Raw genomic sequence first — 144,179 nt, forward strand, 5'->3', positions numbered from 1 at the left:
TGATGAGATTATTCTAAACCAAGGATGAGAGCCAAACAGGTACAGTAGAAACTATTCCTGTATCTCTGTCGTAAAAATCCCCTGTCATGCTTTCATACCCTCTCCTTTTATACTTTTCAGCCCACCTCGTTGCTATTACTCTTTCCATCCCTTTTATCTTAGCTTTAATCTTACCAGCAAGTGTAAACAAAGTGCACTACTGCTTTTCCAGTCTGAAATTCCATCTTTATTGACACAATGCCACCATGTTGAGTTCTGGCTGCCTACATAAGAGCTGTAATAGCAAATAGATTTTTGCAGCTACTACAAGTGTCCTGTACCGATTCCCTAACACAGCATCAGTTCAGTAAAATCATCCCACGCCCATTATGGGTGTGGGATGATTTTACTGAACTATTGCTGTGTTAGGGAATCGATACAGGACACTTGTAGTAGCTGCAAAAATCAAGCACTGCTACACACAGCAGGGCATCAGGGTCGGATGCTGCTCTTGTCTTTATAGCTTAGTCAGCTGGTGACCTGCTGAGATAAAGAAAGCGAGAGAGACGCCATGGCAAGATACAAGATACTTTACCCAAAATGCTTCATTATCATGCAGCTGAATGCCGATAGTCCTCTAAGAGCTTAAATCAAAGGCAGTCTTCCAGCTGATGGTTCTGAGGCCTCTAGGGCACACTTCCAAGCAGGGTTGCACAGGGTTAATGTGCTGGGTTAATACGCAGGGCTGCATTACATTGGCTCAGTGATCAGGGATGGGCACCTGCTGGGTGAGCTGTGATAAGATCCTGGCTCTGCAGCAGGAGGGAAGAGGGGTGAGGTGGGGGTGTGATCCATGACTCCTGTCCCAGGTGATCCCTGTGTTCTAGTGACAGTGAAGGCTACCAGTTCTCTGAAGCATCAGGAGCACCCCCTTGCCACTCCCTACCCTTCACTTTTGAAGCACCACAATGCACACACAGATTTGAGAGGGGAAATTGCCATGTCTTTAGATGTGAATGGAGACAGAGATGTCTATGTTTTATCAGTAGTCACTTCTTTCGGGGTCAGCGTCGATGCTTTGTTCTCTCTGGCACAGACGTCATGGCTAGTCTGGGAGCTGAGCAGGAAGGTGCTGAGACTGTTATCTACTCTGAAAATGTCACATTTATTCTCCACAACTGGAACGTTGCCCAACTGTGCCCAGTGCAATATAGAAGACACGTTTACTGCGGATCTGAATAGCACCAAATGTTTCCCTTTTATTTCAACTATCCCTACGTTACTGTAATAACTGAAAACAACTGACCAAGGCCCACCATTTTACTTAGGTTGTCCAATAACACTCCAGAAAATGCCCACACACTGCCTGTTCCCTACCACTAAAATAGAATGCTGTGTGACTTATTTTCGCCGTGGGTCATGTGAAACATTTGTCCACCACAACCACTTTGGAACTAACGTGATAGATTTGAAGTATAAACAGGTCACACAGAGGAGCTCTTCTACTGAGGACTTGTGGGCATTCATAATCTCAATGAGTGTTAATAAAAATAGCAAGACAATTCACTGAGTAGACCTATAAAGATTATGGTGCCCTGTGTTGGACAACCATATCTGTTGTTATATGTACACTGGCTGCCTGGACGTACAGGCTACCCAGTCATGCAGTTTGTACAGATAAGATATTACCAGTGTGTTTTTCCTTTGGTTCCTAGGTCAGTGTTTTCACAAGACAGGTTTCACTATTACACATAAAAAGGGAAGATACGTTGTTATAAAGTCATTATGTCAGGCAAATTTGCTGCAAATGATGTAATAGGAATTATGGTTGAACATTGTACTTTTCAGGAGGAAAAGCCATAAAGTTTATATCAAACACGAGCCTTGTGTCACACATGCCCGGTCACTATCAGCCCAATCACAAAGTAAAGGACTTGTTTGAACGTGACCAACCTTGTGACAACACCACTGTGCTCGTCACTGGCCCTTATAAAAGGGCATTTATAACATGTGATGGGCTCACTTTTTTAGTTCTGTGGCTATGAGACTCATTACATGTGATGGGCTCACTTTTTTAGTTCTGCGGCTATGAGACATACATGCATACATACACACATACACACACACACACACACATACATACATACACACACACACACACACATACATACATACATACATACATATACAAAAACATCACAACATACTATCCCTTCCCTCCCACACTCTCATTTCCCCTGTTGGCCAAATTTATTACTCCTGATCAATAGAAGGCAACTGTTCAGAAAAGGAAATTAAAGGCTGCCATCTCAAGAAAATGTTATCAGTACAACCTCTCAAAGTGTATTTAATTTTTATCTAAGTGTAGAAAAGACATTAGATCTTTCAACCAGGCTGATACAGTGGGAGGTTTGGAGGATTTCCAATTAAGCAAGATCTGCTGGCGGGCTATGAGGGAAGCAAATGCTACAACGTCTGTTTTACTTTTAGTGAGACTAGGAAACAGAGATGGAACTCCAAATATAGCTATCAAAGGACAAGGCTGCAGGTCAATATTGAGAATGTTAGAGTATTAAAAAAGGATGACCAATACTCAGACAGCTTAGAACATAAAACATGGGTGTGGTCTGCTGGAGTGATTGAACATCTGTCACGCCATTTGTGTCTGGGAGGAATTTACTACGTTTTCTTTGGTGTAGTGAATTCTGTCCTTGAACTGAATTAAACTTAACCGAGCACATGAGGGTGTGGAGTTAATCCTAAGAAGGTCAAGTTCGCGACTCCATTCTGTCTTCATTTTGTTTATTGGAGAGGGTTCAGAGGAAAGTATAATGTAATATAATCTAGAAATCAGGTTAAATCTCTTCTAGCAACGTCTTGGGAGGTAGTTTAGGAAAGGTGGAAAAGAGCGAACAAAGAAAATAGCAGAAAAGATTTGAATGAGCCAGATTACATTTAGCTACGAGATCATTAAAAGTGTCAAACTTCCCATCTAAAAATACATCTTTGAAACATACCAAACCTCTCTCTCGCCACAAAACAAAAGCCTGGTGGAGTTTGGAGGGTAAAAATAGGTGATTGTTACAGATAGGGCTTAGAAGAGAAAGGGCAGAAAGTCTAACATGTTGACGAAATTGTCTCCAGATCTTCAGAGCAGAGAGCACAATGGGGTTTCCAGTATACTTTGAATGACTCAAGGACAGTGGGGCACAAGCAAGAACAGAAAGGGAGTATGATTGGCAGGAGTGTGCTTCTATTGAGCACCAGTTCTTACTTGGAGCATTACACCAGACCATAATCTTTTGAACATTGGCTGCCCATTAGTAAAGCAGTACATTTGGAAGTGCCAATCCTCTATCTTGTCTCCTTCTTTGAACTATTGCTCTACGTAACCTAGGTGATTTGCCTGCCCAGATAAAATGACTGATGAGCCTATCCAACTTGGTAAAAAATTATTTCGGCATAAAGATCGGAAGACATTGGAAAAGGGTATAGAAACCTAGGTAAAATTGAGATTTTAACAGATTGGATTCTGCCAGCTAAGGAGAGAGGCAAACTATCCCAGCATTGTAAGTCTGCTTCATCTCATGTGACTAGACTTGCAAAATGTGTTTTATGGAGGGTAGCCTGAGAATGTGTTATATTCACACCTAAATAGGAAAAACCAGAGGGAGACAGATGGAAATGCAGGGCTCCAGGGGAAATTTGCTTGGCAGCGGGGTTGATCGGAAAACGTTAACTTTTCTGGATGTTCAATTTGTAACCTGTGAATGATCCAAATGTGTTTAAAATATGCAGTATGTTATTGACAGAGTTGACAGGGTTAGTGATATATAATATTAGATCTGTCACGCGTACTCCCTCTACAACCTCTAGTGTCATCAGGCTGCTGATGATCCTGCACATCTGTCACCATCGTCAAGCGCACCAGCACCTCAAGACACTCACCTGGGCTCCATCACCTCCTTGATTCTCTTCCCTATATCTGTCACTCCCCTTGGTTCTTTCCTCAAGTGTTATTGACTCTGTTTCATGTCAGTGCGATTTGTATTTTGTTTTTATTGTTTTGTTTATTTATTGAAGCACTCACTCCCTGTACTTGCTTCCCGACTCTCAGCGCACCCGTTACAAGCTCATCTGCATACAGTGACACCTTGTGTTCTTCACCAGCTCAGTGGATTCCAGTGAATGATCATTTTAAGACCAAGGAAAGCGGTTCTATCACAAGTTCAAAAAGGAGCGGGGACATAGGGCACCCTTGACGGGTCCCTCTGGAGAGGGGGAAGTATTTTGAATATTGAGAGTTGGTGTGTACGCTAGCCGTAGTATCAGAATAGAGCAGACATATCCATGAGATGAAATTGGACCTAAAACCTAATCTTCCCAAAATCTTAATCTATTATGATTCTTGTGTAAGGACGTTGGTACTGTTCTATACTCCCTACAGCCACCCAGTGGCTGTGGCAGCCCCTCTGGTACCTCCGTGATGGATGTTGTGTACTGATTTACTGGGTACAAAAGTAGCTTTTTTTGCCCAGGGACCTTGGAGCAGAAAAATGTATATTTTTATTGTCTTGTCCCCATACCCACAACTCCAGGCTGTCACAATATCTGTTGATATGGTAAGGCAGGGGTTGGTGGACTTTAGCCTGCTGTTTTAATATGCCATTTGCTCCAGGCAGCTCCTCCCTTGCCACTGGGTTTATGAGGAAGTCTACCACTGGTGAAGTCTGAAGGGCACCTGCCAAACTGCACGTAACTGTTCTAAATACTGCTTCCTCCAGTTAGTGAAGTAGCCAGTGTGGTCCATCCAGCCTTCCACATCTCATCAGAGACAGACAGCTATGTAGACATGAATGCAGTCACTGAGTCATTGTTTGTCTCTGTGTTTCCTTTCTTCTGAGAACAGCATAGTCGCTGGATACTCTAAGTTCCAACTTGGTAGGTTTGTCCAACAGATTCCACACTGAGACAGCTAACCCCCTGCTAAGAATAGAACCACTATTTGTTTAGCACGGGTAGTGGTGAGAGTTGGGGTGTGGGTTTCTATTTTCTACTCCATTTTAGCATTTCTCCATTTGAACAGAGACCAAGGTGTGTCACATTCCTTAGTATTCCTAGACAGACAGTAGGCTATGCCAGTGTCCAACAGAACGTGCTGAAGGGCAGGTGAACACTGTAGAGAGAAGGAGAATCTGAAACCTGGACAGATCCTTTGAGACGAATGAGAACACTTCAGGTTGGGGGAACAATGGCCCCTGAAATACAGTAGCTAACACATCAAGACACTGTGTTGCTTTCTCCATTCCAAAGCCCACTGTCCAAGGTGAAATGTTTGCCCTGGCCTGACCGTGGTAGGGATGGCACAATGATCGACTGCCCCCTGGAGCATGAATGAAGATGTGCCAACCTCTAAGATTAGACACTACCCAATGCCAGATACAGTGTAAATAGATGTGGCATGTCTTGTATATGTGTTCTCAGCCTTAAGCATGGCTTTTAAGGGAACTGAGAATGTAGGACTTGTTTTTGAGCTTGCCGCAGAAGGGATCTGTTTACAAAGGTTTCAAACATAGATTGATGCTTACCAGAGAGTGTAAACACAGCAAAATATGCAGTTGAAACAAGACAGGCTGTGTAGAGCCACTGAAGAGTCCACTCAGAAGACAGTTATGTTGTTGTAGAGCTGAGCTCTCTTGTCCAATGGAATAATGCTTTGCTCTGTTTTGAGGGTGATTTAATGACAACAGTAAATATGTGGAGATGCCTTACCCTATCTTTAGGATCTGTGTATGTCTGCATGTGTGTACTCTGAGTCCCTGAGGTTGGGGTGAGGGATGGGCATCAGTACATTTGTGGGAGTGGAAAAACAGAACAACATCCACAGTGCAAACAAGGGCCAGTTTCCTTGGAGGAGTGAGTAATTCCCGCTGCTGTGGCAACTAGCCAACTGCTACTCTACTCCCATCATTTATGGGCCTTGCAGCTCTGTCCTGAGATTATCCCTATCAGTGAATTGAACCGGGATATAACAGACGTCAGCAGTCCTTGTTGCTCCGGATAGTTTCTGGCTTCCCTGCAGCTGGTTAGGTTATGTACATCAGAGCAGAATATCTTCCCTCTGACTGGCTGCCTCTCCTCCAACTGTCTCCTTCCAGCTCCCCCACTCTCCTCCAGCTGTTTCCTTCCAGCTCCCCCACTCTCCTCCAGCTGTCTCCTTCCAGCTCCCCCACTCTCCTCCAACTGTCTCCTTCCAGCACCCCCACTCTCCTCCAACTGTCTCCTTCCAGCTCCCCCACTCTCCTCCAACTGTCTCCTTCCAGCTCCCCCACTCTCCTCCAACTGTCTCCTTCCAGCTCCCCTACTCTCCTCCAACTGTCTCCTTCCAGCTCCCCCACTCTCCTCCAGTCTGTTCGCTGTGACTTCACCGCTGGCGGTGTAATCATTTCTGGAAACCCACAGAATTTCTCACAGGGACCATGTGGGGGGGGGGGGGGGATTAATTTCACAGCTGTTGTCCTTGAGTTACGTGGTTATTTGCAGAGGTCCGGCGCAAACGCAATTCACCATAACCTACTTACAGACAGATGGGGCTCAGACCCGGGCCAATGAAGAGAATCCACTGGACGATCATGAGACCTCACGTTACCCTGTCTTTCTATATAGAATTATAATACATTTCATGTATGTAACTGCTCTAGCAACACATTACGTGACATGAGTCACAAAATACAGTATAGAATGCTCCAAACTGTTTATAAACACACATAGCAAACAAGAGCACCCACACACTACACTATTCATTCAAGTGGGGCCAAGCTCTCCAAGATCAATATCAGGCGGTGTGGTAGGAAGAAAAATCATGAAAGACTCCAACCACCCAAGCCATAGACTATTCTTTCTGCTTCTGCAAAGCAAGCAGTACCGGTACCGGTGCAAGTCTGGCACCAACAGACTCCAGAAAAGCTTCTATCTCCAAGCAAAAATATCTGATAAATAGCTCACAAAATAGCTACACAGACTATCTGAGTTAACCTTCTATTTTGGCACTGTCTCTATGAGCACTCACAGGGCCTGACACACTCACACACACACACTCACTCCATCACCTGCTCACACACACATAATATACTCATACATTTATACTGACTCTACACACACGCACACCCACTCACATACAAGCTGCTGCTGTTTATCTTGTACCCTGTTGCCTAGTCACCTTACCCTTATACATATCTAGAGTACCTCCATCACTGACCCTGTATATAGTATGCTTACTTATTTATTGTTTTCTTCATATTTCTTCTTATTTCTAGTTTTTTTCCCCTAGTATTACATTGTTATTGATTATTGGGTGGGTGGAGGGAGGGAGGCAGGCAGGCAGGGGGATTGATTTGACTAAGCAGCTAGCTGGCCCGGACCGTGGAGTCAGTAGCCTCATCATTGACAGGTTGTTGCACATAGCGTTACCGTGTAGCAGCACTGAACCATGTTGTGAGGAACCGAAATGCTTGGCATGTTTTTACGTTAGTGCGACACACTAATGCAGTCCTCATAGAGACACCAAGTTTATACACGTTGCAGGGTGCACTCCATATGTGTGAGTGGGCCTCGCCCTGATTAACAGTACACACACCCTCTCTCTGGAAGTTGACAGGGTCACTGGGTGTGTGCGTGGCCTGTTATCTGGCTCTCTCTAGTGGCCATAAGTAAGAACAGTTGTGCCCTATGGGAGAAAGAAAAATAGAGACAAAAAATAACTAGGCACAGTACCTATGACATTACCCCGTGTTTAAGTTGGCAGGCACTCTCAACTGATACTGTAGTAATGCTATAGTGATACTGTACAGAGTTGCAGGTGATGGAGCGGAAGTGAGCCGGTGCCTAAACACCCTGTCGTGTGAAAGGTCATGACCCCACACATGGGGTTTACATTTGGATGTGATCCGTGTGGCCAGTCACCCTGTCCCTCCCACAGTTCTGCTTCTGAGCTAATGCTCTTAAAAGCCTTTATATGATGGACTTTTAATGTAGAACGCTGGGGGCTTTTCTGAAATCCATCAGTCAGCCTCTGTGTATGTGAGTGTCAGCCAAGGTCACTGACGTCTTTATGAAGTCTGGGCGTTGGGAGGAATCTCGGACTATGGTTGATTGGATACTTTGGGTTCAGGTAGAGGTCAAGGCTGGGCAACAGGCACTTTAGTGCCCCAAAACACATACCACTTAACGTTCTACACCTCAACTCAAGATTCTTTAATCAATCAATCAATCAAAAGTATTTATAAAGCCCTTCTTACATCAGCTGATGTCACAAAGTGCTGTACAGAAACCCAGCCTAAAACCCCAAAGAGCAAGCAATGCAGGTGTAGAAGCAATGCAGGTGTACCCTTAGTTCCTATCTGTCCTTATGCAAAGCTATACTATAACCTGATGGAATGTGACCATATACACTACCTTGCAAAAGTTTGGGGTTCAACAGTTAAAAATTGAACCGTGAAGAGGCGACTCCGGGATGCTGGCCTTCAAGGCAGAGTTGCAAAGAAAAAGCCGTATCTCAGATTGGCCAATAAAAATAAAAGATTAAGATGGGCAAAAGAACACCGACACTGGACAGAGGAACTCTGCCTAGAAGGCCAGCATCCCAGAATCGCCTCTTCACTGTTCACGTTGAGACTGGTGTTTTGCGGGTACTATTTAATGAAGCTGCCAGTTGAGGACTTGTGAGGCATCTGTTTCTCAAACTAGACACTCTAATGTACTTGTCCTCTTGCTCAGTTGTGCACTGGGGCCTCCCACTCTTTCTATTCTGGTTAGAGCTAGTTTGCACTGTTTTGTGAAGGGAGTAGTACACAGCCTTGTATGAGATCTTCAGTTTCTTGGCAATTTCTCAAATGGAATAGCCTTCATTTCTCAGAACAAGAATAGACTGACGAGTTTCAGAAGACAGTTCCTTTGTTTCTGGCCATTTTGAGCCTGTAATCGAACCCACAAATGCTGATGCTCCAGATACTCAACTAGTCTAAAGAAGGCTAGTTTTATCGCTTCTTTAATCAGAACATTTTAGTTGTGCTAACATAATTGCAAAATGGTTTTCTAATGATCGATTAGCCTTTTAAAATTATAAACTTGGATTAGCTAACACAACGTGTCATTGGAACACAGGAGTGATGGTTGCTGATAATGGGCCTCTGTACGCCTATGTAGATATTCCATCAGCCGTTTCCAGCTACAATAGTCATTTACAACATTAACAATGTCTTCACTGTATTTCGGGGGGGGGGGGGTCACATTTCTAAGTGACCCCAAACTTTGGAACGGTAATGTATGTACATACATAAATGGGTGATACAGTGGGCTTCATTTGGGTGGCCTTTCAAATCTGTAGCAGACTAAAAGCAGATAAAAAGTACATTGGCAGTACAAATCTAGCTAGATATACTACTCCCAATGGAAACTCTTCTAAATATATTATTGATATTTTGAAGGTTAACAAATTGTAGTTGTTTTTATACTTGGAGTTTTGTAACCTGTCTACTCATATGAGTGTTGTCATGGGAATGGCAAAACCAGGAATAAAAAAAATAAAAAGGTCTTTACACAACTAGATCCGGGACACACCTTTTTTTATTTATTTTGGAGTGGGAATAAAAAGTCAAACAAACCTATTATTGAAGCATTCACACATCATTTAAACCTCAGTGTGCGTTTGTACACGTGCATCTTGTATGAGAAACACAGCAGAGCCTGTCACAATCCACTTAGTCAAAGGCGACTGGAGAAACAGATCGTCAAATTAAAACATTTAATACTGTACCCCACAGACACATTCCTGCCATTTGCAAAATAAGCAAACCAAAAGGTCCACCACAGAGTAAAGAACATAAAAAAGTTTCCTTGAAATAAATCAGCTTTGGTATTCTTCACTGACAAAATTATACATTCTACCCCTAAAATGTTCAATGCATTTTCAAACACTGGATGCAACTGATGCATATGTAGTTCAGATAGAACACCTTGCATTGCTTTCAGATAAGAGGTATGTTCCATTTTTGCAAGGTTGTGTGCAACTGTGTGTTGATAATCACACCTACTGGTACGTGAGCAGATCAAGAGGAGAATTATAACAGTAGCTAGTGTTAGCCTCTGATCTGGCAGGGTTGGTTGTTTTGAGACAGCATTAGGTTTGCTGTGTGAACAAACACCCATTACATGAAGGCCACGCTGAACACTGTCTAATCGAATCATTATCTCACTTATGAGTCAGACATCCCATGTCCGTGTAGCTGGATTTCACTGTTTTTGTGCCATATGTTTTTCAACAGCAGCAGGGGAAGGGTTGAATAACCCCTGTCATGTTGAGAGTCTGGGAGTTCTGTGGGAGTTAACTGAGGACTGTTTATGCTCTGTTAGTACTTAGGGCTATCTACCAGGCATACAGGGGTCTATTTACGAACAGTTGAGGTATAATACTGAAAATTTGTAAAAAGTGCACATTTCTCACGGTAACAATAGCCTAGGTGCTCCTCAGTCACCCATTTAGTGCTTTTTCTGGTCTTTGTGCATTCAGGATTCTTTTGTAAAAGGTAGCAGCCAGTCCCTCCCTAGCTTGTGTCTGGAGTATGGTGGGGGTTGCTTTGTATGGGATAAAAACACCAGAAGGGGGGGGGGGAGACAGATTTTTTTTTACTAATAGCTCCCTACCTCTGCTGAAGCGGTTTTAGACTGCCCTGTCCACTGTGATCACTGTCAACAGCTATAATAATAGTAAGGTAAAAATCAGTGACCCTCACCAGGGCTCCCAGACATACTCCTCTGACAATAGAAAAGTCACAGACAAAAACAAAACCACCTCCACACTCTGTTTTTCCCCTTCACTAAATTCAATGCAGACAAGATATAGCCTCGCAAACACACAAGTCACAATCAACATTTAGCTACAAATTACAGACAAACATAGTAATTTATCGTGTCTACAAATATTCATTCTTTATTTACTAGGCCTTTAACTAACCCTCCAAGTTGACAAAGGATCTCACAGGCCGTTTAACTTCACTGAGTTCCATGCCCATGGAGGACAGTGGGTAAAGCCATGAAGAAGCTCTCCTTTTCATTTGTCACCTGAACAGTTGCCAGAGACTGGTGTGTCCAGCCATGGTTATGGGGGAGTTTGCCTCAGAAGTGTTGATTAAAGGAAGAAAGAGAGCAGAGGATAAGCAAAATGAACAGGTGAAGATCTTGTCTCACAGTGCTGATGTACACTCTCTGTTCATCTCGGTAAAGAAGTATTTTGAGACATCACAGACATCGTTTGGCTGAGTTAATTTACAACTGACCTCCAAAGTAGTCAAGCAAAACATGGATACCATTGAGATGTAATTACTCTAGTCCCAATCCTGCTTTAGAAAAACAGACGACGTGACTGGATCTTAACTACTCTGACCACCACCATAACAGGCTTCAGTGCTTTTGGCCGCAGGCTTTACAACCACACAACAACACTGATCAAAACTCATACACATACAGTAGATTTCAAAAAGATGCTCAATAAACTTTCAAAAGCACGTCATAACACTTTTCTCCAAATTGTATTTCACAAAATGTTTCTTGGGTTGTTGTTTTTACCCACAGGCCAGCAACAATGACAACAAAGAGACCAAAAGCGCTGCTGCAGTGCATTCTGGGATTTAGTCCAAATGTACAGACCCCAACTCTTAGAGTGATGATACACCAATGTATATATACAATTTAATAGGTCGGCGTACGCATACTTCAGCTATGTATAGTCTTTTCCAGTGGATCAGTATTCCCACTCGTCTGTCTTCATGTCCAGATAGCTGAGGATGTTCTGGGCAAACTTGACTGCCTGCTTGCGGGCCACTTTGGTCATCTCATCACCCTGTGGGTCAACTGCATCCAGGGCCAGCAGCTGTTTAGTTAGAAGCTCCTCAAGCAATATGTAGCTCTTGTCGGCCCGCTTGCCGTTGAAGCAGAGTACCTGGGCCTGGAGGTCTGACAGGCTGCCCAGGACCATCCACACAGCCCTGTGTTGTGGGGGCTCGTTGGAGCCAGGCTGGCGGCAGATCAGGGCCTCACGGAGGTCCAGGAAGGTGATGACAGCCTGGACCTCCAGCACAGCACGTCGGCGGGCCTCACGGATACAGGGGTTACGGGCCGTGTCCACCTGGTCCAGGTGTGTGAGGAGACTCTGGAGCTCAGGCTTGGGCCTGAAGAGGTCACCCACCCCACAGTGTCGCAGGACCTCCCCGCGCAGCTGGCCCACCCGACCCCGCACAGCCTCAATCTGACGGATTGAGTCATTCTGCGCCAAGTCATACCTGAAAAAAGAAAGATGTATACAACATCACATTTCTGAGCTAAGATGTACCTGAAAGCATGTATATACACATGCATACAGTATTTCCTTTCTGTACTATTATTTGTAATTGTAGTAAAGCTGTGTACCTGCGCGTGTCGTCTCCCTCTCCCTCCAGGTCCAGGTGTTTGAGCAGACCGTTGATCTCCTCCACCACCTGTTTGCGGTAGTTCCGGACCGCTGCGTTCCCCGACACATCGAGGGCATCCAGCTCCACCAGGAGCTCAGTGAGCACGCGGGACAGGTGGGCACAGCTATCCCTCCCACTCAGCCCCATCAGCAGTGCCACCAGCTGGCTGCGCGCCCCACTCACCTGCATCATCACCTGGTTGATCCTCTGCACGGCCACGTGTGTATCTTCTGACAGGGGGAGGGTCTGCTGGCGCGTGCGCCCCTCGATCACGTCCTGCACGGCACACAGTCGTGTCAGGGCCCGATAGCGAGCCTTGCGGAGGGGCACCCTCCCTCCTGTCTTCACCTGGGTGAGCCTCAGTATCAGCTCCTGCACGGCATCCACCAGCTCATCACTGATCTCTGCTGTGCCCCCGGCCCGCTGCGGTTCCACCACCCCCTGCTCCACTAGCCCCTGGGCCTCCCGGCTCAGCTCCTCGATGGCCAGGCGGGACGGGTGGGTGGCGTTCTCCTCAAGGTAGCGCAGCAGCCCCTCCACCTCCTGGGCTGCTCTCTTGCGTGCCCCCTGTAGGTCTGCCCTGCCCTCCGTGTCCACCTGGTCGACCTCCAGGAGCAGCCGGGTCAGCTCGCGCTCTAGCCGCCGATACTCCCGCTCGTTTTTCAACCCGCTGAAGGTGCACACCTGAGGGCCCAGAGACTGGACCTCCCGCTGGACCTCATAGAGCCGTATCATGGCTGGGTGCTGCTGCTGCTGCTGGCTGCCATGGTCCATCCTCTTTCCACCATCAAAGGGCTTTCCAAACAAGCTGCAAAACAGGCACAGCACAAATGCAATAACAAAAGTTCATAACTAAACACATTCATAGGCAAAATCTACACTCTCTAAAATGAGTGTATGAGGCTTATCCAATTCAGTATGTTAGGCCAGGTGTTCTTGTTTCCATTATGTAATGTTGACCTAAGCTGCCTGCGGTTTTCCAAGCTCCACCCAAAATAAAAACAAGAGTGAACAAGACACTTTTGTACACTGTTATTACCTCAAAGAACAAATAGTTACTGGAGGTTTAAATGAACTTGATGCACTTGATCAAAGTACAATACCAATTTGTTAGTGTGACCGTTTAACCAACAATAATTATGTATGCATGTCCTAAAAACAGGCAATAAATTTATTAAAACATTCAATGATAACACTAGCATGACAATCATTAAACTCCTTACTGAAAGTAGGCTACAGCTCTAGACACAGTGCTGGCTACTATTTCAGCTTATGTCCAAGACTGTCTAATGAACACCACTGAACTAAGTCTGATTACTGCAGTGACAACAATGTCATTTCACACCCCAGGTCCGAAATAACCATAATTGAGTTACATTCTTCAAAGAACGTCTGAGCGGACTGAAAATGATACCCAACAGAACTAATTCCTCTCACTCAAAGATGACTGTTTCCTTAATTGTATAAAATAGTCAACAACACTACTTACAAAAACTCCAGAAGGAAAACTCAATGAATAAGATCAAGCTGGCTCAGGTATGATCAAGCTGGCTCAGAAGAACACACCAGTAGCCTAACTTCTGCACCATCGGCATCCAGACACTGCAGATTGAGAGGCTCTCAAAATATTGTATTTGCAGGCGGTTCCTCTGCTGCTATTCCACAGTGATGTGTCTGTAATGTCACAATAGACAGGTCATTCTTCTCATTCTTAAAGAGACAGTGTGTCACTGTTGTTCACCATATGAGAGATTTTTCCAAAAGGGGATTATGGTGAGAGAGAGAGAGTGCCGATTTGGCAGTCATTATGGGATTACTAGGGCCCATTTAAACCATATTTAGACAGAAAACATGTCTATTGGTTACATTGCAAGACCACTCAGATAATAAACCCAAATGAAAAGCCTCAAATAATGTCGGTGTGACATAGACAATACTACATATAGGCTATAGTCAAAACCTAAGGAGAGCCATTGGAAAAAGTCAGTTGAGACAATATTGGCCTAGGGCTTATAATATTCTCCGACACGCCACACGATTGTTCTGAAACCTATTTTGTTGCTAGTAACGGATGAGATTAGCATTCAAATTGGCAATTTTAATTTAATTGTATTATATTCAATAAATATAGGAACTAACATTTGATTTTGGACCAAACTTTTTTTTCTAACAATGAGTAAGACATGAAGAATCCAAAGAAATTGTCAAAAGCCTCCCACGGACCCGCCACACCAATCCCAACAAGGACTATACAGTATCAGTTCTCTGTGTTTGACAAGCAGTATGGAGCTGCAGCTTGGAATATTGTTTCTTCATCCTATGTAATGTATTTTCAGTGAATTTGTTTTGTTTTGTTTTTCCCTGTTCAATTAGTCATTGACGTTGTTAGGTTTATGTCCCATCCCACATCCTGATAATACCAGGTTCTGACCACTAAATGGTGCTGTTCCAGCTTTTAAGTTATTTTTTTAAGAACCCCTCAATGTTTAAGGGATAGTTCACCCAAATTACATATTGATTTCCTTACCATGTAAGCAGTCTATGGACAATGTATGACAGCAAGCCATTATTTTGTTTACCTGGCCACTGTTTCAAATGCTAACTTTTTTGCATTTGTGGCAAACATGAAGTGTGAAAATGCTAATATAGGTACCATTGACTTGAATTGGATTTGTGCCACAAATGCTTAAAAGTTAGCATTTGAAACCATGGCCAACAAAACCAAAGCATGGGTTGATGTCATACCTTATCAATTCATTGGTTGCATGTTTTGTCAAAATATTGTTTTGAACATTTGTTTTGGACTGATACCCGACTGAGCATTCTACGCAATGCATCGTCAATGAGTGCTGATGAAGATTTAATCAAAAGTGCATTACAGTGGCTTGGAAATACAATGAAATTCAGAAGGAGGCAAATAATTAGTAGGAAAACCTTTTGTCATAATTTTGAGGTCAACATATTGACTTTAGATGCAGTAGAACATTAGCTAGCTAAGATTGAGGGGAGGCCACTGGATTTTAGCTGGATAAAGTTAGCATTGTTAGCTCTGTTTGACAAACTTTAATAGCTAATGACAACATTACCATCTGTCTAAAGTACATTTGATGACATGATAATGCTGAAAAAGTTGTTTCCTACTAAATATGACTACTTTTGCAATGCCATTGTATTTACAGGCACTATAGTGTAATTTAGATTAAACCGTTAGCCTCCATCCAGAATGAATGGGCTGATCACCACTTTAGGGCACCACTGATAGAGAGCGGCTTGAGAACGTTCATAACGCGACTGAGTGACGGAGGTGCAACCTATGAGTAGACTGCTTACAGGGTAAGGAAACCAATGTTATTTTGTCATTTGGGTGAACTATCCCTTTAACATTGAGGGAGGAATCTTCCAACCCTTTTCACCTATTAGCAGGAGCAACGTCATCTAGTGGTCAGACCTTGCAATATGAGGATGTAGGATGGGACAAACTTAACTTCAATGACAAATTTCTCTGAACAAGGGAAGAAAACCATCACCGAATTCACTGAGAATACATTACATAGGATGAAGAAACAATACTCCGAGCCGCAGCTCCATACTACTAAACATAGAGAACTGATACAGTATAAACACTGTTGTGTTGGGATTGGAGTGGGGTGCGTGGGATCAGTGGGTAGCTTTTGAACAAAAAAGTTGTCAAAATAAGATGTTAGGTATTATATTTACTGAATAGTATATGAATCCTATAAATTAAAATGGTCAATTTGGGTGCAATTATAGCTCAATTTTATATCAGAGATCAAATTACATTTCATCAAAAATAATATTGTAGGAATCTTATTTTTGTAACTACAGAAACGATTTGAGAATAATGTGAGATCTAATCAAACCAAATTTATTTATATAGCCCTTCGTACATCAGCTGATATCTCAAAGTGCTGTACAGAAACCCAGCCCAAGACCCCAAACAGCAAGCAATGCAGGTGTAGAAGCAGGGTGGGGGGGTGTCATGGCTTGCTGAATTGAAATGGATTGACACAGAAAGGACAAGAGGTATTTGAGGGTTAAACAAGAAATGAAAGAGAAAATTATTTAATTTTTCCAGAACAGGCCTCAGGAGAGAGACAGACACTAGGCTACTTGTTGTCTTTTGAATTAATGTAACCAGACACAGTAGTATGAAAGACTATCTCAAATAATACTGTGCTGCTATTGTACTCCTACCTAAAAGCATGGTGACGACCATGGGCCGAATCCACACAAATCGACAACTAGACCTTCGCAAACAAAATCCTATCTACATGAGGTACATTGAATAAAACAGCATACATTTAATTTCGCTGTCAGTTTAGGATGAGTAATAAATAAAACCCGAAAGGCTAGTCAAACCTCCCAGATATGTAACCTCACTCTGAATGTCAGAGAGAGGTAGCCTATCAGGAAGGGACATACATTGTTATGACCACATTCTGAGTCTCCGGAAAGGTCTCCAAACCAGGATGCCACCGGCAAATGCCCTTTTTCTGGCCACAGCTTAGGTTACCTGTGAGACCAACAGTTAACAAATCAAAAATTGCCCGACACAGAACCCGATAAGAGCAAACAGATCAAACTTGATGTCTTCTGTGGGCTGCCAACATGGCTTATATGTTTACATATCTTAGACCCAGGTCATCAATACATTGATACCTGTAGTCTACAATTGAGCTGTGTAAGGCAGGGATCATCAACTAAATTCAGCTGCGGGACCATTTTTGGGGGAGCGGATGGTCAGGGGACCGGAACATAATTACAAATAATTTGTAGACTACAAATTGACCGCAAGAAGCCCACACAGGCATAACATTTGACTAAAACAATCGTTTCAAACCTTGCTTACGTTTGTATACGATCACATCCATTTCTCTATTATGCGTGGGAAAACTTTCCTTTCCTTTCCTGGTGTTTTTACTATTTTATTTCCAACAATGAAACAAAATTAAAAGGGGGGGGGGGGGGGGGGGGGGGCAAATAAAATCACCAGTTGGGGAACCCCGGTGTAAGGTGATGCACCGTGAGGCTTATTGTCTGAGAGACCCCATTCTCCAATATGAGTTCTAGAACAGTCCCTCTTCAAACGCAGCAAACCAGTGAGCAAATACTTTGCATTGCATGCATGCCTATCTACAGTAACGTTACTACATGCCTACTACAGAGGGCTTTAAGCATTATGTAATCGTAAGCAGCCGATCTAATAATTTACTTACCGACCGAATGGCGATAGAAATAGCAGTAAACACAACAGTGTCACCGCAAAGAATGCATGCACCAACTCACATATACCGCCACATAGGCTTGCAGTGCTGCCTCTGGCCTATCTCTCAGACAAAACGTATTTTCAAAACTGTCAGTTGCTAGGTTGCTGTTTCAATGTAACAGACGCCAGCAATGTTTCACCACCTTCCCAGCTGCGCATGAAATGTCTCACCTTTTCAAAGCGCCAAAGACATTCGCGCACATTTCTAAAGATGTCCGTTTCCATCAGCTAGCCAACAATGATCATAATCGATGTTGTGTCATCCAAATACGTATCTTTTCTCTTTATGTAGGTATGTAACGACAATTTGTTTTCAATGGCTGATTCTCCTCGGTACAGTCCAACAGCACTATGCACTGCGGTGTTGCCCCTCCCACGCACCAATTCAGAGGGTTTGTTCACGCGCGTCATAAACTAGTCTTCAGTGGACTGTACAAATGGATCGTATACAGAGTTGCGCAGGAGTTTGACGTTATAATTCCCATTAAAAACAATTTGAAATGTATTGTATTTCCATGGGATATAAAGCACTTGGCATCTCTGGCAAAAACGTGAGACCAACTAAGGTGCTGATGGAATACCACAATGACATAGATTCAATTTTTGCAAATATTTTACGCCAACTTCCATATCCATACAGGATTTAAGAGGTAAGACTGCCTGTACACAAAATTGATTAGTTACAGCACAGGGGCTTAAATTCAGGAGTACATAATATTGCAGGACATTCAGACAGAAGTGTATAGCCTAGAACAGACTACAAGAATTGGTCAGCCAAGACATATAGAATCTGAAAATTTGACCATGATTCATAACCACCTACTGGCAAAGTGTAGAACACACCATGGGGACTGTGGAGGATGGTTGACCACTGAAGGACCGATGGTCGGTCTTGGGCCCCCTACATATGGTGTGTAATGCAGAATGACAGGTAATTGTGTCAGTTCATATTTAGCCTGTATCTGCAACATTTGAACCTGAATAGGTCCCATGTATCTTCTCTGTTTGCTGCCTACTGAATATGAGATAGTGTGACCCTGAATAAATCCTTGGCCAATGGCCATATTTGTAAACACTATGACCAGTGGTTTAGTGGAGGGTAAATGCACCACAATCAGCGTTAATCCACCCATTGTTTTACCATTGCATCACTAACTGTGACCTAGGAGCATACAGAGAAGGAATTGCAAATTGCATCAAAATAGCCCGGAAGTAAAGACACACTGGGAGCCAAATTTGAAATGGAGCAGGGTGGGACAAAATTGCATTAAAACACAATTTAAATGTACACTGAATAAAAATATAAATGCAACATGTAAAGTGTTGGTCCCATGTTTCATGAGCTGAAATAAAAGATCCCCAAAATTTTCCATGCGCACTTAAAGCGTATTTCTCTCAAATTTTGTGCACAAATTTGGTTACATCCCTGTCAATAAGCATTTCTCCTTTGCCAAGATAATCCACCTACGTGACAGGTTTGGCATATCAAGAAGCTGATTAAACAACATAATCATTGGACAGGTGCACCTTGTGCAGGGGACAATAACAGGCCACCTAATTGTGCAGTTGTCACACAACACAATGCCACAGATGTCTCAAGTTGAGGGAGTGTGCAAATGGCATGTTGACTGTCCACCAGAGCTGTTGCCAGATAATTTAATGTTAATTTCTCTACCATAAGCCGCCTCCAACTTCGTGTTAGAGAATTTGTCAGTACGTCCAACCGGACTCACAACCTCAGACCACGTGTATGCCGTCGTGTGGGGGCTGTTTCCTGATGTCATTGTTGTGAACAGAGTGCTCCATGGTGAAGGTGGGGTTATGTTATGGACAGGCATAAGCTACAGACAATGAACAGAATTGCATTTTAATTGATGGCAATTTGAATGCACAGAGATATCGTGATGAGATCATGAGGTCCATTGTTGTGCTATTCATCCACTGCCATCACCTCATGTTTCAGCATGATAATGCACGGCCCCATGTCGCAAGGATCTGTACACAATTCCTGAAGCTGAAAATGTCCCAGATCTTTCATGGCCTGCATACAGTAACTCACCAGACATGTCACCCATTGAGCATGTTTGGGATGCTCTGGATCGATGTGTACAACAGCGTGTTACAGTTCCCGCCAATATCCAACTTTGAACAGCCATTGAAGAGGAGTTGGCCAACATTCCACAGGCCACAATCAACAGCCTGATCAACTCTATGCGAAGGAGATGTGTCGCGCTGCCTGAGGCAAATGATGGTTACACCAGATACTGACTGGTTTTCTGATCCACGCCCCTACTAAAAAAAAAAAGGTATCAAAATATGCATATCTATATTCCCAGTCATGTGAAATCCATAGATTAGGGCCTAATGAATATATTTTTGAAATTGTTGCATTTATATTTTTGTTCAGTATATTTTCGGGAGGGCTGTGGTCACTATTACAGGGGCTGAGTCACTGGCTTACTGGTGCTCTTTCATGCCGTCCCTAGGAGGGGTGCGTCACTTGAGTGGGTTGAGTCACTGATGTGATCTTCCTGTCTGGGTTGGCGCCCCCCCTTGGGTTGTGCCGTGGCGGAGATCTTTGTGGGCTATACTCGGCCTTGTCTCAGGATGGTAAGTTGGTGGTTGAAGATATCCCTCTAGTGGTGTGGGGGCTGTGCTTTGGCAAAGTGGGTGGGGTTATATCCTTCCTGTTTGGCCCTGTCCGGGGGTATCATCAGATGGGGCCACAGTGTCTCCTGACCCCTCCTGTCTCAGCCTCCAGTATTTATGCTGCAGTGGTTTATGTGTCGGGGGGGCTAGGGTCAGTTTGTTATATCTGGAGTACTTCTACTGTCTTATCCGGTGTCCTGTGTGAATTTAAGTATGCTCTCTCTAATTCTCTCTTTCTTTCTCTCTCTCTCGGAGGACCTGAGCCCTAGGACCATGCCTCAGGACTACCTGGCATGATGACTCCTTGCTGTCCCCAGTCCACCTGGCCGTGCTGCTGCTCCAGTTTCAACTGTTCTGCCTGCGGCTATGGAATCCTGACCTGTTCACCGGACATGCTACCTGTCCCAGACCTATTATTTGACCATGCTGGTCATTTATGAACATTTGAACATCTTGGCCATGTTCTGTTATAATCTCCACCCGGGACAGCCAGAAGAGGACTGGCCACCCTTCATAGACTGGTTCCTCTCTAGGTTTTGGCCTGTCTAGGGAGTTTTTCCTAGCCAATGTGCATCAACACTTGCATTGCTTGCTGTTTGGGGTTTTAGGCTGGGTTTCTGTACAGCACTTTGAGATATCAGCTGATGTACGAAGGGCTATATAAAAAAAATGATTTATTAAATTAAAGGTGCAATATGCAGAAATTGCTCTGCCATTTCCTGTTTGTTTGCCTAATTTCAGTTTGTGACAAAACAAGTAATGTATAGTGTAGAGAATCATTGTACCGTCTAAACCGCTGTGAAATATATTTTCAATAACCCAAAATATTGTTTTTCAGCTTTTTAAAGTTGGTGTACAAAAGTAAAAGCAGCATAAACTAAACTTAAGAATGGGAAGCATAGAAATAGGGCACATAACAGATCTAAAACTTCCTATACATGCTTTCAATGAGAATGACAGATCTAAAACTCACATTTCTTTGAATTTGGTCAGTCCCCCAAAAAGTTACATATTGCAGCTTTAATACATCTTATGGTAGTGGAGCTATTTTATATTTTTTTCACAGGTCCATTATTTTCCCATTTACATCTTATAGCAACCCTATATTGTTGGCAGCCCTGGTTTGAAGGAGAGGAATGGCAGAGCAGACCGTCATATGACCCTAAATACTTTGGTATGCAACTTGGAATTAAAATATAAGAGGCCCAGTGCTTCTATAGTGAAAAGAAACTCACATCTGTGCCATTTGCGAGCGATGATGTTTGGCTACATTGTATTGTATTAAGAGGACCACAATGGAAATACTTTTCTAAACTTTGTTGTGTTATCCTGAATGATTTTTAAATGTATTGGATCAACATGTGTGGTTATATATATAAATATATATATATTTTTTTTAAATGGTCAAATAAATCATATTATTCTTTCTTCTTCAGAGAGTACAAGTGATACATTGTATCATTTTGCTTGACCGTGAGAACCATGAGTTCTTTCAAGTTTCGCAATGTATGTCCTGGAGGTTTGCATAAAAATAAAGTGAATAGGGTATTACATGTCACTGGAGTAGCCTATAGGCTTACTATTTCATTTTTTCACAACATCTAAACTGATTGAAAGAACACACTATACAGCGCAAAGCCCGCAACATGATCTCCAGGACAGACAAGCCACTCCACCACTGCCTTGATTAACATATGTAGGATATGATGGGTAAAGGGTCTTCTCAATTCGCTACAAAAAATTATAAAGGAATAATGTTAGGGAACAAGAAGTACAGCGGTCAACTGATTTGGCATAAATAGAAGCAAGCACCAACAGCTTGATAAAAAGTGTAAAACACACATGTGAAAGCTTAATTATAATATTAGGGGAATAGGTCCATGGTAAAAAAAAAACAGAGAATAGAATACAATTAGATGAATTAGAAAAAATATTTGTTGAGATGCAGCCATGTGGATCGCGGTTTCAAAAATCAATATGGGCAGCGCCCGGTGCTGAAAGTTGAGTAGGCAAATTTACTAACAAGAGAGATTTGTTGGACCACTATTTAAAAAATAAGAGGTAGGCTTACCTGTGGAAGGGGAATTTTAGTCAAACCTCTTTAATGCTTGTATAATGAATGATATTTTTAAGGCTGTATAGCTTCTTGCATTTCAAAATGGGGAACCGTTTATCTACTTCAGAGAAACTGTCTAGAGTGATTTCCTGTTGTTTTGACTCACTAGACTAGAATAACTAGCTGTTGCCACAGAACGAGACGCCCAATTCACATCTGTACCTTTTCCCTAGTTTTGTCTCTTTCTCCACACACATACAAAGATAACGTGTTTTGTATATGCTTGCATAAGATAGTTTATCTATATAAGGCTTCACTCGTGTCATCGAAACTCTTGGCCGTACACATCAGAGTGCATAACTGACCTGCTTCGTTATTGCAATTGTTATTAATAAAGATTGATTGTTTGAAGAAATAAGTCTCTAACTTGGTGAGAATTTTCCACCACACCTGTTTGACAGACGTAATTATGTTATCAATATATTTGTCACTATAGCTATTTCCTCAAAATACTGTCACCATGTACTCCTTAAATAGGCCTACCTGCTTTCTGCGTCAGACGTTGGCCTCATGTCTGGGGTGGAAAATCCACTTCTGAAAGTACCATGCTTAGATTCATAATGACATCTCAGATTGAATTCTTTGCAAACAGCAACAGTTTCGTTGCAAACAAGGCACACTGGTTTGGCATTGGAGAAATACATTTAAGATTAATATATTTTAATAGAGTAGGTAAAGGCCTATTAATAGAGACATTGGTGAATTAACCACTGTAATCAGATCGAAATGATCACATTGTCATTTAATTGATTATCCCACTAACCATGTGTTAAATGTGTAGTGTGGGGATATGAATTGGGCAGATAGTAGGCTATATGTTCTGGCCCACCGAGTAGCTACAAGCTCAGGAACAAATTGGTTAGAGGCCAACCCAAATTGTATATTGTAAATTCAATCACCCCCTTCACCATCATCTTCATTCAGATCATTCAAAAATGTGTGGATATTGGCTAGTGCTAAAGTTGAAGAACCCGTGTTGTCTCTGTGAAATGAAATTGTTATTGCCAGTGCACTCTGAAGAAGAAACAACGATACAATGTAGCCTAACAACATCGCTCACAAATGGCACCAATGTGAGATTTGTTTCACTGTAGAAGCACTGGTGCTATTAAATTTAATTCCAGGTTGCATATCAAAATATTTAAATGCATATTTGATGGTCTGCGCTGCCCATAACAGTCACTCCAAGAATATGGTTGCTAAAAGATTGAAATGGGAAAATAATGTAGGCCTACCTGTGAAAAAACTATGAAATAACTCCCCAATTCAGTCTTATGCAGACTATATATTTAATGTATTACATGAATGGTGACCACAGTTCTTCCGAAAATACATTTAAATTGTTAGTTTTTTTATGCGATTTTTCCACTCTGCTCCATGTATACAATGTATTGTATACAATGTATTGCATTTCAAATTTGGCTCCCAGTGTGGCTCGTTCCAGGGGTATTTTGACTCATCTGACAGTTCCTTCTCTGTATGTTCCTAGACTGTTACCTTCTAGCTCCCATCTCAAATGAGCATCATCTACAGGCCTATAAGACCTCCATCTGAGTCACCTTGGAGTCTTTTTCCCACTCATGGATTGTGTTCAGTAGTGCACAACATTGCCAAATCTGTTTTCTTATTGAACATATTCATGTAATTCTGAGCAGGAAGTCACCCGCTTTTATGATGTCAAACTGCTAACTCTATCTTCAAAAGTCCAAAGGCATCATTACAATTCCTTTAAAGTGCACCTTTCCTTCCTCAGTAATCACTGACTGATGACACATGATTGGACATGTCAACACACCGGCTCCACCAGATTACTTTTACCTGTCCAGTTATTTTGAAGTTCTAATCAGTGATGGAAGGGGAAAGGAAAGCTGTAGCTAGCTACTTTTTGTAGAATTTTAACGTGGCTCCAAATGTTGGAGAGGACAATGATCCTCTTTGGAACAAGTGCAACGCTGGTCAACAAAGGACTCCCAGTCACCTCACCTTTCCCCTGACAGCAATTTTGCTCTCTGAGAACATAACATGTCAGTCAAAGTGCAATAAATCCACACATATGAATGAAAACATTACTGTGGCGTAATTTTTTGTTGTCTTTTAGGTACAAGCTAAATGTATGCTAGCATGTAAGCTAGCTATCTACGTTGTAGATATCTTAACGGTGTTAGCTAAATACATCTATTTGAAATAATAGGGATAGGTACTATTATAATTTTCAGGAATATATGATAAGCTACATGTCCTCATGCTTACCTGCATAACCAACGTACAGCCATAATAGGGAAAAGATCGATATAATGCTAAACATTACCAAGCACAACCACAATCGGATATTTAGCTACCAGCTAGCTGGCTACTACTAGCTTTTTTTCAAGGCGAATGCGATCACGGCTAGATGGTATACGGTTAAGGTCAAATTGATCTATAAAGTTGTAAAAATTTTGCATTTTCGTTAACCCAAATCCTTTTCATAACCTTAACCTAATTATCCTAAACTGCTACGTTAATTCTCATAACCTGATACGAAAAGTACATTCTGGACAATTCTGACTAACTGTAGCCTGTCTAGTCGATATCGTGGAAAAACGAAGAATGACAGGCTGGCCAAAAGAGACATATATGAATGCCGTGTTGGGCGTTACATTAAATACACATGTGGACAATGCTAATAAATTACACTCGCGCTTCCGCAGACAAATGGTAATGTTAAATGTTTGACTAAGTAAACAGAAAGACGTTGTGATATACCTTGGTCGTCCAACCTAATTTAAATACAGGAAGTACATGGAACGTTCTCTGTCACGTGGTAGCGTTACAAGTTGGTCACAGACGAACTAAACAGTGGCTATTTTCATGTTACTTACGTCTAGAATGTCGACGATGCTGTAAAACACATTGTAGTAGAGGCCTTGAAATGAGTGGCAAAACGACAGGATATTTTCTGCGGAGGTCACTATGTCCTTGTAATCTTTTAGGTCCATTGCATATGCGGCGCATATCAGCGAACGCCAGTCGTCGGTGCAGTTCGAGTGAACCAACAAAGCAAGGGAACTCAGTGAAGGTGCGTGGGCCACTCACTAGCTAGTTTCTCATCAATGAGTTGATTTCATGTGCTTCTTTATTGCACGTCTCTGGTCTGAGTTTCAGAGACCTACCTCCAGAAGCATTGTTTGCTAATGTTGGTTGATGAGAATTTGTATTTATTTTATTAAACAAGGCAAGTCAGTTAAGATCAAATAATTTACAATGATTGCCTAGCAAAAGGCCTCCTGATGGGATTAGGGATTAGGATTAAAAATATAGGACAAAACACACATCACGATGAGAGACACCACAACACTACATAAAGAGAGACCTAAGACGACAACTGCATGGCAGCAACTCATGACAACACAGCACAACTGTCAGTAAGACTGAGTCTTTGAATGAAGAGATGGAGATAAAACTGTCCAGTTTGAGTTTTTTTTGCAGCTCGTTCTAGTCGCTAGCAGCAGCGAACTGAAAAGAGGAGACACCCAGGGATGTGTGTGTTTTGGGGATATTTAACAGAATTTGACTGGCAGAATGGGTGTTGTATGTGGAGGATGAGGGCTGCAGTAGATATCTCAGATAGGGGGGAGCGAGGTCTAAGAAGGTTTTATAAATAAGCATTAACCAGTGGGTCTTGTGATGAGTATACAGAGATGACCAGTTTACACAGGAGTATAATGTGCAGTGATGTGTCCTATAAGGAGCATTGGTGGCAAATCTGATGGCCGAATGGTAAAGAACATCTAGCCGCTTGAGAGCACCCTTACCTGCCGATCTATAAATTACGTCTCAGTAATCTAGCATGGGTAGGATGGTCTACACCCTCAGAGGTACTAATCACACCAGTGGGGAGAGGGGCATTAATCTGATCAAAACCACATAACCTTGTTCTGAACATCTCCAAAACAAAGGTTAAGGGCAGAGGATGCTTGTTTGGATACTAAAGAAAGCTTTGTTGGAGAGCGTTTAACACAAAATCTAGGGAGGGGCCAGCTGAGTACAAGACTGTATCATCTGCATATAAATGGATGAGAGAGCTTCCTACTGCCTGAGCTATGTGGTTGATGTAAATTAAGAGTGTGGGGCCTAGGATCGAGCCTTGGTACTCCCTTGGTGACAGAGAGTGGCTGAGACAGCAGATGTTCTAACTTTACACACTACGCTCTTTGAGAGAAGTAGTTAGCAAACCAGGCCAAAGACCCCTCAGAGACACCAAAACTCCTTAGCCGGCCCACAAGAATGGAATGGTCTACTTTATCAAAAGCTTTGGCCATGTCAATAAAAATAGCAGCACAACATTGCTTAGAATCAAGGGCAATGGTGACATCATTTAGGACCTTTAAGGTTGCAGTGACACATCCATAACCGGAGCGGAAACCAGATTGCATACCATAGAGAATACTATAGACATCAAGAAAGCCAGTCTGTTGATTATTGACATGTTTTTCCAACACATTTGATGAACAGGGCAAAATAGAAATTGGGCTATAACAGTTAGGATCAGCTTGATTTCCTCATTTAAATAAAGGATGCACTGAGGCTACCTTCCAAGCAATGGGAAACTACCCAGAGAGGAGAGACAGGTTAAAAAAAAAGGTCAGGGAGAGGCTTGGCAATGATAGGGGCAGCATCCTTAAAGAAGAAAGGGTCTAAACCATCTGACCCAGATGGTTTTTTTTGGTTCAAGTTTAAGGAGCACCTTTAGCACCTTGGACTCAGTGACTGCCTGCAGGGATAAACTTTGTAGAGTGGCAGGAGCATCAGGGCTAGTTGCATTAGAAGGGGTGGGAGATGAGGAAATGTTTGATGGGTGAGGAGGCATGGCTTAGTCAAATGGGAATCCTGACTTTATTAAGTGGTGATTTAAGAGCTCAGCCATGTACTCCTTGTCAGTAATAACCACATCATCAACATAAAGGGACATGGGCAGCTGTGAGGAGGAAGGTTTATTCTCCAGGTCTTTAACCATTTCTAGAACTAACCCAAGTGCACTTATTTCTCATTTGCCTGAATGAGAGCCAGTCAGCCTGAGTATGTGTGTGCTACAAACACAAGCATTTCGCTACACTCGCATTAACATCTGCTAACCATGTGTATGTGACAAATACAATTTGATTTGCTAGGGCTGGGCAATATGACCAAAATATTATATCACTGTATTTAAAAAAAAAGAATTGGACGGTATTTTTAGTTTTTGAATAATACAAGTTTTACATATGCTTTATGATTATTAAGTGATCCTAGGGTGGCAACACATACATTCTAAGTGATTTCAATGAGTCTTTCTCCTTTCTGATTGTTTTATACTGTTCAATTCAACTTCAACCCAAACTAATTTCAGCACTTGGTGGAAAAAGTACCCAATTGTCATACTTGAGTAAAAGTAAAGATACGTTAATAGAAAATGACTCAAATGAAAGTCAACCAGTAAAATACTACTTGAGTAAAAGTCTAAAAGTATTTGGTTTTAAATATACTTAAGCATCAAAAGTAATTGATAAAATATACGTAAGTATCAAAAGTAAAAATTATTTTAAATTCCTTAACCAGATGGCACCATTTTTATTTATTTATTTTTATTTACAGATAGCCAGGGGCACACTCCAACACTCCGACATAATTTACTAACCGAGCATTGGTGTTTAGTGAGTCCTCCAGATCAGAGGCAGTAGATGACCAGGGATGTTCTCTTGACACGTGTGTGAATTGGACCGTTTTCTTTCTTTAGGAATGTAGTGAAGTAAAAGTAGTCAAAAAATAGTAATGTATAGATACCAAAAAACGACTTAAGTAGTACTTTAAAATATTTTTACTTAAGTACTTTACACCACTGTTCAATTGAGATAATTTCCACACTGCCACATAGGGCTGCACGATATGGGCAAATAATCTAGGATTTATTTTTAACCAAATGTTGCAAATTAGAGCAAAACTGTTGGACTCAAGGAAATATAACTACTGTTCTAATTCTATAGTTAGAATAAAATGGTGGGAAATTTGAATACACAGTTTGAGATGAAAACGAATTAAAATACCAGGGAGGAGTTATTGTGACAGGGTAGGAACTAAATTGTTGATACGCGTTTCCTAGGGGACCCTATAAGCTTTGGCTACCTTGCATGTTTTCTCTTAGCTACTTCATATAGCTAACATATTCCTCTTTGATTTAGAAGATACTGTTGCACAAAAATGCTAGTTTAGGTCAACACCATCACTGGTATTATCAGGTTGTATTAGCTAGCTACGTTTGCTTTTACTCAGTGAATGTATTAGCTAGCTAGATAGCTATTAGCATTAGCGGCTAGCAATTAGCGTCTTACAAGATTTAGGGCAACTAGCTAAGAAAATACAAACTAGCTGTTTGCTGATGTAAGAAACATAAACGAATAGTCTCATTATAGAACGATAATATTAATCAACTAAGAAGCAAAGTGAAAACAGCATTGTCATCCACATTGTTTCATGTGCTGCATTGACCATGCAGACTGAACGCAAGTATCTCGTTGAGGAACAACAAATGCGCTCCTTGAGTGACAGGGGGCGTGGCTAGGTCTGTGTGGAAAGTAGCACAGAGAGAAAGAGCGAAGAGAGATGACTCAAGTAGCTAAGTAAACTATACAAATTGACATTACACATGGCGTATCACATTTAACAAACCAAACATTAAAATAACAGTATAGAAGGTAAAGTAAAAACCCAAACCGGTCCCTGCATCAATACCAGTATATCATAAAATACGGTATACCGCCCAGCCCTAGCCGATCCTTTATCCAAATGGAATTCTTGAAGGGGAGTCGGTCGAACCAGGGGATGAACCTGTTTTTTAATTATCATTTTCTTTATGGGGGTGTGTTTGTTAACAATACCACGGAAAATATAAAAAAGAAGCTACAAGCGTCTTCGTCAGAGGGGATAAAGCTGATTCTATACCAATTTACAGTGGCCAGGTCATTAGGGAAGGCTTGCTTATTAAAGGTTTTTTTTTTAGCAAGCGTCTAGGACAGGTCGTTTCACTGAGCAGCCATTACGAAAACAAGCTGTAAAACAGTGATCGCGATTAGGATTCTTTGTAAGGATGACATCAATGAGAGTAGCCTTTTCTGGGTGTTTGGAGTCATGCCTTGTGGGATTGGTAATAATCTGAGAACGATGTAGGGAGTACCATTGCTTTAGGATTTGGTAAAGTGGTTTAAACACGTCCCAGTTTAGGCCACCTAGCAGGACAAATTCAGAGTTCGTGTAAGGGGCCAGGAGAGAGCGTATTCCTACTGCTAGTAACAAGTCATGGCATCATCATACACAATAGGGCGATTAAAAACTATTTAAAAAAACAATAGGGTGACTTCTGTTAAGTATGGTGTCTTATATATTGGAGAGTTGAGACCAAATCACGGACGCTGGACAGAGTGGATATCAGTTATAACAAAAGGCAGTTTTAATGAGTCAAAGATATCTTGTCCCGCAGTTTTACGTGCACGGATCTAGTTCATATAACTCGGCAAGGAGTCAGGTGAAAAAGAGGCCTTATACAAAGGTTACATTCATTTTTATACATAGAATAAAGTAGGTAGAGTCTTGTCGTTTTTGTCTTCTGATTGATCCCAAAAAGTTGGAGACGGACCTGCTCTAATCCAGAGCATGAGCCCCATTGGTACAGAACAGAGTCTTGTTCTCTGAGCCCCCGACCAGTAGAGGGGGGAGATGTGTTTATACTAGGAGATGTTTGTGTCAGGGGTTCGTGAGGTAGAGGGGCAGTTTTTTATGGCTGGGTGTATGTGTTCATGCGATGGAATGTCTTTGTTTCCTGGGGTCGGGAGACAACCAAGCTGAGGGGATAGTTTTAGGGGGGTAGTTTTATTGCTGGCTGTGTGAGCTAGTTCCTGTTTTAGCAAGGGTACGTAAGATGACTTGAGTCAGGCGGTTTAGCTTAGCGCTGTATAATATATGAGTCCTGTGTATGAATATTTATATAACACTTCCTGCTTACAAAAATATTTGCCGAGACTCCTATTGCCTCTTCCTAATGTGAACATGCCTAAAGAGAGGGTGCAAATTGGTAAGGCCAATTGGGGTTGGCAGAATTGAATTGTTGATTTCTGTATGCAGGATGTCACTCTGCTTTATACAGTACCAGTCAAAAGTTTGGACACACCTACTCATTCAAGGGTTTTTATTTATTTAGACTATTTTCTACATTGTAGAATAATAACACATATGGAATAATGTAGTAACCAAAAAAGTGTTAAACAAATCAAAATATTTCAGATTTCAGATTCTTCAAAGTAACCATCCTTTGCCTTGATGAAAGCTTTGCGCACTCTTGGCATTCTCTCAACCAGCTTCATGAGGTAGTCACCTGGGATACATTTCAATTGACAGGTGTGCCTTGTTACAAGTTCATTTGTGGAGTTTTTTTCCTTAATGCGTTTCAGCCAATCAGTTGTGTTGTAACAAGGGGTAGTATACAGAAGATAGCCCAATTTGGTAAAAGACAAAGTCCATATTATGGCAAGAACAGATCAAATAAGCAGAGAGAAACTACAATCCATCAGACATAAAGTTCTTTCAATCTGGAAAATGTCAAGAATTTTGAAAGTTTCTTCAAGTGCAATCGCAAAAACCATCACGCTCTCATGACCGCCACAGGAATGAAAGACCTAGAGTTACTTTTGCTGCAGAGGATAAGTTCATTAGTTACCAGCCTCAGCAATTGCAGCCCAAATAAATGCTTCACAGAGTTCAAGTAACAGACACATCTCAAGATCAACTGTTCAGAGGAGACTGCGTGAATCAGGCCTTCATGGTAAAATTGCTGCAAAGAAACCACTACTAAAGGACACCAATAATAAGAAGAGACTTGCTTGGTTCAAGAAACACGAGCAATGGACATTAGGCCCGGTGGAAATATGTCCTTTGTTCTGATGAGTACAAATGTGAGATTTTTGGTTCCAACCGCTGTGTCGTTTTTATGAGACGCGGAGTAGGTGAAAGGATGATCTACGCATGTGCGTTTCCCACCGTGAAGCATGGAGGAGGAGGTATTATGGTGTGTGGGTGCTTAGCTGGTGACACTCTGATTTATTTAGAATTCAAGGCACACTTAACCAGCATGGCTACCACCGCATTCTGCAGCAATACGCCATCCCATCTGGTTTAGTGGGACTATCATGTGTTTTTCAACAGGACAATGACCCAACACACCTCTAGGCTGTGTAAGGGCTATTTGACCAAGAAGGAGAGTGATGGAGTGCTCCATCAGATGACCTGGCCTCCACAATCACCCGACCTCAACCCAATTGAGATGGTTTGGGGTGAGTTGGACCACAGAGTGAAGGAAAAGCAGCCAACAAGTGCTCCGCATATGTGGGAACTCCTTGAAGGTTGTTGAAAAAGCATTCCTCATGAAGCTGGTTGAGAGAAAGCCCAAGCATGTGCAAAGTTGTCATCAAGGCAAAGGGGGGCTCCTTTAAAAAAAAAAAAAAAAATCTCGATTTTGTGGTATCAAATTGGTAGTTATTCTTGTCTCATCGCCGCAACTACCGTACGGAATTGGGAAAGGCGACAGTCAAAAGCCGTGCACCCTCCGAAACACAACCCAACCAAGCCGCACCGCTTCTTGACACAATGCCCATTTAACCCAGCCTCACCAATGTGTCGGAGGAAATACCGTGCACCTGGCGACCGTTTCAGCATGCACTGCGCCCAGCCCGCCACAGGAGTCGCTAGTCGTCCCATCGCGCACATCCCTGCCGGCCAAACCCTCCCCTAACCCTCCCCAATTGTGCGCTGCCCCATTGGTCTCCCGGTTGCGGCCGACTGCGACAGAGCCTGGACTTGAACCCAGAATCTCTAGTGGCACAGCTAGCACTGCGATAAAGGCTTGATACTTTGAAGAATCTAAAATGTATTTTGTTATTTCATAGTTTTGTCTTCACTGTTATTCTACAATGTAGGTGTGTCCAAACCTTTTACTGGTACTGTATAATGATGTCATAAAACAAAGCTCAAATGATGCAAGGCGCTACCAGGCTATACTGTCACCTAATAACCAAACCCCCTCAATAAGAACATTGCCTGGCTTTAAATATTGAATTGATATGAGGGGATGGTTAAAACACATCCTATGTGTCATCCCCTTTGCTGTGTACTGTCTGTTTTATAGAAGTAACATGATTTAGGATGTTTTATTTATCTTTTAAACAGAGATCCCAGTTCATCCCAGCTGCTGAATCTAAGCATGACTGGGTTGGTCCCCCTCACAGGCTGTCAAACCTGCGACCAATCATATACCACATCCCTGAGAATGAGACTGAATTGGAGAAGCAGCTTAGAACCTTGAGGCAAGAGACGGAGGATTGGAACCATGCATTCTGGACCAATCAGAATATCACTTTCAACAAGGTTTGCTTCCTTAATTATCCATTTACTCAACAGTATCCTTAATTATCTGTTGACTCATCTCAGAGACACCTAAAGCAGTAGTGCAATCACAAATGATTTACTACTTAGCTCAGCTGTTGTTTATACACTTTTTCTGTGATTTTCTTGTTTATTTTACTTAATTTCAGTAGTCTCTGGCTAGCATAAGCCTCATTGTACCCAAAATGAAATGTAATCGAAGTTGTAACTGCCAAGCTAAGCAAAAACCCTTCAGTAAATGTGTATTGAGTTAGCTATAATAGATTATAAACTGGGTGGTTCAAGCCCTCAATGCTGATTGGCTGAAGGTTGTGGTATATCAGACCGTATATGATGGGTATGGCAAAAAATGACTTTGTACTGTTGTAATTTCATTGGTAACCAGTTCATAATAGCAATAAGGCACCTCTGGGGTTTGTGATATATGGCCAATATAGCACCGCTAAGGGCTGTTCATAGGTTAGAATTTAGACAACACATTTTGTCCACCAGAGGGCAGCACTGCACTGATCTCAAATATTGAGGTAAATATATATATATATATATATATATATATATTTTTTTTTTCTTCCAGTACTGTAGTAGTGTAGACATTTTTTTAATTATTATTTTTTACTTTGTGTGTTCAAAGGCTATTCCTGTTTTCTCATTTAGGAGAAGGATGCCTTCGTCCTCTCACAACTGAAGGAGAAAGGCTTGACTGAGAGAGATGAGAAAGGTTAGCTGATATTGTGATTTGAAATTATGAAGGATATCAAACTGATGGATGACAGGGGGGTGGTTGGAATGTGTCTTAATGTTTGTTGTTCCTTATATTTTCTCAGGAAGGAAAAGGGCTTTAAACAGTGAAGAAATGGCAGTCTTTTACAAACATTTCCTGGATGAAAACTGCATAAGACATGCCAATTACAATAAGTAAGTTTGGGAACTATTGCTTACAGTTCATCAAACAGGTGCAAAAGGATGCCCTGTATCTTCCTACTGTTTAATGGGGGGGTTAGATAGCAGGTCATCAATAGCAGGTCTTGAAATATCATTATTAATTAATGTGATATAACTCATGCTCAGAGTCAACATTTTTTTTATTGACCCTTTATTTACCTAGGCATTGCTGTATATGTAAAACTAGTATGTGCATAAGCAAGCCATTCTGTGAATATAATGAGTTCTCTCCTATTTATTACGGTATTGTTGTCTCTTTTCCCGCCCTTCATCTCATTGACAGGGATTGGTACAGACGTAACTTCACAATCACCTTGCTTATGGGCAGAGTGGCTTTCCACAGCGTCTGGAGAACGCTTGCCGAGAGAAGAGGCTGGAAGAAAGGCGGCCCTACCACATGATACTCCATTAAATACGTTATCTTCTATTCTCTCACCTTAGTGTTTGTCTTTTATTTGATTTGGTGCAACAGTTGAGTGAGGAACTCCCACATCTACCTGTCATGATAATACTTTTACTAACCCAGTAATTTGTTCTAGGATCGGGAATGAAAAGAGAACAGAAGAGGGTTAGACATCTAATAAATAGGGGGGTGCTTATATTTGTCCTGTTTCACATATGTGCGTAAGTGTGTAACTTGTTCAAGTGTATGTGTGTGGTGTGAAATGTAAACGTTTTTATTTTTTGCATATCCCTCTCCCCCTGAGACACCCTCAGAGAGTGGCGTCACACCCAGGGCTCAGACATTATTTATGGTGACATTGGCACAATTAGGGTAAAGTGCCATGCACAAGGGCATATCCTCAGATTTTTCACCTTGTCAGCTCAGGGATTCGAACTAGCAACCACTAGGCTTCCTGCCACCCAGTTTTATATTGTGGTTTTGATTGAATGACAGCACTTTTGTGCATACAATCATTCATTCAAATTGATGGCAATACTGTATTACTCTAAACAAACCTGGCCTGAAGTAAATGAAATCCCTCACGTGATATAATCGGTGATGCTAGCCAGCGACGGTATAGAAACCATCTAAAATCTCTTGAGTTTGCTATAACAATAAATGTCAGTGTCACTGCCAGTTTAATCTGAACTGGATGACGACATGATCCATGAAGGGGAGTTGGGGCGCGAGGACTGTGACGCTAAAGACAGTACAGTGTGAAGATAGGCTAAAACTGCTTCTCCAAAAGAAATCCCCGTTCACGCTTGTAGGCGACGTTGGCTAGCTAAACTCATGCGTAGACACGTCACCGGGTCTACTGTCGTCTAGCGTCGATCTGCGCATGTGTTGGCCGTTAAATCAAAGGCACTCCTTCAATATAAAGCTGTTTTGACGAAAAGGAGAACCTGTCAGTTTATCACTTTCACGAGGTTGGAGTAATATAATGTTTAACTACGTAATACATTGGCTCGAATTTAGGTTGTGCCTTTTATATTTTTAGAAGATTAACAACTAAGGAAGATTTTTTTTCTCACTTCTCTTATTGACTTATCGAACCCCGGCCTGGGCTGTTTGGTCTGTTTCGCAAGCGTTCCCAAAGTCTCGCGATGTTGCGCCTCTGAGTTTAGAAACTATGGTAACGCCATTTTCGCCCAGCAGTTCAGTAGCCAACAAATGTGTTTCTAGAGATATAAGACCTAGTTAAATGAAACGTATATTTAACATGAAAGATCATGTAATAATTTTTTGGTTCAGATATCACTTCCCGTACATGTAGCTAGCTAGTCACCGATGATGCAGCGATAAGCAATAAAGCCGTGACAGCTACCTGTGGTCAGTCAGGAAGAACAGCGCAAGAGACAAGACAGTGAGCTTCGTTTCTGTTCTCGCAAAGTCGATCTAACAAAAAAATTAACTTGTTCATTCAGAATATATACAACATTAAAGTGTTTTCAATCGGAAACTGCATTGAAGTCGGACTAACTCCTCACTGTACTGTGTTGGGCAACGGATGTCCAACAGAACGGTAAGATTTGACTACCTGCGACTGGGAGTCTGTCACTGGCAGCTAATTAACGTTAGCTAGCTACGGACTGATGCCGAGATTGCGTCTAAAACAATATTTTTCTGTTAAATTCACACAAGTCAATTTTTGTAATTCATCTGACACATGTTTTCTTGTTGACACTTGCTATTGACTTCTCATGAGATTAGGTTGCTAGGACAATTGAGGAAGCTTGTTATGCTAGCTAGCTAACGTTAGCTGCTATAACGTTATTAACCAGTAATAACCACGCACTAGGCTGAACTGCGGCTAGGTACGTTTGAGGACACTGAACTGGTTCTACAGGTTCATCTTTTCATATAATTGTTAACTAGAAAACTGAGGAGGGGACCTTACTGAAAACACCAGTTCAGTTGGCCAAATATCCATACATGTTTGTGTTCTCACCCAGAGCTACTTTTATTTCGATGCCTGCTTGCCTCTAGCCTAGTGTTGATGGTTTTCACTGAAATTCTCAATTTATTTAACCAGGAAAGTCAGTTAAGAACAAGTTCTTATTTACAATGACGGCCTAGGAACAGTGGGTTAACTGCCTTATTCAGGCTGCAGAACGACAGATTTTTTACTTTGTCAGCTCGGCGATTCGATCTAGCAACCTTTTAAACTAGGCTACCTGCCATCCCAATGTTCTATCGCTTGGAGGACTCTTGTGCCCTCTGAAAGCGTGCCTATGTTGATGAGGAGGTATCGTACTAAACTCCACTTCATTGTAAAAGAAGTTTCACACAACTACAGAGGACAAGCATAGGTACAAGGTGGGCGTTTCCTTATATATTATTATTGTTATTATTTCTTTTAAAAATATTGACCTTAGGTGAGTCGATGTAGTCGGAGCTAGAGTCAACAATGCCTGGTCTCGGCTCCACTCCTTGGTGAAGTTACTCATAAAGGAGGATGCAGACGCTGTGTTGGCCAGGGATACTGAGACCAGTGTATTTGGGCTGACAGCTGGGGGTTTGAAAGTCGGGCCCTGCTGAAATGTGGCAGTGAATGTTAATTATACTAGGCTGCTCTTCAGTAGGGGAGGCATGCCAACAGTCAGGTCTCTGCTCCCTTTCCCCTGGTTGGTGGTTCAGACTTCACTCTGTGGTTATTTCTGGTTTGAGGTGAATATGTTTCTGGCTGGTGGGCGTACACACACACATGCTGCAGACCCAGAGGAAGCTGCCATCTATAACGTTAAAATGTGGATGCTGTGTTGTGCGTGAGACGTGACTCTCTCTGTTTCTGTGTGGTGTCTGGTTGGGTGGAGAAGTTTCTCCCAGCAACCTCGCTCCTGAGTCATAGTTGATGATTATCAGCTTTCACATCGCTGACTAACCCTCTGAGTAGTCTTACAATATCTACATCTTCATGCAAGAATGTCTGTACAAGCACTGGTTAGTTCCTCTTTTCTGCAGATTTTTTTTCTTTCTGTGCCTATTGGGTAATGAGTAAGGGTGTGTGTGCATAATCTTAACTGTCACCTAACTTGCTGCAAGGAAAATGTTGACATCCTAAAGCAAAAAATGTTTTTACATTTAAAACCTTAAGACTGAGAAACTCTGAGATGATGGTGGTGGTAACTGTCGGTGATTTCATGCAGACAGGTCTGGAGGTGCCTTCCGGGCAGCTCTCTCACTTTGGCTCATACAGCAGCAGCTTTGATACCCAATTAGTATGACGAAAATTTATGTTGGTCACCTGTGGTCTATTTGCATTCTAGACATAGGCTACTGTATTCATTCATTCCTTAAATCCATTCAACAGATTGTTCTGCAGTATTGGGCAGGGAATTGGTTGAGGATCCCACCGCTTCTCTGAATCTCCATAACAGCACAAACCTGACTCCATGGAAGTGCTCCAGGGAAGTGCTTGAATGAGTTTAATATCCCTTTGAGAGCACCCCCGGGCTACGCTTCAAGCCAGATATTTACATTTCAAACGATAACATCAAAATACTTCCCTCTCCTTCCCTACGGTGCTTTTTGTTCTGGGTTTCATAAGAAGAAAGTAACAAAAACTAGACCATGTAAATAGAGATCTGCATGGGACTGATTTCTTAATTCAGCTCCCTCCCGCACCAGCAGCATTTCATACCGCACCAGCCCACTCCCTCCTGCTCCCACAAGAACTGGTCCGGAACCCATCCCTCTTAGGAGCTGGCCGATTTTCAGATGGAGACAAATATGGGTGATAAATATTTATTTCTATGCAATGTAGTAAACTATAGCCTAATCATATTTAGGATAGAGCCTATAAATCGGTTGACCGATATTATCGGCCGCTATTAGCCATTCACATAAATATTTGTCGCAGTATTATATATGTAACAGTATAACTTTTAAACCGTCCCCTCGCCCATACCCGGGCTCGAACCAGGGACCCTCTGCACACATCAACAACAGTCACCCAAGAAGCATCGTTACCCATCGCTCCACAAAAGCCGCGGCCCTTGCAGAGCAAGGGGAACCACTACTTCAAGGTCTCAGAGCAAGTGACGTTACCGATGGAAACACTATTTAGCGCGCACCACCGCTAACTAAGCTAGCGTTTCACATCCGTTACATATACATAGAATAAACAAATCCATCTGCTCATTTGCAGCCATTAAAAAAACAAGTTCAATGGTTGCCTGAAGAGGGCGCTCTACGAGCTGTTCATTGAACATAATTATTAAGCCCTATGTCACAACGTGAGAGAGTGGTCATGGTGGTTTGACTGTGACTGGTTTGCCACAGCCAGCCTATTCAAATAAGTAAATAATCAAAAGTACACTTCACCAAGCAAGCAACTCTGCCCTCATGACATTCTCATTTACTTAACGTTAGCTAGCTAGCAAGCAAGCAGTCTGTGCTACTTATGTGCTGACAGTGGACTGGCGCCAAAGTGATAAAGAACAGTTACTGTCTGAGCCTATTATGTTAGCTAGTGGGCTTATTTAGTTTTCTAAAATATGCAATCTGCAAAAAGCAAGAAAGTTGGCACAGATCGATCATTCAGGCCTTGTGCTTGCATTAATGATTACATAAGTAGTTAACATTACCTAGCTAGCTAAATTGAAATGTGTGACTAAAACCAGTGCTGCAAGGATTTGCCTGTAATCTTAACAGAACATGCAAATCGAGGATGCAATGACGTGTGTCCTTACCGCGCACTTTGAAGATGTTAGTATAACTGTCGATTTTACTTTTCCTCAGCCAACAAGACGAGTAACGGACAGTATGCATAGGCGGCGCGTCAGTTTCAAGTTTGGCGAAGCACATTTTCACCATAAATTCACCTTTATAATAAAGAATTACATGCATCATTGCATTTGTAGACTTTTATACGACAATAGTCGTATTGTAATGAGTAGATTGTATAGTCATAACTTAGACTAATAATATAATTCAATCACTGTTTCGCAAAAATGACTGTTCAATGCATGGCTGAGCGCGTATTGCGTAGAGGCCTGAGCTATATCAGATATGTTTTCTTTGCATGGGAGAAACACATTTCATGCAATTCTACTTCACTTTCTGCTCATCTCTCCAGTCATAATCCTTTTTAATATGACAAATTACAGAGTAGCCTGCTCCGCTGACACTGACAAACAGATCAATAAAAACGATGTTAACCATGATAAGACTACGATAAGGGGAGACACAAATATAATATTACATCCATCTAAACTGGAGGAGGAAAATATTATCCAAAAACAAACTTTTAAGTGGCACTGACCCATCAATGATAGCCTAAATAGTGAATATGCGCAGTGAGCACTCACCGGGGATATGGCCGATGCTCTCTGTTGGTGCCAATAAGATGTTTTTCGCTCAATTAAGTTCAGCATTTTGCTAACTAAAATACAGATTAGTATTTTCATTGACTTCACTTTACAGCAATAGCCATTTGTTTTCCAAACTATGTTTTCCTATGATTGAATTTTTAAATAATGCCATATGCCTACTTTTCACTGAAAGTCGCTACTCTACAGTCATCTATTTGGTATTTGCCATGCACGCTTCCCAAATTGTGCGTGCTGCCTTTCCATCCAACTGTAGGCGATGCAATTAAAAACAATCCACACCTTAGAGGAAGCTAATGATCCGCTGTGTCCAAATCATGCTTTAGTAGCCTATTGTGAATTATTTTTATTGATTTATGTATAGACAGTTGTATGCTAATTAGGCTATAATAATTTTGGCAATTGGAGATAAGATGAAGATCAGATCAAATTTTATGACCAATTTATGCAGAAATTCAGGTATTTCCAAAGGGTTCACATACTTTTTCTTTCCACTGTACACTATATATACAAAAGTATGTCGACACCACTGCTATTTCAGCCACACCCATTGCTGACAGGTGTATACAATTTTATGCACTGCCATGCAATCTCCATAGACAAACATTGGCTGAAGAATGGCCTTACTGAAGAGCTCAGTGACATTCAACACGGGACCATCATAGGATGCCACCTTTCCAACAAGTCAGTTCGTCAAATTTCTGCCCTGCTAGAGCTGCCCTGGTCAACTGTAAGTGCTGTTATTATGAAGTGGGAACGTCTAGGAGCAACAACGGCTCAGCCGCAAAGTGGTAGGCCACACAAGCTCACAGAAGCTCACTGTTTCCCAAGATGGCATAGCAGTTAGACGTCCTTTGTCCTCGTCTTGTCGTGTCCCGCATATATATTTACACCTTTATTTACACCTTTCTTCGCCTATATTTACACCTATCTTTTATATATTTTATTTTCCAAAAACTCAACTTCAAAATACTCTCCTGCAACCCGCCTCACCAATAAATTAAAAAAAGTATTTATTTACCTCAAATCTGAAATCCACAATAGAAACTAACCAGAAGCTAGCCAGAAGCTAACCAGAAGCTAGCCAGAAGCTTGCCAGAAGCTAACCAGAAGCTAGCCAGAAGCTTGCCAGAAGCTAGCCAGAAGCTAGCCAGTTTAGTGGCTAACGTTAGTATTCAGCTAACCACGGTTTGTGGTCATCGGCTATCCTTTAGCTCGAAAATCTATCGCCAGTTTTGTACAACGCGACTCAGACCAGAATATACCGGACGTATTTTTCTCTCCATATCCCCGGATTTCAACCACAAGCTCTGGACATTTACACCTGGATCTCGCAGCTAGCTAGCTGCTATCCATGTGATTATTGGCTTACGTCGATCCTGGAGCAAACATAAATTATTCCGGAGCTAGCCAGTTGAAGAGTTCCATCAGCCACTCCTGGGCTACAATCACCTATCCGGACCCGTTTTACTGCCGATGCGGCGCCTACCGGGCCTTCATGACTGGACTACCGACGTTATCTGCCCGAGGGAGTTATCCAACTGGCCCCTCGGTCGCGACGTTACCTGAACGCCCATCTGCGGCCCGCTAATCGTTAGCTGTCTTATCGGCTGCTATCTGAATAGGTCTATTCAGACAATTTTTCTTGGGTCGTTATAACTATATCTATTTTGCCAATTGGATTGATCCCCTCTACCACACAGAACCCCACTAATCTACCGAAGGAAACGCACGAGGTGGCTAAAAACAGACCTCCACCCTATGCTAGCTTGCTACCGATGGCCCGGCTGGCTGTCTGAATTGCGCGACCCCAACCAACCTCACTACTCACTGGACCCTTATGATCACTCGACTAAACATGCCTCTCCTTAATGTCAGTATGCCTTGTCCATTGCTGTTCTGGTTAGTGTTTATTGGCCTATTTCACTGTAGAGCTTCTAGCCCTGCTCACTATACCTTATCCAACCTTTCAGTTCTGCCACCCACACATGCGATGACATCACCTGGTTTCAATGATGTTTCTAGAGACAATATCTCTCATCATCACTCAATACCTAGGTTTACCTCAAATGTATTCACATCCTACCATACCTTTGTCTGTATACATTGAAGCTATTTTATCGCCCCCAGAAACCTCCTTTTACTCTCTGTTCCAGACGTTCTAGATGACCAATTCTCATAGCTATTAGCCGTACCCTTATCCTACTCCTCCTCTGTTCCTTTGGTGAGGTAGATGTGAATCCAGGCCCTGCAGCGCCTAGCTCAACTCCTATTCCTTAGGGTCTCTCTTTTGATGACTTCTGTAACCATAATAGTCTTGGTTTCATGCATGTTAACATTAGAAGCCTCCTACCTAAGTTTGTTTTATTCACTGCTTTAGCACACTCTGCCAACCCGGATGTTCTAGGCATGTCTGAATCCTGGCTTAGGAAGACCACCAAAAATTCTGAAATGTTCATCCCCAACTACAAAATTTTCAGACAAGATAGAACGGCCAAAGGGGGTGGTGTTGCAATCTACTGCAAAGATAGCCTGCAGAGTTCTGTCCTACTATTCAGGTCTGTACCCAAACAATTTGAACTTCTACTTTTAAAATTCCACCGCTATAAAAACAAGTCTCTCACTGTTGCCGCCTGCTATAGACCACCCTCTGCCCCCAGCTGTGCTCTGGGCACCATATGTGAACTGATTGCCCCCCCATCTATCTTCAGAGCTCGTGCTGCTAGACGACCTATACTGGAACATGCTTAACACCCCAGCCATCGTACAATCTAAGATTGATGCCCTCAATCTCACACAAATTATCAATGAACCTACCAGGTACCACCCCAAAGCCGTAAACACGGGCACCCTCATAGATATCATCCTAACCAACTTGCCCTCTAAATACACCTCTGCTGTTTTCAACCAAGATCTCAGCGATCACTGCCTCATTGCCTGCATCCGTAATGGGTCAGCGGTCAAACGACCTCCACTCACTGTCAAACGCTCCCTGAAACACTTTAGCGAGCAGGCCTTTCTAATCGACCTGGCCGGTGTATCCTGGCAGGATATTGATCTCATCAGTAGAGGATGCCTGGTTATTTTTTTTAAATGCCTTCCTCACCATCTTAAATAAGTATGCCCCATTCAATACATTTAGAACCAGGAACAGATATAGCCCTTGGTTCTCTCCAGACCTGACTGCCCTTAACCAACACAAAAACATCCTATGGTGTTCTGCATTAGCATCGAACAGCCCCCGTGATATGCAACTTTTCAGGGAAGCTAGAAACCAATATACACAGGCAGTTAGAAAAGCCAAGGCTAGCTTCTTCAAGCAGAAATTTGCTTCCTGCAACACAAACTCAAAAAAGTTCTGGGACAATGTAAAGTCCATGGAGAATAAGAACACCTCCTCCCAGCTGCCCACTGCACTGAAGATAGGAAACACTGTCACCACCGATAAATCCACTATAATTGAGAATTTCAATAAGCATTTTTCTACGGCTGGCCATGCTTTCCACCTGGCTACCCCTACCCCCGGTCAACAGCACTGCACCCCCCACAGCAACTCGCACAAGCCCTCCCCATTTCTCCTTCTCCCAAATCCAGTCAGCTGATGTTCTGAAAGAGCTGCAAAATCTGGACCCCTACAAATCAACCGGGCTAGACAATCTGGGCCCTTTCTTTCTAAAATTATCTGCCTGAAATTGTTGCCACCCCAATTACTAGCCTGTTCAACCTCTCTTTCGTGTCGTCTGAGATTCCCAAAGATTGGAAAGCAGCTACGGTCATCCCCCTCTTCAAAGGGGGACACACTCTTGACCCAAACTGCTACAGACTTATATCTATCCTACCCTGCCTTTCTATGGTCTTCGAAAGCCAAGTCAACAAACAGATTACCGATCATTTCGAATCCCACCATACCTTCTCTGCTATGCAATCTGGTTTCAGAGCTGCTCATGGGTGCACCTCAGCCACGCTCAAGGTCCTAAACAATATCTTAACCGTCATCGATTAGAAACAATACTGTGCAGCCATATTCATTGACCTGGCCAAGGCTTTCGACTCTGTCAATCACCACATCCTCATCGGCAGACTCGACGGCCTTGGTTTCTCAAATGCCTCGCCTGGCTCACCAACTACTTCTCTGATAGAGTTCAGTGTGTCAAATTGGAGGGTCTGTTGTCCGGGCCTCTGGCAGTCTCTATGGGGGTGCCACAGGGTTCAATTCTTGGACCGACTCTCTTCTCTGTATACATCAATGATGTCGCTCTTGCTGCTGGTGAGTCTCTGATCCACCTCTACGCAGACGACACCCTTTTCTATACTTCTGGCCCTTCTTTGGACACTGTGTTAACAACCCTCCAGGCGAGCTTCAATGAAAAGGGTTTCCATGGCCAAGCAGCCGCACACAAGCCTAAGATCATCATGCGCAATGCCAAGCGTTGGCTGGAGTGGTGTAAAGCTCGCCGCCATTGGACTCTGGAGCAGTGGAAACGCGTTCTCAGGAGTGCTTCACCATCTAGATATATCTGGGTTTGGAGGATGTCAGGAGAACGCTACCTGCCCGAATGCATGAAGCCAACTGTAAAGTTAGGTGAACGAAGAATAATGGTCTGGGGCTGTTTTTCATGGTTCGGGCAACTCCCTGTGTTCCAGTGAAGGGAAATCTTAACGCTACAGCATACAATGACATCCTAGGTGATTCTGTACTTCTAACTTTGTGGCAACAGTTTGGGGAAGGCCCTTTCCATTTTCAGCATGACAATGCCCCTGTGCACAAAGTGAGATCCATACAGAAATGGTTTGTTGAGATTGATGTGGAAGAACTTGACTAGCCTACACAGAGCCGTGACCTCCACACCATCAAACACTTTTGGGATTATTTGGGATGCCGACTGCCAGACAGGACTAATCGCCCAACATCAGTGCCTTACCTCATTAATGCTCTTGTGGCTGAATGGAAGCAAGTTCCTGCAGCAAGGTTCCAACATCTAGTGGAAAGCCTTCCCAGAAGAGAGGAGGATCTTATAGCAGCAAAGGGAGCCCTTGATTTTGGAATGAGATGTTCGACGAGCACGTGTCCACATTCTGTTTGTCATGTAGTGTAGTTGCTTTTTGATGGATATCCTGTAGACCATAAATAAAATGTTCGTAATGTATAGTACCGGTCAAAAGTTTTAGAACACCTACTCATTCAAGGATTTTTCTTTATTTTTACAATTTTCTACATTGTAGAATAATAGTGAAGACATCAAAACTATGAAATAACACATTTGGAATCATGTAGTAACTAAAACTCTTGGCATTGTCTCAACCAGCTTCACCTGGAATGCTTTTCCTACAGTCTTGAAGGAGTTCCCACATGTTGAGCACTTGTTGGCTGCTTTTCCTTCACTCTGCGTTCCGACTCATCCCAAACCAATTTGGTTGAGGTCAGGGGATTATGGAGGCCAGGTCATCTGATGCAGCACTCCAACACTCCCCTTCTTGGTAAAATATCCCTTACACAGCCTGGAGGTGTGTTGGGTCATTGTCCTGTTGAAAAACAAAGGATAGTCCCACCAAGCCCAAACCAGATGGGATGGCGTATCGCTGCAGAATGCTGTGGTAGCCATGCTGGTTAAGTGTGCCTTGAATTCTAAATAAATCACAGACAGTGTTACCAGCAAAGCACCCCCACACCATAACACCTCTTCCTCCATGCTTTACGGTGGGAAATACACATGCGGAGATGATCCATTCACCCACACCGCGTTTCACAAAGACACAGCTTTTGGAACCAAAAAGCTCAAATTTGGACTCCAGACCAAAGGACAAATTTCCACTAGTCTAATGTCCATTGCTCATGTTTCTTGGCCTAAGCAAGTCTCTTCTTATTATTGGTGTCCTTTTAGTAGTGGTTTATTTGCAGCATTTCGACCATGAAGGCCTGATTCACAGTCTCCTCTGAACAGTTGATATTGAGATGTGTCTGTTACTTGATCTCCATGAAACATTTATTTGGGCTGCAATTTCTGAGGCTGCTAACTCCAAGAACTTATCTTCTGCAGCAGAGGTAACTCTGGGTCTTCCTTTCCTGTGGTGGTCCCCATGAGAGCCAGTTTCATCATAGTGCTTGATGGTTTTTGCGACTGCACTTGAAGAAACGTTCAACGTTTTTGAAATATTCTGTATTGACTGACCTTCATGTCTTTAAAGTAATGGTGGACTGTCGTTTCTCTTTGCCTTTTTGAGCTTTTCTTGCCATAATATGAACTTGGTCTTTTACCAAATAGGGCTATCTTCTGTATACCACCCCTACCTTGTCACAACACAACTGATTGGCTCAAACCCATTAAGAAGGAGAGAAATTCCACAAATGAACTTTTAACTTGGCACACCTGTTAATTGAAATGCATTCCAGGTGACTACCTTATGAAGCTGGTTGAGAGAATGCCAAGCGTGTGTAAAGGGTGGCTATCTGAAGAATCTCAAATATAAAATATATTTTGATTTGTTGAACGCTTGGTTTTTGGTTACTACACGATTCCATGTGTGTTATTTAATATTACTACATGAATCCATGTGTGTTATTTAATAGTTTTGATGTCTTCACTATTATTCTACAATGTAGAAAAGAGTAAAAATAAAGAAAAACCCTTGAATGAGTAGGTGTTCCAAAACTTTTGACCAGTAGTGTGCTTTTTATATTTAGTTAAGAAATCATAATTTAGTGTGTCTGTTAATCCATTGGAGAACAATTTGTCAAATATTTTTTTATGTATTTTTCATTCCACCTCTTAAAAAAAGTATATATTGGCAGATATAAATCAAATTGTATTGGTCACATACACATATTTAGCAGATGTTATTGCAAGTGTCGCGAAATGCAATATCGGTAATCACTACTTTTGCCTGATCCCTAAAACCTGATCCTTAACCAGGCTCTAATTTAGGAAGTTAATTTCCTTGGAAAGATAACTGCCCCGTGCCTCTCCGTACATGCATCGGCCTACTCTATTTAATTGAGAACACTTGCGCACCTGATCTCGCACGCCCAACTAGGAGAGGAGAGATAGGCTATAGCCTATCTTTTTAGGAGTGCGATGATTTGCAGGCAGAGACAAGTAAATGGGTAATCAACATTTATTGAAAAGGGCAACGCTCGCTCAACATGGTATGTGTGTGTTGCGCCTTTTCAATTATATATTTTTGATTGCACTTCGGCTTATGTTGGTTGAGCGCCCTCCACTTCTTTCCATTATCAATATTTATTTAAAGACACTGTAGTAAACTATAGCGTGAAATTTAAAGCTGCAATAATGTAATATTTTTGGTCGAACTGACCAAATACCTATAGAAATATGAGTTATAAATCTGTCATTCTCATTGAAAGCAAGTCTAAGAAGCGCTAGATGTGTTCTATGTGCGCTATTTCTATGCTTCCAGTTTCAGTGAGACCACATACTGTATAAGAGGTTGGCGCATGAACTTGAAGCGGCGAATGCTGAGTGTGGGAATAAAGCGACAGGGGTGTTTTTAATACAATAGGAAGGCTAACGCGGAAAGACGACCGTTTCCAAATAAAACGTTTTTTATCCCAAAGTTGTGTGTCTGACTGCCCGCAGCATGACAAATGCAGACTGCGCAGCAATGATTTCTACTTGGAAGTTTGATACAGAGAGATGGTGTTTGTTAGTTTCATGTGTGTTTTACGACTCCAGGGGTGTATTTTAATTTACCATGGTTGTTGGCAGTTTCTATCAGTGAATAGCGCCTTATATAAACGTGCCATAGTGTTTCTTATTCATTTTAGTACCATAGTTATTGGCTAAAATGAAGAGGACCCCAGGTCAATCCATTTGGTGATGAGGAGGACCATTACTAAGATGAGTCATTCCACCTCAAAAAACACAAGAAAGAGGATTTTGACACGTACCATCTCAGATTGTTCTGAAATCGTTTATGTAGTTAGAGACGGATAATATCAGCGTTCCTGAAACATTTTGTTGAAATATAATTTGATCTCTGAGAAATTAAGCTAATTAATTGTACCCAAATTGGCCATTTTAATTTACATGATTCATATCTTAAATAAATATATGACCTAACATTCGATTTGGACCACAATTCTAACCTAACAATGAGTAAGACATGAAGAATAAAATGGTCAAAAACCTCCCACGGACCACCCACACCCCCTGCCAATCCCACCCCATCAACCAGTATACACCATCAGTTCTCTGTTTGACAAGTAGTATGGAGCTGCTGCTTGGAGTATTGCTTCTTCATCCTTTTAATGTATTCCCTGTGAATCTGGTGGGTTTTTTCCCTCCCGTTCAGAAAAATTACTATTTAAGTCGCTTGCATTATTTACCATAAATGAATGTGAATGTATCAAGTTTTGTCCACTAGATGCTGTTGGTCCTGATACTTTTATTAATTTAGCTGGTCTCTTGTGTTTTATTAAATGGATCACAATTTCTTTGCAACTTTCAGTAGGAAAGCAATAGATTTTGCTCATGATGAAAATACACTAAACAAAAATATAAACAGGTGCACCTTGTGCTGGGGACAAAAGGATACTTTAAAATGTGCAGTTCTATCACAAAACACAATGCCACATATGTCTCAAGTTTTGAGGGAGCGCTGTGTGCAATTAGCATGCTGACTGCAGGAATGTCCACCAGAGCTGTTGTCAGGGAATTTAATGTTAATTTCTCTATCGTTGCTTTTCAAGAATTTGGCAGTAAGTCCAACCTGCATCACAACCACAGACCACATGTAACCACACCAGCCCAGGGCCTCCACACCCAGCTTCTTCACCTGTGGGATCGTCTGAGGGGGGGTGGGGAGTGGTTGCTGAGGAGTATTTCTGTCTGTAATAAAGCCATTTTTGTGGGTTAAAACTCATTCTGGTTGACTGGGCCTGGCTCCCCAGTTGGTTGGTCAGCATATCGATTGCGCAACCAGGGGTGGAAAGACCTTGGATCATTGTTACTCTAACTTCCGCGACGCATATAAGGCCCTGCCCCGCCCCCCTTTCGGAAAAGCTGACCACGACTCCATTTTGTTGATCCCTGCCTACAGACAGAAACTAAAGCAAGAGGCTCCCACGCTGAGGTCTGTCCAACGCTGGTCCGACCAAGCTGACTCCACACTCCAAGACTGCTTCCATCACGTGGACTGGGAGATGTTTCGTATTGCGTCAGATAACAATATTGACGAATACGCTGATTCGGTGAGCGAGTTCATTAGAACGTGCGTTGAAGATGTCGTTCCCATAGCAACGATTAAAACATTCCCTAACCAGAAACCGTGGATTGATGGCAGCATTCGTGTGAAACTGAAAGCGCGAACCACTGCTTTTAATCAGGGCAAGGTGTCTGGTAACATGACCGAATACAAACAGTGCAGCTATTCCCTCCGCAAGGCTATCAAACAAGCTAAGCGCCAGTACAGAGACAAAGTAGAATCTCAATTCAACGGCTCAGACACAAGAGGCATGTGGCAGGGTCTACAGTCAATCACGGACTACAGGAAGAAATCCAGCCCAGTCACGGACCAGGATGTCTTGCTCCCAGGCAGACTAAATAACTTTTTTGCCCGCTTTGAGGACAATACAGTGCCACTGACACGGCCTGCAACGAAAACATGCGGTCTCTCCTTCACTGCAGCCGAGGTGAGTAAGACATTTAAACGTGTTAACCCTCGCAAGGCTGCAGGCCCAGACGGCATCCCCAGCCGGGCCCTCAGAGCATGCGCAGACCAGCTGGCCGGTGTGTTTACGGACATATTCAATCAATCCCTATACCAGTCTGCTGTTCCCACATGCTTCAAGAGGGCCACCATTGTTCCTGTTCCCAAGAAAGCTAAGGTAACTGAGCTAAACGACTACCGCCCCGTAGCACTCACATCCGTCATCATGAAGTGCTTTGAGAGACTAGTCAAGGACCATATCACCTCCACCCTACCTGACACCCTAGACTCACTCCAATTTGCTTACCACCCAAATAGGTCCACAGACGATGCAATCTCAACCACACTGCACACTGCCCTAACCCATCTGGACAAGAGGAATACCTATGTGAGAATGCTGTTCATCGACTACAGCTCGGCATGCAACACCATAGTACCCTCCAAGCTCGTCATCAAGCTCGAGACCCTGGGTCTCGACCCCGCCCTGTGCAACTGGGTACTGGACTTCCTGACGGGCCGCCCCCAGGTGGTGAGGGTAGGCAACAACATCTCCTCCCCGCTGATCCTCAACACTGGGGCCCCACAAGGTTGCGTTCTGAGCCCTCTCCTGTACTCCCTGTTCACCCACGACTGCGTGGCCACGCACGCCTCCAACTCAATCATCAAGTTTGCGGACGACACAACAGTGGTAGGCTTGATTACCAACAACGACGAGACGGCCTACAGGGAGGAGGTGAGGGCCCTCGGAGTGTGGTGTCAGGAAAATAACCTCACACTCAACGTCAACAAAACTAAGGAGATGATTGTGGACTTCAGGAAACAGCAGAGGGAACACCCCCCTATCCACATCGATGGAACAGTAGTGGAGAGGGTAGCAAGTTTTAAGTTCCTCGGCATACACATCACAGACAAACTGAATTGGTCCACTCACACAGACAGCATCGTGAAGAAGGCGCAGCAGCGCCTCTTCAACCTCAGGAGGCTGAAGAAATTCGGCTTGTCACCAAAAGCACTCACAAACTTCTACAGATGCACAATCGAGAGCATCCTGGCGGGCTGTATCACCGCCTGGTATGGCAACTGCACCGCCCTCAACCGTAAGGCTCTCCAGAGGGTAGTGAGGTCTGCACAACGCATCACCGGGGGCAAACTACCTGCCCTCCAGGACACCTACACCACCCGATGCTACAGGAAGGCCATAAAGATCATCAAGGACATCAACCACCCGAGCCACTGCCTGTTCACCCCGCTATCATCCAGAAGGCGAGGTCAGTACAGGTGCATCAAAGCTGGGACCGAGAGACTGAAAAACAGCTTCTATCTCAAGGCCATCAGACTGTTAAACAGCCACCACTAACATTGAGTGGCTGCTGCCAACACACTGTCAATGACACTGACTCAACTCCAGCCACTTTAATAATGGGAATTGATGGGAAATGATGTAAATATATCACTAGCCACTTTAAACAATGCTACCTTATATAATGCTACTTACCCTACATTATTCATCTCATATGCATACGTATATACTGTACTCTATATCATCGACTGCATCCTTATGTAATACATGTATCACTAGCCACTTTAACTATGCCACTTTGTTTACATACTCATCTCATATGTATATACTGTACTCGATATCATCTACTGTATCTTGCCTATGCTGCTCTGTACCATCACTCATTCATATATCCTTATGTACATATTCTTTATCCCCTTACACTGTGTATAAGACAGTAGTTTTTTTGGAATTGTTAGTTAGATTACTCGTTCGTTATTACTGCATTGTCGGAACTAGAAGCACAAGCATTTCGCTACACTCGCATTAACATCTGCTAACCATGTGTATGTGACAAATAAAATTTGATTTGATTTGGTTGGCCTGGCTGCCAAGTGGGTGTGCTAATGTCCTCCCAGGCCCACCCACCCATGGCTGCACCCCTACCCAGTCATGTGAAATCCATAGAATAGGGCCTAATGAGTTTATGTCTGACTGATTTCCTTCTATGAACTGTCACTCAGTAAAATCTTTTAAATTGTTGCATGTTGAGTTTTATATTTTTGTTCAGTAAAGGAAGAGAACATTGAACAGAACAAGGTTATGTCAATAACTACATATTGACAAAAATGTAGATAGAACCTTCTAGACCCAAGCACTTGATCTGTCCAGGCATATCTACATTGTCAACACCTCAGCTGGGCTCTGTTTAAACTGACAGACAGACAGGCAGCAGTCAGAGCAGAAGGTATTCCAATACATCGCCCAGGCACTCCTCTTTCTTTTCTCAAAAGCCCTGCTTGCATGTGTGTCATTGTTTGATAAGCACACTTTGTGCAATAAACCTAGTGATTTTACCACGCAGAAACAGGTACACTGAGGCGCATATTGATTAAGAAATGCTCAATAGATAAGAGTAGGCTGGATGCTGGAAAGGCTGTCTGATGATAAAATGTAATATGCCGCACAACTGTGAGGACGGAAGTTAAGATCAAGCAGAAGTTTATTAGTCTGTAACACATTGGGATACAGCCAGGAGTAAACTGATATGCATATGCATTTAGCAACAGTGAAATAGAGGGCTAGGGTATTCATACTTCTACTTCTACATTTTTAATTAAATCCATTCCTCTTCTGTGTGACTGCTACAGGATGCGTGAGAACATGTCTGCCATGGTGTGTGTGAAGGAGGAGGAGGAGGACCCTGGGGAGAAGCTGTCCCAAGATGAGATCATCTCCAGGACCAAGCAGGTGATCCAGGGCCTGGAGGCTCTAAAGCAGGAACACAACTCCATCCTGGAGGGCCTTCTGGACACGCTGCACTGCTTGAAGCAGGATGACCAGGGAGTCCTGGTGGAGGAGAAGTCCCTCATGATCCGCAAGTCCCTGGAGATGCTGGAGCTGGGCCTGAGCGAGGCACAGGTTAGTACACTGTATAGGTCTAGGCTACACGCCTCAGGCTGGGGGAGATCTAGAGCCCTCTGGGATCTAATCTAATGAACTTTCAAATTAGACAGCTAGATGGAGAACCCACAGGCACCTACCACCTAAATGACCTGTGTCAGTAAATCAGACTGCAACCAAGGATTATCCATGAATTATTTACTACTAGTCTTCTCAGTGTTCTTCCGCACCCTTTGGACCTCTTGCCCAGTTGCCTCACCCCTAACCCCCTCGCTGTGTTTGGTCCAGGTGATGATGGCGCTGTCGGGCCACCTGAGCTCGGTGGAGTCGGAGAAGCAGAAGCTGCGGGCACAGGTGCGCCGGCTGTGCCAGGAGAACCAGTGGCTGAGGGACGAGCTGGCAGGCACCCAGCAGAAGCTGCAGAAGAGCGAGCAGAGTGTGGCTCAGCTGGAGGAGGAGAAGAAACACCTGGAGTTCATGAACCAGCTGAAGAAGTACGATAAGGACCTGCTGCCATCGGTGAGTTAACCCACACACACACACAGACTGACTCACACCACCGCATTTAATTTGCCTGGTTTACACTGAATGACAATAACAATCATCTGTCCTCCCTGTTTTCCTCTGTTAGGAGGAGAAGGACTCTGACTCCAGTAAAGAGAATCTGGATGATCTGTTCCCAGACGACCAGGATGACCAACCTCCAGGCAGTGAGTCTTCTTCTTGTACCCATGTCTTTCTCTGTTCCTCACCTCACTTTTCCTCTCCTTGTTCCTACTTCCTACATTCCCTCCCACTCCCTCCAATACATTAACTAGTCCATTTCTCCTCCTGTTGGTCTGAAAGTACGTATCACTATGAGCTTTAAAGTGCTATTAGTCAGAGCTGGTTGAGTGTGGAGGCAGGACAAATGGAAATGGACCCAGTGAGCCAGATCACACAGTCACCAGGTTGGGTTCACTCCAGCAACCAGCATGTACATGAGAGGATCTCAGGCAGAGGGACAACACCCACTCCCCACTAAGCTGGGCATTTATTGACAAAATTAAGCAAAGGGGTCCTACGTACAATATCATATAATGATCCTACACAGAACCACTTCCAGCAAATGGGTAAAAAAGCATCATTAATCTGCATAAGTAACATATTGCAGGGATTTAAAGGGTACATCTCCAGTAATTGCTCCACCACATAGAGAGCTAATAAGATGCAGACAGGGATATGGAGGAGGGAGAGAGAGAGAGAGGAGCAGGATCTCTCTAGTCCTTTGTTGTGTTTGTATTGGGCTGTTAATACTTTATTTTATTCCAAGTTTCTGCCTGCTTAATGAGCACAATCTGAAGAGCGAGAGGGAACGAAAGAGAGGATCAAAGGAAAGAGTGGGTCGTGCTAGGAAGCTCTCCAGAATGCGGGGGAGGCAAGTGTCAAATGCTCCTGAGTGCGCTCACATTAATCCTGCCCCCACATGAAGCAGAGCTGACTGAGACAGGGCTCTGTGTCTGTCTGTGTAGTGTGAAGTGGATTAGACTCTTCTCCTGTCCTGACTGGTACCTCCCTGAAATACTCTTATGTCTTAGGTCCCTCTCACTGCAGTGGTGGAGATGGTTTAATTGCTTGTCTCCAGCTACACTAGGATTACATAAGTATGTGGACACCCCTTCTGACAGGTGTCTAAAATCGAGCACAAAGCTATGCAATCACCATAGACAAACATTGGCAGTAGAATGGCCATACTGAAGAGCTCAGTGACTTTCAATGTGGCACCGTCATAGGATGCCACCTTTACCGGCAAGTCAGTTTGTCAAATTTCTGCCCTGTTAGAGCTGCCCCGGTCAACTGTAAGTGCTGTTATTGTGAAGTGGAACCGTATAGGAGCAACAACGGTTCAGTGGTAGGCCACACAAGCTCACAGAATGGGACCGCTGACTATTGTATAAACCTTTTTTTTTTAAAGGTCTTAATTTGAAGTTTGTAGCGCATAACAGTTGTCTGTTATCGGTTGCAACCCTCCCTACCGAGTTCCAATCTGCCTCTGGAAGCAACATCAGCACAATAACTGTTCATTGGGAGCTTCATGAAATGGGTTTCTATGGCCGAGCAACCGAACACAAGCCTAAGATCACCATGCTCAATGCCAAGCGTCGGCTGGAGTGGTGTAAAGCTCGCCGCCATTGGACTCTGGAACAGTGGAAACGTGTTCTCTGGAGTGATGAATCACGCTTCACCATCTGGCAGTCTAATCTGGGTTTGGTGGATACCAGGACAGCGCTACCTGCCCGAATGCATAGTGCCAACTGTAAAGTTTGGTGGAGGAGGAATAGTCTTCTGGGGCTGTTTTTCATGGTTCGGGCTGGGCCCCTTAGTTCCAGTGAAGGGAAATCTTAATGCTACAGCATGCAATGACATTCTAGACAGTTCTATGCTTCCAACTTTGTGGCAACAGTTTGGGGAAGGCCCTTTCTTTCGGCAGGGTAGCCTAGTGGTAGCCTAGTGGTTAGAGCATTGGACTAGTAACCGAAAGGTTGCAAGTTCAAATCCCCGAGCTGACAAGGTACAAAATCTGTCGTTCTGCCCCTGAACAGGCAGTTAACCCACTGTTCCTAAGCCGTCATTGAAAATAAGAATTTGTTCTTAACTGACTTGCCTAGTAAAATAAAGGTAAAATAAAAATAAAAATTCATGTTTCAGCATGACAATGCCCCGTGCACAAAGCGAGGTCCATACAGAAATGGTTTGCAGAGATTGATGTGGAAGAACTTGTCTGGCCTGAACAGAGCCCTGACCTCAACACCATCGAACACCTCTGGGATGAAATGGAACATCGACTGCCAGCCAGGCCTAATCGCCCAACATCAGTGCCCCGATCTCACTAATGCTTGTGGCTGAATGGAAGCAAGTCTCCACAGCAATGTTCCAACATCTAGTGGAAAACCTTCCCAGAAGAGTGGAGGCTATTGTAGCAGCAAAGGACGACCAACTCTATATTAATGCCCATGATTTTGGAATGAGATGTTCAGGTGTCCACATTTTTGGTCATGTAGTGTAGATGGAGCATAGCTCGTTTTTTTTTAGGTAGTTACAGTATAGTGAACGTTTGTTCCTGTCCTCGCATATATGAAGTGAAAAGACCATGACAAGTGACGTTTGTGAGTGACCTTTTTGCAATGCAGCGCTACCTTTTCACGTCTATTGGATATGTTTGGCTTTGCCTAGGGCTGTGACGATCATGGCATTTTGGATGACCGTAATTGGCCAGCCAAATGAAGTAATTAATGACTGTAATAACTGTTCCTGACTGCATGTGCTGCTATAGAAATAGAATGAATAGAATGGGATTTCCCATTCAAGTCAATAATGGGTTGGCAGTTTGTCATGAGTTACCACAGCCACAATGTCAGGATTGGTTATATGAGTGAAGGGAAAGCAGCCAACAAGTGCTCAGCATATATGGGAATTCCTTCAAGACTGTTGGAAAAGCATTCCAGGTGAAGCTGGTTCAGACAATGCCAAGAGTGTGCAAAGCTGTCATCAAGGCAAAGGGTGGCTATTTGAAGAATCTCAAATATAAACTATATTTTGATTTGTTTAACACTTTTTTGGTTACTACATGATTCCCTATGTGTTATTTCATAGTCTTGATGTCTTCACTATTATTCTACAATGTATAAAAAAGTAAAATCAAGAAAAACCTGTGATGTTCTAAAACCTTTGTGTATATTGTAAGAAAATCTTGCTTTTTGGTCTTAATTTAAGGTTAGGCATAAGGTTAGCATTGTGGTTAAGTTTAAATTAAGAGTTTAAGAAGTTCCTTTGTAGAAATAGGTGGGGTTTAGCCATAATCATGACTTTGTGGCTGTGCTAACTATTGACAACCTGTCACGCCCTGACCTTAGTTATTTTGGTTTTCTTTATTATTTTGGTTAGGTCAGGGTGTGACAAGGGTGGTTGGTTTAGTTTTTGCATTGTCTAGGTGTTTTTGTCCTGTCTATGGTTTTTGTATATCTATGGGGTTTTAGTATGTCTAGGTATATGTAGGTCTATGGTGGCCTGAATTGGTTCCCAATCAGAGGCAGCTGTTTATCGTTGTCTCTGATTGGGGATCCTATTTAGGTTTCCATTTTGGTTTTGTGGGTTATTGTCTGTGTAGTTGCATGTCAGCACTCGTGTTTACAGCTTCACGGTCATTTTGTTTAGTGTTCTTTGTTTAAATAAAGAAGAATCTATTCATCTCACGCTGCGCCTTGGTCTCCTCGTTATGACGAACGTGACAGAATAACCCACCAAACAAGGACCAAGCAGCATGAAAAGGAGGAATAGCGCTTAATGGGGAGATGGACCTGGGAGGAGATATTAGATGGAGCAGGACCCTGGAGACAGCCGGGGGAGTATCGCCGTCCTAAGGAGGAGATCGGCGCAGCGAAAGCAGAACGGCGATACTACGAGGAGAAATACAGGAGAATAGAGGAACAGCGACAATAGCACGGAAGCCCGAGAGGCAGCACCAAGATTTTTTTTGGGGGGTGGCACACGAGGAGATTGGCTGAGTCAGGTAGGAGATCTGAGCAAACTCCCTGTGCTTACCGTGGGGAGTGTGTAACTGGTCAGGCACCGTGTTATGCAGAGATGCGCATGGTGTCTCTAGTGCGCTATTCTAGCCCGGTGCACTCTATTCCAGCTCCTCGCATTTGCCGGGCTAGAATGGGCATCCAGCCAGGACGTATTGAGCCAGCTCTATGTTCTGGATCTCCAATGCGTCTCCACGGTCCAGTGTATCCTGTGCCTCCTCCCCGCACTCGCCCTGAGGTGCGTGTCACCAGCCCGGTACCACCAGTGCCCGGCACCAGGCCTCCAGTGCGCCTCCAGGGTCCAGTACTCCCTGTTCCTGCTCCTCGCACTCGCCCTGAGGTGCGTGTCACCAGCCCGGTACCACCAGTGCCGGCACCACGCACCAGGCCTACAGTGCGCCTTGGCAGTCCAGAGCGTCCGGCGACAGTACCCTGTCCGGAAAGGGGGGGGGGGGGTAGTACTGTCACGCCCTGACCTTAGTTATTTTTGCTTTCTTTATTATTTTGGTTAGGTCAGGATGTGACGAGGGTGGTGTGTGTGTTTTTGTCCTGTCTAGTGTTTTTTTGTATTTCTATTGGGTTTTAGTATGTCTAGGTAAATGTAGGTCCATGGTGGCCTGAATTGGTTTCCAATCAGAGGCAGCTGTTTATGGGGATCCTATTTAGGTTGCCATTTTCCATGTTGGTTTGGTGGGTTATTGTTTGTGTAGTTGCATGTCAGCACTCGTGTTTATGGCTTCATGTTCATTTTGTTATTTTGTTTGTTAGTTTGTTTAGTGTTCTTCGTTTAAGTAAAGAAGAATGTATTCATCTCACGCTCCTTGGTCTCCTCGTTATGACGAACGTGACACAACCAGAACAGGCTCAACCGCACAAATGCCCGGCAGTCCCGTCTTCAGTTAGCTGTTCGTTCCTCACAAAAATAATATAAACATATAGTGCCTTCGGACAGTATTCAGACCCTTTGACTTTTTCCACACTTTGTTAGGTTACAGCCTTATTCTAAAATGTATTCAATTGTTTTTTTCCCCTCATCAGTCTACACACAATACCCCATAATGACAAAGCAAAAACTGTAAAAAAATTTTTAAAAAAGTTTGCTAATTTAAAAAAACGTATTAGATTTAGGTATTCAGACCCTTTACTCAATACTTTGTTGAAGCACCTTTGGCAAATTTTACAGCCTTGTCTTCTTGAGTATGGCGCTACAAGCTTGGCACACCTGTATTTGCGGAGTTTCTCCCATTCTTCTCTGCAGATCCTCTCAAGCTCTGTCAGGTTGTTCGGGGAGCGTTGCAGCACAGCTATTTTCAGGTCTCCAGTAGAGGATGACCGATTAATCGGAATGGCTGATTATTTAGGGCCTATTTCAAGTTTTCATAACAATCTGTATTTTTGGAAACCAATTTGGTAGAGTTGTATTTATTATTTTGTTACACCTTTTATTTAATCTTTATTTAACTAGGTAAGTCAGTTAAGAACACATTCTTATTTTCAATGACGGTCTAGGAACAGTGGGTTAACTGCCTCGTTCAGGGGCAGAACGACAGATTTTTATCTTGTCAGCTTGGGGATTCAATCTTGCAACCTTACAGTTAACTAGTCCAACGAGTTGCCACAATGTTACAATGATACTCCCACGGCTGTGTCCAGGGTCCTGTCAACTGTGGGACCTTATATAGACAGGTGTGTGCCTTTCCAAATCATGTCCAATCAATTGAATTTACCACAGGTGGACTCCAATCAAGTTGTAGTTACATCGCCAAGATGATCAATTGAAACCGGATGCACCTGAGCTCAATTATAGCAAAGGGTCTGAATAATTATGTAAATAAGGTATTTCTGTTTTTTTTTTTTTTTATACATATGCAAACATTTCTAAAAACCTGTTTTCACTTTGTCATTATGGGGTATTGTGTGTAGATTGCTGAGGATGTATTTATTTTTAATCCATTTTAGAATAAGGCTGTAATGTAACAAAATCTGGGAAAAGTTAAGGGGTCTGAATACTTTCCGAAAGGCACTGTATATACATACACTCAAAGGCCGTTTTATTAGGTAGACCCATCTAGTATTGGGTCGGACCCCCCCTTTGCCTCCAGAACAGCTTGAATTCTTCGGGCATGGAAATGTTGCTCAATTGGTATCAAGGGACTTAACGTGTGCCAGGACAATATTCCCCACACCATTAGACCACCGCTGTGCCATTGACACCAGGCAGGATGTGGCCATAGACTTATGTTGCTTATGCCAAATCCTGACTCTGCCATCAGCATGACACAACAGGAACCGGGATTCATCGGACCAGGCAGAATTTGCCCGTGCTTAGCTGCATTCCGTTTCTTTTGTATCCTGAAAAACTCCCAAGTCCTTAACGATTACAAGCAAACCCATAATATGATGCAGCAACAACTTTGCTTGAAATTATGGAGAGTTATACTCCGTAATGTGTTTTATTGGATTTGCCCCAAAACATAACATTTTGTATTCAGTTTTTGCAGTATTACTTTACTGCCTTGTTGCAAACAGGATGCATGTTTTGGAATATTTTGATTCTGTACCGGCTTCCTTCTTTTCAATCTGTCAATTAGTTCAGTATTGTGGAGTAACTATGTTGTTGATCCATCCTCAGTTTTCTCCTATCACAGCCATTAAACTGTAACTGTTTTAAAGTCACCATTGACCTCATGGTGAAATCCCTGAGCAGTTTCCTTCCTGTCACGCAACTGAGTTAGGAAGAAACGCCTGTTTCTTTGTAGTCACTGGGTGTTTTGATACACCATCTAAAGTTGAATTAATAACTGCACCATGCTCAAAGGGGTATTCAATGTCTGCTGTTTACATTTTTTCCCATCTACCAATAGGTGCCCATTTTTGCGAGGCATGGGAAAACCTCTATGGTCTTTATGGTTGAATCTATGTTTGTTTGAAATTCACTCCTCACATGAGGGACCTAACAAATACAATTACAGTTTGTGTGGGGTGCAGAGATGAGGTAGTCATTCAAAATTCATCTTAAGCGCTACTATTGCACACTGTCCATGCAACTTATTATGTGACTTGTTATCAAATGTTCAACTCCTGAACTTATTTAGGCTTGCCATAACAAAGGGGCTGAATACTTATTGACATTTCAGCTTTTCATTTTTAATCAATTTCTAAAAATTTCTAAAAATGATTGTGAGGTATTGTGTGTAGGCCAGAGACACACACACAATCTTCATTTAATCAATTTTAACACAACAAAATGTGGAAGAAGTCAAGGGGTGTGAGTACTTTCTGAATGACCCTGTGTATATATATTTATTTTGACAGTTATTTTATTTCCATGACTGTCTTCATCCATAACCGTCGGTTACACAGTAATTAGCTTAAGTAAGTAACTAGCTTTTCCATGCTTGTCGATTAGAATTTGTCATTCCTGTCGCGAACTTGCAGACAGTCTTAGCTCTATGGAACACCTGGGATCATTTGTTACTGGAGACATTTTTGGTACTTTGGGTGTGGTGGTGAGGGTTATTACTGCAGAGGACCACTGCTTCTTCAGCCCATTGGCCCTCCTTCAGAGTCAGTACAGAGCTGTGGGCCTCGAATGAGAAACCCAATCAGGTGGTTTCCAGACCTCTTGCTTATAACACACACACCTTAACCGTACATATTTTCACACAATCTCTCAAGCAGTGACATGAGACATTTGGATGGTTTCCCGACCCAACATACTTCATATGTGCCTGTACAGTGTCTCAGTTTCTCCACTCTACCAGTAATTTTGTGTGTGTGTGTGTATAGTTTATGTTATGTTAACCCCTCGCCCGTCCCCCTCCTCCTCTGTGTGTCTCCAGTCCAGCATCCCCACGGTAGTGCAGCAGCAGCTGCCGCCCAGCAGGGTGGCTATGAGATCCCGGCTCGCCTCAGGACCCTTCACAACCTGGTGATCCAGTACGCCTCCCAGGGCCGTTACGAGGTGGCCGTGCCCCTCTGCAAACAGGCCCTGGAGGACCTGGAAAAAACCTCCGGACACGACCACCCTGACGTGGCCACCATGCTCAACATCCTGGCCCTGGTCTACAGGTCAGCCTGGGGAAGGGGCTCTGGGGTGGGGAGGTGGGTCGTGGTGGTTGGTATTGGCTGTGGATCAATTATAGTCCATATACACTGAGTGTACAAAACATTAGGAACACCTTCCTAATATTGAGTTGCACCCCCTTTGCCCTCAGAACAGCCTCAATTCATTGGGGCATGGACTCTACAAGATGTCGAAAGCGTTCCCACAGGGATGCTGGCCCATTTTGACTTCAATGTTTCCCATAGTTGTGTCAAGTTGGCTGGATGTCCATTGGGTGGTGGACCATTCTTGATACACATGGGAAGCTTTTGAACGTGAAAAACCCAGCAGTGTTGCAGTTCTTGACACACTCAAACCGGTGCGCCTGGCACCTACTACCATACCCTGTTCAAAGGCACTTCAATCTTTTGTCTTGCCCATTCTCCCTCTGAATGGCACACATACATTCCATGTCTCAATTGTCTCAAAGCTCAAAAAGTCCTTCTTTAACCTGTCTCCTCCCATTCATCTACACTGATTGAAGTGGATTTAACAGGTGACATCAAAAAGGGATTATAGCTTTCACCTGGATTCACCTGGTCAGTCTATGGCATTCCTAATGTTTTGTACACTTGGTGTATGTTTGATCCTGATTCGACAAGATGTCAGCTTGTATAGTAAGAATTGTCCGCTGCTAGTTCTGGGAAATGGGAAGAATCATTGATTGCAATGCATGTTTTTAAACCTGACAATACTTAATATGGGTCTATCCAAGACAAAACATTCGTCCATAACAAAGCGTTGTGTTGGACAAAATGGTTATTTATGTGCGGAGAGACTTGGTTATGATCCCCAATGTTGTCAAACTTGTACTTGAGACCCCGTGGCAGTGATGTAGTCAAGTCACTAAACCTCGAGGTCGAAGTCCGTGGTGTCCGAATCATTTATACTTGAGTGCTAAAAGTAGCTTTCCAACAATATGAAAATCACGACTTTAGTCCGAGTGAAGTCCGAGTCCTGGACTCAAGTACTACAACACTGCCCTGTGGTAATAGGCCTCACTGTCAGAGAAACCACGGTAACATGCCCCATGAGTCCTCTCTCTTTTTCTATCTCCTCTATCAGGGACCAGAACAAATACAAAGAGGCAGCCAACCTGCTGAATGACGCTCTGGCGATCAGGGAGAAAACTCTGGGCAGGGACCATCCAGCGGTGAGTGTGGTTTCTCATCAATCTGTGTCTCAGCAGTATTTCTGTAACCAGCCAGCCAGGAAGGTCCACTAACTGTGCCGACCTCAACAGGCTTGTGTCTCTGACTCTCCCTGGACCTCCAGTTCCCTCAGTGCAGACTCAGAGCAGCAGAGGTTAGGCTCTCTATCACCCCCTCGTGTCTGTCACATGTGGGCCCCAGACCACCCTAGTCTAAATCAAAGGTCACTGTGGGTCCCTCTGTGGTCTCAGTGGTCTGGTGGTCTGAGTGATATACACGTGGTGGAGATTCATCCTGCTGATTGGGATATAATTACATAGCAGTAATCACTTCGTGCCTCCCCTCTTTGTCTTCCTCTCATCCGTCGGTTACGCCTCTAATTGGTTAAATTCACCAGATCAGTTGCACTCTGCTGCCGTGGTTGAGCCTTGTGGACACTCAATTACACATGCACAGATGATTTAAGGCTGTCCTAAGAGTGTTTTCTTTCTGTCTGTGTGTGTGTGTGTGTGTGTGTGTGTGTGTGTGTCAGGTGGCTGCTACACTCAACAACTTGGCCGTGCTCTACGGGAAACGGGGGAAGTACAAAGAGGCGGAGCCACTTTGCAAGCGGGCTCTGGAGATCCGGGAGAAGGTGGGTCAGAGGGCGCTGGTCACTGCAAGGCATTGTGGGAATGGAGTGCTAACACTGCAGAACGCTCCTGATTCCTGCTCCTCTCCAAATATATCTTGCTCAAGTTTCAAAGAACTTTGCTGTTCCTTCGAAAGTTTTCCTCTTAGTTAAACAACTTTTTAAACTTATTTTCTGTCTATATGTTCTCCCCTGCATTTGCTCCCTCCTCCCAAGCCTCCCTATAGCTTTGTGTTGTTCAAAGAGGAACTGTGACTTTGGAGAGAGTTAAGTCCTGGGAGGGTTCATTATTTTTGGCTGCACAAAATGGGATGCTTATAAAGGAGAAGCTCAGCAGTCCCGGAGATGCAAAGTGCAGTGTCTCTATTTATCCATCTCCCTTTGTGCCTTTTCCTCTCATTCTCCCTCTGTGCTAAGAATGACACGTCTACTCCCTCTGTGATGTCGTCTGTGCTAGAGCTTAAGGACAGCGGAGACATTTTATTTATATTCTCCACTTCTTAAACTGATGATAAAGCTCTCTCTTGAGCTTAGAGATATGCCACCCAGCTTTCGGCAACAGAGGAAGGAAGAAGGCTTTGCTGATGCAGGAGGAATTTTCCTGCAGTTCTCTCTTTTAATAGCAAGCGCTTTTCCCACTGTGTGAGCTGCCTCAGTCCTTGGTTTATCCCTAGGGATGAAGATTAGGAGGAGGAGGGAGGGACTCTCTAAAAAGTTCCCCAGTAACATGCACTAGCCTGGTCTGGAGTTCAAAGAAGCACTCCTCAATAAAACTCTCTCAATATATCACCCAGACCTAGCAGCTGTTTCCTTTTTGAAATCCCATACTTCTAATGATGTTTACAGTAAACCCTTTAAATCCACATAGAAGCTTCACATGAGAGAGGGGGAGTGAGACTTGTATACATTCAGGTTGCTATTGATAATTCAGAGAGAAACCGTCAATCAGAGTAGAGCTGGACGACATGGACAAAAATCACAATAAATTGCCTGAATTGATACGATAACGATAAACAGAACGATAAGTTTATAATATTAATCTGCACTACAGTTTTTTTTTAATTATCCTTTAAACTACTACTACTAGTTTGATGGTTGTAGCCGTCAATTGTCCCATTAACAATCACCCGTATTAGTAAATGTATTTCTTTTAAAACTTCTCTAGTATAGTCCATATCATAATAAACGATATCAGCAAAATGCCTGCGATTAAGTGTTCATTATGGTCGGTATCGAGCATTTTTTGTTTATCTTCTCAGGTCTAAGTCAGAGAGACTACCTCCAAATGACTACCAACCCGTAGCACTCATGTCTGTAGCCATGAAATGCTTTGAAAGGCTGGTCATGGCTCACATCAAAGCCATTATCCTAGAAACCCTAGACCCACTCCAATTTGCATACCGCACCAACAGATCCACAGATGATGCAATCTCTATTGCACTCCACACTGCCCTTTCCCACCTGGACAAAAGGAACACCTACGTGAGAATGCTATTTATTGACTACAGCTCAGCGTTCAACACCATAGTGCCCTCAAAGCTCATTACTAAGCTAAGGACCCTGGGACTAAACACCTCTCTCTGCAACTGGATCCTGTACTTCCTGACGAGCCGCCCCAGGTGGTAAGGGTAGGTAACAACACATCCGTCACGTTGATTCTCAACACAGGGGTGCGTGCAGAGGTGCTTGCTCAGTCCCCTCCTGTACTCCCTGTTCACTCATGACTGCACGACTCCAACACCATCTTTAAGTTTCTTGATGACACAACAGTGGTAGGCCTGATCACCGACAATGATGAGACGGCCTATAGGGAGGAGGTCAGACCGTGTGGTGCAAGGACAACAACCTCTCCCTCAACGTGATCAAGACAAATGAGTTGATTGTGGACTACAGGAAAAGGAGGACCGAGCAAGCCCCCATTCTCATCGACAGGACTGTAGTGGAGCAGGTTGAGAGCTTCAAGTTCATTGGTGTCCACATCAGCAACAAACTAACATGGTCCAAGCACACCAATACAGTTGTGAAGAGGGCAAGACAAAACCTATTCCCCTTCCGGAGACTGAAAAGATTTGTCATGTGTCCTCATATCCTCAAAAGGTTTTACAGCTGCACCATCGAGAGCATCCTGACGGGTTGCATCACTGCCTGGTATGGCAACTGCTCGGCCTCCGACCGCAAGACACTACAGAGGGTAGTGTGAACGGACCAGTACATCACTGGGGCCAAGCTTCCTGCCATCCAGGACCTCTATACCAGGTGGTGTCAGAGGAAGGGCCTAAAAATTGTCAGTCTCCAGTCACCCAAGTCATAGACAGTTCTCTCTGCTACCGCACTGCAAGTGGTTCCGGAGCACCAAGTCTAGGTCCAAGAGGCTTCTAAACACCTTCTACCCCCAAGCTATAAGACTCCTGAACAGCTAATCAAATGGCTACCCAGACAATTTGCATTGCACCCCCCCTTCTACGCTGCTGCGACTCTCTGTTATTATCTATGCATAGTCACTTTAATAACTCTACCTACATGTACATATTACCTCGACACCGGTGCCCCTGCACTTTGACTCTGTACCGGTACCCCCTGTATATAGCCCCGCTATTGTTATTTACAGCTGCTCTTTAATTATTTGTTATTCTTATGTCTTGCTTTTTTGGGGGGTATTTTCTTAACTGCATTGTTAAGGACTTGTAAGTAAGCATTTCACTATTGTATTCGGCACATGTGACAAATAAAACTTGATTTGATTTCATTAGCAAGCCTCTCCAACCCAGGCCTCTGTCACTCACTGTATAGAGGGAAGGAAGATCATAATTTCTCTGCTAATGAGCAGTGAGCCTCTCACTCCTAACTCCCAGTCTCTGTGTGTCTTTCTCTCAGTGAGTCAGTCAGAGAGAAAGAGTTAGCCCTCAGCTCTGTCCTCCTTCCTCACCCAACCCCTTAATGATACCTCTCCTCTCCACCAGCTCTGCTCTGACTTCACCCACCTATCTAATGGTCCAGCCAGATCACATAAAGGACAGAACTGAGACTATTATTCTATCCAAAGTAATGGTGATGGGGTCTCTTTCTGTTGTTATAAATATTCCCTTTTCATCCTTTCACTTTGAGATGCTTTGATTAGCGTGAACCATTCTTGCTTTATTACTCACTGTTTTGTTATATTAACATGGCCTCCCCCCATCTTCTCCTGCCCAGGTTCTGGGTAAGGACCACCCAGATGTGGCCAAGCAGCTGAACAACCTAGCCCTGCTATGTCAGAACCAGGGCAAGTACGAGGAGGTGGAGTACTACTACCAGCGGGCCCTGGAGATCTACCAGACCAAACTGGGCCCTGACGACCCCAACGTGGCCAAGACCAAGAACAACCTGGTGAGAGGGTCACAAAGGGGTTAAGAGATCACTGGCTTTGTGTGATGACCGCACATTTTAGAATGAGTTATGAGAAGAAGAGTTTCTGACGTTTTGAAGGTCATATTCTTACTTATTCGGTCTCTCTCATCCTCTCACAGGCGTCCTGTTACCTGAAGCAGGGGAAGTTCAAGCAGGCTGAAACTCTGTACAAAGAGATCCTTACCCGTGCACATGAGAGGGAGTTTGGCTCTGTAGACGGTAAGACACACACAGCAATCAAGTATCGTCTGTCGTTTGATGTAAAGGTGAATGTTTTCACGCTGCTGTCATCATTTTAGTTGAAAAGCTTCTGAAAACAACAATGACCTTTCAGTTGAATGCTCTAATGGTTTGAGCCAGACCATACCCTGCTGTCTGCCTGAATGTCAGTCAATATTTTTTTTTGACCTGCGTGTGTCTGATGGTTGGTTGTTGTTTGTCTCTGACTGCAGATGAGAACAAACCCATTTGGATGCATGCGGAGGAGAGAGAGGAACAGAGCAAGGTGAGAGAGTGTGTGTGTGTGGTGTGGATGATGGAGAGTCCACTTTCACTAAGGACCATGGTATTAGTCACTGCTGATGCTGTGGATTAACTTTCACAACTGACAGGGGAAAGTGTTTCTGTCACGGTGTGAAAGGTTTATCGATTTAGACGGCTGAAGAAGAAATCGTGACCGACCGTAATCTCTCAATTTACCAGCACTAAACACTCTAAACACTCATGTATTTTGGTGCCGCATTAACGATCTCTCAAATCAGCTCATTTCATATTTTCATATCTGATGTAATCCAAATCTCCTTTCATGGTTCCGTGTCATTTGTCAAGAATTAGCTGGAATATTTAGGCTGTTAATTAATGACCAACCATTTTACTATGGTGGTAGATTTCTGTCATTAGCGTTTCAAGTCCTTAAATCCTGACAACTGATGGATGTGGTGGTTCATCTCTAGGGAAAGCAGCAGGACGGCTCCCCGTTCGGAGAGTATGGAGGCTGGTACAAAGCCTGTAAAGTAGACAGGTCAGTATTAAGTATGGAAACTATAGTGGTATGCCTATGGTCCTGTATGTGATTACATTGGTTCATGATGTGTTTATAATGTCTGCCCCAGCCCCACAGTGACCACCACCCTGAAGAACCTGGGCGCCCTCTACAAGCGGCAGGGTAAATTTGAGGCGGCAGAGACCCTAGAAGAGGCCGCTATGCGTTCCAGAAAACAGGTGTGACCACTGTCCTCTTCTGCCACTTACCTGCCTGAATAATAGATTTGCCAGCCCAGGGTCATGTGAAACCGGGTATGTGAACAGACTGGAGGAGAATCGTTGGTCCAGCTGTCTAAACTGAAATACTAGCAGGTCTTGGTTTTCATCTGTTGTAAACCAATCCATAACAAAATCCAACACATGATGCGATGTTGATCACTGAGAGTGTCTGTGTGTTTCCTGTCCACATGGCCAGGGTCTGGACACGGTGCACAAACAGCGTGTGGCGGATGTTCTGAGTGAGCCAGAGGCGCGGGAGAAGCAGTGGAGCCGTGAGAGCCTGACCTCCGACGCCACGGTCAAGTATGAGAGTGGCCCGGACGGGGGCGAGGAAGTGAGTATGAGCGTGGAGTGGAACGGGGTAAGTACAGTACACAGCCCAGGCCACACACAGGGAGTAGGAAGGGGTACAAACACACCCCTTAGATCCTCCTAGAGAAAAGCCCAATTGGGATGGAAAATATTTGTTATGATTGGCTTTGTGATTAATATCTCATCTGATTTCTCAATTTGCTTTGAAAACGTCTCTAGAAATTATCAATGTTAAGATTATACATTACAATTGATGATTTATTTAATCTACTAATGAGCAGTGAACAGTGGCTTCTGTCAATGAGGATATTACTGAACATTTAAAGTTATTTCTTACCTACTCTTAAAGTGCATATCCTCTACAACTTGTCAATTATTTGATGAGGACTGAGTTGCCAGTGTCCTAGATTCTATATGACTCCATATTATTTGTGTGATAGCTAAGGTTATAATGCTGATTGACTGTCTGGCCAGTTTGTAGTTATAATCACCACCTCTGTTCTACACTAATGCTTCTAGTCTACACTCATGCTTATAGTCCTCAACTGAGTGAACACTCCAGCTGCTTACATAAAATTACTTATCAGACCTTTGTGCCAGCAAGTTACTGTGTCTAGTATAGAAGCCATATGTTTTGTATGGTTCTATTTTGTTTTCAGCAAACAGTATATTGCACACAACAAACTCGTCCTTTCCATGCATTAGTCTGACAACTGTATGCTATTCTCACTGGTTCTATCCGATTACTGCAGTAAAGTCCTCTTGGTCACAGCATATGTTTGCAAATCACACCACACTCTCTGCTGTAGTCTGCTATTCAGAACTGCCCTGCTCCCATAGCAACAGTAGCCGTAGTGCCCAAGACAACCAATCAGCATCTCCTCCTTGGAGTCCCCTGCCTGCCTGGTCTGCCCTCAGCTCAAGGCTCCGGGGAGACTGGGCTCAGGCACATTCGTAACCTGTGTTCTCTACTGTACTGCTCACCTATCGGACTGTCTCAGTCAGACACTAACCTGTGTGTTAAACAACACCTCTGTCGCCATGGTGACTCATTCATGTTCTCATCACTACTGATGCATGTGGGCTCTGTACTGTACATCTTCAATGTCCCTCTGACACTTTCATCATGTGTGTTTGTGTTTACTGTACTGTCTGTACTGTATGTGCCTCTCCTGCCCATTGTGTGTGGGGCGTGTAGTGCTGAAACCTCTGTCAGACACACATAGTACATACTGGTAAGGATGGATGGACAGACTTAAACATGTATGATGATTGTGATACAGTACCCCTGCTGTCTTTTTCTGCATCCAGTGGCAGGTTATTACCAGCCAGAGTGGTGGGACAGCATTCAACCTGTACAATCTGTCCCATTATTCTAGCTGATTCTGAGTGTGTATTTACTGTCTGCATCCCTTTGTCTGTGCATGTAGTGCTGTGGTGGGCTAACTTGTTGTTTCCTCTCTGAGTAAAACCTGTACTACTGTGTGTGTAAGTATGATTTAAGTGTGCTAGAAGACAGACTGTTCCCCAGACACAGTATCTCTCCAAGAATACCCCCTTCACTTCTGCTTTGTTTGGGTGGGTTCTGTCACCCACTTTAGTCCTATTTTCCTTTGTTTGTCGTCTTTTTTGGGTTTTCCGGAGCTTTGATTTGATTTGCCCATGGATGAGCCTCAGGTCCTCTGAACTTGGCAGTGGAAAATGGCTGATGGCTTTGTACAGGGAATTGACTCATGTTTATTACAGAAACCTAACTGGGTTAAAACACACAGGCAGTCGTTTTAGTTTATTTTGGGGTTATAGTCACATTGTTGGTTGTTTTGTGGATTAACTTCACAGTTTTTTTAGATCGGCTGAAATGAGCCTGTTCTATTCATACACTTTCCAACTTACACAACTACTGAATTTACCATCATGACCAGGACACTGGTTAGCTCATACTGGCTAGGACCTCAGTGTATTGAGAAATACTTTAACTGACCATTTAGGCTCTGAGGTCATATGAGCAATTCCAAATCCATGCTGCCTTTGCATCAGTTGGATGCACTTGATAAGGGATTCAAGTGCCATAAGGACTGATTTAATTCACTCCTCAATTAGTTTTTAGGCTACTGTTTTTACTTTACCCTTGGTCCCTGGATTTGTGTGGTTGCTTATAGTTTCCTTTGCCCTATAAATCTCTTTAGCTGTTGCTAATTTTGAGCCCTGATGCCTTCTGCAGTTGTAAAGCACCGCCACAGCCCTACCTGGAGAAATACTGTCTCTGTAGGGGAAACACTGGCTGACCTCTGCTGTCTGTCTGACTTGCTCTGCTTTCCTTCTCTTCCTCATTTTCTCACTTTACTCTACCTCATCTTCATCTCTGTTTTTCAATACCCTCTTCTGCCTCTCTTGGTATTCCTTTTAATTTGTCTCCCTCTCTCTTTCTTTTTTCCTCCCTCTCTTCACCCTGTCTGACCAGCAGGCATAATCCCAGATGCCTTGTTGTGGTTCTAAGTACTTGTCTTCTGCATGACGGACACCAGCTCGCCTGCCACCCCTCCAGCTTTGCAGTTGTGTCTTCTCTTCAGGCTCTTCTCTCCTCCTCTGGGCTGTCTGTCTGGTGACTCTACTGGGCCAAGCTGTCCCTAGTTCTATCCTCCTATCCACTGTCAATGGGACCAGGGGGGCTGGGCTCTATGTCTCAGAACCAAACCAAGCCACTCCTGCCTCCTGCCATTACCTTACCTTGCTCTTTTCTGTACTTAAATACTCTGTCTCCTCACTCTATCTGTTCTATCTCTCAGTAGGGTGTGTGTGGTGTTGCGTTTCCAGCATTTACTAGAAGTAATGATGCATACCGGTCTGCTTTTGCTCGTAGTGATTTAACTAACATACTGTGAATTCTATGAGTTGGTGGCATGATCATCATCCTGTATGCTCCCTCAGAGTACCGTGGTGGCTCTAGGCTGCTGTCGAGTTTCTTTAGTAGTGTTTGATCCTATGCTCCATATGGTCCTATTGATGTCAAACTTAACGGTGTTGTCATGTCCTGATCAGGAGGGAGTGTCAGAAGACAATGCAGCTCCTGTGTATACAGAGCCAGATGGTGGGAGGAGATGGGGAGTGTAGAGGGGGGTATAGGACAGAGGAGTGGGAGATGCCTCACTCTGCAGAGTGGAATTTGGACACTTCTCTTCATGGCTCCTACTAATCTACTCTGTCCTGTCTGTGCTTCTTATAGTATGTATCTCTTAACTTCTAATAAAACGTAAGTCTTTGCTCACCCACATCTTTGCCTGTAGCCTCTTTGTGTGCTCTCTCTCTTTCTGTGTGTGTGTGTGTGTGTGCGTAAAACGGGGTGTGTGTGTGTCTAAATCTTGATGGTAGAGGTCAACTCCGGGACCATGGTAAAGTGACCCGTCCTTTTCCTTCTCTTCTCCATGGTGGTGTCCTAGTGGACAGTTCAAAGGTTAGGGGTCAGAGCTGTGTGAATAACCACAGAGGATGAAAAGCTGTTACTCCAAGATCTGATTAAACATAGCAGGATGGATATTGCTACCTTGAATGAATAAAGCATGAAAACCTTTAGAAGGAATTTACATTGCTCTGCTCTGTTGACCCAAGAGAACTATTGTGAGCATAACTTTATACAATGTTTTTGGAGGGCTTCTCTAATTTCTTTATAGCATCATTTCTGAATAGCGCACGGATGAGGCCGACATGTTTTGTCTCAACAGAGAGTCTAATCGGATGCACATGCAAAAACAAGCACTTGCACAGTCCATCACATATGCAGACAATAGAAGTTGCTGAGCCAATTCTCTGTATTTTGATTGTGTGCGTGCGTGCATATCTGTACTGAGTGTGGGGGTGTGTGCAACTCTGCATGCATGTTTGTCTCTACCTGTGTGTATGCAAGATGTGAGTGTGAAAGTAACCCTCTGACCTCTCTCATCAGGACGGTTCCGGCTCTCTGAAGCGGAGCGGCTCCTTCAGTAAACTCCGTGCCTCTATTCGCCGCAGCAGTGAGAAACTGGTCCGCAAGCTGAAGGGCGGCAGCACACGGGAGTGGGACCCCAAAAACTCTGGGTAACTATTCTCCTCACCTTTGACCCCTTCATGCACAGTTAGTTAAATAAAGGTTACAATAAAGGTTATAAATACAACAAATATTTTTTGTATCTAACCTTTATCTAACTCGGCAAGTCAGTTAAGAACAAATTCTTATTTACAATGATGGCCTACCCCAGCTAAACCCTAACCCAGATGATGCTGGGCCAATTGTGCTCCACCCTACGGGACTCCCAATCACGGCCGGTTGTGATACAGCCTGGAATCGAACCAGGGTCTGTAGTGACTCCTCTAGCACTGAGATGCTGCGCCACTCGGGAGCCCCAGAAAAGACTAAGCCACCCTGCTTCTGGAGGGATCTCTACTCAGCTGTGGGTTAACTCTGGTGTAACTCTGAGTCCTGTTTGGCACAGCTAATGAACCACTGGGGGTTGCACTAACTAACACATTCAAGAGCCTGTTACTTGTGCATTTTCACTTTCATACACTATGAATGCCACATACTGTGACTGGTACAGACTTTTACTGGCTCAATGTCACGCTCTAGAAACAGGGTACTATTCCAGACTACATTGCCTGTGTGGATATGTCCAGTGAGGGAAGTGCTTTGAGCTGACAGGCAGAGCAAGTCGGACTGATTCTGAAACTACAGAGGACTCTGACTCCTAGTGCCTCAGTCAACAGTGAGCTTCTCTATTTTATGTCCTTATAATTTGTATAAAAAGTAACATCTGCTTTAAAAATAATAATAATTGTTTTTCCACAAAAATAGTGAACTAGGCCATTATTACAAATACTCACATACGCACAACGCAAAACAACTTCCCGCGGCCATGTGTACACAAAGTACTCTCAATCAGCTGTGAGGGACAATCTGGCCTAGAGACAGGACTAAATAAAGAATGATTAAGAGCTCTAGATGACCAAACTACTACTAATTGCCTGCTTTGAAATGCCTGCATATGAAAGCCATATTTTATTAGTTTTCCTTTTTTCACCATTTTTAAACTACATTTTCAAAACAAGGTGCAAATATCAGAGTTTTTTTGGTGAATTTATTTTTTGTCTGCATGGGCATTTTGTTTTATTTTATTATTCTAATACATATCTATGCTGTGTTTTTTTTATTTCTGACTAATAAAAGTGAATGGCTACTGCATGCCTCATCTATTTGTTGACATTCTGTTTTCTGACTCATTTTCCTCTCTTCTGCTCTTTCTATCCCTCAGACCATTTTTACGTTCCTAACTCATTATCAATGACGATTTAACCCCATTATGATGACCTTTCTAATCTAGTAGAGCGCTGTATCAATAGAATTCAATGAATTTGGCACCGAATACTACTCCCTTTAATCAATTTGTTGTCACACTCTCTTCAACTTTTGTTAAGTGTGTCCTTTAACCCATATGTTATGATTTAGCTCATAGAGATGGCTTTATGTATTTGTGTCGGGGCATTGTCTGAAGAAACTAACCCGTGAGTGAGTCTCATTTTAGTTATTAATCCACATACCATCTTCATGGGCCACATGTCCCTCTCCTCACTCTTGACCCCTCAACCCGGCTCTCACTGACATCTCCTTGCATGCCACTGTTCTGGGTGCAGCATGAAGCGAGCCAGCTCACTGGGTGTTCTAAACGTGGTGGACAAGGCTGCCGGAGACCTCTACCAAGTAAGGAGCCTAACTGTCTCTCTCGCTCCATCTTTCACGTCACTCAATCTTTCCCCATTTTTTTTCTGGGTCTCTTCTCCCTCACCATCCCGTGTTTATCTTCCTCCCTCTTTCTTACACACTATCTGAGACTTTATGAAACAACAATTCCCCAATGGTCCTCTTGGTTGTGATCTGTGGTCAAGCTGTCCCTTGCCCCTGTCCACCTGTGCAGTCATCTCAGAAACTGGTCACTAATGTAATGACTAACAAGTTTCTCATTGTGTGTACACTAATCTATAACCCCTTAGTCACAACTCACAGTAATGAATGATGTGCACGGTAGATGTAGGAAATGATACATTTTGACAGTTGATTTATGTGGCTGCAATGAGGAAATTAGACTTAAGGTGAACCAGGTATAGTAGTCTGTAATCAGATGATCAACACCAACCATTCAAAATTCTACTTGCAACGTTCTACATGAATTGACTCCAATGTTAATCCTTTTATAAACTGACTGCTATCGATTGTTCACCACGATAAATCTCTGCTGCCCACTCTAGGAGCGAAATAATCATCTGAGAAAGAGCCGTGACCTGAGTTCCAGCCACACTGACCTGGCGCATTGAAGGTCGGAACTCAGAATGTTCCAGTGGAGAAGTGACAGAGGTCATGGGGTCAGTCTCCTAAACAACCCCCTCCCTATTGTAGGTATACAGCTGGCTGCAGTACATAGGTTTCACAATCTCATTGCACTTTGATCTCATCACTGGTTTGCTTAGGTGTTTTCATTGAAATGTTTTCTCTTTTTTCTATCAATATATGTCGAACAACATGAGATTAGTTATAATGAATGACAAATGTATAACGCTAAGTCAAGTGTAAATGCGTGTGTGTGGATGTAAGTATGCACCTATATTTTATAGTTAAGTGCTCAAATGAGAGAATGTTCATTTTTGTATTTTCTGTGTGTGTGATTGCTTTGTCCTACCTTACCTCCACACATCTAAATCGAATCTTAAATCATTTGGTTATCACTTGAATGGAATATGTGAGCAGTTCAGGAGGTCCCAATAGGGTACTTAACTCTGCTGTCTTACCCCCTTTCATCCAAATTGATGTCCTGTGTGTTCTTATTGAAGTGCTAGATGTGCTTGTTGTTTTATGTTTTACATTTGGGTTGTGTAAATTATGGTTTATTTTATTTCCTATGCTGATCTGGGGAATCTTATTTCTTTGTATCAGAGGTCTTGAAATGGATAGCTCTGCTTCTAGTTTCATGATGTTACTGCAATTTCAAGAGACTGCTCAAAATGTATGTGAAGTTATGAGTCAGGATCATTCTGTTGGCACATTAAGTATATCTGGTGGATTTCTCAGGATTGTCACAGAACAGAAGATGGCTAGCGAAGCTAGTTTTGATATACACTGACTGCACTAGATATTTAACACAAGAACCTGTTACAATCAAATGCATTTTCCAGTAATGGCATAAAAATATTGTTACAATCTGGAGTAAAGACATTGTTTACTAATTTGTACCAATCTGTTTCTGTATGTTGAATGATTAATCAAGAGTAAGACTATGTATAAAGAGTGAAATTAAGCTGAAGTACTTGGACTTCATTAGATTAAATATCCAACCAAAAAATTCAACAAATGTTTTTATTGATCCATTATAGGACTTGCTCTCACTCCCACATTTACATTGTTTTACTTTCTCAAAACTTTCAAGTTAACGTTTGCTCCTTTCCAAAGCGTGCCTTTTTTAGGTCCACAGACATGATCCTACTGACATGGGTTTGGATTGCTTGTTGGGTGGACTGTTAATGTGGTCTGTTGATGGGGATGTGTGATAGCGTTCTCTTATGTAAGGAAGGTGACTGTTCCATTTGACTTCAGACATCATAGGCCCAGGAACTTCCCCAGTCCCTCACCAGGATGACTTAAAGAGGGGTGAAACATTACTAATTAGGGTTAAATTGACCAGACCGGTTACACTATCCAAGGAACAGGACCTATTTTTATGATAAACAAGCAAGTTGTCATGAGCAGAGGGAACCATGGAGTACTGAGTAATTTGCAAGTAATCCTATGAGCATGGCTGCGTTTACACAGGCAGCCCAATTCTGACCTATTTTCCATTTTTTTCCATTCTATTTTTGGTAGTTTGGCCAATCACATCAGATCTTTTTCAGGGCTGATCCGATTGGTCAAAAGACCAGTAAATAAAACAAATATCAGAATTAGGCTGGCAGTGTGAACGCAGCTTCTGAGTCACTTGAGGTGGTGCACAGAATCATGGAGAAGGACAACACGCCCTGAACTAATGAAACACTGCTGGGAAATGTTAATGATGACATCACCCTATTATTTGTGACACAGTCAATGCACCAGACTGTCCAAGTTAACTTTTTTTTGTTTGCGGTTGGGCTTGAGTATGTTTGGAGATGTCCTGGGCTAGACTGGCAATAGGAACACAATTGGTACCTATCCAAACTTCCAGCCCCTTTCCCTTAGGATGACTGCTGTGCTGGCTGGATCCCTTTAGCCTGAACTGTGGTGAAGTGTTTGTCCTGAGAAAATATATTATATGGTATAAATTGTTTGAATAAAACTATACAAATGTTTTTCTTAGTCTCTCTATCATTCTTTGGTCTGATAAATGAGCATGGTCACGGAGCAGAGCATGGCAGTGGAGAAAGGAGAAACACAGGATAATTATTGTTCTCTCAGCGCCCCCTACAGGATTTTCATTAAATCCAACGACTATGAAATACCCTATCTGTAATCATCATACAAACACTTCAAAAGTGATCATGTTTTAGGGAATCTAAAATCTTGAATGAGTCTTGAACAAATAGAAAAAATATACAATATTAGAATGCAGGTGGATTGTTTGGGATGAGGTGGCTGGGAGTACATCAGACACTTCCCTGAAGTATGTGTGGTGCCTCCACTCATCTCACTTCAGTCTTTCGGTGGACCCAAGCTCCCCAAGTAGAGCCCCACCAGCCACTATACTTACATTTAATTAACAAGGTATTACACACTGACAACAGTATTTAAGTGGCAGTCTCCAATGTAAACTCAGCAAAAAAAGAAATGTCCCTTTTTCAGAACCCTGTCATTCAAAGATAATTTGTAAAAATCCAAATAACACAGATCTTCATTGTAAAGGCTTTAAACATTGTTTCCATGCTTGTTCAATGAACCATAAGCAATTAATGAACATGCACCTGTGGAACGGTCATTAAGACACTAACAGCTTACAGACGGTAGGCAATTAAGGTCACAGTTATGAAAACTTAGGACACTAAAGAGGCCTTTCTACTGACTCTGAAAAGCACCAAAAGAAAGAGCCCCAGGGTCCCTGCTCATCTGTGTGGATGTGCCTTGGGCATGCTGCAAGGGGGCATGAGGACTGCAGATGTGGCCAGGGCAATAAATTGCAATATCTGTACTGTCAGACGCCTAAGACAGTGCTACAGGGAGACAGGACAGACAGCTGATCTACCTCGCAGTGGCAGACCACAAGTAACAACACCTGCACAGGATCGGTACATCCGAACATCACACCTGCGGGTCAGGTACAGGATGGCAAGAACAACTGCCCGAGTTACACCAGGAACGCACAATCCCTCCATCAGTGCACAGACTGTCCGCAATAGGCTGAGAGAGCCTGGACTTAAGGCTTGTAGGCCTATTGTAAGGCAGGTCCTCACCAGACACCGGCAACAACGTCGCCTATGGGCACAAACCCACCGTCGCTGGACCAGACAGGACTGGCAAAAAGTGCTCTTCACTGACGAGTCGCGGTTTTGTCTCACCAGGGGTGATGGTCGGATTCACGTTTATCGTCGAAGGAATGAGCGTTACACCGAGGCCTGTACTCTGGAACGGGATCGAGTTGGAGGGTCCGTCATGGTCTGGGATGGTGTGTCACAGCATCATCCTCCCCCCTCATGTAGTACCCTTCCTGCAGGCTCATCTTGACATCATCCAGCATGACAATGCCACCAGCCATACTGCTCGTTCTGTGCGTGATTTCCCGCAAGACAGGAATGTCAGTGTTCTGCCATGGTCATCGAAGAGTTATGTTCATACAAATATTTACACATGTTAAGTTTACTGAAAATAAACGCAGTTGACTGTGAGAGGACGTTTTCTTTTTTTGCTGAGTTTATTTACAATGTATCTACAATGACATAACCCACAGACCTTTGGTACATTAGGAGTGGAGTTGGAGCTTAAAAGCCCTAAAAAGGCACAGTGCCTCAAAGTACAAAGAACTTGCTTTATGTTTTTTGTGTGTCCTCTGTAAATGTTTGCTCAGCCTACTTATTCACACGTTCTATATATGTAATGTATACAATAACTATGTATTCATACTATGACTCCCATATCCATGAGATGTCCACCGTGCTCTTTTGACAGGTCTGATAAAACAGTTTATCTTATTCTTCAAAGATGGACGGAACAGACAAGGTTAACTTTGATTCTATTTAAGTAAATGCCAACAACTCCAACATATTACATGGAATCTGCACGGGCTCCATGATGGCAAAAAAAATGCATAAGATTCTTGAACATTTAAAGAGATTGTAAGCAGTTGTGGTCTTCCTGCAAGAGTTACACTTTTATAGCTATATTTTTTTAGATAGATTTCAAGCTACAGTATATCAAACCCAGAAAGGAACTATTATTTTAGCAGGAGACCTAAATCACACATTCGGCAACTGACATAGCATTAAAAAAGGCAAATTTAAGGAGCCTCCAAAGAGGCTGAAAAATGTGATCTCTACAAATAATTTACAAGACACCTGGAAATTACTATTCCCAACAAAAGACTACTCCTTTGTTTATATATATTTTTATAAGAAAATCGATTCAGTAAGTGACTACATTTTTATTTCCAAAAATGCACTCAACAATATACTGAGTTAAAAAATCCAGGACATAGTAATATCGGATCATTCTCTGGTATCATGCTTAGTTACAGCAACAGAAAGTACACTAACTGACAGGATATGGAGAATGAACAGAGTGCATCTTCAAGACCAGACATTCATCAAATAAATGAACGAAAAAATAAAATACCTTTACCATTACAAATGTAGACATAGAGGTCAGACATAATTTGGGATGCTTTTAAGGCATACATTAGGGGAATGATAATTTAATCCAAGTTAGAAATTGTAATTAAAGAAAAACAAATTATTTACAAGGTAGAAGAAAATACAACGTCGGAAATTAAGCAGGAATATGACAGTTTACTTTTGAAGAGAGCCAACAGCTACAGGTTAAACTCAAATAAAGCATACTATGTAATGTCAAATAAACCTGGTAAACACCTAGCAGCCCTTACAAAATGAATACACAATAAACTGGTTATACATTGAAAAGATAAGGATACAAATGCTTTAATTAGAAACAACAACACCATTAATAAAATTCTTAAAAGCCTTATGAAAATCAATATAAATCAGAATTAAACAACAGTTGGACTGATCCTACAGCCTTCTTAGGCTCATTAACCCTGAAGCAACTATCAGCAGACAAAAAATGATCACTAAAATAGAAATCACCCGAAAATAAATATTAGAGACTGTTAAAACATTAACCGGGGGAAAAGCACCAGGTATGGACAGCGTTCCCATAGAATTTTATTTGACAGCCTGGGACAAAGTAGAGGCCGTATACTCAAATGACAACACACATGTCACTCAATTCAGTGCTTCTGAGTTCCATGTATCAACCAGTTATATTAAAACCATACAAATCTGGAGTCCCCTGCAGATTACAGACCCATAACTTTCCTAAATTGACAGTAAAATAACAAACCTCATAAGCAACAGAATAGCAAAAGTCTTACCAGACTTGATATATATTAATCAAACAGGATCTATTAAAAATAGGCACTTACAAACAAATACAAGAACATGTTTCAGTATAATAAAATATGCTTAAAAACAAGATGTAGACTTATCAATAATGGCTGTTGATGCCGAATAGGCTTTTGACTGTCTTGAATGGCCTTTTCTATTCAAAACTTTGGAAGCCTTTAACTTTACAGCTGAAATAATACATTTCATATACAAATATTATAGAAATATCCTAAAGCAAAAATATACACAAATAATAAATTATCTGATTAAAAAAAGGGCACAAGACTGGGATGTCCTCTCTTCCCCTCCTTGTTTGCACTGGCATTTGAACTGCTTGCAGACAGGACCCAAACGCAACAGGTATCAGTGTTGGTAAACATAAATATAAACTAAACTTATTTGCCGACGATCTTCTGATATAACTCACTAATATTGAAAACTCAATGCACCTTTTAAGAAATATTTTCAGTATACTCTAATATCTAATATCTCAGTAAATAAAATAAATATTTCATTTATTTTTAACAGACTATATGGCCAGATAAAAATCTGAATAGCCAAGTTTTACATATCAACTCGCCACACATGCCCATGCTTATCCCCAGAATCTTTTCATATGTCTGTTTTCAACGGATGGCACTAAGAACAATAACATATGAATCGTTAGAACACTATGACAAATGGAAGAAAAGAAACGGATTCTAGAATGCCCAAAAACCACACCCCATGGAACAATCCTTGCATAGTTTTTCAGAATTCACTCATTGGGCCACATGGAAAACTACAGGCATAGAAACCGTAAATAGCTTTTTTATTTATTGGTAGGATTTTCTATTGCAAAGAAATTGTTTCATGAGCAAAAACAGGACTTTTTTGACTGGCACAGCCAATGGTTGGCGTCCTAAAGCCAAACAACATCACTTTGCGTTTGCTCCAGTTTTTTTTTTGTACCTTTATTTCAACAAGGAACACAGACTGAGACCAAGGTCTATTTTACTGTTGGGCCCTGCGTATACATGTTTACACATACAGTTTATGTACAATTATTAAGAAACTACACAAGACAAACAAAACGATCACAGATAACACAAAAAAATACAGCAACAGATTACATTTACACACAGGTTATTCCCTAACAGCACAATAACTTGCATTACCCGAAACAGTTACAAGCAATACAAAAATAAAATCCTCCAATAAATATTTAAAATGGGCGACAGGGGGACAAGAGTCTCAAGTTTAAGTTTAGTCTGCAGGCTATTCCATAGGCAAGGAGCGTAACAGGAAAAGGCAGCCCTACCCAACTCTGTGGAAATCGCATGGGCCTCAAGTGTAATCCATGCTTGAGACCTGGTTTTAGGAATTCTAATTCTAATATTGATGAGTGATGATAAATAAGAAGGTAGTTTATTCAGAAGTGCTTTATAGACAAACACGAGAGCATGTTGTTCTCGTCTCACCGACAGCGAAGTCCAACCCACATTTTTGATATAAAACACAACACAGTTCATCACATGACATCCGTGATTTTACTCCACGTCTTTATATTGGATAACGGCTATGTCAATCAATTAAATGGGCGTGTCTTTGGCGTATGGGCGGATTTTTTATTTATTTTTATAATTGCTGGTTGTGGAAAAATGTCTTCAGTGCCTGATGGCAAGAAATTGGTTCGAAGCCCAAGTGGACTTCGAATGGTCCCGGAGAATGGAGCGTTTAACAGCCCCTTTTCGTTAGATGAACCTCAGTGGGTCCCGGACAAAGAGGTAAGTGACTATTAGGGCTGAAATAACAAGAGGGCAACGCCGCTCAGACAAACGGACTTGGCCCCTGAACTGGGCGTTGCATACTTGCTTGCTGCTGGCCACTGTCAGTACAGTAGGGTCAAATATTTGTATAACTAGCTAACCCAAGTTAGTAGACCAGACTCATTATTCAATCTGGTAGGGTTGTCACTAGCTAGTTACCACAGTCACAATTGTCTATTGTAAAATAAATAATGAAAACAAATTTGTTTTAAGCATAAGGATAACGTTAGCAGTGTGGTTAGGGTTAGGTTAAAATCTAATTTTAAGAAGATAATTGTAGAAATAGCGGGGTTTCATTTTAACAGTGCTCTGCAGTTTGCTAACTGTAAATGCCAAGAGCTACCGGTAGCTAGCCACAGTTAACGTTCTAAAGTAGGGAACATGGAGCCATCACTAACGTTACAGGAGCTAACGTTAGCTAACATTATTTTGCAACACCAACAGGGTCTGCCAAAATACAGAACAAAAGCTGCCACCTGCCTCGTCAAGTAATTGCTGTTCATATGACGGCAAGTTAGCTTAAAACCTATTTCTCGCCTTCTCTGCGAGATGTACACATGCCAGTGGTCCATGATCATGGGTCTACATTTGAAAGCACTGTTTACTGTCAGTGATGCTGCTCTGGACTGCAAGAGAATGTCAAAGAAAGGGAACAATGGAGGGTACGAGTGAATGAATGTGGGGGATGGGCTTGGGACATGGCTGTGTGATGGACTACAGTAATCCATCCCAGCAGCTTCACACCTCACTGCCTCTACACCTATGTGTGTTTGAATGGTCACAGCTTTAAGATGTGGTGGTATTAAAGTAACTATTGAGTGTTTCCACATTTCTATGAAATATGATCGATTAACTACAATTCATTTTTTCCCCCTTCCAGATAATGGTAATTAACTATGTTGAATAGTAATGGGGGAGAATCAAAACAGTTACTCTGGATTGTTTTAGTCAAAAGTATTTGATGTATTGTCAATAACAATTATTTTTGTGCTAGTTAGCTGTACCTGGACCAAAACTCTAGTATTTTTTCTAAATAATAGCATGTTCTCCATCCTATTTAAATAGGGACACAATTAGTTTTCAGCACTTATTTCCATGACATCAAAACTTGTTTTCTCATGAAATATGGTGAGTAATATGTTTGGAACATTGAATTGCAATAAAATCAGTATCGAATTAGGGATGCACCAATGACATTTTTGGCCTATTCTGGTATTTTCATTGTAAATATCGGTATCATTTTTTTGGTCAATTTCAACAGCCTTTTAAGCATTCTAGTACAGTTAAATAGTTAACACACACACAGCAGTCTAAGGCACTGCTTCTCAGTGCAAGAGGTGTCACTACAGTCCCTGTGTTGAATCCAGGCTGTATCACATCCAGCTGTGATTGGGAATCCCATAGGGCGGTGCACAATTGGCCCAGCGTTGGCCGGGGTAGGCCGTCATTGTAAATAAGAATTTAACTGACTTGCCTAGTTAAATAAAGGTTACACACACACACCACACTGACCAAAAAGTTATTTTGTTGGCATTTCCGCATGTCCCCATTACCAGTAAATCATAATCAAAACCTATTTCTTTCACTTACTTGCTGTGCTGTTTCGTTGTTCATTTGTTCAGTCTCAACCAGGATTTCATCATACATGTCAAGCAGTGAAGCTTCAGCTCTGTCCGGCATCTCTTCTTCTGTGCGTTTTTCTTCGGTCCGTTTCCATCTTGTCCAGCTGTGTATGTAACATTTCACGTAAAACCTGTTTCTTGTCTGCATCGAATCGCTTGTTCACAGCCTCGAGTACTTTTGTAAGTTTTAACCCCACAGTCTGTCGGCAGTTTTGTTGAGCAGGCCTTTCAATGCCATGACAGAGGGTATCACGTCTGCTGCAGATGCAGTTGAGCTTATTTCTCAAGTCAGTTGTTCAAATGGCGCTAGGAGGGTGTTCATGTTTCCAAGTTTCAAACATGTTCTCAAATGCCATTGAAATGGCAGCAGCGGTATGAGAAACGGCACATTCTTAAACATGCAATACGACTTTCCTCTGTACGAAATCCTCGTCGACCCACTGTGCGACAGACTCAGCATGCTCATGGGGCTGACGTCGCTGGTCCAAATGTCAGTCGTGAAGCTAATACCAGTGACACCCATAACAAGTAGCTCATAGATGTGCATTATAACAATACTGTGTAACTCCGGTAGGACAACATCTGAAAAGTAGTGAGTACCGGTGCTCGACCAGTCGGCGAAAGCCAACATCATCCACGACAGATCGGTTGATTGTCAAGGGCAATGAATTCCATTATCTTGCCGTTAATGGATTTCGCCTTTGAGTTGTCTCGCTGAAATGTTCTTACTCTTATATATGACTGCTCGACTTTAACTTGTTTAGTTGTTGGAAGTGTGCGCTTAGTATTTTTCTACTTTTGTTCTGGTGCTCATGTCATGAAAAAATTCATGTAAGTAAACTGATGATTGGCCAGCTCTTCCTGAGGAAATGGCAAGCATTTTTAAAACATCTGTCTGAGATATGTGTTTGAGTTGGGGGTGTTTTCCTCCAATTTCTGCTTTGGCCACATGAGTAAATGATGAGTCAACAACATTATTTGGGTATGAGTTAACAGAATATAAACTTTTTTTTAAAGTGATTTTCATTGGACAGTTACTTTAAAACAGTCAGTGTTACCTTACAGTCTGGGTTTATGCTACTGTGAGGTTTGTGATGATTATGTTATTGGAAGGGAGAGGTCTTTTGGTAATCCATTTAAATTGAGGTTGTTGTGTCCATGTTTGAACTTGAGTGAACCAACTAACTGTTGGCTAATGTCCTGTTCCTCTTACAGTGCCCAAGCTGTATGCAGTGCACCAAAAAATTTGACTTCCTTACAAGAAAGGTTTGACTTGCTTTACTATGATCCCATAATATCAGATAAATTACAAGTTATAGGCCTAGGCTTTACCTGACTGTGGAACCAAAATGTTTTTGTAGCCCTTAAATACTTTTGCACAGTTAAGATCTCTGAAATGTATGGGACTGTGCATTCCTTCTTTACCCTCATCACTCCCTCTGCATTCCTTCCCCTGTTCTGTTGTTCAGCACCACTGCCGGCGGTGTGGCCGGTGTTTCTGTGATAAGTGCTGCAGTAAGAAGGTGACTCTTCCCCGGATGTGCTTCGTTGACCCGGTCCGGCAGTGTGGAGAGTGCAGCCGGGTCTCCCAGAAGGAAATGGAGTTCTATGACAAACAGCTTAAAGTGCTTATGGGAGGTGAGTTTAAAGGGAAGAATCAATCGTGTCAGGAGGACACCCAAACACACAGACCTGTCTATGTTAATTAACAGCTGTGTGTGTATAGGGTGGTTAGTGAGCCGGGCTAGCCAGTGTGGTTCTAAATAGACTCCTCTACACTGCATCACCCAGCCAGGCCCGTAATGAAAAATCCATTAGTGGCATGACAAGATCCAGGGCAAGGGCTGGTTGCAGTGGCAGGGACATACTGTGGGGAGGGGGAACTGTAATCAAAGCCGTGTAGCATGTTGAACTAATGGGGTCCTGTTAGCATGGTCAATCAATACTGTATTCTTAGTATAACACCAGTGGATTGGGAGGTATCTACAGTTTGATGGATTCTTAGTGATTTTTGATTGGCATGCTTTTTTGATTTGACTCATTGGTAACATTACTACTTTGTCAAACGCAGGTGGTACATTTATTGTCACTTTGGGCACCTCCGAGAAGTCTGAGACCATGATGTGTCGTCTCTCCAACAACCACAGGTATCGTGAGTGTTTTATATTTCACACAGGCACACAGGAAAAGTATCTAGAATGGAGTTATTTAGGTTAATGCTGAAAGTACATGCTTTGATAGAACCACTAGAAAAATACACATTTTTCACCTGAAAGACTTTCAGTACATCCCTTTGTCTCAACTCCTCTCTTGCTCTTTTATTTCTCCCACTCCTCAGGTACCTCTTCTTAGATGGGGAGAGCCATTTTGAGGTGGAGCTGTCTCGGATCTCCAGTATGCAGGTGTTGACAGAGGAGTCCACCCCCGAAGGTAAGGCTCTGGATCAGATGTCCTTTGGTTGTTAACACAGCCTGGCTTTATCTCCCTCAGTACGAGAGTACAGCAGTTATACAGTGCAGCTTGTTGAAAGTTTATTGATCAAGAGACATTATGGCTTCCTGTGGGTGGAGGAACTAGCTCTCTCCTCTTTATGACCAGAAGTGTAATCATAAATCCACAGTAAAATTCGGATTACTTTGTCTCGTCATTGTATTGATTTGAAACTCCATAACTGATCCAACAGCATGGTAAGTACAGTAAGTTGGTGTTGGTACCTGACTGTTTCCTCTCTGCTATATTATTAACACTCTCTCTCTCTCACCCTGCCACTGGGCGGCCTGGCTCTTCTGCTTTTGGCCTTAGAGAATGACATTCACACTTACACCAGTCTGCTGGACAGTCAGTATATCTCTGAAGGTTAGCACTGTTATATTCCCTTGCCCCCCACTCTCCCTTATTCGTCCCCATCTTATCTTCATCTGCCTGCAGAGTTTGTGGCCCTGCTATTGATAAGGATGCCTTTGCCATCATTGTACATGCATTTGATATCAGTGGTAGAACAAAGGCAACATCCTTAAAATCCTTGTGGTATGCATGCTTCCATGGGGGGATATAATGTGTGTGATTATACACCCAGAGTGAATCTCATTGCCCCTCTGCCTGTGACCAGGATCATGTTCATTAGGGCACACCATAGCAAATGTACATTGAGTGTACAAAACATTAGGAACACCTTTCTAATATTTAGTTGCATTGACTTTCGCCCTCAGTCTCAATTCATCAGAGGATGGACTCTACAAGGTGTTGAAAGCATTCCAATGCCTCCCACATTTGTGTCAAGTTGGCTGGATGTCCTTTGGGGGGACCAGTCTTGATACACACGGGAAACTGTTTAGCATGAAAAACCCAGCAGCGGTGCAGTTCTTGAGACTCAAACCAGTGTGCCTGGCACCTAATACCATACCCCGTTCAAAGGAACTTAAATCTTTTCTTGCCCATTCACCCTCTGAATGGCACACATACACAATCCATGTCTCGAAGGTTAATAAAGCACAACTTTTTAAGCCGTTTCCTCCCCTTCATACACTGATTGGAATGTAGATTTTAACAAGCGACACCAATAAGGGATCATAGCTTTCCCCTGATCAGTCTGTCATGGAAAGAGCAGGTGTATCTAATGTTTTGTACACTTGCTGTAAGTTCTCATTTTGTTAAGTCTATTGCTAGGTTTCTTTATCATTTTGTTTGTTTTTATGTACGTTTCTCGCAAAGTTCATTAGTTTGAACATCCGGTAGCTGTTTTGGTTTCAATCTTTGCTAAAGCCTTGAGTCTATGCAAGTATAGTGAGTGTGTTACTGAACCTGGCCTAACTTTGTGTTTTGTATCCAGGTGGAAACTGCAGGGCCAGTGGCATGTTGCTCCACTACAAACCAATGGGCTCTCAGGACCCCAAGCAGCTACGCATGGAGGCAGCAGAGGACAAGAAAACCGCCTCCTCATGGCTTGCTGCCATGCACAAGGTACACCACCATAACAGTCTGGCTTGTTTTTTAACAGGAATGTTATATTTGACTTAAAATGTTACTGGACTGTATGGTGTGATATCCAAGCTTCAGACCCGCCATTGCGTACTGTGTGTGTATATGGCTGAAATAGTTATTTTGTATAGCTCTGCCTGTACTACATCTGTTCCCTAACAGGGTGCCAAACTGCTGTATGAAGCTCGGGACCAGTGACTGGGTTAAATGAGGAAGACACATTTCAGTTGAATGTAATCAGTTGTACAACTGACTAGGTATCCCCCTTTTCCCTTTCATTGCTAAGATGACTAGAGCGTGAGATGGCACAGACCAAGTGTTTTCTTTCCTACCCTTAAGTCTCTCATTCTCTAAATGTAGACAGTGGATTTTAGCCACACTTCACTTGAACTATTTGGCCAATAACCCATCCTAATACTGCCATCTATGTAATGCTATAATAGACATAAGACACTTGGCATAACCCTTTCCCTTCACCACCATTAATGTGACAAATTACCTTAAGCATTATGTAGGGTCTGTGACACATAGTTCAAGTGAAGTTTCTTTATATATTCGGTCTATGCTCTGCTTTCAGTGCTGACAGATTATTCACTGATTCTAGTGAAATATATACTACCGGTCAAAAGTTTTAGAACACCTACTCATTCAAGTTTTTTTCTTTATTTTACTGTTTTCTACATTGTAGAATAATAGTGAAGACAAACTATGAAGTAACACCTATGGAATCATGTAGTAACCAAAAAAGTGTTAAACAAATCAAGATGTATATGAGATTCTTCAAATAGCCACCCCTTTGCCTTGACGGCTTTGCACACTCTTGGCATTCTCTTAACCAGCTTCACCTGGAATGCTTTTCCAACAGTCTTGAAGGAGTTCCTACATATGCTGATTTGGTTGAGATTGGGGAATTGTGGAGGCCAGGTCATCTGATCCCTTACACAGCCTGGAGGTGTGTTGGGTCATTGTCCTGTTGAAAAACAAATGATAATCCCACTAAGCCCAAACCAGATGGGATGGCGTATCGCTGCAGCATGCTGTGGTAGCCATGCTGGTTAAGTGTACCTTGAACTCTAAATAAATCAGACAGTGTCACCACCACACCATAACACCACCTCCATGTTTTACGGTGGGAAATACACATGTGGTGTGGGTAAACAGATTATCTCCGCATCTCAAAGACATGGCGGTTTGAACCAAAAATCTCCAATTTGAACTCCAGACCAAAGGACAAATTTCCACTGGTCTAATGTCCATTGCTCGTTTCTTGGCTCAAGCAAGTCTTTTCTTCTTATTGGTATGGGTTTCTTGGCAGCAATTTGACCACGAAGGCCTGTTTCACACAGTCTCCTCTGAAGAGTTGATGTTGAGATGTGTCTGTTACTTGAACTCTGAAGCATTTATTTGGGCTGCCCTTTCTGAAGCTGGTAACTCTAACTCTACCTCTGCAGCAGAGGTAACTTTGGGTCTTCCATTCCTGTGGCGGTCCTCATGCGAGCCAGTTTCATCATAGCGCTTGATGGTTTTTGTGACTGCACTTGAAGAAACTTTTGAATTTTTCTGGATTGACTGACACGTCTTAAAGTAATGATGGACTGTAGTTTCTCTAAGTTTATTTGAGCTGTTCTTGCCAAAATATGGACTTGGTCTTTTACCAAATAGGGCTACCTTCTGTATACCCCCCCACCTTGTCAAAACAACTGATTGGCTCAAAGAAATTCCACAAATTAACTTAACAAGGCACACTTGTTAATTGAAATGCATTCCAGGTGACTACCTCATGAAGCTGGTTGAGAGAATGCCAAGAGTTTGCAAAGCTGCCATCAAGGCAAAGGGTTGCTATATTTCAAATATAAAATGTTTTGATTTATTTAACACTTTTGGGGTTATTGCATTAGTCCATATGTGTTATTTCATAGTTGATGTCTTTACTATTATTCTACAATGTAGAAAAGTCAAAATAAAGAAACTCTTGAATGAGTAGGTGTTTTAAAACTTTTGACCAGTAGTGTATATGTATGTATACACAGTTTATGAAATGCTTTAAATAGAATCCCATGCATTGGATTTTTGTATAAACTATTTTGTTAAATATTCCTATTTTAACACATGCTGTGTATGTACTTTTTACTGCTAAAGTATTTATAGTTTTTGTAGCACTTGTATACTTTGTTAGTTTTTTTCTTACAAGATGACTTAAACATTTTGTTCTCATGTTGGCTGGCTTTGCTTATAAATGAATTGCACAACCTCAACAAACTAGCCCTTTAATATAAGGGTAAACTAAAGTGTGACGCAACACTTTTACTCTTCAGTTTTGTTTGCTTATATCCAACTTATTATGCTTCACATACCAAACAAAATACTTAAGAGGTTTTCATTTTTGACCAAATTTAGAAAGTTAGTGGTATTCTGTGGTTTTACCATTTTGGATAAAATGACAAATTTGACATGAGTACTGCTCACATAAGAAGGCTACACTCCTTAATCAATTGTATTAATTTGGTAAGAGGCATGTTGAAATGGTGTTTGAGGCATTGTGTGTCAAGAAATGGCATTAATATGGTAATTCACTTTAAGGACCTTTTGTAGTCTTTGCTTAGTTCACAAGGATGTTCTCTAGGATGCATTTATTATTTGAAATTGTGTAATCTTTTATACATCCTTGCCCTATGGTTCCCGAAGTGATCTACAGACCTATTTGAATGCCCTGATGCTGGACATGGAATCTGTTGCAGCATGATGCAGCAGTATTTGAGATGGCTAGACTCAATTCTTTCTGTTCTCTACATTGTGTTCATTCAAGTTGAAATTGGAAGTTTTGCACTAAATGGCATTGTCAAATTGATACATTCAGAAGTTATGAAGTACCACTGCACTTTATGGTGTCCCTTTTTACAATCACTGACCTAATAGTAATTATATTACCGTTTCTAATTGTGTGTCAATGTTCTCTTATTGTTAACTCAATAAATGAAAGTGTTTGTAAAGGTATCTTCTCATAACATTTGTATTTACAAATCACAGAACCCATGACAATGAAAAGTGCATTATTAAATGAAAGGTCAGTAATTAATTTTGAAACACCAATTTTTTTTAGATACAAAAAGCGTTACAAGAATATTGACATCTTGATATTTGTCCAATGTAGTGGTTAGCAAAATCGAGTAAATTATTAAAGCACACTTTCTTTAACCTTCATTCTTATGGCTAGGCGTTCTGCTAGCGGCACATTTCGACAACATTCCGCTGAAAAGGCAGAGCGCGAAATTAATTTTTTTTTTTTTTAAATATGTAACTTTCATACATTCACAAGTGCAATACACCAAATTAAAAATAAACTTCTTAATCTACCCATCGTGTCTGATTTCAAAAAGGCTTTACAGCGAAATCACACCATATGATTGTTAGGTCAGAGCCTAGTCACAAACACACAGCTATTTTCCAGCCAAAGAGGAGTCGCAGAAATAGAATAACAAATTAATCACTAACTTTTGATCTTCATCAGATGGCACTCATAGGACTTCATGTTACACAATACATGTATGCTTTGTTTGATAAAGTTCATATTTATATCCAAAAATCTCAGTTTACATTGGTGCTATATGGTCAGTAATGCACCTCAAATATCCAGCGAATTGTCAGAGCCACCTCAATTTACAGAAATACTCATAAACTTTGATAAAAGATACAATTTATGCATAGAATTATAGATATACTTCTCCTTAACCTGTTTGGGATAGGGGGCAGCATTTTCACGTTTGGATGAAAAGCGTGCCCAGAGTAAACTGCCTGCTACTCAGTCCCAGTTGCTACTATATGCATATTATTAGTAGATTTGGATAGAAAACCCTCTGAAAGATGGCTGTGAGTATAACGGAACTCATATGGCAGGCGGAAACCTGAGAAAAATCCAACCAGGAAGTGGGAAATCTGAGGTTTGTAGTTTTTCAACTCTTGGCCTATCGAATACACAGTGTCTATGGGATCATATTGCACTTCCTAAGGCTTCCACTAGATGTCAACAGTCTTTAGAACCTTGTTTGATGCTTCTACTGTGAATGAGAGGGGAATGAGTCAGAGGTCTGCCAGAGAGCCATGAGCTGGCCACGCGCGTTCATGTGAGAGTTAGCTTGAGTTCCATTGCATTTCTGAAGACAAAGGAATTCTCCGGTTGGAACATTATTGAAGATTTATGTTAAAAACATCCTAAAGATTGATTCTATACATCGTTTGACATGTTTCTATGAACTATAATATAACTTTTTGAACTTTTCGGCTGTACTTTCGCCTGGACTTTGTTTACCAAACGCGCAAACAAAAGGAGGTATTTGGACATAAATGGACTTTATCGAACAAAACAAACATTTATTGTGGAACTGGGATTTCTGGGAGTGCATTCTGATGAAAATGCTAATTAGCATCAAAGTAGACATGCAAGACTACAAATCCCTGCAAGCTCCTGCATGTCATTTCTAGCTGACACCTTTGCTAACAGGTATTGTGTCTATTTAAAACTTGCACAGGACAGTTCACAGAATTTTGGCAATTTATTCATTACTAAATTTAGCTAAAATTAGTTAATCCAGAGATTCTTACCTTCGATCCGGCAGTCTCGTCCAGACCATCGTGGCATTTGTACTTGTTTATGATAGCTACATCCAGGCTGTATCGCAACCGGACGTGATTGGGAGTCCCTTAGGGCGGCGCACAATTGGCCTCGTGTCATCCGGGTTTGGCTGGTGTAGGCCGCCATTGTAAGTAAGAATTTGTTCTTAACTGACTTGCCTAGTTAAATAAAAATACAAAACTTAGCTAATTAGCATTCCATTTTGTAGGGGAATATATTGATAAGTCACTTTGTCCTAGAGATTTACACGGTTATCAAAACGTCATGCCAGGGTAAGCCTACACGAAAGTGTTTCTAAAATCGCCTATGGGAAAAGTGAATGGTGGAAAAACGATTGGAAGCAGTTCCTCCTCCTATGATATAATGGTAGTCCGCAAACAAACGTTAAAGGTGCATGCCGCCACCTACTGTGCTGGAGGGTGTGGTCAATCACTGTTTACATCATTAGCTCCACATTTCTAAATCCTCCTACCCAACTCAGTACTTCTAATAGACCCTTCCCCATTCTCAAAATCCCTACCAACCTCAATTACCCTGCACTCCAATCTTTCCCTCTCTTTAAGATACTTACAATATAACATCACATGCTCCACCGTTTCATCAACTACTCCAGACACAAACTATTCACAAGCTTGCCAACCAGATGTAATGACAAATTCAATGTACAAAGTCCTAGATGCAATCAAGCAAACTTTCTTCCTAATCTGACTTTTGAATATTGTTCTACTGACCTTTCTTTGGAGGGCATATAAATGCTGGCCCTTGGGCTCAGAGTGCCATCTCTTCTGCCACACGTCAATCAAAATGGCTCTCATCTTACATTTGGCCTCACCTCATTAATATCAATCATATCTCATTTCAAAGCTCTTTTGGTTATCTGGTCTTCAATTTAATCCCCTTTGGAACCATTTCCTTGTTTGACCGTTAAGTTTTATGGGTATTATGACTCATCCTGCGCTACTCGATTGCATAGTTTGTTTTTGTTTTAAGAACTAGAAGCATAGAAATAGCATACATAGAACAGACCGCTTCTTAGATTTGCTTTCAATGAGAATGACACTCCTATAACTCAAATTTCTATGGTGAATTTGGTCTCTTACTCAAAAAGTTACACATTGCAGCTTCAAGTGTATAGAGGATCTATTTTGGCAAAAAAAAATGGGACAGTTTTTTTTAACGCTTTCAGGCAATGTGATTAATCACGATAAAAAAAAAATCGGGGCGGCAGGGTAGCCTAGTGGTTAGAGCGTTGGACTAGTAACCGGAAGGTTGCAAGTTCAAACCCCCGAGCTGACAAGGTACAAATCTGTCGTTCTGCCCCTGAACAGGCAGTTAAAAAAATGGCCGTAATTGAAATTGATTTGTTCTTAACTAACTGACTAAAATAAAGGTTTTAAAAAACTCTGACAGACCGAATTATGGCTCTGCCTGTCACAAGACAATGATGTAGGGTCCTGTCTCTTTAAAATGTCAGAACGTTGTATTTAGTGACGTGGTTCGTACCTTGGACAGGGGTCGCTATCATGTGTAGCTAAACGGGGCGTTTGTAGTAGCAGAGTCTGATATATGTTTTACATTTGAGCATAATGAGGGTTGTTTTTTTAATATATACTGGGTCAACAAATATAATTGAATATCACGTATAAGGTAGGAACTAAATTATGACATTTCTCTAATAAAAGGATAGAGAATTATAAACGCTGGGGCATATCACCCACAAGTTAGCTTGGACCAATCCATTTCTCAAGTATGAAAACGCACATGTTAGCGATGTGGATTGATCAATATTTGTATGGTATTTCACTGGCTAGTTCCATAGGCGGAAATCCCAGGGGGACGGGGGGGACACGACGCCCCCACCCTGGGAAAAATATGATTTGTCCCTCCCCAATATATCACTGTAAACATAACTATGTAATTTAAATAATGTTATTAATACGCAATGAAAGCACTTGTGCTGATTAGAGACACTTAATAGCGCGTTTTTCAGTTTCAAAAGATTACTTCCCCCCTTCCCTTTGCCTTACAATGGTTTGATCCACTGCCAGTTCTTTAGCTGGCAATGTAATAGAGGGTTCGTATCTACTGTCTGAAAGGCACTCAATGTACGTAACTGACGTGAGGATAATCAAGTCAATCGCGCCATAGCAATGTTTTATTTTTTATTTGTATGTTTGCAGGGTTCACACACACACACTAGCTGAATTTGCAGAGCTAGCGCGCAAACATTAACTATCAATCTAGCTAGTACCTATTCCATTTATGTGGCGTCGTCAAAGATGGAATCTTTTTCCATCGTCAGTTTATTCCAAGATCAGCATGCAGCTGTAGTGCTTCAAAGTCCCTGTGATAAGGTTAGCGATAAACTGAACAGAACTACAATCTCTTCTACCATTGTCTTAAATATATTTAATGGTCTCGCTGCAAAAGCTAAATTGTCTCTAGTGAACTTCATTATTACTACAATCTCTTCTACCATTGTCTTAAATATATTTAATGGTCTCGCTGCAAAAGCTAAATTGTCGCTAGTGAACTTCATTATTTGTAATTTTTATTTAGCCTTTATTTAACCAGGTAGCAAAGATTATAGCAAACACCACAGAAACGGAATTGGTGCTCGCTATAGCTTTACAAATTCAGCTATTGTTGGGAGCCAGCCAATATGAAACAAACTATATTAAAATTACAAAAGGTTGCAGCATATGTTGTGTAAATGTGTGTGCAGCCAGGTAGAAAAATGACAGAAAAAAAGTTAAAAGACGGACATCAGATTATTTTTCAGTACACTAAAACGCAAAGTAAGAACTCTAGTAGCCTAATATCTCAAAGACTAGTTGATAAAATGTTCAGAAGAAATAAGTGAAATGCTAATGGAAATGTTTCACAATGATGACATTAGGCAGATCAGGCAACAGATGGCGCACAGACAGCAGAGCTGGGGACAGATGGCACACAGACAGCAGAGCTGGGGACAGATGGCACACAGACAGCAGAGCTGGGGACAGATGGCACACAGACAGCAGAGCTTGGGACAGATGGCACACAGACAGCAGAGCTTGGGACAGATGGCACACAGACAGCAGAGCTGGGAACAGATGGAACACAGACAGCAGAGCAGGCAACAGATGGCACACAGACAGCAGAGGACAGACTGGCAGAGACGGAGTCTCAGGTAAGTTTGTTGAGTCTTTGTTTGGCAACATTATGAAAGGTTCTCCATTTTTTTTACAAGTAAAATAGGGACATAATTGGAAAATGCCATGGATACCCCCACTCTCAACTTAAACTGGTGACTAAACTAAGATTTGTTTAAGAAAATGGTATTGCTGTTGTGATTAATTGTGTAGTTTTGGGTACCGGTAGTTAGGAGTATGGCAAACACCTTATTTATTTTCTATGAGACAGACTGTGAGGCAGTGTGGTGAAAGGGAATGAGCCAAGGAGAGCGACTTCAGAGGACAGTGTCACAGCCACGGCAGGACCAGGTGTCAACCTTGTTGCCAGCTGCACCAGTATAAGGGACAGTGGCACAGCATTGTCCAGTTACCTCAGTGATGGCACAAAACCATATCAGCCACACCCACAATTTATAGAACCGCAAACTCTTGCCAACAGAGTGTTGACGTTTCAAGAGAGATGGTTTGGCGATTTCCCCTGGCTACATTATAATCCATCATTAAAAGGAGTGTTGTGTTTTCACTGTAGCCAAGGGTTTTCAAGCCAGCCATCTTTTGGCCAAAGAGCAGATGCTGCCTTCATTAGTGCAGGATTTAGGAACTGGAGAAAAGCCATTGAAAAATTCACAGCCCATCAAAACTGCCAAACCCACCGCCACTTTGTAACTGTAACAGCACACCAGCTAAATCCAATCAGTGTCCAGTTATCCAGCGCGTGGGGTAAACAGCAGGAAGACCTAAGGCATTGCTTGATGAAAATTGTTAGTTCATTGCTGCATGTAGTAAGACAGGGACAAGTCTTTAGAGGCCACACGGATGACAGTGGGAATTTATACCAGCTTTTGAAACTTAGGGCAGAGGATGAACCCCATTTTACTGAAGTGGTTACAGAGCATACCACAATGTACACAGGCCCCAAAGCACAGAATAAAATTCTGAACATCATGGCCAATACAGTCATTTGAGGCATTGCAGCTGAGATCAGGTCTCTTCCGATTGTACAATTTTCATTAATTGTTGATGGTACTCAAGATGTCTCTGGTGCTGAACAGGAGAGTGTCTGTCTGCGTTATGTTGACCATGACCTTGTCCCTGTGGCAACTGATGTGTTGTTGAGGCTCAATTTGCCCATGTCTGGCTTACGTGGGCAGAGTTAGGATGGTGCCTTAAACATGGCAGGAAAATATACAGGTGCACAGGCAATTGTGAGGAGGCAGCAGCCATTAGCCCTCTATATCCATTGTGGAGCACACTGTGTAAATCTGATTACGCAGGCTGGCTGCTCAGCCTCCCCACTGATCCGGAATTCCCTTTCCTTTTTCAGTTAGGTGCCCTCTATGGCCAGCCTCTGCTGTTCTTGGAGAGCTTGAATGTCTAAACATTTCACTGCAGAAGAAAACTCAGACTGTCTCTGGTATGCAGGCTGCAGTCGAGTGTGTGTGGTCATCTCTTAGGGGCACAAGAAATGACGAAAGCTACCTTGCACTGTATGAGAAAGCAACAACATTGATTGACTATTGAATCCATTGAGACACACTCAAGACGATTTGCTGGCAAACCAGTGGATCACTATAGGGCAGATTTTTTTTCAGTGTTGGATGGTGTGGAGGTTCAGTTTGGCGACCGTTTTGACCAGGACAGTCTAAACGTCCTGCAAAAGTTGGAAAGAGCGCTTCTCACGGGGGAGTTGGATGAGTCTCTAGATCAGTACCCAGAACTGAACATAGATTCTCTTTCAGTGCAGATCCCTCTCTTTCACAACAAATATCCCTGTAGCAGCAGGTGAGAGGCAGCAGAGGTCCTCAGGAGGCTTCCAGTGGAGGTGCGGGGGTTGTTTGACCAAGTTGAGGTGCTGATCAGAATTTTGTTTGTGGTGCCAGTGTCTTCATGTGAGGCTGAGAGGAGTTTCAGTGCACTCCGCAGGTTAAAGGCTTGGCTACAGGCTAGCATGGGCCAAGAGAGACTGAATGGCGTAGTTGTCTGTAATGTACATAAAGACAGGCTGGACAGTCTCAAGAGGGAAAATATCTGCCAGCAATTTGTTGGATCCATTGAAACCTGCAAACATATGTTCTGTTCTTTTGTTCAGTAGTGTGTATAGCAGTGGTTCTCAACCTTTTTTGGGTACTGGAACCCCTGCATATTTTGAGACAAGGCAGGCAAGGTTTTGAGCTGTCCTCAGGGACCTCCACCCCCACTATATTATATGTAAACTTACTGGAAACCTTGTGGTACTGAATACATTCATTACATTTTTTTTTTTTCATGGACCCGTTGCAATTAGTCCATGGACCCCTGTTTGAGAACCCCTGGTGTAATTGATATTTCTTCTTTTGTTTAGTAGTTTTCAGTTTTTAGTACATGACAGTACACTTACAAATGATTTATTTCATGTTATTTTATTTAAAATTGCAAACTTTGTGCGACATACTTGTCCATAGCTGCTGTTTGAAGAGTTGAGACACTGACTGAAGGATATTTTGGTTGATTTGTTTGAGTTTTTCATTGAAGTACTTATTTTGCTTTTAGAACTGTACTTATTTGAATATTTTTGTTCTTGTAAAGATGTTGTAGTAGACTCAGGCCAGTGGCACATATTTAATGACTATATAAATGTATCAGAAAAAGTCAATTCAATACGGAGACCAACTTTGATGGTTCTCAATGGAGATTCTTTTAGATGTGATCAACTAGCCTACCTGGTTAAATAAAGGTGAAATAAAATAAATAAATAAATAAAAAAAGTCTGTGTTACAGCACTACTTTTGGTGTCCCTCTAAGGAATTGCTCTTGAGAAAATTTCATGTAATTGACCCCTCCAAGGTTAATATCAGAATTTCGCCCCTGGTTATGGCATGACAGTAAATAATGTGCGGTTTAGAACCCAAATAACAGTACATTTGGGTGAGATACATTCTTCAAGACACTACAAAACATTTAAATAGATATAGAAGGCTTGGGAATGCTCATAAGAAGCTGATTCGCTGGCTTGGAATTCTGCTCGAGAAACTTGCTAGTCACCTCCTACTAGATCACATCGCGGTCAGCATCGCCTCTGTATTGCTATTGGAATTGGCTGGTGCGTATTCATTATCCAGTATTTTCTCAAAAATTCATCACCACACTATGGAAACCATGGTTATCCATTAGCTTACACAGGCAAGCTAACTTAGTTAATGGAGTCTAGCAACCTTGCTGCCAGACAAGTTCCAACCCTCACTGCAGATGAAGGGTTGTGTGTTTATACAGCAGCTAGCTGCCACATTAGACATGCTGAACAATCATTGACGGCAATGCCAAGATCATTGATGTTGGACCACTACCAGTGCATCCTACAGAAATGTCTAAATGTACAATTAGCTAGCTATATTACCACACCAGGCTTTGCCACGTAGCAGGGTTGTAGTGGTGGAATTATCCCCCAAGCCCTGATCCAGGGTCAGGTTACAGAGCATTTAAGAAAGTGTTCACTTCTCCGGCATCTTTTTATTGTAATAGTCAATTGTTATTACTTCCAAACTCACTCATAGACGTCATGTCATGCAGTTTGAGTGTAGGACACTGTTGTGGTAGTAGTTTATGCCTGCTTGACCACAACCTTTTGGCTGGAAGAGTACAATACATTTTTATGTATCCAATAAATGCAACATTTCATATGTCTACAGCATTTCTCATTCACAAAAATGTGACATGTCTCTTCACTTTTCTCTAGGCTGTGCTGTGTGACCAGATCTCACCATGAGTTCCAGAGTGTGTAAGAACTGTGGGGGCACGGACATCGATGTGGACCAGGCCAGAGGTGATGCCGTGTGCATGGGCTGTGGCTCTGTCCTGGAGGACAACGTCATTGTGTCTGAGGTCCAGTTCATGGAGACAGGAGGGGGAGGCTCCTCGGCTGTGGGACAGTTCGTAGCTGGAGACGGTGGGTGCAACTGGACTGTCAAGACATTAAATAATGACATGCCATAATAAAATGAATCATAATATTCTGAGGTTGGTTATAAGTTGTATAAGAAACTCATATATCCCATTTTTCATGAAGTTTTTCATGACATAATGAAGTTAGTCAATTGCATTGCAAAATGACATTTTAGGAGGGTGCATGACATTCCCCACCCTCTCCCAGACCCTTGCCCAGACCTTGTAATCTGCAGTCCCAAACGTAACCCAGTGATGTGGCCTGGCCCATAGCCCCTGGATAGCCTCTCAGCTGATTGTTCAGAGAGGACAGTCACTTGTTAACTGGCTTTCTGGTGGGGTTGGATTTTTCTGGCACATCTGTTTGAAGTTCTCCTGAATCCCCACTAGAGTGCAGTGTTGTATTAACTTTAGTTTGAGATGAGCTCACTGTCTTTGACCAATTTGTTGTCAGGCGGTGTTGTCACACTGAAAAAAGTTTGTTGACCACACTCAAATCTACTTTTGTGTCCAATAATATAATACAATGCTGTATTAACATTTATATTACCATTTTTGTAATTGAACTATAGCAGATGTTGATGAATGCCTGTTTTGTAAATGTTAAGATTACACTCTTGGGGTGTCATGTCTCTTATTCTCCTGTATATATAGCCTCTGGAAGGAACCCAACTTTTGGAGAAGGGTTCTATAAAGGTGTTGGAAGGGAGTCCCGGGCCCAGTCCCTGCAGAACGGTGAGTCAACATTAAGGGTCAGCACTTGCATTCCTAAAGCATGGGTGTGCATGCATCATGAGGACTAATTGCACTTACAACAGGCCTAATAACAAGTAAATATAGGTGTGCTAGGAGTTTAACCTTTGTTTTAATGTCTTTCAATGTCTTGGGGGAAAAAAGAATTTTGCCTCATGCTAGACAGACTAAACTGATACCATCTGCTTTACATGGGCCTCTGCCCCTCTGTAAGTGGCTTCCTTATCAGCACTTTATTTCAAAAGCACTTATAAAGTGGTTTTGCCTTCACCAACAAACTTGGTAGGGACAACCCATTTCCTTTATGTCCAATAGGAGGTAAACAGGGTGTGTCTACAGCAAATCTTGGTTGGCAAAGGCAAACATCCATTGCGTGCTGGAATGCCTCAGGAAAGGGCTGATGATGTAATTTCCTTTGTCTGGTAAGACACATTCAATTAGTCTGCGCTCCCTGGTTTGATGATTTCCTGTCATTTTTGTTTAGTCATGTCTATTTGGAAGTTAAATTATTTTGGCTGAGTAAAAGTGTTGTACTCAGTTATCTCCCAGTCACCTGTAGTCATCTGATGTGTCTCCTGCTGATGATCAATGCTGTTAAGTGCTGATGATGAGAAAGAGCGAGACGTGGATACAGCTGTGTGTGAGTGTGAAAGGTCTGTCATGCTGTGTGGATTGTCTGTGAGAACAAGAGTGGTGCTGTGATGGAACACTCTCCTCCATAAACATCCACAGTGTCTCTGCTCTTTCTCACCCACCAACACTCTGATTAATGACTGGAATCATCCCTCCCCACCGGCACGGCTCCCCGTCACCCGTCCCCCGCCCCAACTCATCACGTCTCCTCACAATGACTAACAGGTTGCTTTTCCTATTGCTGGAGAACATCCCATATGTCCTGCGGTTGACCCATATGGCCTCAATATATCTCCAGTGTGGGAGCTTTCCAACTTCTCCCTGGCAGGGTGGTTAGATTTTATCCAGCTGTCACAGTAAATGTACCAGATGGTAATGCTGGTTGGGGTTCGGAAGAAGTTTAGACAAGGCCTGTATAGAAATCAGGGTCTTTAGTTTTTCAGACAACTTGATGAGATGAGGGGAATGTGGAGGGAGTGGTATGAGTAATGCTGGTGGTGTGCGGATGCCCTGTAATCTCAAGACATTTGTTCAGCAAAGCAGGGGGAATATTTTAGCGCAGTAAGATTTTGCATTACTTCAACAGCAGCAGTAGTTTCCCACACACATCTCTCAAGTACTTGTGTGTATTGACTGGGATATCTGCTTGTGAATAATGTCTTAAGTGTTTGCATGCAAAATTCATCAGGCGAACAGAGGACACATGGTTCTGGAAACACCTGAACCTCTGTTACAGTAATTACATGCCCTGTCAGTTGTGTGTATATTTGTCAGTCTACTCTGTTTATTGTGCACCTGAGGGTGCGTCTGAGTGTAGGTGTGTACGAATACGACATGCATGTGTGGGCTATGTAATGACATGCCTGTGTTTGTGTGTCTCCAGGGAGACGTCAGATCAACACGCTGGGCCACCAGCTGCAGCTGAACCAGCACTGCCTGGACACGGCCTTTAACTTCTACAAGATGGCTGTGTGTAAACACCTGACAAGGGGCCGACGGGGGGCCCACGTGGTGGCTGCATGCCTCTACCTTGTCTGCAGGACAGAGGGGACACCTCGTGTCCTTTCACACTGCAGAGGGGGGAGTAACAGAGGAAGGAGATGAGTGAGGTGAAAGGGGAATGCAAAATGTTTATACAACAATAAAAACGTTTTATATTTGTAACGTTAGCTGTAGCATCAATCTCCAGGAGTTGTAGTAGTTTTGGGCATGAATTGTGTTAATGCCCTGGTTGTGTTGTGCTCAATACTAGGGCTGCACAATATATCGGTGAGCATATCGGACTCGGCCAATATTAGCTAAAAATGCCAACATCGGCCCGATGTCTAGTTTAACGCTGATGTGAAAAACCGATGTCTAAGCTGACGTTCATGCCTACATAACGTAAGTAGATGACGTAATGACGCCACAAATACAGTGCAACACAGAACAAAAGCAGAAAAATACTAAGCGCACACTTCCAACAACTAAACAAGTTCAAGTCGATCAGTCATATATAAGAGTAAGAATTTCAGCGAGACAACTCAAAGGTGAAATCCATTAAAGCAAAGATAATGGAATTCATTGCCCTTGACAATCAACCGTTCTCTGTCGTGGATGATGTTGGCTTTCGCCGACTGGTCAAGCCCCGGTACACACTACCAAGTAGGCACTATTTTTCAGATGTTGTCCTACTTGAGTTACACAGTATTGTTATAATGCACATCTATGAGCTACTTGTTATGGGCGTCACTGCTATTAGCTTCACGACTGACATTTGGACCAGCGACGTCAGCCCCATGAGCATGCTGAGTCTGTCGCACAGTGGGTCGACGAGGATTTAGTCAGGAGGAAAGTCGTATTGCATGTTTAAGAATGTGCTGGTTCTCATACCGCTGCTGCCATTTCAATGGCATTTGAGAACATGTTTTGAAACATGAACACCCTCCTAGTTCCATTTGAACAACTGACTGGAGAAATAAGCCAGTCGACTGCAGCAGACGTGATACCCCCTCATGGCATTGAAAGGCCTGCTCAACAAAACTGCCGACAAGACTGTGGGGTTAAAACTTACAAAAGTACTCAAGGCTGTGAACAAACGATTCGGTGGCATTCTCTCTGAGCCTCTTTACGGTGTCGCCACCCTGCTCGATGCTAGGCACAAGGACCGCTACTTCGATGTAGACAAACAGGTTTTAGGTGAAATGTTAGACAGAGCTGGACAATATGGAAACGGACACAGTGACAGTGCGCACAGAAGAAGAGAGGCCACAGACAGACAGAGCTGAACCTTCACTGCTTGACATGTATGATGAAATCCTGGTTGTGAATGAAATGACTGAACAAATTAACAACGGAACAGCACAGCACAGCAAGTAAGTGAAATAAATAGGTTTTGATTATGTTTCTCTGGTAATGGGGACATGCGTAAATGCCAACAAAATAACTTTCTGTGTGTGTAACCTTTATTTAACTAGGCAAGTCAGTTCAGAAAAAATTCTTATTTACAATGACGGCCTACTTTGGCCAAACCCGGACGAAGCTTTGCCAATTGTGCGCCGCTCTATGTGACTCCCAATCCCGGCCGGATGTGATACAGCCTGTATTCGAACCAGGGACTGTAGTGACACCTCTTGTACTGAGATGCAGTGCCTTAGACCGCTGTGAACAATTTAACTGTACTAGAATGCTAGAGCAAATCCTTCCCTATTTACATTGTTTACGCGTGTGTGTTTCAGTGTTTGTTGAAGATGGAGTATTTGATCAAGTAAAAATAGCTCTACTTCCTTTTCCACAGCTGGGGAACAGTCTGTAGTACTGTCACAGAGGACTGACATGATAAATTGAGAATGAGGACACGAGGCAAATCTTGTTCAGTGTGTCTAACAGCTGATGTAGCTCAGCGGAGGGACGTCTTGATATTTGTGATGGAGGCTCAGGGAACCATCAATTAATACATTTAGTGGGATCGTTCCCACAGGTGCTGTTGTTGGTAAAGGTTCAGGCTATGGTCACATCCATGATCTTGATGAATGACAGCCAAGTTTTCACATCATAATGAAACCATCACGTTTCACGGGCAGGGCTTGGAAGTAAGCTCCCTCCCTCCTTCCCCATACTACTGAAATGGCATTGCTTTAAGTGACTGTTATTATCTCTGAGGAACTTGTTATTATTATGATGACCGATTTTGAGGGAGTCGTCCGTAATCTCATCTCCAGACTTTGGGATTATTTTTTTCCCATTTCAGTGGTGACCATAACCCCATTGTGAGGCTTTTTAAAAAGGGTTGTCTCAAAATCTTTGGCTGCCGTTGGATGGGTGCACCTGTCACCACAGAAACGGATGCAGGGTGTGTGTCGGTCGCAGGAGACGGGTGTCTCTAGAAGCTAATGGGGGTGAGTGCTGGGGGGGAGTTCAGAGGTCACGGGGTGGTTGATTCCCCCAGAAGCTGTCGCTAAATATATTTACAAATGCTGCTGGCCTGAGGTGACACTTTTTACTATCTTGTGGTTTTATTGACTTATAAGCCACCCCATTCACAGACATGCTGTTTGACCTCAGCGAAAATCACAGGATTTTTTATGAATTTATTTGCAAATTATGGTGGAAAGTAAGTATTTGGTCACCTACAAACAAGCAAGATTTCTGGCTCTTACAGACTGTAACTTCTTCTTTAAGAGGCTCCTCTGTCCTCCACTCGTTACCTGTATTAATGGCACCTGTTTGAACTTGTTATCAGTATAAAAGACACCTGTCCACAACCTCAAACAGTCACACTCCAAACGCCACTATGTCAAAGACCAAAGAGCTGTCAAAGGACACCAGAAACAAAATTGTAGACCTGCACCAGGCTGGGAAGACTGAATCTGCAATAGGTAAGCAGCTTGGTTTGAAGAAATCAACTGTGGGAGCAATTATTAGGAAATGGAAGACATACAAGACCACTGATAATCTCCCTCGATATAGGGCTCCACGCAAGATCTCACCCCGTGGGGTCAAAATGATCACAAGAACGGAGAGCAAAAATCCCAGAACCACACGGGGGGACCTAGTGAATGACCTGCAGAGAGCTGGGACCAAAGTAACAAAGCCTACCATCAGTAACACACTACGCCGCCAGGGACTCAAATCCTGCAGTGCCAGACGTGTCCCCCTGCTTAAGCCAGTACATGTCAAGGCCCGTCTGAAGTTTGCTGGAGAGCATTTGGATGATCCAGAAGAAGATTGGGAGAATGTCATATGGTCAGATGAAACCAAAATATAACTTTTTGGTAAAAACTCAACTCGTCGTGTTTGGAGGACAAAGAATGCTGAGTTGCATCCAAAGAACACCATACCTACTGTGAAGCATGGGGGTGGAAACATCATGCTTTGGGGCTGTTTTTCTGCAAAGGGACCAGGACAACTGATCCGTGTAAAGGAAAGAATGAATGGGGCCATGTATCGTGAGATTTTGATTTTGATGGAAGGGCATCTTCAATGCCCTTCCATCAGCAAGGGCATTGAAGATGAAACGTGGCTGGGTCTTTCAGCATGACAATCTCCAGATCTCAACCCCATAGAAAATATTTGGAGGGAGTTGAAAGTCTGTGTTGCCCAGCAGCAGCCCCAAAACATCACTGCTCTAGAGGAGATCTGCATGGAGGAATGGGCCAAAATACCAGCAACAGTGTGTGAAAACCTTGTGAAGACCTCTGTCATTGCCAACAAAGGGTATATAACAAAGTATTGAGAAACTTTTGTTATTGACCAAATACTTATTTTCCACCATAATTTGCAAATAAATTCATAAAAAATCCTACAATGTGATTTTCTGGATTTTTTTTCCCCCCTCATGTCTGTCATAGTTGAAGTGTACCTATGATGAAAATTACAGGCCTCATCTTTTTAAGTGGGAGAACTTGCACATTTGGGGGCTGACTAAATACTTTTTTGCCCCACTGTACTTTTTTCAACCCTGTGATCGAGATTTTGCACTTTGACATTTATCCCTAATTTCTAGAAATGAAAGTGTTTCTGAATATGATTGAACATCAAAGTTGTTTCCTTATTTTTGTTGTAAAATTATACATGATCCCATACCCACATTGACCATGAGTAGTACATCCAACAAGATGGATGTTTGCCCGTGCAGTATGTTGTGCTTTGTAATTAAAGCCATGGACTGTATAAATATAGGTCCATTTTTATGCATATAAAGTCAGTGTTTGGGTGGAGGGACATTTCTCAGAGACACTGCTGGTCAGTTTTATTTCTATGCTCCCAGCTGTCCTTGAAGAGCTGACACACCCCTCTGGTATTTGAAGGGTAGGAGTGGAATGGGGGTGCCTGTCCAGTCTAGGGTCAGTGTGCTATGTGTAGATATTCCACTAATCCCCCATTTGTGGAGCCTCACCCAGGCCAGTGCAGTAGTCACCCCCCTCCCATGGGAATGCATGGTGATCTACATCCCCATCATCCGAGGCGTGTGCTCTCTAATCCCTGGGGACACTATGAAATGGACAGGGTCCCGGTGGAGGCTGCTCCAGGCTCTGTCTGGATTGACATGTGACACCTCCACTGTTGGTTGCTATGGTGCTTGGCTAACAATGTATTTGTTGTGTGTACAAATGTTTAATCGGGATCCGTCTCCTAAAATAGATCAGACTGTGGCTGCCATAGACCCAAGAGTGAAAGCTTGTCTGTGTCTGGTAGAGACCTAAACCCCCTAAGGTCTGGAGCGTTAGCCTAGAGGAATGAGACGGAGCTGGGCTAGAAACTAGAGCTTTAGTCATCCCCTGGTCTGGAAAATCACTGGGCTTTCTAGATAGTATGCCAGCTAAGCATTAAGTTACACTTACTATACCAGATTTGATCACGCGCTACTCATGTTATGTAACTCTGGATCATGTATCCTTACGAGGACATTGTGGACTTGACAGGGTGGGTTTCAGTGACAGTTGCACTACCTTCATGTATTTCTGGTCTTAATCTCTTCCCCGTCTTTCCCCCACAGGTAAATGTTTACATGCTGGGTAGAACCTTTCTGGTGCTGGCCAGAGAGCTCTGCATCAACGCCCCCGCCATAGGTACCTATCATCTGCCTCCCATACTCCCGTTGTTCTTATTGTAAACAAAGAACTATACAGTTGAATGAGTGCTTTCGGACAAATGCTGTTGGTTGAAGTGTTGTCTTTTTTTGCCGAGGACACCTACAGTATTTACCATTCATTAAAAGTCTGAGCTAAAATTAGTCACTTCGCTACAACAAATATCTGGAAGCAAATGACGTCTTGACCACATCACTTTTACCAGCTCGGTTGTAGCACTCCTCAGTGTACCTTGACACTGAATAATCCCTTAAGTAATAATCCCACCAAAACAACAGATTTCACACATGCAGGTGAGTTGTATAATAATGAGCAGCAACATCTGTGGCTTCTCACAAAATGTTTATGATTTTCTGCAGGTTCGTAAGCTCTCAAACAGGAACATCATGGTTGATCAGCATCAAGCTGCAAACCATTTAACTGTGTTTTATGTACAAAACAACATTGCAGAGACTGTCCACAAGTGCAATATTACTTTTTACAAGGGACTGCTTTTTGCAGCGTTAATTAAAATAATACAAATAACATTTTTATTTTAAATAAATAAGATAAAACGTTCCTTGACTTAAAAATAGTATTTTGTTTAGTCTGACACTAGTGTCTTAATGCTACATTATTTATAAGGCTGCAACATATGGATGTACAGTATGGTCTATATGTTCTCTCCTTTTATGACCAATCCAGCTTATGCATAGAACACCAGCTCCGGGATCTGTCCCCCCTGCACCCCAGTCCCGTTGGTACTGTCCGAGGAGCACTGGAACTGAAAAGTCACTTTTCCACACTGCACCTCCGTCATGCCCTCCTGGCCAAAATAGCTCAGCTCATTCCCGTCCAGCACGACACTCACCGTATAAAAAGCATCCTGCTCCACTTGAACTGGGTGTTCAAACCACACAGAAAATGTACTGCTTGATCCATCCGACACAAACTTGGTCAGGTTCTGTGCTAGGGTCACCCCTTGCCGCTTCAGTTCAATCTTGACACTGTACTCAGCCTTTCCGCCACTTGACCCGTACAGACCCAGTCCAGCGATAAAGATCCGCTTGTCCACTGCAAACTGGATGCTGTCACAGCGGCCCCTGTAGCGCCACTGGTTGCTCCGGTAGGCTGACGACTGGAAGCGGTGGCACCTCTGGGGCGCCAGGCCTTGCCTCTGTGCCAGTGGGAAGTCCAGTTTGGGCTTGGTGGCCGCTGTGTACCACAGGAAAATGTCATGCGTCTCCTCCAGTGTCAAGATGTCTGACTGGGCCGCCCCATCAGCAAACTCCTCCAGGGTCATAGTGGGGATGCGCACCAGGTAGAGTGCCTTGCCCAGGACAGATCTCTTGTTGTGGGTGGTTGCCCTCAGTCCTTGCCTCTTACACTCAGCTGTGGCCCAGCTCATCATGGCATCAAAGACCACCACCTCCTTGGTGTTGAGAGTCTCTCTCTGCAGGATGATCTTCAGGGTCTGCAGGTCGATCTCACAGAAGCCCTCGGAGCCCAGGGCCAGCTCGGCCTGGGCGTCAATCACCTCCCAGCAGCGCTGTGTCAGCTCAGGCTCCTCAAACAGACGGCTCTGGGACAGCAGCACACAGGCGTTCTTGGCCTCCAGGCTGGTCTCCAGGAAGGTGACGCAGGCCTTGGCCAGGGCTGGTACAATGTACTTCTTGGCAGCGTACAGGGTAGCCAGCACGGTGTCCGCCTCCAGGTCTATCGCATCACTGTACATGTAACTGAAGGGAACAAAATGGAGGAGAATGAGATTCTGGTTTAGTAAAGAAGGCAGACCAGCATGTGGAGAATAGGGATAGATTTTCTTTTGAAGAAAAGAGGTAGAGGACTTGGCACAGCTTGCCCTATTTTCTGAAGGGGATAAAAAAGAAGCAATGTCTCATTGCATTGGTTTCGGATTACATTGTTATAGAATCTACAACAAAAAGAGCCATTTTATGTTCTCTTCTGCCTATTACCTTCGGGTAAATCATTGGCTTTGAATATTTTCTTCAAGATGAACAAAGAGCAAAGAAACCTGAAATTACAGTGCTCTACACTACTGCCCATGCCCTTTGGTGCTCTAGCATTTTGGCACTTAACCCGTCTTGCTTTGGCTGAGTAATCATTTATTTTGAAGTGACATTGTGCTTGTCATGTATAGTATTGGTTTAGTATGAGGAGCGAGTGGCTTACTTCAGCAGAATTAGAAAGGCAGCAGGTTCCACGTCTGGGATATGGATTTCGGACTCCTCCTCTGCAAGATCCCCGTAAAACATGGCACAGAAGACGGAGCTACCCACTGCCAACACATACTGGAGGGAAAGACAAACGGACACATTAGTCACTCATCATATTTGTGATGTTTCTGAAAAGTAAACTTGTTTTTTCAACTGGAGATGGAGCTTACCTTGTGCACTGGTACTTTCTGAGATTCACCAGGGGGACCAACAATTAAATGTATATCGGCCATGAGTTCATTGTTGAACATCAAGGCATTCCTAGAAGGGAGAAGATTAGGTATAATGATAAGGTATAATGACAACTTGGGATATTCCATATAGGGCTTGTTTTTTGCCAGTCATACATATATTATAGCCTGCACGATGTGATTCTAATTATGGACATAAACGACATAATAGGCTATTGTAAACCAAGTCAAACTTTTACTAAATAGAAATAATGAATAAGTAAATAGTTGAGACTACCTCTCCCGTAGCGTGGGGTGAGAGGACTGCCAGCTGGGAGGATCGACGTTGTTGTTGTTTATGTTTTGCTGGGTGGTCGGTGTTGTTGCAGTGGTTGTTGACTGGGTGACCTGCACATCGCTTTTCTTGTCACTGGCGGTCACCGTAGTACCGTTGTTGGTTAGATTGGTGGTCGCAGGGTACAGTTCTGCAGCCATCTTCTTCTTCAGGGACAGGGTTAGAATCTCATAGCATACTGGTAAACTGCCTGTGTGTTTCCCAGTCTTTTTAGACTTTTTCAGTGTTTCTGGAAGTAAGAGTAAAAAAGTCAAACACTTCATGATCCGACCATGATGGAGCAACCTGCAATCTGCTGTTGGCATCGGCACACAAAGCGTTGATCCCTTTCCTATAAATAAACCACGAACTCTGATCTACTGTAGTAGCTATTATTCTGCGTTGACAATTGATACACAAATCGTGTCATTTATAGAACTATGCTGCATAAATTCAGCGATTATGAAGTCTACTAACCCCGAATCAATTGTAAGAGCAACATAAACAATATCCGTCCAATTGGGTTGTATTCCAACTTCAAGCTGAATACTTTTTTTCTCTTTCTCATTTCATCCTCTTGTTGCCGCTGAGTTGTCTCCCCAAAACGTATTATGTTCTCGCTTTTCGAGCAGATGGTAAATCCATATAATCGTTGCTCGCTTAGAGTCCGCTGTTTTCCTGAGCAAATACTGGCAGATGTTTTTCTCCAAAAGCTACTTATCAACTAGGACAAGGCGTGGGTTACTCATTAGCTGCAGTCTGGATACGATCTGAATGGTCATTTTTCGGGGCGAGAGTTTTAGTTGCCGTCTATTTTTTTTATATATTTGGTGTAATCCTCTCGGACGCCCAGCTCGCTGCCAACAAATCAGATTTACACATACCGTCAACGTCAGAAGCCCAGAAGAGCCTCCCCCAAGCCACTCACCAGATAAAAAAAGTAAGGAACTCACCAGCTCCCACTCATTCACTGCAGCGTCCGACTGATATAAACTGTTACAGTGAAAATAACCCGGTCATTGTTTCTGATGTAATAATAGCCTACATTTTTTTAAATAACTGATTATAGTTTGTGTAATCACTGTGTAATTTTGCTTTAAACTGTTCATGTCATATCCGATTGATTTAGTTGTGTAATAGCTCCACTCGTCAGAAATTAGACAAAGTTTGGGATGTCGCAAAATTAGTTGAGCTTTAACCTTTATTTCCTTTTTTGTATTGCTGAGTTAACATCAGCCTCACAACTTTTATTGTTTTTTATTGGATACATGGCACGTGCAAAATCTGAGCACAGGAGACCACACTGGTGTTTACCTTGGGTGAATGTGGGCGCCGTTAGATCATAGAGGGGATAGTTCCTGAAGTTTACTTCATTAACTTGAACAGAGCCAGCCCAGCAGCCATGTTAGATTCGAAGAGGTTGGTTAGGGACAGGGGTTGGGGTCTGGCCATATCCTATTACCAGTCAGAGGGCTCTGCTGCTGCCAAAGGGATCATTTGTCTTCTTGATGTACATTTTTGTCAGACTAGACGCAGGTTGGGGTGCGGACTGCACATTTTGGTCACAAACAAAAGGGGAATAGGGAAAATTGCACAGTCATCTAACCCTATACCTAAACACTATCCACAAACACCCACCACACCATCCCAGTACTTCGGCCCTAAATGATCCCATCCATCTGCCTGGGAGAATGGAACCCCTTCTCTCAACTTCCTGTAGATCTTCTGTACTAAAATTACTTGCACCAAATATTTATCTGCTATTTATCTCCCTGTCAAATCACTCACCTTTGGGCTATCCTCTACTCTCTTCACTGCCTGAGCATAGGAAACTTTCTGCCCCACTCTAACTCTGGCGGTCTTTCTCTCACAGGACACTTCGGATCCCCAGCTGCATGGGCGCACCTACAATTTTGACACCATGCTCTCTATCCCAACTGTACACTAAGATATCATTTGATCCAAGTGTAACTATTTGTTCTTATTGGTCACAATGTGATCCACTGGGAATGGTATGACGATATCCAGTACTTATTATATTTTCATTAAAGAAGACATACCACTTTCTGATCAATGTAGTCTACACAGAGTTGTAAACCCTGTATAACATTGAGACATCTGCAATGTATATATTAGCATATTAATATTGCTTGTCTTGGTTGGATCTTGAAGAGTGTATCATTCTCATTCTAGACCCCTGCCTGTACATCCCTTGCTTTGCTCACATGCTGGAGTTTGGGGAGAAAAACCATGAGGTGTCCATGACAGCACTGTGACAGCTGCAGAGTATGAAGAGGTACTGGATACACACTGGACGGAGGCCATCAGGACTGTGTGGCGCAGGTAACCATGAGCAACAGTTAAATCACACCACACGTTAGCACCACAATCACAGGTAGGCTAACTCTCATCATAAATAACAGAAACCACAGGGGAACCATGTCCACTGGTATCCCACACTACAGGGAACTGTAATCCTAAGTCAGAATTTGCTACAATCACAGGTGACCTTTGTTAATAGGTGACCACTAATCACAAGTAATGCTCATAAGTAACCACAGCCTCCAATCAGCGTCAGTGTATACTGCAGTCTGTTCCCTACTTACTGGACCTGAACAGAACCCTGCTCGGATGTATTGCTGGCAAGACATCTTGAAACTGAAGAGCCAACTTCCCCGGGCATGTGGACATTTACGCTCCTATTTTCACTTTTCTCCCTTTCTCTCCTCTGCAGCTGCAATATCTGAATAATTAATTGCTTATCATTAATCATTGAGAGGATTCGCTTACATGAAGGATGGAAAAGTTTAGATGAGCTTCTTACTCAATAGGAAGTGAATGTGTGAGCGAGACTGTAGGATTGCTAAAAGCCAGCTACTAGAACGTCAGATGATTCAAACTGCTTGTGTAAAAACGGAATCGTACATCTGTCTTTAAACAGACATTACGTTTTGTAACTGACTCCATGCACAGTAGCATGGGTTACTGTAAAACTGAATTGATGATTTATCTAATGACTTAGATGATCATTAATAGGGTATTATGACGTTATTACATTAATATTACACGACATTTGGTGAGTACATTTGTAAATATAAGTGTTGGCAAGGTGTGTGGGATGGATAGTGTGTTTCACCTGTGCGTTTGTTTGTGTTCTCAGCCCTGTTGGTCGCTGCTCGCATGCACAAGTTCCGCCGTACCATCAAAGAAATCATCAGTGTAGTGAAGGTGTGTGAGGCCACACTAAGAAAGAGGTGAGAGCTGCTTGAGAAGCACATTTACAGCATCCTCCAAAGGAAATCTGATTAGCCTTGTGTGTTCTCACTAATCTCTATGAGGAGTACACTAACACTATTCTTTCTCATGGTTCAGGTTGAATGAGTTTGAGGACACGCCCAACAGTCAGCTGACCATTGAGGAGTTCATAAAAGTGGATCTCGACCAGGAATGTGACCCGCCCTCTTTCATCGCTGGCCAGAGGAATAAAAGAATGAACCTGGTGAGGAGGAACTGCTGAGAGGATACAACTGTACCGACCTTGTTTATTTATCTTGTCCCGTGTTTTAACCTGTGTTTTGTCCCAATGTGGTACGGTTGTCTTTTTTTCATTCACATGCTGCTCTTTTTTTGTGTCTTTTTTCTTCTAGCTTGAGGAAGAATTGGAGAAGAAGATTGGTGATGTTCAAGGTACCATTATGATCCGTGTCTAGTCAAGTTTGAACTAAACTCTTCATAATGTTCCAAAGAGTATAAAGTTAGAGTGGAGTCAGCAGAGTTGTTTGGGTTTTATCTCAACAGGCGAGATCCATGAATACCAGGATGAGATTGAGATGGAGCAGAGCCGGCCCAAGTTGAGAGTGATGTATGGGTCCTATGCAAAAACAGGTACGGCACAGATGGGTCCTGCTGCGCTCGCCAGCCCTCCAGCTAGAACCCCCTGTGGAGGAGGGAATATCTCCGTATTCTGCCAGTCTATTGTCGCTAGAGCCTGAAACTTCTCTAAATACACAGAAATAGTTTTTTTAGGTGACCAAATTTGATGTTCACTCAAAATGCAAATGAGAATGTTATGACGCACCTTTGCTGTCTAACTGTAATGGGCTAAACTCTCTAACCATCTGCACCCCTCTAGCTGGTTGTGTTGCATTTTTGTCCACTGCATGGCCTTCAGCAGGGGAGGTCTCTGGCTGTCTGACTGGCAGGCCTGTTGCTCCTCTGCCTGGGCTGGGAGTCCAAATTTTAACACACACACTGGGCTTTTATCAACACTAAGATGGCTGTCATCATGATGATACTTTGACAGCTTAATAGTACCATAGGATTATTGAGGAAATAATTTTCTGCATCATGTCAGATAATTTAGCTGTCAGTTTCATGACGAAACGGAAGTACATGTCTTGTTCTTTTTCTCCCCCTCCTAGATCCCCTGGAAAAAGAGGATGATGATGATGATATATCTCTTCCTGGCTGGCAGGAGAGGGAGGACAAGGAGCTGAAAGCTGTGGCCCAGCATCTCAACAAGGACCTGTGTGACCAGGTTCTCCCTGGAGAGGAAGAGGAAGGGTATGGAGAGGCACGAGGAAAGACCTCCACGCAGAGGCCCATCACTGGTCTCCCTCCTAGGGCCCATGCCCACCGCAGCCAACCTGGGCTTCCAGAGTCCATCAGCAAGTCCCCCGAAGAGGAGAAGGAGAACGGTGAGCATACCTGTCGCTTAAGGCGTCCGCATGCTTCAGTTCGGCTGGCGGCTAGCCGAAGTTGGCTAGGTGAACCGAACAAGTGTGCTCGCATCATAATATATGCACAAACTCTTCCGAACTGTTTCAGCTGGGAAGCATGCGGATGCCTTTTCTGTAGATGCTTTTTTAAAAATATATATACTGTTTGTTGCATAGGAAATATTCCTTACTACTACTTTCTCATTTTGATATTCCACTGTCACTCACTTCACCCTATCTTCTATTTCTAGAAATGTCAAGATGTGGGGGTTTTCATAGGTGTGAGAGATGAGGAGTATGTTGACTCTCAGATGTGGTGAAGGGGATTGATTTTCATGGGAGTGGGCATCTGGGGAGTGTAGAGAGAAGGTGAAAGGTGAAGTGTTAGTCGAAGGAGGGGATGGGTTAGTGTGCGGCCACAAAGACAGAAACTTCATCTTGACCTTCTATTGTCAGAAGAATGGATTATAAGATGGGGTTCGTTTTAAAAGACGCACCATTCCGTGATCAAAATCGTCTTGAAACATATTCTTTCAAATTAACGGATCAAAAGGTTTTATTGACTGACGTTAGTTTGTTGTCATGTGGATCTCATCCTCTATGTCCGGAATGGGAAAAATCAGTATTAGCCTACATTTTGACTCGTTTTTATGTTAGGCTTTTAATATGCTGCTCTTTTAACATGTGGCTGATCTCGTAGTGAGAGGATGATTAAAGGAAACCAGTGTTGGTGTGTGTGTGTGCCTCTTTTGTTTTCATTTGGAGCTGTATCGCTTGAAGATGGCAGGCTGCCAGAGGTCTCTCAGGCCTGGCTAATTGTGGTGGGATTGGGAGGGGCAGAGGTTCAAGGGCTCCCCAGCTCAATCTTTAAAGCATTAAGTGGACAGAGTAGTACCTTGTCATTAGTGTGGTGTCTTTCATCCCCTGTGTGTGTGTGTTCTGTTCTGTTTTCGTGCACTGTTGGTTTGGGCACTACTTAAGGGGGGAGGGGGTCCTTTGAGAGCCTGTTCGTGCGTTTAATACACTAAAGATTGTTTTAGTCCACTCAATCTGTCATCCATCCGTCAAGCCTGGATTGAAAGGTGGAAACCAGAGGCATGGCTAGAAAGATTGTTACAATTTGAAGTGTTCCTCTAGTCTAGATTCCTTAGTCTCTACACTTACACTTTACACTTGAGTCAGGAGAGAGCAGCCAGTCTTGGTGAAGATTTGTGACTCGGCAGCCTGATGTCTATATCAGAGGTAGCACCACAGGTCTCAGAATGGTGGGGAGATTTTTTTTATCCTGATGGTAACCAGCTAAAATTCTGGAACCTAAGTTGTAGAAGAGACATTGAGGGTTGCCCTATTGCCTGGTGCAAACTGAACTGAGCAGTCGGGCAACTTGAGCCCGCTCTAAAGTTTCCCCTGGTGATATTGTTTTCTGGTTACCGTTATTCCCATTTTTAAAGTGAAAGGCGGACAATTTATGACAACTGGGCAAGTTGACCCTGCTCTGTGGTTACCCCATTAAGGCAGGTGATTAAAAAAAAGTTATACCTGAAAACAATAAAACTGCAAATAATTCCAGTGACCTAAGTGCTCATCAATTGCGTTTGCTGGCCAAGATTACTTAGCACCTCTGAATGTAATTTGTGGACCGAGTGCGTACCGATTTTAGAATCATGTGAAAAATGTTGGTGGTCAGATGTCACATTTGGTGCTATGTGTGCAAGTCTTAATAAAGACTTAATAAAGTCCTACCCTGTGGTGACGCTAAAGCTGTATGTCTTTTACCTACTACACCGAAAGCCTAAGTTTGCTCAGGACGAGCAGCTTGCAAGCCACTATCCTATTGCGCTTGAGCTGTGATTTAAATATTTTAAAATAGAACCAAAGCGTAATTCCTCCCTGTTGTGTAATTAAGTGACCGATAAGTTGTGGCAAGTAACCATAATTTTGGGCAGCCAAAAAATACTGCTGACTTGCCTGATGGTCAAGTGCTTTTCAGACCTTAATGTCAATCCCTGTGTAGGGTATGACAGTGATTAATCACAGGGTTCGCTCAAGGTGCTAGAAGTGCTTGAAGTACTTGAATTTGGAGCCCCTGAAAATCATTTCTCAATTTGGTTGAAACTCATTGCAATTATTGTATCTGAGTTCTTCTGCTCCAATTATAATTATCTGTGATTTTCATTTGTGATCAGTTTTTGTGAGAGATGTGTTAGGCTACTGAAAACCAAGTGCAGCTATTATGAGGATGACAACATTGGATGTTGGTTTCAACTTGGCTTTCCGTACAAAATGAACCTCTTTTTTTTGGTAATTTTGTTGTTCTAAAAACATGATACAATAACCCTTCATGTGAAATGGTGAGATGAATGCTACTGCTACATGGACATACAGGGCATTCGGAAAGTATTCAAAAGGAAAGTATTCCCCTCCACATTTTGTTACATTACAGCCTAATTCTAAAATGTATTAAATATTCTCCCCCCCCATCAATCTACACACAATACCCCATAATGACAAAGCAAAAACTGTTATTTTGAAATGTTAGAAAATGCATACAAAAAAATCTCACATATATAAGTATTCAGACAGTACTTTTTGAAGCACATTTTGCAGAGATTCCAGCCTTGAGACTTCTTGGGTATGATGCTACAAGCTTGGTACAGCTTTATTTGGGGAGTTTCTCCCATTCTTTGCAGATCCTCTCAAGCTCTGTCAGGTTGGATGGGGAGCCTCGCTGCACAGCTATTTTCAGGTCCAGAGATGTTCGATCGAGTTCAAGTCCGGGCTCTGGCTGGGCCCTTCAAGGACATTCAGAGACTTGCCCTGAAGCCACTCCTGCGTTGTCTTGGCTGTGTGGTTAGGGTTGTTGTCCTGTTGGAAGGTGAACCTTGGCCCCAGTCTGAGGTCCTGAGCGCTCCGGATCAGGTTTTCATCAAGGATCTCTCTGTACTTTTCTCCGTTCAACTTTCCCTTGATCCCAGTCCCTGCTGCTGAAAAACATCCCCACAACATGATGCTGCCACTACCATGCTTCACCGTAGGGATGGTGCCAGGTTTCCTGCAGCTGTGACGCATAGCATTCAGGCCAAATAGTTCAATATTGGTTTCATCAGACCAGAGAATTTTGTTTCTCATGGTTTGAGAGGCCTTTAGTTGCCTTTTGGCAAACTCCAAGCAGGCTAGTGTGCCTTTTACAGAGGAGTGGCTTCCGTCTGGCCACTCTACAATAACGTCGTTATTGGTGGAGTGCTGCAGAGATGGTTGTCCTTCTGGAAGGTTCTCCCATCTCCACAGAGAAACTCTGTCAGAGTGACCATCGGGTTCTTGGTCACCTCCCTGACCAAGGCCCTTCTCCCCCGATTGCTCAGTTCGGCCGGGCGGCCAGCTCTAGGAAGGCTTTGTTTTTGCTTTGACATGCACTGTCAACTGTGGGACCTTATATAGACAGGTGTGTGCCTTTCCAAATCATGTTCAATCAATTGAATTTACCACAGGTGGACTCCAAGTTGTAGAAACATCTCAAGGATGATCAATGGAAACAGGATGCACCTGAGCTCAATTTCAAGTCTCATAGCAAAGGGTCTGAACACGTATGTACATAAGGTATTTCTGTTATTTTAAAACCTGTTTTCGCTTTGTCATTATGGGGTTGTGTGTGTGTGTGTGTGTGTGTGTGTGTAGTTTGAGGGGGGGAAATAATCGAATCAATTTTAGAATAAGGCTGTAATGTAACAAAATGTGGAAAAATTGAAGCGGTCTGAATACTTTCCGAATGCACTGTATATACTGTGTGTGCTTGCATCGGCCACATCTACAGGTAGGAAAATCACCAATCATGAATCCAATCTATTTACTCATGAAATGTCCACATTATTCTGACATTTTAGAATGTAATGATAATTTAAATTCCAACTTGCCAATGTCTGTACGAACCCTGAATTAGTTGTAAAATGGTTTTAATATGGGCTATGATGATGGGATCAGAGTGTTTCTAACCAGGTCACATAGTTTAAAAAGAATCCTGGACCAAGGGAGGATGAAACCCCTGTCAAACTGCAGCAGCCTTGTACTTATGAATTCTATTTAAAACTAGACTAACTGAGGGGATTCCGTTACAGAGACAACTAGGTTGTTCCACAAATGAGTGCCTTTTGCGTCCCTTTGATATTTTAAGTAGAGATTGTGCACAACTATTGAAAAGCCGATATATTAAATGAAGTGCGCTTTTAATATAGACCACATGGAAAGTGCAGTAAATAACTTATTTATTAACAACATGTTTTATTAAGATGAACATTTTTGCTTTTTATGACCATGTTAAAATTGGGTGAAACAAAATGTTAATCAAAAAGCACCCAATTTGGTGGAATGACCCAACTGCGACTTGAAAATATAATTATCATGGCTGAGCTTGCTTTATGCAGGGTTGCATCATGTAGACCTATGCATCTGTAATTAAAAAGTTAACACAGTCTAGCCTATTGGATTGAAAATACCTAGGTTTGCTAGGCTACCTAAGTTTGAATATTAACCAAATTTGATCAAATTCACATTTCTCAACACAAATAAAATGTCTTAGTTTAGAAATGCCTAACGTTACCGCTTAATTTCCACTGGCCAGATGGGACAGTGCACATTCTGTAGGGAGGCTACAGTTCAGCAGACTGAAAAAACCCTCTACTTCTATTCGAAGTGAAAATGATGAATCGGATACCTTATCGATCGCAACAGCTCATGGTCCTCCTGGAATCAGAAGTTTTTTTTGACTCAACGGAGGAACGTAGTTCGAGAAAGGCTGATGAATGTCTTGCACGAGCTGTGCATGCAACTGGTTCACCTCTGATGCTCACAGGCAATGTGTACTGGAAGAGATTTCTGAATGTTCTTTGCCCAGCATACACCCCTCCAACCAGACATGCTTTATCTACTCAGTTGCTGGATGCAGAGTTCAAGTGAAGGTCAAGCAAATCATAGCGAAAGCAGACTGTATTGCAATCATCTTTGATGGGTGGTCGAATGTTCGTGGGCAAGGAATAATTAACTACATCATCTCCACTCCTCAACCAGTATTCTACAAGAGCACAGGCAAGGGACAACAGACACACCGGTCTCTACATTGCAGATGAGCTGAAGACAGTCATCAATGACCTTGGACCACCTCAGTCTGATGTTCAAGAGGTGGACATTGAGGAGGTCCAGGGAGAAGACATGGAAGCCTGAGAGGAAGACAACCAAAGCTTTAGTTTCTAGACGTTCCGGATCTAGATGTTTTTGGGCAATGCGATGGCTCATAGGGGATCATTCAATATTCCCTTTTGTTGTTCAGTGAAATTACCCCATGTGAAGAGTCAACTCATTCATTTAAATTTCAATTCATAACTAAATTGTTTTATTTCTATTGCAAGGATTTAATCATTTGCAATTATGTCTACTACTTTCTGTCCTCATATGATGTGGTAAATACAGTTGAAGTCGGAAGTTTACATACACCTTAGCAAAGTACATTTAAACTCAGTTTTTCACAATTCCTGACATTTAATCCTAGTAAAAATTCCTTGACTTAGGTCAGTTAGGATCACCACTTTATTTTAAGAATGTGAAATGTCAGAATAAAAGTGATTTATTTCAGCTTTTATTTCTTTCATCACATTCCCATTGGGTCAGAAGTTTACATACACTCAATTAGTATTTGGTAGCATTGCCTTTCAATTGTTTAACTTGGGTCAAACATTTCGGGTAGCCTTCCAGAAGCTTCCCACAATAAGTTGGGTGAATTTTGGCCCATTCCTCCTGACAGAGCTGGTGTAACTGAGCCAGGTTTGTAGGCCTCCTTGCTCGCACATGCTTTTTCTGTTCTGCCCACAAATGTTCCATAAGGTTGAGGTTAGGGCTTTGTGATGGCCACTCCAATACCTTGACTTTGTTGTCCTTAAGCCATTTTGCAACAACTTTGGAAGCATGCTTGGGGTCATTGTCCATTTGGAAGACCCATTTGCGACCAAGCTTTAACTGATGTCTTGAGCTGTTGCTTCAATATAGCCAGATAATTTTCTTGCCTCGTGATGCCATCTATTTTGTGAAGTGTACCAGTCCCTCCTGCAGCAAAGCACCCCCACAACATGATGCTGCCACCCCCGTGCTTCACGGTTGGGATGGTGTTCTTCGGCTTGCAAGCCTTCCCCTTTTTCCTCCAAACATAACGATGGTCATTATGGCCAAACTGTTCTATTTTTGTTTCATCAGACCAGAGGACATTTCTCCAAAAAGTACCATCTTTGTCCCCATGTGCAGTTGCAAACCGTAGTCTGGCTTTTTAATGGCTGTTTTGGAGCAGTGGCTTCTTCCTTGCTGTCGATTATAGAACTCATTTTACTGTGGATATAGATACTTCTGTACCTGTTTCCTCCAGCATCTTCACAAGGTCCTTTGCTGTTGTTCTGAGATTGATTTGCACTTTTCGCACCAAAGTACATTCATCTCTAGGAGAAAAAAACGTGTCTCCTTCCTGAGTGGTATGGCGGCTGTGTGGTCCCATGATGTTTATACTTGCATACTATTGTTTGTACAGATGAACGTGGTACCTTCAGGCGTTTGGAAATTGCTCCCAAGGATGAACCAGACTTCTGGAGGTCTACAAAAATATATATATATATTGGCTGATTTCTTTTGATTTTCCCATGATGTCAAGCAAAGAGGCACTGAGTTTGAAGGTAGGCCTTGAAATACATCCACATGTACCCCTCCAATTTGACTCAAATGATGTCAATTAGCCTATCAGAAGCTTCTAAAGCCATGACATCATTTTCTGGAATTTTTCATTGTTGGAAAAATTACTTGTGTCATGCACAAAGTAGACATCCTAACCGACTTGCCAAAACTATAGTTTGTTAACAAGAAATTTGTGGATTGGTTGAAAAACTAGTTTTAATGACTCCAACCTAAGTGTATGTGAACTTCCGACTTCAACTGTATATCCAATGCAAAAAACATCTACATTTTAAATGGTGTTAATATGAATTTGCATATATTCCCACAGTTTCCACCTCTGGATATTCCTCAAAATGTGCAACCCTACACACACACAACCTGCAGCACTCTGATGGGAAGGACAAATAGGCTACTAATTGTGCGTGAGTTGATGAATCATTAGGTAATGCAAGTCTTTTTTTCAAAGCTTCTGCATCTATTTTTATTAAACCAAAACTGCCCCAACTGACTGAGGCGGCAGGTAGCCAAGTGGTTATTTAATTTTTTATTTTACTAGGCAAGTCGGTTAAGAACAAATTTTTATTTTCAATGACAGCCTAGGAACAGTGGATCTACTGCCTTGTTTAGGGGCAGAACGACAGATTTTTACCTTGTCAGCTCGGGGATTCAATCTTGCAACCTTTCTGTTACAAGTCTAACGCTCTAACCATTAGGCTACCTGCCGCCCGTTAGAATGTTGAGCTAGTAACTAAACTCAGCAAAAAAAATAAACATCCCTTTTTCAGGACCCTGTCTTTCAAAGATAATTTTTTAAAATCCATAACTTCACAGGTCTTCATTGTAAAGGCTTTAAACACGGTTTCCCATGCATGTTCATTTAACCATAAACAATTAATGAACATGCACCTGTCGAATGGTCGTTAAGACACTAACAGCTTACAGACGGTATGCAATTAAGGTCACAGTTATGGAAACTTAGGACACTAAGAGGTCTTTCTACTGACTCTGAAAAACACCAAAGATATATGCCCAGAGTCCCTGCTCATGTGCGTGAACGTGCCTTAGGCATGCTGCAAGGAGGCATGAGGTCTGCGGATGTGGCCAGGGCAATAAATTGCTATGTCCATACTGTGAGACGCCTAAGAGAGTGCTACAGGGAGACGGGACGGACAGCTGATCGTCCTCGCAGTGGAAGACCACGTGTAACAACACCTGCACAGGATCGGTACATCCGAACATCACACCTGCAGGGCAGGTACAGGATGGCAACAACTGCCCGAGTTACACCAGGAATGCACAATCCCTCCATCAGTGCTCAGACTGTCCGCAATAGGCTGAGAGAGGCTGGACTGAGAGCTTGTAGGCCTGTTGTAAGGCAGGTCCTCACCAGACATCACCGGCAATAACGTCACCGATGTGCACAAACCCACTGTCGCTGGACCAGACAGGACTGGCAAAAAGTGCTATTCACGTTTATCATCGAAGGAATGAGCGTTACACCAAGGCCTGTACTCTGAAGCGGGATCGATTTGGAGGTGGAGGGTCCGTCATGGTCTGGGGCGGTGTGTCACAGCATCATCAGACTGAGCTTGTTGTCATTGCAGGCAATCTCAACACTGTGCGTTACAGGGAAGACATCCTCCTCCCTCATGTGGTACCCTTCCTGCAGGCTCATCCTGACATGACCCTCCAGAATGACAATGCCACCCGCCATACTGCTCGTTCCTGCAAGACCAGAATGTCAGTGTTCTGCCATGGCCAGCGAAGAGCCCGGATCTCAATCCAATTTAGCACGCCTGGGAACTGTTGGATTGAAGGGTGAGGGCTGAGGAACTTGCAGGTGCCTTGTTGAAAGAGTTGGGTAACAGCAAGAACTGGCAAATCTGGTACAGTCCATGAGGAGGAGATGCACTGCATTACTTAATGCAGCTGGTGGCCACACCAGATACTGACTGACTTTTGATTTTGACCCCAACCCCCTTTGATCAGGGACACATTATTCCATTTATGTTAGTCACATGTCTATGGAACTTGTTCAGTTTGTCTCAGTTACTTAATCTTATGTTCATACAAATATTTACACATTAAGTTTGCTGAAAATAAACGCAGTTGACAGTGAGAGGATGTTTCATTTTTGCTGAGTTTAAAAGGTTGCTAGATCTAGTCCCCGAGCTGACATGGTAAAAATCTGTTGTTCTGCCCCTGAATAAGGCAGTTAACCCACTTGTTCCTAGGCCGTCATTGTAAACAAGAATTTGTTTTTCACTGACTTGCCTAGTTTAAAAAAAAAGGTTGAATAATAATAATAATTATTATTTAATTTTTTTAACTGAAAAGTGCTGTGGCAAATGCCTGCTCGCATTTGCCGGCGGCCCTGGTCTACATAGTTTTGTCTTAAGGGAGCACTGTCCTGTACCATTTAGAGCAGGCATTGATTGAAGTGCTTTCATCCAGTCACTTAATCCAATCGATGACTTTTGGCTGACCTTAACTGCCTCACTGAGCAAAGTCAACCTCTGGCACTTTTTAAACGGCTCTGCTTTTATGGGCTGGGAATGTCAGCGCTCCGCAAGGGCTGTTTTTAAAAGTGTTGGCTTCTGAATGTAGGTGAATCTAGCTAGGGTTGCAAAGGGAGGGTATACAGTATTACTGGTGACTTTCTATGTTTTACCAGTTTACTATCAGAACTTTTGTAACTTGAATGTTTTTTTATTTTATCACATTACATTTTGGGTACTTCAGATTAACACAGGTGTCTGTAATGATCTATGGCCTTTATATATTTAGTATCATCAACTTAGTGAATACCATTGGTGTTTTAATATGAGGGTTTCAGCATGATTTTTTCTACTTTTATAAAAAAGTGTTATGTCAATATGTCTGTTTTGGCACAACTAGTGGCAGTTGTGAAAAAAGTAAGTAGTTGGAAAAGTACATTTCTGACAAATGCCATTGTTGATTTAGATGCTTTTATTAATTAATTAGGCTATTTCCTCTTGAACCATATGACCTATCCACTGCAAACTCATGGACAATATGGACACAGATATAAAACGTTAGCCTGCCTTCCTTTCCGTTTTCTCTCTGTTTCACCTCTATTCTCTGAACATTCTGGTAACTTTGGTAAATTACCGGTAGTTTTGCAATTCTAATCTCAGCACTTTAATTTCAGTTGTTGATTGCCCATAAACCAAACTCACGCCTCGTTTCCCCACATCTGTCAGGTGTTGATAACCATTAGTCACCCAAAGACTGAAGTTGTGTATTGCTGCCAGTGCTTAAAGCCATTTGTAAATAGACTCACCCAAGCAGAAATCCTGCCTCTCCAATTCTAAGACTACAACTACTACTCTGGACACTTATAGCTAAACCTACCAATTTATAACGACCTGTGTGTGAGAATGTCTTACAGCAGATCTAACTGAGCAATGATGGGATCACAGTTTATTCATTTTGGCTGTTAAAATATATGTTTAGAAGCTATTAAAGGTGGAATAGAATCAAATGTTTACTGCATCCGCAGCACCACACTCTATCCATGTGACCAACCTACCCGAGCTAGCCTTAAAAAAAATGTAGTCCATTGTAAACACCACAGCTTTTCTATCCTCCTTCCATTTAACAAAAAGGCAATCATAGAGAGGTCAGACGGAGCTAACCTCCACCCACACATACACACACCCATCCTCCGTTTAGTCATTACACTATGTCTCTGACAGCTATGGATGCCTCAATTCCACAGTGAGGAGGCGGGATGTGGGGTGTTTACAATGCTTGGGGGCGGTACAGTAGAACTGGGGCCAGCTTGACAGATGGCTGGATGGCCAGCCACTCTGAGAATGGTGTGGTGGGGTGATGACTGATGACAACTCAGAGATATACTAAAATGTGGAAGAAATAAAAACATTCTAGTATTTATTTTAAGCCTCTGTCTCTACAGGCCTACTATACTTTTTCAGCAAGTCTCACAAAGCCCTTTTTTGAATGTGAAACCAGGCTGAAATATGTGTGTTTTCTGAAGAGCTGTAGTAGTATTTCCTAGGCTTGGTGAGATGCTGCATCATAGTCTGACATGTCATCTGATAGAGTCCTGACTGGACATGATCCGTCTCCCTGGCCTGGGGAGGGAAGGGAAACGGTGTGTCTGCAGCTCCCAACCTGAGTGGAGATGACGGCAGCAGTTTACTATGCGGCCTCAGGCTGTTATATCACGCACACAAGGCACCACATTGATGGTTTTCAGGACATTCACCACAAAATGTCCTTGATGCAGTATAGGGTCAGAAGTAGGACAGTCCCCAACAACAACAAAAAATATTAGTTGACCGAGAGTCGACTGTTCTTTCAACCAGTCAATTGGTCAACATTTTTAAATGTGTATTTTTCCATATATAAAGACTACTATACTGAGCTTGTCTGATGCTTTAAGCACTGCAATTAGAAATGAAGACTCACATGTTACTAAAGAGGTAGCCAGATATCAGTATAGCCTAACCAGAAGGGGAAAAAACCCTGTTCCCGACGGTCCCCCTGACCCTCCTCCTCCAGCTGTTTGCCGTTAAGCTCCTGAATTTGCCTGTAACCGGCTACACCAGTGGTCGGCAACCTTTTCCATTTGGAGTGCCAAGTTATTGTATAATTTCTATTGATCTGCGTGCTAGTTATGATTTTCATAAGCACATTTTTGTGGAACAGTTTCATTTGGAAGTCTTCATCTCAAAGTCAATGTCATGTGGTTAATCAAAATTATATCTAAATGAAAATGGTACAGATCTAAAATTGAGTTCTATTGCCATTATGTGAAAATAGCTGACATAAAGCCAACAAATAAATACATTGCAGCCTGCAGGTAGAAAATATCCGGATAAAAAAATGTGTATCCTTTAAATCACATTGGCTACGCATAGCCTGTCTGCAAGGAAGCCTTTGAAACGGTCTTTTCATCAAATTGATTTTTATCAGAAAAAGATAACATATCTGAATTCTGTGTGGTTAAAGGCTTGGGAAGGATAATGAAGTGGGCTGTAATGCCTGGTGGATCCCTGTCTCCCAAGGTTGAGTACTAGAGATGCGCTCAATATGATGAACCAGCACAATGCCCTGCCCCCAGCAGCACTATCTCTCACTAGCTCCCTTTCGATCTCCCTCTGTCTCGATCTCTCTTGCACTCCTTCCCTCTCTGGCTCAGTGCAGGGGCCCAGGCATGAGGAGCAGGTGGCTGAGTGGGAGTAGGGTCTGTCTGGGCTCTGTCAAGGTTAGGGAGGTCACATTTTAATGGGTGCACTTCTCCTCGCCTCAGCCTGGCCTGCCCCTGTCAGTCATGGAGAGTATTACACTTCTTCTTTTTTCTCTCTGCTCTTCTTGTTTGGCTGTCTTCAGGGCAGAGCTGCCATGTAGTCTATTTGATACGATTGCTGGTTCTGAATGGAAACTTTTGAGAATGATGAGGCTTGTCATGTTCTCAGGTTAAGGGAAAGGCTGTGTTTGATATGCTTGGAGCAGTGTTGTTGGGAACATCAAGGTTGTCTTGAAGTCTAGGTAATAGTGATCCACCGTGAGCAGCACCATGTCACTAGCTGATTCATCCCGAAGGATCACACAAACTCTGGAGAGTCTTTTGTTTGTGGAGAGGGGAGGAGGATGCAGGTGAGAAAGAACGGCAGACACCAGCACCGATGGTCCCTGTCATTTGCTGAACCACACTTTTTTTCCCCCCGCTCCTCTGAAGACTGAAATGAAATATGGGCTCAAGGAGATCAATGAACTTCAGCGATGCTCTTCTTCTTTCTCTTTCTCTCCATCTTCAAAAGGCTCTCTCCACCTGCTAGGGTTTGTTCCTGAGGGCATGTTTCTTTTCTTTATTTATATCAGTGAAGCTTTGCGGTGTAGCGTCTAATCTGACCACATCACAGGCAGGCCGCCTGAGACCGAGCCGTGCGGGAAATGGGGATGGGGGTGAGCCATCAGTTAGGCTGCCTGAGACCGAGCCGTGCGGGGGAGTGGGGATTGGGGTAGGGGTGAGCACGAGTCAGGTTACCCATATCTGAGGATCTGGACAGAATGGGGTGTTTTTAACTTGCCCACACAATTGATGATCTGACAGTGGTCTATTCCTCCGCTTCCTCCTCCTTGCCTCCCTCTCCTCTGTGGTGGATTGAGAGTGCATTCCAGAGTGCTCCAGGGGGAGGGGAATCTGCTGGAAAATAAATGTTCCCTGGAAAAGGAAAGGCCCAAGAAATCCTGGGGCTCATGGCATTGATATGCAGGGTGTGCTGTGCCTTGTGCTGGGATCTGGGGGTACTTGAGATTCTGCCAAAACTCCTCAGGCTCGCGTCAGCCAGCCCAGGACTAGGTGCTGGGGAGGGGCAGAGCGAAATTTTAGAGATGGAACAATTCACCGAAATACATCGGTCCCTGTTCAAATGTATAAGATATGGTCTGCGGGACCCCAAACCGATTCAATTGTAGCATGCATTGGTCAGAAAATCGATTCAAACGTTATGAATCACCGGTTCACTTTTTTTCTTTTTTGTTGTTTCTCAAATTACTTTCTTTCTACCTTCTGAAAATAGCTATTTTGTAACAACTGCGTACTCCAGTGTCGAAGTAAGCATGTAATTGTGTTGACACTCATTATTCTAGAAGTAATTTTGCATGCATGACAACCTCAGTTTCGCATGCTGACCAACGAGCAGTAGGCTTATTCCTAATCTGGCACAGATGTGCATCACCTTAAGCATTCAAATGTTTGTAGAAATGGCTTGCGCAATATCAGGCTTTATTTGTTGTGTATGTAAATTAGCTATGTTATTTTAATCAAATTCATTGTTAAATTAAAGCCACTTTCTCTCCAATTTTGTAATATCCAAATGGTAGTTAGTCTTGTCCCATCGCTGCAACTCCTGTACGGACTCAGGAGAGGCGAAGGTAAAGAGCCATGCGTCCTCTGAAACACGACCCCGCCAAGCCAGCTGCGTCGGAGGAAATACCATACAGCTGGTGACCGAAGTCAGCGCGCATTTGCCTGGCTGCCACAAGGAGTCGCTAGAGCACGATGGGACAAGGACATCCCCGCCAGCCAAACCCTCCCCTAACCCAGACGACGCTTGGCCAATTGTGCGCAGCCTCATGGGTCTCCTGGTCACGTTCAGCTCCGACACAGCCCGGGATCGAACCTGGATCTGTAGTGACGCCAGTGCCTTAGACTAAGCTAACAAACCACAGTAGCTAGTATTGACATTAATTAAATTACAATGGATTAGCAAGTTTCCATGAAACAGCTGACAAGTTAGTGCAGTGTAACTGTTGTGCAAGCTAGCGAAAATGCTAACGTTAGCTAGCTAGCTAGCTAGCTAGCTAAACATTTGGCTATGGGCTGGCAGTATGGTATTATGGAGAGTGAATTCAATTGTTTCTAAGTCATCTTTCTAGGTAGTTGTCTAGCTTTGGCCATCTGGCTAGTATCAACAAGGGCTTTCTACAAAATAGCAACATTTGAGTTGACGAGTGGCTGACGCCTTCCACGTTTTTCTGTGTGAATACAAAAGAGCTTGACTGCCGACACTGTTCAGAGCTGCTAAGTACGATTCTAGCATGTAAAGATGCAAGGCTATTACACAACACAACACAAAACAATACATTAATGAAAGCTAAATGATTACATTTCTCTAAAACACGACCAAGTCAGAACAGTAGGTGAAAATAAGAGGGGAAAAGGGACCAAATCTATTATGGTGAGGTACATGGACTGCTAACAGCTTACTACACAACATACACTTAGTATTACTTTCTTAGCTACAGTATACATATCTCCCTGGTGTATTACATCATTATGCAGCAGCATACAATACAATTTCGGACTCACCTTGTGTTGTCCTCACTTGAACAGGAAGGTGGTGCGGCGGTCCTTGTGGGCAAATTTTATCATCAAACTTACATCAAAGTCTGGCATTATCTGGATTTGTGGTGCTTTCAAGACAACTGGGAATTTGGGGGAAAAAACAAGGTTGAATCATGACATCAGTAATCTTCAGGTCAGAGCTCTTGTAAGAGGCCAGAGTTCCCAACTTGAAATTGTGTACTGGAAGACCATTCAAAATGTATTTTCCCAGTCGGAGATCGTCCCCCCCCCCAAAAAGAGCTGTCAAAGGCTGGGAAGACTGGCTGGGATGGTTGGGCTGGGCTGGGAAGACTGAATCTGCAATAGGTAAGCAGCTTGGTTTGAAGAAATCAACTGTGCGAGCAATTATTAGGAAATGGAAGACATACAAGACCACTGATAATCTCCCTCGATCTGGGGCTCCACGCAAGATCTCACCCCGTGGGGTCAAAATTATCACAAGAACGGTGAGCAAAAATCCCAGAACCACACGGGGGGACCTAGTGAATGACCTGCAGAGAGCTGGGACCAAAGTAACAAAGCCTACCATCAGTAACACACTACGCCGGCAGGGACTCAAATCCTGCAGTGCCAGACGTGTCCCCCTGCTTAAGCCAGTACATGTCCAGGCCCGTCTGAAGTTTGCTAGAGAGCATTTGGATGATCCAGAAGAAGATTGGGAGAATGTCATATGGTCAGATGAAACCAAAATATAACTTTTTGGTAAAAACTCAACTCGTCGTGTTTGGAGGACAAAGAATGCTGAGTTGCATCCAAAGAACACCATACCTACTGTGAAGCATGGGGGTGGAAACATCATGCTTTGGGGCTGTTTTTCTGCAAAGGGACCAGGACGACTGATCCGTGTAAAGGAAGAATGAATGGGGCCATGTATCGTGAGATTTTGAGTGAAAACCTCCTTCCATCAGCAAGGGCATTGAAGATGAAACGTGGCTGGGTCTTTCAGCATGACAATGATCCCAAACACACCGCCCGGGCAACGAAGGAGTGGCTTCGTAAGAAGCATTTCAAGGTCCTGGAGTGGCCTAGCCAGTCTCCAGATCTCAACCCCATAGAAAATCTTTGGAGGGAGTTGAAAGTCCGTGTTGCCCAGCAACAGCCCCAAAACATCACTGCTCTAGAGGAGATCTGCATGGAGGAATGGGCCAAAATACCAGCAACAGTGTGTGAAAACCTTGTGAAGACTTACAGAAAACGTTTGACCTCTGTCATTGCCAACAAAGGGTATATAACAAGGTATTGAGAAACTTTTGTTATTGACCAAATACTTATTTTTCACCATAATTTGCAAATAAATTCATTACAAATGAGAAAAAAAATCCAGAAAAATCTTCTCTTTTTTTTTCATTTTGTCTGTCATAGTTGAGTACATATGATGAAAAATACAGGCCTCATCTTTTTAAGTGGGAGAACTTGCACAATTGGTGGCTGACTAAATACTTTTTTGCCCCACTGTATCTGTGTAGCTCTTTTGAGAGGCTAGCTGCTACTCAACTGAACTCGACTGGCTGGATTGCTTCTGTTGTATTATTGCAATTCACTATACCCCAACCTTGAAGGTGTGTGGTGTGTGTGTGTGTGTGTGTGTGTCCTGTGCACCTGTCTCTCCTTAATTAACTGGGAAGGCTGCCTGTGGATGCTTTTGGCACGGCTTTGAAGTGTGAACCCGGGGAAGGAGGGCTCTCTGAACACGTCAAAAGATCGGGAGCTGACAGAAGTTAAACGACTCCCATAAACCTGCAACATATTGCCTCTTAAGACGCGATTCTCCTCTTCCCTTTGACTGGGACTGTGTCTGATGTCTTTAGGCAGGTGATGGAGTCCTACTTTATTGGGAAATGGCTAATCAAGGAGAAGAGTGTGAAAGCTGTTGTATTTATTTTTCCATTCTTTCCGAAGTCAAACCCTCCATCCTTTTTGTCTCCATTATCAAAGCTGATCAAAACTTTTCCTTTGTGGAACTAGTTTTTTCCCCCCTTCCATCGTTGAAGTGTTGAGTGCGCTGGGATTTGAACGATCTCCTGTCTTGTCTCGGCATAAAGGTGTCTGTTTCTTCTCTGACAACCTGAGTAATCATCAGAGGAAGGAGGGTAAAAATGGAAATGCAGCTCAGGCATCCATTGTCTCACATCAAAATGCAAATTGTTGTTTCAGCAACAAAATAAAGCGTACTGCAATCTTGAAAGCACATCGTAATTGAAAAGAAACTCTGTACAGGCAGATCAACTTAAAGCAGAGTTAAGCCTATTAGTTATTGTTATCAGAAGTTGCTGTGCTTATTATTTACTGATACAAATCCAGGCACAATTTTCTTTGCAGAAACACAATTGATGAGTGTTTTGTAAAGTGTTATCTGTTGCAATTTCTCTCTTTCTCCCGGAGTGAGTTGACTTACCTGAGAACCTACAACAATAATAATGATGATGAGGTCTAATTGATTTTTCAGATGGGGACACTGAAAATGGAGAGCTCGACCTAAGTGGTATTGATGAGATTGAGCTGGTATGTACTGCATTTTAACATTTAGAGGGCACCTTCTATTGAAACATCCACTCATTCTGAAATGTACTGACAGTATTGTCAGTGAATAAAAACTGGAAATGCATAACTAAGGTAATTTATGTACTTCCCTTCACTGCAGTATCTCCTGAATGACCGAGGTGAAAATCAAGACTGAGCTTTGGATGAAACAGAACGAAGACTACTTGAATGGTTCAGCCACACCACACTATGTACATATTGTAATATACTGTTTTGTCTTGACTCTCCTTACTGATAATTACAATCCCAATTTAATCCCCAATCCACATTTATACTTTCAGGAAAGGAAGAGAGGATAGCGAAAGAGAAGGAGCTGGGGATTTACAAGGAGAAGGTAAATCAACAACATCCTGCCAGTCTAAAGAAGCAATGAGCTTGGGATGGCCTGGGTTTGCTAAAGCCCTCTGAGCACTCTCGCTGCCGAACAGACAGACACTAAGCTCTCGTGTGTCAATGTGTGTGTGCATATTTTCCCCTCCAATGGGTTTCTCTCTCATTTCACGTCGGGGTTTGGCAAGGCCCAGGCCCTTTGTTAGGTCCAACATCTGCTCTCTGGTTTTAACTAGCTAGATTAACTGCAGCGCAACATATAGCTAATGAGGTGTGGAGGCTTTGAAAGCACTGATCCAACAACCGTATGCCATGCTGTCCAATGTCACAATCAGCCCCGTCCCATATACTGTAGCATAGCTAGAGCATCCCTTCATTGTGCAAAGTATAGTTAAAACTGTACAATGAGCTAAAGAACCAATGTGTCCTAAGTAATTGCAATTGACAAGGTACTGGGTGATTTGAAACCCCATTGTGTGCCCTGCAGCCCAAGAGTTCGGCCTCCAAAAAGAAGGTTCTGATCCATGCCAGCACGGCAAACGAAGCTATAGAGAAGATGCTGGAACAGAAGAAAATTTCCACTAAAATCAACTACGACATCCTAAAGGAGCTGAACGTTAAGCCCAGCACCAGTCCAGCCCGCCAGATAGCACAGTCCCCAGAAGGAGCCACCCCTGGAGCCCAGAGGCTGACTGGACAATACTGCAAACCTACAAATGTCCCTCTGAGCCTGGGCACACCACTCAGCACCTTGGGAAAGAGGTAGGTGGAGCAGAACCACAGTGCGACTCAGTATATTTAATAATCCCACTGCTGTTCACTGTCATATATTATTCAGTATCGGCTGAATAAGCTTCGAGACTGAATTATGGCAGCAGTGTAGAATAAAGGGCAAATTACTAGAAATGTGAGTATGAGGCTATCAGGATTACAGTGTTCTGAATGAGGCAACAGTACTTTGTCCTTCTCCAAGGCTCCGGTCTGTCACTGGGGGCAACATGCCCACTTCCCGGCCTGTTGAAGCAATGTTGCTGCTGTTCTTAATAATGATGAGGCTGCACTTTTCCCCTGGCCTAGAATGATCACCAGCAACAGGCAGACAGATGATTCCATTTCCTTTTTTTCCCTGGAAGGCTGTGGACTCTCAGCCTGCCACTCACTCCCGTGGGACTCTACTTCCCTGAGAATTACCTTCTCTCTTTCCCAGGATTTGCTTGAGCTCTCATTTGCTCTCTCTCTTTTCCTCTCCCTCTTTCTCAACACGCACACATTCAGTACGCTATGATCCACTGAGAGTTTCTGCTGAAATTAATCTGTTTCTTCAGCTTTGAGAAAAGTCATTTGACGTTTTCTGTTTGCTTGGTATTACTGAAATTGGTTTCCCAACTATCCCGCTTTTAAACCTCTTACACTAAATCTAATTTCGGTGTAACCGTCTTAGTCTTAGACCCAGCCCAGCCTAGACCTAGCCTTTTAGTGGTGGAACCAGGTGAGACTCCTCCCCCTTCCCAGTGTGGTCAGTATTACTGGAGTCATCTGGTTGCAGTCCCTCCCTCCCTCCAACCAGCCCAACCCTCAACCCTGTGTATACTCTGATCTCACAGGCTTTAGAAATAACCCAGCGAGGGCCGCTGTGGAGGGCTAAGGTTTTTTTAACAGCACCAGTCCACTACTAGTGGCTCCAGTCAGTGGCCTAGCACTTCCTTGAAAAGTTGACATTTACTGGCCTACACGTTGAAGACATATCCAGTTAAGAATACTTTCCGTTATTGAAGAGGCCGTCATTGACAAATCTTTTCCACCTTTAAGAATGGCCATTTTCCCTCTAACTGTCCGCTTGTTACATTTTTAAAATGCATTTATGTCGTGTCAATAAATATTTCATGTACATGGTTTTTGAATCATTCATTGTACACTTTCACTTGTTTTTGCTGAATGTGACTGTACTTTTGCTAGCAGGTAGCTTTTTAGACTCACATCCACTTGCTGAGAAAAAGCTGAGCTTTGCACTTTAGTGTTGCTTGCTCAACAAGTTTTTTTTTTTTTACCACAGGACGGTGATCACACCATGTGCTAGGTGTGTTCCACGACTCGCTAGTGGAGTGGAACTGACCTTCCACAGAGTTGCATTATTTTCCAGACAACACATCGAGCCCCATGTGGATTATCATTTTATACCATGGTTATAATTGAACACATTATGACACTAGAAATGTGTTAATTTGCCGGTAGAAATGTGTTCAACATCCGCTGAAGTAGCTAGAAAGTTTATTAGATAGCTACATTAGTTGCCAAACACAGACTTGGTCATTTAACTAACCAAACCATTAGTCCTAGCTTTACATTAGGAAAATCAAATTCAACAATGCCAATAATGTTTTCAATTAGACTTTTACTTTCAAAAGCAGCTCGAACATGTAAGAATGAATTCTACCACGCAAATATACCGTGCGTTAGGGAAATAATGCACACTCTCGAATGCCCTTCAATCAGAAACAAGGATTCAACAAATCCATGGTATAATATGTGGATAATTTGGTATCTTTGTGCACATTGTACCTTTTTTTGTCAATTTTGACATTTTAAATGAGAACATGACTGACTGTTGACAGTAGAAAGAGTCCTTTCACTGGTTGGTTGAGGAGCTGACTGTTACTGGAGCTCTAAAAAGGTTGTTTGTGTGGTTATTAAAAAGGGGAGACATGGTGTCAGGGAGACCTAGGGAAGTGGAGGAGAGCGGTGGCTGACAGTAATTCCATTGTGCTGCCTGCTTCCGGGCCTTACTGACTGCTACACTGAGGCGTTGTGCTCCTACTCCCCTTCCTCCAACCACGGCTCTGCTCCCCACCACGGCTCTGCTCCACTTCACTTAAGAGCTCTCCACTGTAGGAACCGGCCCCTGGTCCTGTCTCAGGCCTGCTTTGTACAGTGTCTCCCCTCCGTCATGGCCAGCCTGGCCCCCAGCCCTTCATCCGGTCACAGGCCTGTACTTTACAGGACCCTCGCTCCCACCTGCCAGTTCCTCCATCCCTCTCCCTCTCTCCTGCCATACCACTCCATGCCTTTCCAGCCAGCTGCCAAACAGGGCCTCCCTGTTCCCTCCATTCCTACTGGAGGATGGAAAAGCACTCTTCCATAAATAGCCCAGATAATTGCCCTCAAGTGCTTTTTTTCTTCCCTCCTCCATCTGTTCCCTTCTTTTTCCATTCAAAGCTGATTTTCTTTCTTCTCACTTTTAAAGCCCTTTGCCCATTCCACACTTTTTTTTGGGGGGGGGGGGGATTCTTGACTGCATATTTTGTGGGGGGGTTCAGTCTGTTTCAGAAGTGTAAATCTGACCCTAAAGTTTTAGACCAGATTCTGGATCAGAGCTTCCACTAAGGGAGTGGGCTGTGGTGAGTTTCTGACTATCGATTTTCTCTCTGCTGCCTGTGTAGGAATCACTTTCTCTGCATTCCTATTCAGCCTCTGAGCCGGTGTCATCAGCAGAGTAGACATCCCATCACCCCCACATGGACCACTACGCTTCTCACTTTATTTCCAGTCCACTCAAAATATATATCTTTTTTGTAAGATAGCAGCTGTATTACATTTACATTTTAGCAGACACTCTTATCCAGAATGACTTATTTTTGATTGATTGATTGATTGAACCTTTTATTTAACTAGGCAAGTCAGTTAAGAACAAATTCTTATTTACAAGTCAAAAGGCCTCCTACATAAAAGGACTCCTACATAAAGAGAGACCTAAGATGACAACATAGCAAGGCGGCAACACATGACAACACAGCATGGTAGCAACACAACATGACAACAACATGGTAGCAACACAACATGGCATCAGAACAACATGGTAGCAGCACAAAACGTGGTACAAACATTATTGGGCACAGACAACAGCACAAAGGGAAAGAAGGTAGAGACAACAATATGTCATGCAAAACAGCCACAACTGTCAGTAAGAGTATCCATGATTGAGTCTTTGAATTAAGAGATTGAGATAAAACTGTCCAGTTTGAGTGTTTGTTGCAGATCATTCCAGTCGCTAGCTGCAGCGAACAGAAAAGTCGAGCAACCCAGAGATGTGTGTGCTTTGGGGTGTTGTATGTGGAGGATGAGGGCTGCAGTAGATATCTCCGATAGGTGGGAGTGAGGACTTACAGTAGTGAGTGCATACATTTTTCATACTTTTTCAAATTGGTCTCCCGTTGGAATCGAACCCACAACCCACGCCATGCTCTACCAACTGAGCCACACGGGAGAGTGTAATCTCCTTCTGGTTTCCAGCCTCTCTCTGACTTCTCCCACTGCACTGCACCCCCTGACTGACTGACCACTAAGCATTTCCATAGGATGCCTCTGTTTGCTTCTCACAGGAACCAACAGAGAACTCTCTGGGTACCACTGCCTGGTTGAGGCTCCATCTGTTACAATGCTACAGACTCAAAGGCAATCCACCCCACTCGAGGTGGCATACATTGGCCTAGACTGCTGGGAAATGACATTTCCTTCTCTGTGGATATCCTGCTCCTCTCCCCCTGGTTTTTGAAACTGCCATTAACAGCAAAGCCTTTGTTCTTCTAATGATTTCCCACTGTAACTAATGGTACAATGAAGAGTGGAATATTTCAGACAAGCTCCAAAGTGAGCCGTTTGGACTCCATCCCAGTGTATATCCATCCACAGCCCAGGAAGCACCACGGGAACTGTTGAGACAGACAGAGTTGATATTGCAGTCATAGTTCATGGCTCCGCAGCCTACCCTGAACCAGTCAAATAGTCTCTCTTGAGTAAGTAAGAAAGGGACCGATGACTGCACTTACAGTATACAGTGCCTTTCTCACTGTACATTGTTTTATAGTCACCACTTACAGTGGGGCAAAAAAAGTATTTAGTCAGCCACCAATTGTGCAAGTTCTCCCACTTAAAAATATGAGAGAGGCCTGTAATTTTCATCATAGGTACACTTCAACTATGACAGACAAAATGAGGGAAAAAAATCCAGAAAAACACATTGTAGGATTTTTAATGAATTTATTTGCAAATTATGGTGGAAAATAAGTATTTGGTCACCTACAAACAAGCAAGATTTCTGGCTCTCACAGACCTTCTTTAAGAGGCTCCTCTGTCCTCCACTCGTTACCTGAATTAATGGCACCTGTTTGAACTTGCTCTCTGCACAATTGGTGGCTGACTAAATAGTTTTTTGCCCCACTGTATGTATAGCACCTGCCTTGGTGACAAAAGCAGCCATCAAGGAATTACAACACTCAGACGATCAATCTGTCAGTGCTGTAAGCACAGGGACCTACTAAACAGTGGAAGTGTCTGAACCAGAGTGGTCTGTCTGGAGATCCCAAAGGACAAGGACTGACTGTTGGCACCAGCCAACTCCTTTTCTCACTACTGCTGCTTTCTCACCCTCTTCCAGTGTGATGTGCTCATCCCCTAGTGACAGACTTGGTTTTGTGAAAATCTCTGATTATGCTTTTATATGAAGAGTTAATTGACCCTTGTCTAAGCCCCGCCCCAAAATGTTGGGCCTAAAAATCACAGCGTTCCAATGGATAACTGTTGATGAGTCCGACACCTCAGGCAAGCGCACGTTTACATTGATTGAGAGCCAGTGAGGGCTATGGCAAAAATACAGTTTTCTTTAAAACAAATAAATACACTTAAATTATTTTGCAATTTATCAGGAGGACATGCTTCTGTGATTCTTGAAATGCAGAGCCTGATGGAGTAATTTTTTTAAACCTGAAATGTTGGTATTTTTTTGTTATTTTATTAGGATCCCTATTAGCTGTTGCAAAAGCAGTAGCTTCTCTTCCTGGGGTCCACACAAAACATGAAACATGATGTAATACAGAACATTAATAGACAACTGCTCAAGGACAGAACTACATTTTTGTTTTAATAAATTAATTTTTAAAAAGTCAAATGTAGCCTACATACCAACTATCTAGGTCAAATAGGGGAGAGAAGTTGTGCCGTGAGGTGTTGCTTGATCTGTTTTTTTTTTAAACCAGGTTTGCTGTTCACTTGAGCAATATGAGTTGGGAACAGAGTTACATAATACTGTAAGCTTTCTTGAATTTGTTCTGGATTTGGGGACAGTGAAAAGACCCATAGTGGCAAGACCCCTAGTTGCTTGCACAGCTGGTTAGCTAGCTCCGCCTCATTGACCACCAAATGTTGCTAACGCTAGCTAGCCAATTAATAGAACATGTTTTCTCAAAATGTATGTTAGCTAGCTAAGTTAGCAATGACCTGAATACAACTCCCATCTGCTGTCGACATCAGGATACGCTAATTTTACGAGGTTCTTGTGAAGCAATTGTAATGACAGCCCATCACAACATACCTAAGGGTTTCCTGATTAGCAAGGGGTAGTTTGTGTTTAATTTCATTTTGTATTAGAAACACAGTTTGGATCATTGTGAGGGGATTTTTGCTAGTGGTTGAATGGGGAATTGGGCTTCTCAGGAAAATGTCAGAGGTTGCAACAATAATCAAGGGGGGTGGGGTTTAGCGAAGGGGCAATTGCCTTCTCTTTGTTTCTCTTTAATCGTCTCCATTTCTTTTGTTATATTACTGATTTGATGTAACATTATCCTTAAGAGTTCCATCTCCTTTTCATCTTCACACTGTCTTAGTCTCACTCCGCTCGTTCTTAGCTTGAATGATTTTCTTCTAATTTCATAGTTGCCATCCCCCAGCTCTAAGCAGTCACTAGCCACTGGCTAAACACTCTCCGTCAATCGCCTTTTCAGCTCAGGCTTAGTCTCATTGGCAGTAAGCTGATTAGAAACATGCCGTTAAGCCCAGCATAGACTAATAGTCTAACAGAGAGGGAGAGTCTGAGAGGAGTGACAGACGGAGAGCGGTGATGCTGGGAAAGACAGAGAGGGAAAGAGTGAGTGGCAGTTGGAGAAAGAGAAGAGTGATGGAGTGTCTCCTGTCTGACCTTTTTAGAGCGGTGGAGGCAGTCAGTATGCGGAGGGGTCGTCACAACAATGGAGTGCTTCATATGTCCCATTGTACTGGGAGAGGCGATTTTATACATGTCACATGACTACTCTGTCAAAAGAGGCACTCCCCACTGCAGCTAACAATGCCCAGGGGGAAGTGGGCTGCAGGCTCAACTTTGAACAGCAGATCTACCTCTGAACTTTAAGGCAAGATGTGTCCCCTTGCAGGTACAAGGAGGCGCTAGGAGGGGATAGCGCAAGGATATTTGGGGGAAGGGGGATACCCAGTCAGTTGCACAACTTGAATGCATTCAACCAAAATGTTTCTTCCACATTTAACCCAACTCCTCTGAATCAGAGTTAGTGATGATTTAAAAGTGGCCAATGCTTAATCAGTATCAAGCAGCATTACTTTGGATATAAAATTACAGACTATTACTATGGTGATATTGACACACTAGGGACTAACGAGTGGTCCCTAGTAGTTTGGATGTACGTTTTAATGGAATATCTGTACCCTTAGATTTTAGCTTTTTCTGGGAAGTTTAGAAGCAATAACTACTTTTGATGGCTTCAGGGCTTTCTCAAGCCATGTATTGTTTTGGCTCTGTGACATCTGACAGTGTGGTGTTGTTACTAATGTTCCATTAGGAAGCTGTGATACTGTGTTGCTCTACCGGGTTGAGCTGTGTTACTGTGTCGCTCTACCGGGTTGAGCTATGCCAGGTTGACCTGTGTTACTGTGTCGCTCTACCGGGTTGAGCTGTGCCAGGTTGAGCTGTGTTACTGTGTCGCTCTCCAGTTTGAGCTGTGTTACTGTGTCGCTCTCCAGGTTGAGCTGTGTTACTGTGTCGCTCTCCAGGTTGAGCTGTGTTACTGTGTCGCTCTCTAGGTTGAAATGTGTTACTGTGTCGCTCTCCAGGTTGAGATGTGTTACTGTGTCGCTCTCCAGGTTGAGCTGTGTCCATGCCTGCACTATACCAAGGTATGGGCTCATTCATGGTGGCTGAGGTGGGAGAGGGAACAGGCAGGGGGAAGGAGGATGGAGGGGGGCTGGCATCTCTGTCACTCCTGTCACAGCTACACCACACCTGACCTTATTAGAGAGAAATGTCAGACATGTTTTCTTCTGTGAGGGAGAAGTTGACTTTTGGAACACGTCTACTGTTCTAGCTGAAGTGGTGTTGCAATAATAAGTACTTGGACTGCTTGTCAGAGAATACCAAATGGTCTCTGACTGCCTGCCTTTTTGACCGCACTATGTGATCCTCCTTTTCAGGGTGGTAGTAGTGTGTGATCCTCCTTGTCAGGGTGGTAGTAGTGTGTGATCCTCCTTGTCAGGGTGGTAGTAGTGTGTGATCCTCCTCGTCAGGGTGGTAGTAGTGTGTGATCCTCCTTGTCAGGGTGGTAGTAGTGTGTGATCCTCCTTGTCAGGATGGTAGTAGTGTGTGATCCTCCTTGTCAGGGTGGTAGTAGTGTGTGATCCTCCTTGTCAGGGTGGTAGTAGTGTGTGATCCTCCTTGTCAGGGTGGTAGTAGTGTGTGATCCTCCTTGTCAGGGTGGTAGTAGTGTGTGATCCTCCTTGTCAGGGTGGTAGTAGTGTGTGATCCTCCTTGTCAGGGTGGTAGTAGTGTGTGATCCTCCTTGTCAGGGTGGTAGTAGTGTGTGATCCTCCTTGTCAGGGTGGTAGTAGTGTGTGATCCTCCTTGTCAGGGTGGTAGTAGTGTGTGATCCTCCTCGTCAGGGTGGTAGTAGTGTGTGATCCTCCTTGTCAGGGTGGTAGTAGTGTGTGATCCTCCCAGTCTGTCTGTGTGATGATACTGAGCCTGTGATATTCTCAGGCAGGGTAGTCGTAGTATGATGGTAGTACAGTAGTAGTCGTCTGATCTTCCCTGTCTGTCTGTGTGGTGAGCCTGCTCTATGATCCTCCCCTGGTGGGTATGGTGTCAGACAGACGCTGTCACTCTTCCAGCTAACACCCCCGGCCTGATCCCTGACAGACATGTTGCCCGGCCGCCCCACACCACCCCAACACTCTGATGTGTGACTCAATGTCTTTCTAGCCCAGACCCAGAGGCTGCTGGGAGCAAATAGGAATGCAGGGCAAATCTCAGGCCACAGATGACAAAATCCTCTTTAGAGGTCAGAATTCCCTAGGGACAGCAGAATTAACATCATCTCTCTGCCCCTCCACAGAGCCCTAAAATGTCCTCATCCTCAAATGTCATCCATGTTTTGTAACAAACAAGGCTGGTCCCCTGGCCTAAGCCATCATAAACATTGGACCCTCGTACACTGTGAGTGTGTGTACTTACTCAAGCGTGTGTTTGAGAAGTGTTTTTGTGTGAGATGCTATACTAGAGAATGAATGGTGTCAGTGCCATGTGGTGCAGGATACACTAAAGGGGAGAGAGGGAACAATCGCTCCTTTTGGCCGCATCACAGTCTCACGCTGCCAAGCTCTGCTCTGTCTATCCCAGAATGCACCGCAGGGTGAATAGGCCGCTCTCACCCAGGACTGCCAAATGAGAGACTGGGAGAGAGTGTGTGTGTGTGTACTGGGAAAGAGGGAGTGGGCACCACAGTTTTGTGTATGTGGTTAATGTTTATGCATGGTTTGATTAAGGGGAGGAGGGAGGGGAGACTTGATGCCCAGCCTGGAAAATGTAGTTTGAAGACCTGATTATTATCATCATTATTTATTTATACCGTAGCTTCCCCATCCAGCTAATATCATTAAAATTCCATTAGCATTTTTCGTCTCACAACAGTGAATAGATTACTGTATGTGTATAACTGCTGGTGCCTCCAAGATCATGTTTGTGATCGGAGACTAAAGTAAGAGGGACACATTTGGGAACCCCTCTAGCCTAGTCCTGCCTAGTTCAAGCTCGGTGGGCCCACCTCACTAAACCCAGAACAGGCTGGTGCTGCTGGATACTTTTCTCATGAGCTCGGACAAAGGGAGTGAAGATGCCCTGCTTGCTAAACAGTGAACACACACTCTTTCTCCTCCTCCCTCCTCCTCCTCGTAAAGCAGATTAATTAAAAGCGCTCTCTCTCCTCTCTTATCAGTGTGAGTAAGGCACTTACAGTAAGCCCCCAGGGGAGCCTCTCTTGTCAGGGTGGGCAGGCGGGGGGGGGCCTCCAGGAGAGATGCTAATTTCATCCACTGGAGATCTTCTTCCCCAGGAATTACTGCTGCTGTTAGCACCTCTGCCTGTCTCGGTCTTTGTACATTATGATATGTATCTCCATCATTTTTGTCTTGTTCTATCATCTCTGCCATTCATTGCAGTTATGTCACTTGGTCTAGTCTTCACAAAGGTATTCTTGTCTCAGGTTACGGCCCTTCATATCAGCACAACCCCATAAGAAGCTGGCTCTGGACCAGGTAAGATGATACACCTGCTTCTGTCTCTTACACCCTACACTCACAACACACAAAACAGACTATACCTTTCTGTCACTACCCATGGTTTTCTGACTGATTGCTGTGGACAACCAAGCCTCTAGTCTCCCATGAACCAGATGGGGGAGAGTGATTCTGCAGCAGCAGTCTCACTAATGGGAGAGGAATGTGGCCGTGTCCCACTGGGTTGTTCACATGCACTCAGGCGGTGTGGGCTGGAACATACAGGAGGGAGCCTCTCTCTCACCCACCCTTCATCCCTCTGCTGCTGTGTCCCGCTCTGTTCCCTTTCCATCTTTCTCTCATGTGGTTTTGGCAGCCATTAATGGAATCTCCCAGTGCAGGCTACAGCAACCAGGAAGAAACATTGCCACGAGCGGCCGGGTCAACAAGGCTTGTTACTAAGCAACCCTTCACCACCCCCTGGGAACTGGTATCAAATGGCTTCTCTGATTGGTTGGAGCCGGGTTTGCTTGGAATTCATGTTATGTAATGTTGTCTTTCATGCCTGCAAGGAGCACGGGAGAGAGAGAAAGGAGATGTGTGCTTTGCTGTTGCCTGGCAGTTTTTCTGTTTCTCTCTTTGTATTACCTAAACAAATGTCCTAGGAGTAAACTGCGTGTTGAGTTACCCGGCACTGCTTTCGCCTGACAGTCTTGGCAGTAAATGCCTGTTTAAACGTCAAGCTCAGAGAAGCTGGCAGGCTCCTGTGAGAAACCTCTCTGGCAATAGAATAGAGACTAGCCTCATTTCACTGTTCCTGGCTTTTAAAGCTGAGAGACCAATCCAGTTCATCCAGCCCTTCCCCCAGTGTAAGCTATGGTAGAGAACCACTGACTCCATCACACTGTTATGACTGACCTGATTCCACCAAGGCCACCCAGTTCTCTCACCTTTAAAACTGTATGGGGCCAAAATAGTTTCATCGGTTTGTCTTCTCGTTATCTCCCAAGGGGCTTTCAAGACTTCCTGCCTCTCCCATAGCTCCTCCCCAACAGTCACAGACCCTTCCTCCCATACAGTGGCCAGCCACCTACTAATTAGTCTTCAGAATAATTTATGTATTTATTTATTTTCCCCTCATTTTCATAATTAACAAGTCTTCCAGCTCCTATTATAAAAATACATTTTCATCACTGGGAGGCTGGGCTCAGCAGAGTGTCCATTGAGGGGAGGGGTGGGATGGTAGAAACAGCTCAGCAGGAGCTCAGACATGCTGAAGCAGAGGGAGCCTAAATGTCTCTTCATCACACTGTGGATTCCCCCACCTGCCTCACCCATAGCCACCTGCAGTAGGGCTGGGATGGGGGATCAGGCTAGCAATAACCTCTGTATTGAGGCCCAGGTTGCAGATAGCGTGCAGAATCAGGTTACCAAGTCGGAACTGACTTGGTCGATTCTTCCTAATTGTTTCCTCAGATAGCCAACCCCTGCCGGCGATCTCTGAGGCGGCGCCCCACTCTGTGCTGATAGAGAGTGGGCCTGTGGTCTATGATGATGTGGGGGATGAGGAAGAGCCCTGCAGCTGTTGGGAGGCAACGGTCAGTAAGAAACTTCAAACTGGCCTGGTAGCCAGGCTCCTCTAGCATTAGTTGTCATGCCATGTTGTCTGGCTACCAGACTGTCTACAAATGTTTGAAAACATGTATTTTGAGAGCAGTTGAGTAATCAATTTGTCTTCTTTTACTCCAGAGTATGGATGTGATGACGATGAGGGATTCTAGCACTACTGGGTCTGGCCTGTTTCTCTGGACTGTCTTGCTACTGTATCAGCCCTCCGACCCCTGTCCACAGACTTACACATGACACATGACTTGTATGCTCTCAGGGAGGTTGGAGGTGATGACGAGGGTCCGTTTCTCCTCAGCATATCTCCTTTAACTAGGAAAGAGGTTGTGGGTAGTATTGTGCTGGATCTAACAAAGAGACATTATGGTTAGTCTATCTTCCTTCCTACATTTCACAGGTCACTCAATATGTTGCCCCCCCCCCCCCCCCCCCTCCCTCTATCATGGCCAATTCTGTCTCTGTATTCTTCACATGAAAGTACACTACCTAATGGTGAGATGTGTTGGGAACAATTGTCTCTCCCAGCTAATATGAGAACGGGTATTAGTCCAATCAGTATTACAATCACAGCTACTTAAGAACAAATAATGAAAAATCTGTATGGGAGTTTACTTCTCGAAAACAAAATATTGCATTAATGTTGCCTTGAATATGCCAAACCATATGGCTGTTGAACAGTTGAACTGGTAGCATTTTTATTTTATTTTTTCAACGCTGTTTTTTCTTGCATTATGTGGTATGATTTCTCATGACATTCTTTATGGAGAAATATTCTACTTAATGTTTTGAAGGGATCAGGAAGTGTTAATCATTTGTACGTAGAACTGGCAAATATCTGAATTATTGTTGATGATGAACAAAGCAATCTTATGCATTCCTAATTAATGACATAATTGTGTTCTGGGTTTATTTTGTAAATGAGCTTTTATGGTTATATATTTTTAAATGTTGATTGGGAGGATTAATGGTGATTTGTTCAATATGTTCTTGATGTACAACTGTATTTAAGGAGGTGAGGAAATTGCTAATTTTCCTAGCCCTCTCTCTCCTTTTTGCTGCTACTGTACGTGTGTGAACGTGTTGCCTCAGTAAATCTCCTACCAACAATAAACCTATGTTCTTGTTCTCTTTTTCTTTCTGACATCTTGGCTAGTATTATCTTTGATCTTGGGTTGACATTAGTGTCAGAACAGCCTTTAGTCACAGTCTGGTTTAGTCATACAATACTTTTATTATAGGAAAACAATCACATAAACTGAGGTAAATATTAGAGTAGCCTAGCTGCTGGCTAAAAGCCATCAACTGAGCATCTCCAATTGGATAAAGCAAGGTTTAGAAAAGGTAATGTGGAGAAGCATTACGCTCGAATGACCCACTTGTGTCCTTAATATACTTTTTTTTCTATGCTTTTATGGTGGTATAGGTTATCAAGGCTATCAGATATCAC

The 144,179-nt window shown here is 43.0% G+C and overlaps 5 protein-coding genes and 1 pseudogene across 28 annotated transcripts; 4 read left to right on the forward strand and 2 right to left on the reverse strand.

The window, feature by feature from the left end:
• Positions 1–9,585: 9,585 nt before the first annotated feature.
• LOC109894427 (BAG cochaperone 5) lies at positions 9,586–25,032 on the reverse strand. Of its 6 annotated transcripts, none has more exons than XM_031828896.1 (4): positions 24,785–25,032; positions 13,972–14,156; positions 12,442–13,290; positions 9,586–12,314 (listed from the first exon to the last, which is right to left on the reverse strand). In XM_031828896.1, the coding sequence occupies exons 3-4, from the start codon at positions 13,254–13,256 to the stop codon at positions 11,777–11,779; spliced, it is 1,353 nt and encodes a 450-aa protein (XP_031684756.1). In that variant the 5' UTR covers positions 13,257–13,290; positions 13,972–14,156; positions 24,785–25,032; the 3' UTR covers positions 9,586–11,776. The 6 variants fall into 6 exon arrangements, with proteins under 6 accessions (XP_031684756.1, XP_020343493.1, XP_020343494.1 ...); XM_020487904.2 differs by lacking the exon at positions 24,785–25,032 and adding an exon at positions 22,490–22,618; XM_020487905.2 differs by lacking the exon at positions 24,785–25,032 and adding an exon at positions 17,941–19,106.
• Positions 25,033–25,309: 277 nt separating this feature from the next.
• Positions 25,310–34,357, forward strand: coa8 (cytochrome c oxidase assembly factor 8). Its single transcript, XM_020487908.2, has 5 exons — positions 25,310–25,592; positions 32,765–32,962; positions 33,635–33,698; positions 33,805–33,895; positions 34,206–34,357. Exons 1-5 carry the CDS (start codon positions 25,446–25,448, stop codon positions 34,321–34,323), a joined length of 618 nt encoding a protein of 205 aa, XP_020343497.1. The 5' UTR covers positions 25,310–25,445; the 3' UTR covers positions 34,324–34,357.
• A 910-nt stretch (positions 34,358–35,267) lies between these two features.
• On the forward strand, positions 35,268–76,022 carry LOC109894433 (kinesin light chain 1). 18 transcript variants are annotated; one of them, XM_020487915.2, is made up of 16 exons: positions 35,271–35,892; positions 52,016–52,286; positions 52,557–52,787; positions 52,900–52,978; positions 60,676–60,904; positions 62,004–62,091; positions 62,622–62,723; positions 65,913–66,086; positions 66,227–66,326; positions 66,560–66,612; positions 67,061–67,128; positions 67,220–67,328; positions 67,567–67,731; positions 71,623–71,753; positions 73,344–73,410; positions 73,956–76,022. In XM_020487915.2, exons 2-16 carry the CDS (start codon positions 52,017–52,019, stop codon positions 74,019–74,021), a joined length of 1,932 nt encoding a protein of 643 aa, XP_020343504.1. In that variant the 5' UTR covers positions 35,271–35,892; position 52,016; the 3' UTR covers positions 74,022–76,022. The 18 variants fall into 18 exon arrangements, 8 of the variants coding, with proteins under 8 accessions (XP_031684757.1, XP_031684759.1, XP_020343504.1 ...); XM_020487916.2 differs by having other exon boundaries at positions 35,272–35,892; positions 67,567–67,704; XR_004210614.1 differs by adding an exon at positions 62,182–62,243 and having other exon boundaries at positions 35,273–35,892; positions 67,567–71,753.
• A 4,840-nt stretch (positions 76,023–80,862) lies between these two features.
• Positions 80,863–86,950, forward strand: LOC109894432 (zinc finger FYVE domain-containing protein 21). 2 transcript variants are annotated; one of them, XM_020487912.2, is made up of 8 exons: positions 80,863–81,046; positions 83,926–83,976; positions 84,180–84,348; positions 84,782–84,857; positions 85,049–85,140; positions 85,513–85,566; positions 86,540–86,670; positions 86,851–86,950. In XM_020487912.2, exons 1-8 carry the CDS (start codon positions 80,921–80,923, stop codon positions 86,884–86,886), a joined length of 735 nt encoding a protein of 244 aa, XP_020343501.1. In that variant the 5' UTR covers positions 80,863–80,920; the 3' UTR covers positions 86,887–86,950. The 2 variants fall into 2 exon arrangements, with proteins under 2 accessions (XP_020343501.1, XP_020343503.1); XM_020487914.2 differs by lacking the exon at positions 85,513–85,566 and having other exon boundaries at positions 80,867–81,046.
• A 6,458-nt stretch (positions 86,951–93,408) lies between these two features.
• Positions 93,409–143,160, forward strand: LOC109894431 (transcription factor IIIB 90 kDa subunit-like; annotated as a pseudogene).
• On the reverse strand, positions 106,195–109,496 carry LOC109894430 (BTB/POZ domain-containing protein 6-B). The gene is made up of 5 exons (XM_020487909.2): positions 109,067–109,496; positions 108,554–108,839; positions 108,256–108,346; positions 108,042–108,160; positions 106,195–107,587 (listed from the first exon to the last, which is right to left on the reverse strand). The coding sequence occupies exons 1-5, from the start codon at positions 109,155–109,157 to the stop codon at positions 106,555–106,557; spliced, it is 1,620 nt and encodes a 539-aa protein (XP_020343498.1). The 5' UTR covers positions 109,158–109,496; the 3' UTR covers positions 106,195–106,554.
• Positions 143,161–144,179: the final 1,019 nt, after the last annotated feature.

The sequence above is a fragment of the Oncorhynchus kisutch genome, linkage group LG7 (genome assembly GCF_002021735.2).
Source record: "Oncorhynchus kisutch isolate 150728-3 linkage group LG7, Okis_V2, whole genome shotgun sequence".
NCBI lineage: Eukaryota > Metazoa > Chordata > Actinopteri > Salmoniformes > Salmonidae > Oncorhynchus > Oncorhynchus kisutch.

Excerpts from the sequence above, each read along its gene's own strand:
- LOC109894427 (XM_020487902.2), bottom strand. The coding sequence starts at position 17,972 with ATGTGCGCGAATGTCTTTGGCGCTTTGAAAAG. Across the intron at positions 13,291-17,940 it reads GTCTTTGGCGCTTTGAAAAG|CTTGTTTGGAAAGCCCTTTG; the intron begins GTGAGACATTTC and ends CCTGTTTTGCAG. Across the intron at positions 12,315-12,441 it reads GAGGGAGACGACACGCGCAG|GTATGACTTGGCGCAGAATG; the intron begins GTACACAGCTTT and ends TTCTTTTTTCAG.
- coa8 (XM_020487908.2), top strand. The coding sequence starts at position 25,446 with ATGAGTGGCAAAACGACAGGATATTTTCTGCGGAGGTCACTATGTCCT. Across the intron at positions 25,593-32,764 it reads AGCAAGGGAACTCAGTGAAG|AGATCCCAGTTCATCCCAGC; the intron begins GTGCGTGGGCCA and ends TCTTTTAAACAG. Across the intron at positions 33,896-34,205 it reads AGACATGCCAATTACAATAA|GGATTGGTACAGACGTAACT; the intron begins GTAAGTTTGGGA and ends TCTCATTGACAG.
- LOC109894433 (XM_031828897.1), top strand. The coding sequence starts at position 52,017 with ATGCGTGAGAACATGTCTGCCATGGTGTGTGTGAAGGAGGAGGAGGAG. Across the intron at positions 52,287-52,556 it reads TGGGCCTGAGCGAGGCACAG|GTGATGATGGCGCTGTCGGG; the intron begins GTTAGTACACTG and ends TGTTTGGTCCAG. Across the intron at positions 66,613-67,060 it reads AGAGAGAGGAACAGAGCAAG|GGAAAGCAGCAGGACGGCTC; the intron begins GTGAGAGAGTGT and ends GTTCATCTCTAG.
- LOC109894432 (XM_020487912.2), top strand. The coding sequence starts at position 80,921 with ATGTCTTCAGTGCCTGATGGCAAGAAATTGGTTCGAAGCCCAAGTGGA. Across the intron at positions 85,141-85,512 it reads AGAGGAGTCCACCCCCGAAG|AGAATGACATTCACACTTAC; the intron begins GTAAGGCTCTGG and ends TTTTGGCCTTAG. Across the intron at positions 85,567-86,539 it reads CAGTCAGTATATCTCTGAAG|GTGGAAACTGCAGGGCCAGT; the intron begins GTTAGCACTGTT and ends TTTTGTATCCAG.
- LOC109894430 (XM_020487909.2), bottom strand. The coding sequence starts at position 109,157 with ATGAGAAAGAGAAAAAAAGTATTCAGCTTGAAGTTGGAATACAACCCA. Across the intron at positions 108,840-109,066 it reads GCTCTTACAATTGATTCGGG|AAACACTGAAAAAGTCTAAA; the intron begins GTTAGTAGACTT and ends TCTTACTTCCAG. Across the intron at positions 108,161-108,255 it reads AGAAAGTACCAGTGCACAAG|TATGTGTTGGCAGTGGGTAG; the intron begins GTAAGCTCCATC and ends CTTTCCCTCCAG.